This window comes from Opisthocomus hoazin, chromosome 12, assembly GCF_030867145.1.
Source record: "Opisthocomus hoazin isolate bOpiHoa1 chromosome 12, bOpiHoa1.hap1, whole genome shotgun sequence".
NCBI classification, from domain to species: Eukaryota; Metazoa; Chordata; class Aves; order Opisthocomiformes; family Opisthocomidae; genus Opisthocomus; species Opisthocomus hoazin.
In genome coordinates, this window is record NC_134425.1 from 14325677 (window position 1) to 14447572 (window position 121896).

General features: G+C 43.9%; 3 protein-coding genes across 6 annotated transcripts; 2 read left to right on the top strand and 1 right to left on the bottom strand.

Annotated features, from left to right (window-relative positions):
• Positions 1-44890: 44890 nt before the first annotated feature.
• On the bottom strand, positions 44891-57477 carry CCNE1 (cyclin E1). The gene is made up of 11 exons (XM_075433374.1): positions 57398-57477; positions 57191-57281; positions 56865-56933; positions 50128-50270; positions 49912-50047; positions 48944-49090; positions 48035-48130; positions 47551-47685; positions 47346-47457; positions 47105-47262; positions 44891-46376 (listed from the first exon to the last, which is right to left on the bottom strand). Exons 1-11 carry the CDS (start codon positions 57409-57411, stop codon positions 46254-46256), a joined length of 1224 nt encoding a protein of 407 aa, XP_075289489.1. The 5' UTR covers positions 57412-57477; the 3' UTR covers positions 44891-46253.
• Positions 57478-58012: 535 nt separating this feature from the next.
• Positions 58013-82988, top strand: LOC104338251 (uncharacterized protein F13E9.13, mitochondrial). 2 transcript variants are annotated; one of them, XM_075433378.1, is made up of 7 exons: positions 58013-58058; positions 58270-58345; positions 59349-59408; positions 66499-66679; positions 74117-74267; positions 76436-76563; positions 82488-82988. In XM_075433378.1, exons 4-7 carry the CDS (start codon positions 66520-66522, stop codon positions 82676-82678), a joined length of 630 nt encoding a protein of 209 aa, XP_075289493.1. In that variant the 5' UTR covers positions 58013-58058; positions 58270-58345; positions 59349-59408; positions 66499-66519; the 3' UTR covers positions 82679-82988. The 2 variants fall into 2 exon arrangements, with proteins under 2 accessions (XP_075289493.1, XP_075289494.1); XM_075433379.1 differs by lacking the exon at positions 58270-58345 and having other exon boundaries at positions 58021-58058.
• C12H19orf12 (chromosome 12 C19orf12 homolog) lies at positions 76483-118825 on the top strand. Of its 3 annotated transcripts, none has more exons than XM_075433377.1 (3): positions 76483-76563; positions 110164-110340; positions 117777-118825. In XM_075433377.1, exons 2-3 carry the CDS (start codon positions 110181-110183, stop codon positions 118040-118042), a joined length of 426 nt encoding a protein of 141 aa, XP_075289492.1. In that variant the 5' UTR covers positions 76483-76563; positions 110164-110180; the 3' UTR covers positions 118043-118825. The 3 variants fall into 3 exon arrangements, with proteins under 3 accessions (XP_075289492.1, XP_075289491.1, XP_075289490.1); XM_075433376.1 differs by lacking the exon at positions 76483-76563 and adding an exon at positions 104021-104108; XM_075433375.1 differs by lacking the exon at positions 76483-76563 and adding an exon at positions 104288-104421.
• Positions 118826-121896: the final 3071 nt, after the last annotated feature.

The window sequence follows — 121896 nt, forward strand, 5'->3', positions numbered from 1 at the left end:
CGTTGAAGACTTCTGACAGTTGGCCAGAATAAGAGGCTACATCGTTATCAGAGTAATGACTGCATGCATTTGCTTGTACCAACGACAGTATGGAATAGTTTACTGGATCCTTTCGTACATTTTGTTTTTCATCTGCCAAAGAAGAAATGATCTAATAGTGACAAACAGATGGGAGACAGCATTTGCCAAAGAGGAGCACGAAGCCTGTCTCTGGGTCACATTCTTTTGCACTTACAACCTGTACAAAACCATTGTCACGAGCAAAACTCCATGGAGTATAAAATAAATCGAATTGAAATTTGGCCTTCCTAGCTGCAGATTTTTGTTTACTTGTTTACTACATTAAATCTTTTCGATGCCTTACCAGATGATTTTCATAAAACCTTGGGGAAAACTCTGGAAAACCCTCTGTAATTAAGTGAGGGAAAGGCAAATAAGCAAAGCTTACATGTTCTCTTCCAAGTGGATGGCTTAGAAGTCAGCAGATATGCCTGTACTGTAGCCGAAGATGTGGCTGCTTGAAGAGCTCCTACCAGAACCCAAGCTAGCTAGATTGGATGAGCTTTTGAGAATGAGAAAGCAGTGTCCTGTTTCTGGTTTTGGTATAAACGGGTCAGCTCTGCATGTGAGAGCAGACGATTAGAAGCAAAGCTTTGGAGAGGTCAAGTTAAGTTTGCAGCAGAGAACCTCACACCAGGGTTCTGAGTCAAAAGACTTTCTGCTTTGGCAAAGTCATCTGTGCCTTTCCCCGTACAGCTTAAATGGCATTCACCACCACTCCGCAAAGAGGGCGGACACAACGGAAGAAGAAAACAAGGAGAGGACAAAAAGAGGAGGTGAGTGGGGCAAAAGGCCCTAGCCAGTCTTTCTGCTGAGAGAAACAAAGGTGAAACCATGGCACCTCTGTTTTGCAAGATCAGAAACTTAGGTCTAAAAACATGGATTGCAACAAAACGTCATGGATGAGGACAAGAGGGTTAGGAAGCAGGTCATCCTTGGAACTCATAGGTGTGTTCATGTACGTGCAGAGCTACACCAAGAGCAACAGTTGCGTTTGGATTGGCTGGAAAATGGGTACCAGGGAAAAGTAACAAAAAGGAGCTCATTGTTATCAAGTTGGAGAATAAGTTACCCTGAGACAGACCTCCCGCAAGAGGAACGCATCTGGAAAACAAGATGCAACCTATGAAGACCTCCCCTGTTCTCAGCACACAGAGACAGTCTGGTAACATGAATAGCGAATGAACTCCCCAGGCCAACAGCAGACTCCCTGATCTGCTTAAGGAAAATTTCATGCCCAGTCTTCTGACATGAAATGGACGTGCTAGAACTGTTGAGTTTTTTCTTGGCTCCATCTCTGAAGGAAATGTTTTCAGGTGTTTGTTTGGTTTTTTAAACCACAACTGTTACAGCACAGTACATCACTGTGGTTGTAGATAACCTGCCTTCTACATGGCTGACTACAAGACGTGAATCAAGGCATAGCACTAATTCTTATGGACAGTTTATGAAAGATATTGCTGCAGTTGGAACAAAAAAAAAACCAAACAGCATCCTTATGTTAAAGCTAACTGATAATCAAAATGTCGTAAAACCAGGTACATCTTAGAATTTTATATTATTCTGGCTGAACGCTCACCATGCATGCTTACTTTGAGCTTTTAGCAACTCTCTTAAGTTCCTTTTAAAGATTAAAAGACTCTCCTTGTTGCTGTGACTTCTCTACAGGGAGAACAAGGGGCCTGATTTTCTGTTACATTAAGGTTGATGCTACTGGACCTTAAAATCCATCAGTACAGTATGTTGTGTTTCTACATTAGTAGCGTTGAAGAAGAGCCTGAATTTGTGTAATGAACTCAGTCAAGATACAGAAAATAGACAGAAATTACCCATACATACACACACACACATATACACATTGTTACACATATCTGGGTGCAGCTATTTAAGAAAAGCTGGGACAGACTATAAGCTTTCTGATGGGACCATCTATAGAAATTCAATTTCCCAAACAAAAAGGCATCTATGTAAAATACATAGTATCTTTGGAAGGCAAGGTAGACAACTATTAGTGCACGTTATGTTTTAATCTTATTGTGTGTGTGCTAATAACAACACAGTTTATTTTTATGCTACTATCATAAAATAAAGCTCCAGGCCTCTTGCAGCAACACAGCTGACTGTATCCTAGCTTTTATACTGTGAGCGCTGTCCTGGTTGGTTTAATACATGAAACTTGGATGCTTTATTTGTATGCTTTGTAGTTGTTTCTGCCATCTTTGATTATTGCCACCTGGAAATCTCAGCTTTTCTGCATGTAGTCACACCCAAGAGGAAAGCCCGACTCAGAAAAGATTAGTGTCACTTTGCTTTTTCCCCTCATCTTTTCTCTGTAAAGGAGGAGAGCTTTCTGATCACGGCAGTGTATGAGTAAAGATAGCCTAGATAGCTGAATACCTTAAGGGCCTCCATCTCCTCACATATGTGCCAGGATTAAAGCTGGTACAACTCTGTTGACTTCAGTGGTGATTTATACCTGCAGGAGTGAAAGGAGAATCAAGTTCTGAGGTTTTTATGAGGGTTACTATGAAATTTGTTCTTTCAGCTTGTTAAACAGACAGCACCAAATTCACATTTCCATTAAAGAAACGATTGTGACACAAAGGGTGTCTTTCTCCCAAACTATTTACTCCTGTACTCGTTTGCTAAGGCAGCGATGAGGGTGGCAGAGCTCGAGCAGTCCTCGTACAGACCCAGGGAGCAGATCGAGAGCTTTTCCCCACGGCAAAGGCACAACTTCTTTTCTAGCGTTTGGACACACAAACTCCCTTTGGTATAGCAGCTGGCAAACATGCACACACAGTCTGTACACACAGACCAAAGCTGGTAGCACGTAAAATTTGTATGAGGCTCTGCATTTCACTTTTGCAAGTTAAAATGAGGCTGTCAGACTTTGGCCCATGCCAGTGGGTTTCATACAGATTGTGCATCATGTCCAGGCATCTGGACCAGACCCATGAAGAACTCCCATCCAGAAGTGGCCTTGTTAACTACTCTGTTCCTGGTACATTTTTCTGCTAATTATTGATCAGGAGCAGGTTATACACCGTTATTTTTTGCTGTAGCAGTGACAGCTAGTTTAACGCTGTTAAAACTCAGAGCAGTTCCTTTGGTCTCCAATGTGACGCCCAAAAGGAGGTGTCCCTGCTGACTGGGTATTTCACGCTGTCTTGTTTCAAAGTGATAAAGTGGCATTTGTCGTGAATGGGTAGATTCTCTTCTCTACACTGCAGCAAGCCAGTGTCGCAGCCTTAGATTGCTTCCCAAACTTTTTACCTGAGTTTCTGGGGCTGAAGTAAAGCTTGTAGCTATGAAGTTTGCTTTTATCATTATTCAATTAATAACTTTGCCTACCCTTTTAATTGTAATTTCTTATTCACTTCATGGAATTGTTTATATATATTTACATATACTTATTTATACACTTTAGCAGATGTACGTATATGACAACAGGGCATTTCCCTAACAGGCTTAAACCCACTTTCTTATCATCCAACGTCCCTTTCATTTCACCTTTTGTTTTGTTTCTTGACATTTATTCTATTCTAAAATACAGCATTCTGTTGCTAAAGACATCTTTGCTTTCCTGATATCCTACCAGTTTCGTTTAAGTCCTCTTAGTGGAATTCCAAAAGTAATTGAGCATTACATTGATCTTTACTAAGAAAACAACTGGGGTAGGACTGTGACAAACTGAAGGCAGGCAGAAACCTCTGTCCTCTACTGAGGCCGCTACAAAACCAAAAGCATTACGATTCGCTCCTGCATACCCTTTCTTACACATGTAATCCCAATCACCAAGACAGTCCTCCTGGCTTCCGTGGAAGTACTTACACAATCACGGACTCTCCTCAAAGGAGAAAAGTTCAGCTGGCTTAGACGTCTAAGAAAGTGTTTCTCTGGAGGATCTGGGCTGAGGAGACTTGTAGCACAATTTGAACTCTTTTTTACGTCACCGGAGCAAATATGGCCTTGGTAATAGTGAGAAATCATTACCATCTGAATTCTAATCCGTGGCATATGTAATCGGGGCTGGGTGGTCTCATTATAACTTCTAGGAGAGCAAACCTCATCTCATAAACCACCACTGCAGGTGGCACTCGAAACGGAGGTCTCCAGGCTCGGTGGTGTAAATCCAGCACTTTTTACCACTGTTGAATTCACACGGCATCTTTAAAAAAGAAAATGTAACAAAGTCAGTTAGCTTTGTATTTTCTGATCCCTGAAGATTTCCACTAGATGTTTATCATCATTATTTAGCGAAAGGGGGGGAAAAAAAAAAAAGAGACTTTAAGTTGCATATTTTGTGTGGAATGATGTAAACTGCAAATGCTTGAGCGAATCTTGGTGAGATGACCCTAGCTATTTAGGCTAGCAGTCATGGGCCCCAGAGAGGAGAGTGGTTCCAAAGATGCCAGCTGTGTTTTCAGGACACATACAAATCGATCTGATTTTATACAACAGAGCAGATTAGGATTGATTAGACTCCTTCTATGCAAAAGATCAACAGGTATTTCCACATCCTTTGGCATATCAGATGTAACTGATCTAGCTGACTAATAGTTTTGGAGACATTCAGAGTATTTTAATCAACCTGAAGCGGGCACCATATCAATGTACGAGATGAGCCTTTATCTATGTCTGTGTACATGCATTTATTGCATTACATTGCAAGAATGGCCATCTTGTCTCATTTCTGTTTCAAAGCACCATGCAAACCTGGTCCACTCTGCTACAGCAGCAGGTAGCAGACATCCTTGAGCTGACATCTCCAGGGTTTAAAATTTGCTTGGAAAATTATAGCTAGTCCAAAGGAAAGTCCAACCAACAGCCAAAGCATCATCACCCACGGCAGCAGGACTGGAGGGACAGCACTTCTGAACACTCGCTCGACAGGATTTTTGATCAGTGGTGGTAGCTCAGCAAAGGGCAGATGCAGCAACATTTGCCATCATCAGGAAGCCAAGTATGCAGGGCTGTTTCTGCATGAAGAACCCCCAGCTTTGGAGCAGACACAGTTGCTCTTGGCTAAAAATGGCCAGGTTCTCTCTGAAACCAAGTTTTTGACATGAGAGGGCCATGATAGGGGAGCTGCCGTTTACATATAAAAGTGATGCTAATGAACAGAGAGGATATTACTGTAGTTCAGTGAAGAGTAGATACTATTTTTACTATTTGATTTCAATGTATTTTGATTTTTTTTTTCAAAAGCATCTAGAACTTAGAAGATGTGTATTGATATATAATAAATCAAAATAAGTGAGGAAGTGACAGAATAAGGACTGAAGACTTTCAATAATATGTTTCAGTTTAAAATTACAAGAGCACAAATGCACAAAATCTTAAAGGCCTCCATCCAACAAAGCACTTACATGTATACTTAAAATTAAGTCTCCCTACAGTCACGCTTTGCTGGATTGAGGCATAATAACGGTAAACTTCTAGGCTAAATTCTGGACTGAATTCAGTAGATGCAGATGTCTTTAAAAGGAAACAATATGTGTGTGTAGAAAGCACATCTCTAGACACGCATGCCTGATCACTTGCATTCATGTTCTGAAATTGTCAAACGCATTAACATTTGTTTCCCCAGATTTCAAATACTTGCTTTATTTAACACAGAGGTACTTCGCTCTGCCAGCAGAAAAAATAGTGTCTGCCCAGAAGACCTTACCGTCTCAAATTTAGACAGATGAATAGCAGGTAAAACACAGGAAGGGATGAGAATGGAGGAGAGATGGAGTAGTAGGCTCACACCGTTATTCATTATAGACATGTGCATTTTGCGGTTGCCAAGTTACAAGTTTTAAATATAGAAGTTTACTTTTATGTAGAAGTAATAATTATTAACAGAACACAAATCTTAGGGGGCTCTACAGATCATTTTGACAATCCAGAGTGAACGGGAGTTTTGCCACTCTTTTCAATACTGTCAGGCTTTTATTCTGAGTCTCTGCTTTAACCCATGCGTCCCCAAAAGAGAGTGCACACAAATCTTTGTAGCCCGCAGGCCTGCCCTGACAAGAACAGCTTGGAAACGTGGGTGCAAACATCTGCTGATCCCCTGCTCTCAGAAGAGGGATGTGTCATTCATCGCACAGCTGTAAACAGCAGCACGCCAAGCAGCAACAAACCCTTCTCCAGCCTTTGTTTATAGCCAGCCCTCCTAATTAACCTTGCGAGCATCCAGGAGCCAAGCAGGACACAATTACAGAAAATAAGTTGCTCCACAATATCTCACCTGCATCTCTGCAGTGCTTTGCTGAGGCGAAAGGCGTGCAGAAATGCAGTGATATGGGATGCCAGGTAGGAACGGTCCGTGCAGATGGCTCTGCCTGGAGCTCTCAACCGCTTCTGCCCACCCCAGGAACCGCTAACGCTGCAGAGCCCTGGCTCATGCAGGAGAAGGCATTTAAAACCATCAGGCAGCAGCTTTCGCTATTAACTTTCAGTTTTGAAACAGCTGAGAAGTGGAGGCTTTGAGAAAATCTGGGTCCGATTTTTATTTTTAGATAAACTGCCAGGGAAATAAATCACACAATAATGATTTTCAGTCATTTTTATAGGAGAACTGACAACTCACTGCGGTGACTCAGTATTTGCGGAGTACTCCACAATATTGTGTCAGCGCTTTAATTTCATCCTTGATTAAAAGAATTCAAGAGCTTTGGGCTTTGTTCCTTTAGCCCTTTGGAGGTGTTTGAGCGTGAGGGGGGGAGATGGTAGTGATGGATAGACTGTCATTCTTGTTGCAGTAGATGGTTTTAAGGAATCATGCAAAGTTACACAAAGTTAATATTTTTCTAATATTTCAGAACTTGTACCCCACCTAAGATACACAAAATTCACTTATTACAGAGATAGAAACTAACCTTAATGAAGTTGCTGGTAAAGATGGAGTAATACGTGGGTTTGTCATGCTCTTGCCCAGCTTCAATGGACCTGTTGGGGAGGTAAAAAGCTTTCCAGAAAGATTATTTTAATAGCAAAATACTTTTATAGTACTAGCAAAGAATTCAGCACCCTGAAAAGTGGAGGTTTGGAGGTTTTTTTAGCCTTACTTAAAAAAAAAAAAAACCAAAACCCAAACACGTTAAAGTCAAAGAGGAGGCTGTGACACCCCACTAAACCGAGGCACCGGCTCCACAGGCTCTGAGTAAAGAAACTGGCATTGGTTAAGTGACTTCAACCCGGCTCCGCACTGTCTGAAAGGTCCATTCGCAGGGAATTTAATGCAGTATCTTAGCCTGAATCACCTCCTTTTTATCACTACCCCCGTGCTATTTAGATATAGATTTTTTAGTTAAATGTACTTGTTAAATTTTAATGTTCTTTTGAAACACTGATGAATTCAGATACCCCTATATGCAGCTCGCCGGGTCCAAAGTCACACAGCAGGAGCAGGGCTGTGCTCAAGCCATGCTGAAATAGTTTCGCTACAGCAGAGGATCTTTTTATTTTCAGTACAGGCATGATGTAGTAACCACTCAGTTAAAAAGCTTTAACTGGTTAGCAGTGTCCCATTTTACTCTTATAAAATACTACGGTAAGCTACGATTGAAGCGGATCTTCCCCCAAATGGCGGTACACTGTGATCTGGTTTGCTCCCTCCCACCGAGGCAGATCTTCCGTTCCCAGAGACGCGCAGCTGTCTGCGCGAGACAGACGTGCCCTCGTCCAAGGGGCTGCACAGGCAGCGCTGTCCCTTTTGCAAAGGCAAGGCTGGCAGGAGCCACTGCTGAGCACACAGAGTTGCCGTGGGTTTGTAATACTGCACAAACTCAGTATTAAAAATGGGAAAACTAACTCAACATAGCAATAATAGGAGCAACCAGATATTGTTTGGGAATGAGAGGAAATGAATACCAGTCTTTAACTGCAAGTGTTCTTTTGGTGGGGACAACGCCTTGTTATGCAACTGAAATACTAGAAAAATCAATTTTGAAACCACTGCTTTACTTCCAGTTTCAACTTTAGTTTTCAGACATTGGTTCTTCTGACTCATTTCCCTGCTAGGCTCTCTAGCACCCTGTATTTTCTTCCCATGAAGATGCTTATACATTATAATCGAGTCACTTCTCAATCTTGTTTTTATAATGAAATATCAAATAAAATAGCCTGTAGCCTTTAGTGCGTAGGCAGGTTTCCAGCAGAGTTTATAAAGGAGTAGAGTAAGTCTTAATTTGACTACTTACAAGGCAGTATCAGTCATCTCCATTTTCAAACTTGCCGGAAGCTTTTGATTCCTTTTTGGAAAAGACTGTATCCTCACATTAACAAGTACGTAAGCATGTATCAGTTGAGATAGTCCTCAGTCTCTCAGCCTGTTTTTGTGGACACGAGCCCTATTTATGACAAACCGATTTGGAATTGCAGAGCAGGTGGAAGTTTAAATCTTGTCTAAATCTAAAGCTCTAGTGCTACTTCTAACAGCAACTTTTTGTTTCACTGAAGTATTTTCTTTTCAAAGAAGTGGATTTCAACTAATCTTGCACCAATTTAAGAAAACCTTTTTCTGATCCCGATGTCATCACAGACAGTTTGCAAGGTCTTGCTGTGACTGTTGCCAACACGGCCATTGGTGGGCAGGGACTGCTGCCCCCCACCAGCACCCTCTGGAGGGGCTCTGTGAATCTATAATATGGAGCTATTTTGTGAGCACAAGAGCCAGCATGGTTTGGTGGGTGACTGCCACAACCATCTGCATAAGATCTTGTTATCAGAGAAGGAATCTATGTGGAAAAGCGAGCTGCACCCTCGGCGGTGTGTGCAGAGTCCCCCGAGAGCCCTGCCTTGGGCACTCCTCCCAGGAGGCAGCCGCAGCCGGGGCCCCATGGTCCCGTTCCTGGGCAGCTGCTGGGCAGCCAGCCCCTCGCACAGCGCCCTGCTCCCTGCCAGCCATCCAAATCCACCGCACAGCTGTGTGACGGTCATCCAAAACCACCCCTGCCCCTGCCCGCCTGGGGCTAAGCCTGAGCACTCCGTAGGAAAGCCCTTCTCCTCCGTTCCCACTTTGCTGCCTGTGACAGCGGCTCTCCCCGCTCGTCACCCAAGACCCATTTCCCCAAAAGCTAGCTGGGGGTTTCCCAGTCCCTTTTTCCCCAGCGCCCTCCCTAGCCCTCACACCGGGCCTGTGACAGCCCTGCGCGGGGCCGTGCAGAAGGGACGTGACTGAGCCACTAGTCACCACGGCTTGTCGAGGAAAATGCTGCTCGGTCTGACACATGGCACAACCACTGGCACCAACGGCATCGCAAATCCTGTCAGGGCTCCCCTGTCTGGCACTACAACCATACCTATTATTTATGGATACCCATTTTTAAAATTAGATGATTGCAAATTAGAAAATACATGTCCTTAAATCTGAAAGTGCAAAAAGGGGTTATAAATATGCTAAGTCATTCTTTTATGAGACCTGAATATTTATGGAAACTGTAAGAGTTGCAGTTTAAAAGGATTTTCAAAACACATCATCTTCCAAAAGACACATCAGTAGAAGGTCATTGGTGACCTCTGCATTGTGTGGGTTTTTCTGATGGAGCAGATAGACCTTAAGAGTAAGATGACAGCTGCCCTCCCATAATTATCAATTAGGAAGCTGAAACAAACTGAAAGCCACCTAAAAGATCAAAGTACGCTCAAATGGAATCAGCATAAAGATAAGCATTGCGCTCACATCTCTACAAGATGCTGTATCTGAGTTTAAAGGAAGATGCTGATTTTTAATGCAGACACAATACAACTGTAATTATTATATATTACAATTATTATAGCAGCATATGCAAATCTGTACAGTGCAGTATGAGACAACTGCTCACGCAGACGACTTGTTTGTGCAGTCACAGTAATCACAGCGCAAGGAGGAGAGAAAGCGGCGCGTGCACGTCCGTCTTCCCACGTTTGGGAGCCCAGGCAGACCCTCCCTCCCTCCCTCCCTCCCTCCCTCCTGTCCTGTTAACCATGTGCCCATCAACCTCACGTCGCAGTGGTGTTTGTATGTTCAAAAATCAGGAGTGTCAGTTTTAATGCTGAGGGACAGGTCCCATTGTCTTCTGGCATATCACGTTGTCTTTGAAATGATTTGTCCTAGATTTTTAGATTAAAAATAACAGGTATATAATTCATATATACCACATAAATTTTATATTAAAAAAACTTAAAACCATACCTACAGTACTTTAGTACCTGACTTGTATATTTATGTGACTATTGTTAGAAGTGACTAATTGGGTTTGATTAGCTTCGTCATTAATATTCTGTCCATAATTTAACATGCTTCAATAAAATACCCTAAAGCAGTATAATGATTAGATTTCAGGAATATGTGTTTTGCAATTAAGTTGCTCTTGATTTTGATATGCAGATTAAGAAATGGTGGTCTCATTTAAAAAAAAAGCTGCCCTTATTAACTCAGCAGTATACTCTGAAGATTAGGTAAGAAATCCAAGATTTTCTCTTTGTATATGCTAGTTAAAATGTATTTCAATCAAGCATATGTGGGCAAATCAGATTTGATTAGTTTAAGTTCACAGTCATTCTATCTAAATGAATAATGTGTCACCTAACATTGCAAAAATTTGATTAATAGTTTATCAGTTAATTAAAAATGGGGTTTAATTTTTCTTTTTTAGGAAAATGCAAGGTAGATATTCCTTGTCTTCATCATAAATGCAAATTATTTCAGCTTGAATCTATTGTTCCTCGCTCGCTTCTTAGCCAACTGGCAAGAAAATAAAGCTTTTAAAATGATCTCTTTTAGAGAGAAGTAGTAAAACTTTGCTTGCTTACACATATGGCTGCCAGTTGTCTAAGTTCAAGCAGGATAATCCGTGCACATCCTTATTCCACCCCCAGCCTCTGCAGGGACTTTTTGGAGAAGGCCTGGGGCCGTCCTCGCTCCATGCCGCAGCAGGTCCGGGAGGACTCCGCAAGTGAAGGGGCTGGGTAGGACCTGCCCAAGGGTTTGGGAGAGCGGAGGAGAGGCCATCCACACCGGGGAGCAAAAGCAAGGAGCTCAGAAGGCACCCTGGGCTGCCTGCGAGCAGAGCACTGATGGTCCTCAACATCTCCTCTGTCCACACACTCTCATCCTCACTAGCGGACCTCCCTCCTGCTCTGCCAGAGAGGGGTGCAGGATGAAGCTGCTGGCAATGCCTGCATTTGTGCGAGCACTCGGGACGCGTCTGACCTGTGTTGCCAGCTATGTGTGTATATGTACATATTTACATGGTGTATGCCCTGGAATATCCTACTGGATACGTACCCATAGCTTGTGTATGCTCCCATATCCTACTGGGAATACATCTCCAGCCTCGCTGCTGGCTGGACCCTGGGGCATGGAGCTGCAGCAGCCTCGCCTCTCTCAGGCTGTCGCATCCCGCTTGATACGTTTTCCTCCAACATTATCTGTGCAGAACAACTTGGGAAGGAAGGGAGGGGGGACTTCCTCCATCTAAAAAGCTTAGAAAGCTATTTACAAACACCGACATTCAATAAATCATAGTGCTACAAAAATCAAGCATAGAAAGTTAAAAACTGGAAAAGTTGAGGTTTCCTTCAAGACCTCAGTTCGTTTACTTGGTGCAGCCACATCATATAGTTTTAATTATATTCTCCCATGTTACACTTTCTACAGGATTTTACATTACCCAGTGCACAGCATGAATCGTGCTCTCCGAATTAGCAAGCATGAAACATATGCGTCTACACAGGACATTATCCAAGTGCACAGTTTAAGATGCTTAGCAGAGCCTCTTTTAAAGATGCTCTTATGAGTCCCCATTGTACCCCGGGGAAGACATGCAGAACTTTGGCAGGGAACACAGGACAGTCTTCACACTGCAGAAGACATTCACAGGAGGTGCTGTCGTCACTCGGGCCAAGCGCGGGACTGCTGCGCAGAGGAGCCCGTGTGCTGCCTGTAAGCACCACCGCCAGAGCAGGTGAGACGGGCAGGGGGTGGTTTCTCTGGTAACTGTTCAGCGGCTACCAAGAAAATTTGCTTGCTTTTCTTCAAGAAGTCTGTTCTGTTACTTTTGCATTTAAATTTTAATGTTAAAATCAGTCCAGAATGTTAAAATGCCTACTCCAAACCAGCTGGCTGAGCTCCTCATGCATCCGAGCTCCCTCCAGCACTGCCCTCCCAGCGGCTCACACACACTGCCTCCCGTGCTCCGAGTAGCCAGTGTGTCCCAGCCTTTTGTCTTCCACCCAAACATTTCAATATCACATCCTCTTCAATCTCTCTGCAGATCAAACCTCTATATGACCCTTCTGTTCCCTTGTCATCTACACTTTCCACACTTTATATCTTCATTTTTCTGCATAAGGCAGCCTTCATGAACTGATCGAGAAGACTATTACCCTTTCTCCTGTTCTCTATAGCCACTATTGCTGCCACATCAGGAAGAAATCAGCTACTTAATTACAGCGTATGAGACATAAAATGCCAATTTTGCCTCCTATTTATAATGATCACTTAATTCTGCAGGCATCCCACAAAGAGAAGAATCTGCATGTTGGTCCCTCCTATTTTCATATTGTTATTAATAACCTGAGCATGAGGGGAGTGAAAGACAGAAGAGATCATATTTGCTGCTGTACGGTTCGACACTAGATATCGTAGCTGTAGCACAATAACCCTGTTTGTGAGCGACTAAATGTATCTGTATTAATGAAACTCAGCACAGCATCATGCGTTCCTGACATAAGCGGTCCCTTCTGACTTGATAGGCCATCTTCTGTTTGATCAAGTAGAAAGCTAAAAAGGGAAATAAAAGCCTTACTTGATTATCCATTGGATAAAAATGGAAGAAAACAGTTAACAGTAATTAAACATAAAAATCTCCAGCTGCAAGTGCAAATATACAACTACAGTGACATGCTCACATATTGTATTAGACAGAGGGCTACGAGTAACCCCGAGTAACGGATCCATCAAGAAACACAGCTCACTTCAGTGGAAGCCAGGAGAACTCAGACTTCTAAAAATCAGGCCTGTAAAGACTAACACCTAGATAACTGTGTCCCTAAGACAGACAGGAACTAATTGGTCATGGATAATAATATCACATGCTTGCCCTCCGCCATTAATACGTGGCTATATTAATATATCATGGCTTGGTAACGTGGTATGACTGGGATCTATATCAAATGATTATGTCAATGGCCCATTAAGCAAATAGTATATTAAACCAGTAGAAGAGCACTGAGTGTTTGCTCCATAAATGGGTATATAACAGCAGGTTTAGGATTTAACTAGACTCTCCAATAAATGAAATACTATACAAGCTGCAGGTTGGAAACAAATTTGCTCTACCTCGTTGGTTCCTGTATAGAACCAGACATGAGGAGTCATTTTCTATCCCAAGATTTGCACCATAGCCAATTAGTATGAAATATTTTCCTATGAAAAGCCATACAAACACAACCATGTAATTCCTTTCTAACAGAAATGTTCCATTAACATTTCTGATAGAGGTCATCAATTCTTCTTCATCATGTTATTTTCACCATGTCCAGCAGTTATCTATAACACTGAGGACACCAAACATGCGTCCCTTGCTTGTTTCCCCCTCTGACATCTGCGTTCAGCTTGCCACGGAAGTTTAATGATGATGAAAACTCCGGCACAGGAGCTGTGCAGCGTGGAAACAGGGTAAGCCTCCCTTTCCTGTAGCGCCCGATGTTGAAAGGCAGTTTCCCAGATGAAAGAGGTTTGAGACTTCCTTCTGTGCCCATTCCCCCTGAAGCCTTGCTATGAGGACTTCCAAAAAGAAAAAACAAATTCAGGTTGTAATGTGGATACTTGTCCATGAGGAATGCAGCAAAACTGCAACTCTTGCACGGGTTTGCCCAGCTGCTGCCATCTGGCTCTGGTCACCAGCCGTGCCTGGCAGAGGCTGGACTGGAAGGGGTGTCAGGGTGGGAGGCACCACATAACAACAGGAAAGTCGGGAAAGGTGCAGAAAGAGCTGCTTCCCTCCGACTCGGCGTTAGCCCCGGAGCCGCTGCGGCTGTGCGGGTTCTGCTGTACGGCCCCTGCCCGTGACCTCCCAGGCTTCTCCAGGCTGCTCGCTGCAGCTTGCAAGGGACTGGGTTGCTCTGTAGCTCCCCAAGCCTTCCAGCCCACAGCTTCAAACCAACGGCAAAGGAAACTCCTTCCACCTTACAAAGAAAACACAGGACCGTTTTTCAAACAAAGAGAAAGAAACTAAAGTTAAATTACAGAAAGCTTTAGGCATGTCCCCGAGTACTGACCCACCAGCAAAGCACAGGGCTGATGCCCTTCAGCGTGCAGCTAGGTCATGGCAGCAATCACTCCCCCACCAGCGCCCACCCGACCTGCCGATCCTATATACAATATCAAGAGTCACCTTTTTTGTGTATCCTTTAACGAACTCATGTAAATAAAAACCATGTGGGATTGATAGACACTATTACGCTGTAACAAAGACTTCAAAAAACAACATGGAGAGGAGGTGCAGAATCCAAGGTTCATCCCAGTTATTATAAACTGAAAAGGAATTAAAAAATAAACTACCAAGTCATCTGCTACAAGCTGCAGCTGGGGGCCAGGGCCGCATCTCCTCTCCCTGCACAAGCCGAGGAGGAGCAGAGCTTTGGGGTGCACAGCCCCTGCATCCCAGAGCCTGCCTGCAGCTTTTAGCCTGGCTCAGACGCCCATCCCCAGCTTTGGGCAGCTCCGCCGCTGGTTCGTGCCCTGGCCAGGAGACAGGCAGGCTGCCCGCACCCATTGCTTCCTCGACAGCAGCTTGCCTTGCCGCCGCTCCCGGCCTTGCAACAAGCTGCCGGTGTTCCCACCATGCAGGTCTCCCCAGGTCCACCCACCGTGACGACTGCCTTAGCAGCCGGCTTTCTGCGCACTGCTGCAGAAGCCTCCCCTCCCGGGATTTTTCCCAAGCTCGCTCCTGCCAGCACGCACAAGTTACTGCTGTTCTGGTTCTCACACGTTGAGCACAAACTGCTCCTCTCCACATGTGTTTTCTGTTCACCGATACATGAATCTGGTGACAGTAATCATCTTTATTTTCAAAATGGTTAATGAGTTCGGGCTCAGTTTCTCTCTGCTGTGGGCTCAGCTTTCTGGTCTCTCTGAAGTGAGCAGAAAACAGTTTCAGACACTTTGGTTCACTGTGCACAAGAGTAAAGTGCTTGAAAAGATGCAAGATAGTGAGAAATCAGTGCAATGTCTTTCTGCCTCACTCGCACCTGCCAATATAATTTAAAAAAAATCAATAGATTGCAATTTGCATTAATTTTAATAAATTTGCATAAACACCGGCATTTCAATACATTGAAAGCTTTGTCCCTAACAATTTTAAAGTTACGCTGGAGCAAAACGCTAGCATCAAGAGCTCATGGCAAGCAGTTTCCTTGAGGGGTTGGTTAAAGCAGACAAGCGTTCCCCTCCGTACAGGGCAGGGCCTGGGCAGGCAGCGTGGGCACAGGAGCATGCTTGGGAAAAGCAGGCACATCCCTGGCTACGGCACCGCACGCGTGCAAGCACGTATTCAACAGACCACACACTGCCAGGCAGCCACAAATGCGACTCCATACAATTAGAAGTAAAGCGATCATTTGGTGGTAGAAGAAGAGAGCCAGACTTGGTTTATGACTGCAGCAAAGTTCTCAGGCTCAGCCTTTCAGGGTAGCCTGTAACTATTGCGTCGCTCCCACGCTTTGGAGCCCAGCGTTCGTCCCTAGGGTGCCGAGCCCTGTGCCACCTGCGGCAGTCACTGAGCAGCAGGTCGCTCAGGTGCACACAAAAACACGGCTTGACCTTGGGAGAAGGTTTAGACTTGCGCAGGCTGACAAATCCTCGCTTGCCTTGGCTAAGCCTCTAGGTCAGATCTGCAAATCCGCCTACTCCAAAGCCACCCCAGCAACCTCCAAGCCAGTCTTTCTCTTTTCAAGCAGCTACATCTCTCATATACCTGATCAGTTACGGATTCAGGAGAAAGTTTGTTGCAAGACATTGAGATTGTTGTAAAAGCCTCGAGTTTCCTGGTTTTCAGTTGTGTTCTCCAGCCAGAGCCGCATTCCCCCAGCCTTGCGGTAGGACCTGCTATGGGGCAGGACCACCCCCACAGAAAGGAGCATCCCACTGGTGCAAGGCACCGGGACCTTGCCGCCACAGGCCTGGTAAAAGCAAGCAGAGAGGGCGGTGCGGTGTCTGCAGGAAAAGCCACGAGCTCCATACCCACACCGTGTGTGCCAACGTGACGTCGCACTGTGCAGCTCAGCCAGACCATCCGGCCGTCCCCCACAAGTGCCTCTCAGCGTAGCGAGTCTGAGCGGGAACAGCACCGCGCCGAGATTTTTAAGCCGTTCTGTTCTGCACAATACGATGTAGGTGACGGACAGGGGTAGCACAGTGCCCTTAAACCGCAGCTCTCAGCCACAGGCAGCGAGCTGCCATGCCAGAGCCCCTGCTAAGATTTAAGGGGGAAGGAAAACGTTGCTGCTTACAGGCCTAAAAGCAGAAATACGAGGGCAAAAATGAAATGAGTAACCGCTTTTCTTCAAAATGTGTAAAACATCATTGAGAAAATAAAATCTACAGCTGGCTGGAATATAAATAACAAAAAATCTCACAACACTAAGGCCTTCAACATCGCAGCTAGACCAAAGAGGAGCAATACATTGGAAAAAATTCTTTCAAATCCAGTTCAGAGAAGATGATTTCTGATATTCAACTCCAAGCTTAGAAAATTTTTTTTCCCCTGTAGGAACTTACACAAAAATGACAAAGAAGGAAAAATATATAAAAAGCCAAGAAATAATGACTTTTTAATCTTTGATGATATCTACTCAGAGGGTAACTATCTGTGAGGATTGCAAAATTTAACCTATCACTTTCATAGTGACAACAGAATTTACAGATTAAAGATTTATAGATTTTAAACATTTGGAACAAAACCATCTGGCTCTGCGATAGCCAGCCCCAGATTCAGTGCTTCAATAGCTAGAGCTCTTCTCCCTGAACAAAAGCCAAACCTCAAGTCATCAACAGCATCTGGCTGTGACGAAGCCTTGCTCCAACACCAACTACTCAGAGATACACTAGCAGGATGCGCCCGAGAAGCTGAACTGCAGGAAGGGGTAGGTGGGTAAAGTGTTGAGCATGTACCTCGCTGGGTTGGGAAGAGGACAACTGGAGCTGAGTAGACAGACTAAATTTTTAAAATCCGCTGTCACAGGGGTCAAATGCTCTCCGGGTGCTTACAGATACTTCCAGCTGGGGAGGAGGCAGCTCCTGGGAGCAGCCCGTGGGATGGTGCCATGCCATGGAGCGTACCAACGCAGCACCCGGCCCCACGGAAGCCACCTCCACACTCCCTCGCCATCCCCATCCTGGGCTTGGAGACCCAAAACATCCCGCTGCCCACGCCTCGGCAGGGAAGCGGGGTCTGCAGGGCCGAGGCAGCCAGAGGCTCGCTCCCCACCCGGCCACAAGTCCGTCACACTGCCTGTTTTGAAGCCACTTCTGTTCCTCAAAGGTAAGGTAGAAACAAGAAACTCGAGGCAAATCTCTGACATTTTATAACTGCATTTGCACTAACAAATGTAGACAACACATTTATTGACATTGTAACAACTCCTCCAGAACAACAACATTTTAAAAAAAATGGAAGAGTAAAGATAAATCTCCCATAGATATTGCAATGAATCTTACACTGACATCCTAACAGCTCCGATTCAAGCCTTGAATAGGGAAGAGCTCGTTAAAAATATCTCCCCCCATCGCTGCATGGGCTCGATGGCTCCTTCAGCCCAGCCCCAGCAACTCCCGCGTGCAGCTGGTGGTGCCAGACAGGAACAATTTATGGTTTCATGAATTTGATGAAGTGACATATACACTCAGATTAGCATGTTCGTAAGAATTGTAAAGGTTTCGGGCCCAGATTTTGTGAACCACAAGTTTAATTGGCCCACGATTACTATGACTGCCTATGCAAATTAGACCAGAGCAATTTCACATGCAAATGGCTATAAACTGGGCACGCCGAGCCTGCTGCGGACTGGCTGCGGCTCTGCCCGCGTGGCACACGAGCCCGTGCCCAAACTCCACACCTGCATCTTGCCGGGGCTGCCCTCGGGACCCCAGCTACGCAGCCACGGCTCTGTGTCGCCGTCAGGACTGCAGGCTGCGGTAAAACATGGCCGAAAGCTGGAGCGATGGGCTGGGGAAAGCGCAGTGCGACATGCAGCCCCGAAGAGGGGAGGCGACAGGAAGGGGCTGCGACCCGAAGGGCGAGCCATCACCAAGGAGCCTGCGTCTCTCACCATGTGAAACCCCAGCCCGGGCCTCTGCCAAGGGCTCGCCTGTGCCGACAGCTCACCAGCAACCAGGAGTAAACTTTATCCTGAAGTTCTTCCTTACAGACTTGGCTGCTTTTGAGAATTTTCACAAGTTCTCCAGACTTTAGTGCCTTCCCCCCAGGACAGCCCCTCCCTCCAGGGTCTTTCTTCAAGGCAAGAAGTTCCCGCAGTTACTGGGAAGCCCGAGCTGTAGGTGTGGAAGCTGAGCCTAAGCCCTCACGCTTCAAGGCGATTCGACAGATTTGAGCCTAGCCTGGCGCGTCTCCCTCCAGGGCCCGGGGTTCTGGTGGCCGGGCAGGGCAGCACCTCACCGTTGTGCAGAGCCCAGCCCCTGCCCCGGGTGCCCAGCCCAGGGCCGACGGGGAGATGCTGCAGTGCCTGCGGAAGAGCCACTGGCTCCAGACACAGCAGCTTCTGCTCCGTTTCCCTAAATATCTCATTTACACACTGTATTCGTTGTTGTTCTTTTTAATGAAGAAAGACTTCAGATGTTCAGCTGTGCACTTGGAGCTCTTCAAAACAAAAAATTGAAAGGATAAAAGCCTAATATTAATGAAGAAAAACAGAGCTATGCAAGCCTGAGAACTAATAACCTATGCAGAGCTATAAACTGATAAAGATTTGCTGGTCTCTAGTAAGAAGTGAAGCACCAAGTGTTCTCACATAATACACTTTTAAGGAAGACTCTAGCATTCAGTCTATCTGAACAAGATGCTTTAGGCTTAGTTTCCTGAAGACTTTTGTGCCATTTATGGACCATTTCTGCATGTAAAACAGGAAATTAGTGCACTAAAAATGACTTATGCACCAAATTAGTCTGTTTTCATGCCCACAAAATCCCAAAGCAGCTGTATTTAACTCTGACCCAAGTATTCACCTCAGGGGTGAATTACCTAGAGAAGCTAGAGTCAGATGGAAAAGCATTTGCAGCTTTAGGAAGCTTATTTTACATATTCACCAATAACTTCATTTTGTGGAAACAAGTGCCGATTTGGTGCACGCCGTGCCGTGACCCAGGGTGGCCGGAGCCATTCCCATAGCACCAGATCCCCACACTGCTGCTCCACCTGACCATTTCTGTTACTGTCATGTATTCCATTTCAGACAAGCCCTAAAAATATATTCCAGCTTCAACAATGAATCCAGGGTACCCAACCTCAATAAGCCACGCACGCAGCAGTACCACACTTCCCATGCCCTGCTGCCGCTGGGCTGCGAATCTCACCCAGGGAAGGGCACATAGGCCTTGGGATCCCACATCAGTCTCCTGCCACATCATCCCACGCCTGACGGTAGGGGCTGAAAGGCATTCAGGAAGGAAAGCTAAACCTGGGCTGTACAACAACCTCCCAAGCCACGGGACCTTCGCCCACCCATTTTCTGGGCATTTTCCAGAAAGTGGAGATTCTCTCAGTCTCAGCAGGAGGCACCACTCAAAGCTTTCCTGTAACCGCTGCTCAGCCTCTGGGTGTGCGTTCGCCTTGGGGAGGTCACAAGTGAGAGCTGGAATAGGAATTTTCTTCTTTTGCTCCCTTTAACTCAATGCAATCTCCTCTGTTTACATCTGCAAGCTAGATTCAGCAGCAACATCCTGCACAGATGAACTCTACATACATAACAAATAAATAATAACAATAACAGTTTGTGTTAATATAGCACCTCTAATCCAATTACCTGAAAGCTCTTTGCAAATACTAATTAATTAAGTCTTGCAACACCCCTGTGACGTAGGTTATTATTATCCCCATTTTACATATGATGAACGGGAGTCACCAGGATGCTGCTTTCCTCCAGCACATGGTGAGCAGCACAGCCGGAGCGAGCCTCAGCTGGGCAGAGCCTGCAGCCTGCACCCCAGCACCACACATCACGTCACTCTGAAAAAAGAGCTTTTTTGGGAAAGATCATAATGCTACAACAGCAGAAGGGCGGGAAGCTTCCCAGCCACGATGCCATACCCGCAGAGCCAGCCTGCACATGCAGTGAGCGCCAGGCTCCCACTGCTGCTTTCCTGTCCCCGAGCAGCCCTGCAGATCCACACAAAGGGGAGATGAGGTCACACCTCACCTCTCCAGCCACCAGCACAGCACAGAGCAATAACTGTTTGCCTTGGGTCTGGTCCAAGGCAGGAACTGCAAAACAAATAGGTGTAAGGCAAGAGCTCAAACCCCAAAAGTGCTTGCAAGAGCACAGGACTCTTTTATAAGCAGCTCTGGTTTCCTCCAGGTGCCATGAATTTAAGCATCCCCAGAAAAATCTGTAATTTATGACAGGTGGAGCTGTTTGTGTTGGGTTAGGAAGCAGCCCAGCCTGGCAGGGCAGGTGGAGGGAGGCTGGGTGGGACTGAGTGCCTCCGAGCACCGGCCTTGCTCACGGTACCCAGGGAGGCTTGGGCTTGGCACCGGTGTTTGCACAAATGATCTGTGCCGATGGCTTTCATGTTTCTCAGCAATTTCAATATTCGCTTTATTCATCAATCCTTTAAAAGAGATTCTACTATCAAGAAAGAAATTTTTTTTTTAACTTGCATTTCATGAAAAATTCATTGTTAAAAATAAAGACAGTTGCTGCTCGCTTTCTGCTTAAAGCAGGTTGGGTTACTTTACGTGTCGGGACAGTCAAGGCAAAATACCTCTGAAAATGACCCTTTTCTGCTCTCCCCTGACAGGGAAACGCGTTTGAAGGGCTTTGCATTTGTTACAACTATTATACACCCACACTGTTCTTAATTAGCTGCTGTTGGCTGGAAGAGCTGCCGCAGCTCCCTGGGCCCACCGTCCGCGTCAGGGGCCCTGTGGGCAGGAGCACGCGCCTTGTTCCAGCTTACCCCAACACCAGCGAAATGGTGCAAAAAAGGAGACGTTTTACATTCCTGTTGTACCTTTTCAGGAAGATGCTGGTTTTCACCCCAGAAGAGCGGTGCTGTCAAACCCATCCCCGCTGCGCCCCGAGCCGTGGGCTGCTCAGTCGTAGCGGGGGGAACCACCCTTCCGACTGCAGTGAAACCCATCCTCCCCATTTCGAACATCCAAGTAATAAAATTCACACAGCTAAACGAAAAATGTTGTTAATTATTTTACGGACTCATTGCCAATTTGTTCTCTTCCGTGTTACAGCGAGGTGAGCGAAGTGCCGCCCCGGTCCCCTGTTCCCCGGCAGCAGTGCGCGTCCCGTGCGGGGAAGAGCGGGCGGGAGGGTGTGCTGCTGATCTCAGGCGAGGCGAGGCGTGTTTGCCCCTCGGTTACTAAACCCAGGAAAGATCAAACAGCTCCAGCGGAGCAGAACGGGGCACGGCGGCTCGTAGCAAGTGCTGTGGCTAATTCCAGACCAAAGGGGAAGCAGGATGAGAGGAAATTTATGAGTAAGCTCTTGAAGTAATGAAACGAAAGTAATGCTGATTGGCCTCATTTGCAGCAGTTCAAAAGCTGATCGGCATCACTGAAGTAGTGACGGATCAACTGACAATCATTTCCACAGTGAGGAGCAGAGCTGACCTGCAGGACACAGTGCAGGGGGTCCAGGCACAGGGGGCCACAGCTGCCAGCCCCCGTGTCCCCTCCCGGACATCCCACTGGCCCTGCAGGGCACCAGCCCAGCTTCCCTGGGAAGTGCAGCACGCAGCGCCCAGTGATGACTGAGCAGCTCACTGGCTCGGGGCTGCTTGCCCCGCAGTGAAACAGGGGCACCAAGGTGGAGAGGGGACGGGTAGCTGGAGATACCTGCCAGGAGGTGAGCACCGTGCACGGAAAACACTGTCCCGGTGCAAAGAGGAGGCCGTGGCCGGCCGAGCTTCGCAGGAGCAGGACATTGGCCGAGGTCACACCAAGCGCTCGCCCTGTCCGTGAAGCTCGCGTGGCCGCCTGGGGCTGCAGCAGCCCGGGGCGAGCAGGGACCCTGCAGGCGTGGTCCTGCCTGATCTCCCATGCCGGTGGGGCTGTGCTCCATGGCAGCAGCCAACAACCAAATCAGAATAAAAGCCAGTGCATCTTCAATTTCTGTAGAGCCTGGTGTTAGGACTAAGGACGTTTCTCTGCAACAGTTCATAGTGTGCTCACCCAGAAACGGGGCAGGGAGAGAGAGCAGCACATTTGTTACTCATCTACCTTCACTTTGAGACTGAGTTTGACCCGTGTCCAGGTCAGAGTTGTATGGGAACACCTTATTTGTGAGCATGGAGCCATCTGGAAAACGTGTGATTCCGCTGAATTTGGACAGAACCAGCTGCCCGTAGGCTGCACCGCTGGGCTGATGGAAGATGCAGTTTATGGAAATGTTTGTCTCTTCCTGGCTGACCAACTGTGTTCTGACTCATTTTTGTAGGCCGCCTCGCGTTAATTCAGGACGCGCAGTGAGAACCACGTGCCTGAAAAAATCTGAGGCGAGACGATGGAACAGCGCAGATAACTGAAACCGGGGAGCAACCAGGCCTTCTGCCACCCAGGCGCCGGTTCAGGTCCCCGCGGGAGCGCGGCACCGCTGCCCGGCAGCCCGCACCCAGCAGCCGGACCCGTCGCGCTCGGCGTGCCCGGGGCGCGGCGGGAGAAGCCGAACCCCGGCGGGGCGAGCGGCCTCGGGCGCGGGGCTGCGGGATCGGCCCCCGCGCCAGCGGCAGCCCCGGCCCCGCCGGCTGCGCCTCCCCGAGCCGCCCCCGCTCCGTGCGGACCCGAACCCAGGCTTTGTTCGCCTGGAAAGCAAAACCCCGCCCGGGACCGCCGGCGGCCCGGTGCCGGGGCGGGACGGGGCGCGGGGCCGGCGGCGGGGCCGGTGCCGGCGAGGCCCACGAGGGGGCAGCAGACGCTTTGCAATGCGGCGGCGCGGCCGGGCCGGGCGGGAGCGGCGGGGGCTGCGGCGCGGGGAGCGGCCGGCGGAGGGGCCGTGCGGGTGGCGGAGGGGTTCGTGTCTGTAGACTGGACACGCAGGCACGGACTCGCCGTCCGCACCGATCCCCCCCCATGGAGAGCGTTCGCGCCGGCAGGCCGCTGCCCGTCTCCGCGGCTGGGCAGTGCAGACGCGCGGACGGACGGGCGGGCACAGAAAGGCGTGGGCCGCAGCCGGGCCCGAGTCCCCGGCTCCGCGGGGCAGCCCCCTCGGAAGAGCCCGGCTTGCTGGCCGCAGCCGGTGCCTCCTCCCGGGCTGTCCCGCCCGGCCCCGGGGAGCCGGCAGCGCTGGACCGAGCCCGGGGACCGCGGCGTCCCACCGCCCCCCTCCCGCCCCCCTCCGCTGGCCGCCGCCCGCTCCCTGCCGCCTTGGCAGCGCCCGTGCGCGGACCCCTGCCCGCTGCAGAGGACTTACGGGGGTTTATGTGTACACAGCGGAGAGTAAAGGAAAAGTTAATTGAAAGATACGGCCGACATCAAGCAAGAGCATCAAGCGTCTGTCACGAGAGATGAGGTGGAGTCCTCCTCCGTCCTGCTCCGGTTTAGCGCTGATTTGGGGGCAAAGCGTGGGGTCAATGGCGCTTCACTCCCACCTTGGGTGGCAACATACCTGGGTTTGAAAGCCTGTAAGGAGCAGAGCAGCGACAGGAATGGACATAGTTTGAGGTTACTGTGTGGATGGGCAGGAGAGCATGGCAATTCAGAACATCCCGGCAGCCCGCAGGTGCAGGCAAACGCCGGGCTCTTCAGGCAGCGGATTGTTCAGGACACGCAAACGGACAAAGCGCGGCACTGCTGAACCTGAGAGATAAAGGTCCTAACAATAGAGGCTTTTTACACTGCGTGTCCAATTTTTTTTTACCTGTTTATACAAGTAGACCCCTGTCTGAGTGACTGGAGCATCAGCTCCTTGCTGTGAGAGATGATTTGGCTGGAGCAGCCAATAAGGTTGCGTAAAATGCTCCAAAGAAAGTTCCAAATATGTATTCTCATTTCATTAATAAATGGCTTGAATCCAAGCATAAAAACGATGTGGCTTTAATGGTTTCTCCAACTGGTAGCCACATTCCTTTTTAGGAAGAGATCCCATGTGGGAACATTAAAATAAGACATCCCCACACAGGCTGGGAGTGATGAAACACGACCCAGCAGCTTCAGCATGCATCAGAGGATGGAGCTTGGCAATAAAATATTCAAATAAGCAATTCACCCCTAAATGTTTCTGTACCTGCTGGGTGTCCAGATTTTGAAACTGGGATTTAAAGATCTTTAGGTTCCTAAGTGCCAAGTTTCCATAAGTAAATATGAAACCAAATGTCAAAAGCTGCCAATTATGACCCAGTTTGTAGCTGGAAGTCTAACTGGACAATTTAAACCTGTATTTTGGCTTAGTCCAGGAAAAACATCAAAATCTAGTATCTCTTTGTGAATAAATCTTTGTGAAGTTGGCATGCCACAGGTAGGAGAGGGAACACGTGGTACAGTAGATTGCTTCAGTAGACTCATTTTTTATTGAGCAGAGTAAATATTTAAGCAAAACTAGTGTAAACTGCTGGCAGGTATGCCATGCTAAGTAGCAGTCATTTACTTTTAAATAATTAAAAGTCAATATACAAGCATAGCATTCTTGTTGCAGTGCGGCATACGGTACCACCGCTCTGCCTACATGTCACTTCAGAGCCTGATTCACACGGAAAACGTTTATCTCAGCTCATTTTGGAAAGAAAGAAAAAAAAAAAAGAAAGAAAGAAAAAAAAGGTTTTTAAAAACCAGCCCTCTCTATCGTGTATGATTACGGGTATTTTGGCTACACAGACCCCAGCTGTTTCTGGGTAGGGCTGAAGCTGCATTACTTGTGGGGCTGATAAGGAAAGCCCTGATTTCCTTTGCATTATGCATAGTGGAAGTGTCAGGATGGCTCTGATGGTGTTTAATTAAATATTTGGCAGTGTTTAATTAATTAAATATTTAAACATTAAATACTAAATAGGATGTGATATCTGCTTAGTGGACATTATGTCTCAATAGCCATTAGTCATTAAATAGGACTCAAATTGGCCCTAGAAGACTCCCCTTAGCTAAGCAAGGTCTTAAGTACATGCACTTTTGGATCTTCATTAATAAGTAATAGAGGCCAATTCAGGCTATGTAGCAACACAGAGATCCCTATTAACGGAAATGTTAATGTCTCTGTTTGAGACCAAGCTCTCCAGTCCAGACAGCAGGCGAGATGCTCAGAGTGGAGGGGTGGGATGCGGCCACTCGGGTGATGTACGGGGCAGTGGCCGGGCAGAGCCCCACCACCGGCCATGGGACACCAGCCGGCACCTTCTTGGGGAAGGACAAGGACATGGCGCTCGGATGCCTGTGGTCTGCCAGCCCCACGATGTCTGTATGGGACTATTTTGGGTTACTTCAGGGGATTTTAAATTAATGACATGGTTTAACATTCACACACACTTACGCTTGCTGCAGGAGCCCCGCTCACCCAGGGAGCCGTGTACAGCCGCCTTGGCGTAAATGAGAACCAGGCTCCGCACACCCACCCTCTGCCAGATTCCCGCAGGCGCTCGCCGCGGGCGGACCCAGCCAGACGTTCCCACGTGCCAGCGCGCTGGACGCGTGCTCTTCCCGTAGCATCGGCAGAACAGCTCGCACGCTGGAAACGAAGCACGTGCGTCAGCACTTGGCTGAAGCGAGGTCTATAAAAAAGAGGGGGACTGATGCTTTAAAGTTTTTTCCATAAGATATTTTTAGCAGGGAAGCAAGGTTTTATGGGCCCTTGTGGTTCTGAATTTGCTGTTTCATTATTGTCTATTCCCTAGATGACTACTAGTGGCAAACACTTCATACTTTTCATCTCGGTGGTATTTTTGGTAAGATTTATCATTTTTACCATTAAATCTGAATACAGCACTCGAGTACGCCTTCAGAGTTCCTTTCAGCGCCGTGGTGCTCAGCAGCGGTTTCGCAGGCAGTGCCCAGGGGACTCCGACTCCCTGGGAAGGGGGGGGCAATCCCGGCACCAGCGACCCCAGGCTTTTCAGGGGCTGATAAACTGTTTGTAATTTAAAGCAGCTCTGAGGTCATTTTAAATGGTGCTAAAGTCAAATTAAAGCCTAACCAGCTCAAGATCCCTTTTCTTTGAGGATCTGCAGTAGTGTGCCACGTGCCACCAGTGGGACGTCTGGAGAGGCAGCAGTGGCCAGCCAGCACTGCGGCGTGGGGCTCAGCGTGCTCCTGCCCCGCGCTTCTCCCCGGCTGCAGCATTCATAGATCTTCCGTGCCTCGCAGGCTGCATACATGCCGATAATCAGATTGCACTTCTGCCTAGTAGTTTTTACTTGAAATATCATTGAGTTAGCTCTTGAGGGATTTGCGTCTGGTGACATATATATTGGTATTGAAGTCAGAGGTCGCCCATTGCAAAGATCTTCTTGATAGGATGATTATGAAAAAAGCCGCGCTGGTTGGAAGACCCTCTAAGTAGATTTGGTCTTCTTCCTTCAGCCTCACATTAGCGACTCCTGGTTTCTCTCTCAGTTTTAGTGATCCAATCGTTCTTCTTCTGAATTTCTCCCTTGGGAGCTTTCTACACAGACATTGTAATATATCACACTATTCTCTGCAGAAATCATTTGCTCAGTAAAGAGACTGGATTTTTTTTTTAATTGTAACATTATCAGTGTTCGATAGCAGCCATGATGCCCACACCTACGCCTGGCACAGGCTGGGAAGGGCTCGTCTTGGATCAAAGCCATCTGAGGAGCGAGTCAGACCTTTCACTTTTGTCTTTCCACCGCACACAGCTCCCGGTGCAGCAGGGACCAGCTTTGGAGGGGACAACGTGGCTGCCGGGAGCAGCGCTCTGCAGAGCACGCTCCTCCGCCATTTTGTTCCGTGCAAACTCCAGCTGCAGCCTCTGCAGGTTTGAAGAAATTGTCAGTGATGGGATAGGCACTACAAGGCAAGCACCCTATCAAATACTGAGCAGCACAGTCACTCGCTGAATTACCAGCTAACTGTCAAATGCAGGTTTATTTTTCAGTTTCAACGCTTCTTGTTCCATGATATCAAGCTGTCAGAAGACACCGTCTGCAGAACAAAAAACAAGTATCAGTGCCACATGTCCTAATAACTCAAACAACCTGCTCAGCATCCGCTGCCCACACCACCTTCCCAGGAGAAGCGAGGCGAGCGCACCTGAGCTGCAGGCGGGCTGCTCGGCTCCCCACGCTCACTGCTCCACAGTTATTTCTCCTGGTAGCTTTGCATGCCTGTTGTGTGCTGTTAAAAGGCTTTTCTTTTCCTGACAATTTATAAATATGTATTGGGCCTGAAGGATGAGAGTAAAGCAACTGCTGTTTCTTTTTTTAAAGAAAATTAAACATGACAAACTTAGTTATTCATGCAAACCATCCGCCTGTTATCTCTGATTATGCAGGATCCAAACGGTGAAGCTGAGTGAATGAGTGCATTCATCAAAGTAAACTGTCGGAGCCAGGAACACCGGTTTGAACCTACCCCTACCTCTTCTCTTTTGTACTTGAGTTTCATCAGCTTCAACAGGCAGTGCAGCTGCTTGGTACCAAGAGCACCTATTTCACTACTACCTCTCTGTTTTAAGAGGTTTAATTAGCCTCCAGAGAGCGGAGAACAAACCCTGCGTGTAGCACTCTTGTGCTTTAAAACATCACTTCGTCGGGATATTTTAAGCTCGCAGGACAGACCAATGGTATTTCAGGAGCAGAAGCTGGAAGCGCAGTGCACGCCTATCCCTTCACACACCCAGCGCGGAAGGAGGTGCAGTGCTTTGTTAAGCCTCGGCCTGCGTGCATGTGTACGTATGCGTGGGAGAAATAAGCAGAAATAAACTTCACACACCAGAAGATGACAGACATATTTTCACCCATCGACCAACCTGCCCCACAGCAACAGTGAAAACCTGGGATATGTAAACTTGAGAAAACGAGACAGGTTGTACCATACTGTCTGAAAGTTGTGGTGAGCACCACAGTTCACTTGTCTGGTTTAATCCAGAGAAGCTGCCTCAGAGCTCGGTCCTTATGTCCCAGAACAGCTTTGATGCATCTCCCAGGGCGGCTCCCTCTTACCTGGCCACCGGCCCCCAGCCCTGGGAGCACCGCTCTGCCGGCAGCCGCTGTGGGAGCCACGGAGAAGCACCCTGCTGTAAAAACAGCGTTTCGGTAGGGCATCATGGTGCTGCCTGCCACAGCTATGTGCCCAGTCAGCCCTGCCCGAGCTGCAACCACTCGCAACAGAAACCAGGCTCCAGCACGTGCTCATGTCGAGCAGCCCACACTACCCCGGCTGGGCACGTGTAACTCTCAGTAATGCTTTTCACTCCTTTATTTATGTCAGGGTGCACAGACATGGGGGAAGGGCACATTGCTATTTAATGTGACACATGTGGATCATCTGTGCAAAATATCCAAGTTAATGAATTGGTTACAAGTTGTCTTTTCTTCATCCCCCCAAAACATGAACACTGTGTCGAACGATACCCCCTGCCTGAATGATGCCCCCCCCGCCTCCGTTCTTAACCACCCTTCACCACCGATCCCACTCATGTTGGTGCAAGCCAAGGACCAGAATTTTACACTTTTGGTGGCACTGAGAGCAGCCCTGTGGTGCTGTGCCAAGCTGGGGGGGTCAAACTGGCCAGGGATTTTCAGGGTGGGCTGGAAGGCAAGGACGAATTCCTGCAAGTTGCAGTCCCTTCTGTGGTACAATATGATGCTTTAGCACCAGGAAAAAGCCAAAGCACTCTCTCCCCCGTGATTTACGCTCTGGTTGAGTCAGTGTGACAGCAGGACTACTTAACACTACCCTCCGCCCCCGTTGTTACAGAGTTGTGGCTTTAAACACTGAATATGAATCAAGAATTTTCTTTCCATTCAAATCCTCCTTCTGCCCTTCTTGTCTGACTCATTTCCAAGCTGCCCACTGACCTTCATGCTAATTGATCATTACTAATAGATCAGGGTAATGCAGCTTTTGAACTGTACTTAGTGTGTGCTCTATACTTCTTGATTGGCACAGACTGCATTTTTTTTGCCTGGACTAAGATCATCTGAAATTAAATCAGAAGCCAGTGGACGACACTTTGAGAATACCACTGCATGCTGGAGTGAGCTGCCATGCTGCTACATGCATTAACTGAAACGACTGGAAAAGCCCACATCCATCAGAGGTGGGGATTTGCAGGAGGATGGGTGAGAAGGGCTCTTCTCCAGCACCTCCACGTAGCATGCCTGGTGTCACTGAGCCCCCCAACACCTCCACCACCACATCTCCTGGGAAGGTGCCTGGATTCACGCTCGGAGTGCAAGCGCTGGCCGGTTGTGCTTCCCCAAAGGCTGGGGTGCTTCGCTCAGGAAGCCACGCAGCACCCCAAGCGCCCGGCGAGCTGCGCGGCATCTGCCTTTGGATACAGTGAGCTGCAGAGAACTGAAGTGACTCGTCAGGAGTTATCGGGAGAGCCTGAGGCACAGCTCAGAACACAGCTGCTGCCCACAGCCTCCTCTGCAGCGATCAGATAACACCAACCCTCTGCAAAGCACTAATACTGAAGAGCACGTTTCATACACAAATGGATTATTACTGTAATCTTACAGATAAAGCCATTCATCTTCTGAGGCCCTTGGGAGTCTGAGCAGTTAATACATATCACAGCAGAAAGATATATAAAGCACGCAACACAAAGACACAGTGAGAAGCAGGTATAGAAGTGCTGAAGGGGAGAGAAGAACTGAAGCAGCAAAGCAAACCTGCACGAGACGCACAGTTCAGCAGATGTGTGTGCAGACTGACCAAACAAACCAGGTCTTCAAGCACTTTCTAGCGAGGTCTTCAGAAGTATCAATATGAGCTAAAAACTTCAGCCGCCAGTTGTTCAGACACCAATTTTCTTAGAAACACTGTCAACGAGAGAGCCATGACCAGCCCTTACTACCAGATTTGCACATGCATAGGAGCAGTTGCAGGTGGAAGTGGGTGCTGGTGGCTCAGGACACCCGACCAGCCTAGCCCAGGTGTTTGTGCATCTGCCCCTTTGTCCAACCACAGTGACAAAGAGAAGAACCGAGATCCCGAGGCCTCGTTTTCACCAGCGCTCCTACCCTGGCGATGAGCACTTCAAGAACCCATTTCGGGCAGAACAGAAAATTAATGAGGGAATGAAAGAGGTTGAGTCACAATCGTACATCTCAAATATGCCTTGCACAAATCAGCCGTGCTGAATTGTTGTGTGAAGCCTGGGTAAGGCTCCTTGCTGGTTGGAATACAGATAAAGCACGTGTGGGCTTCTCGCACGTTAAACAGAGCTTGTTAAGGGAAAGATGCTGTTTATCCTTTTAATTCTGACCACATCGTTCACTTGTCATCTTATTTAGACCCTATTTTTCCCCAGACTGGCAGGTGATATGATTGCATTGGCCTTGATACAATCGCAGCTCGCACTGTGCTCAACACTCCAGCAGCAGTGACCAGAGCTTTTGTGCTGGTGCAGCTGGGAGAGCCGAGTGCCTGTGCACGGAGGTCCTACCCCATCAAAACCACACGGCCGGCATAGAAACAAAACCAGGCAACTTTCAGTCCATGAATATACATCTCACTCAAAGCAAAAAGGAGGCTCTCCAGCAGCAATGCCAAACATGCAGATTAATGACAATGCTTTGCCTGTGAAAATGGCCTTGCTGAGTCCAAACACGTTCTCCCGAGATGCCAGATTTTGTCAGTTAGCAAAAACGTTGAGCTGTCTGTTTGCTTTAAACAATTATGTCAGCTCTGCAAGTAAAATATGTTCCCTCGCCTGACCTCCCCATGATGCTAGGCAGGGCCGCATTTGGCTGTCTCTTGGTTTAACACAGACACCAGGGGACAGCTGGAGAGTTTCCTTGGGAAAAGCAGGGTGCAGCCAGCGAGGGGAGAGGTGGAGGGACCAGAAGTCCTGCTGGGCTCTTGCAGCAATGGGCTTCATCACCCACTGCATCACAGCGAAGCCCTAACGCCCCAACATAGGTGCAAGCTCTCCTTAGGTGTGGATTTAAGTCTTAAGTGCCAAGTAAAAACTGACCTGTTTTGGGAAGGCAGCCCTATAAATAGAAGATGTCTGGTGCCACACTTTATTAAAAATACATCCCTGAAGTAGACAAGACAAAAGAGGCTGTTATTGCTGCTCCCACTTCTCCCCCAAAAAGGGGAGTTACTGCAGAAGGAGAGATTAAATGATTTATCCCAGGTCACAATAGAAGTTTGTGGCTGAACTGGGAATTGCAGAGGCTCCCCCGGGTGCCTGCCCAGCACATTAAGCACAAACTCAACCTTCTTCTCCACAGCACCAAGTCAGAGGCCGGGTCAGACAGTCTCCGTACTGGAATGGCCTGTCAGCGCCTGGCACTCGGCTGCCGAGCAGAAAAACGCTCGCTGTCAGTAGCGAGGGCAGAGCAGCAATATTTATATCGGAGCTAATGGAGGCAAACACAGATCGCTTTCTTATGACAGACACCAAGCACACCATAGCCAAGCTCACTCAGAGGAGCGAAGCCCTGCGCCGCGTTTCCAGAGGATGCTTGGCTGTGCCCAGGTGAGCCGTGCCAGCACCCTGCACCCAAGGGACCTGGCTAGAGCCAGCCTGACAGCATATTTTCTCATGTGATGGAGCACCCACATGAATTTTTCCCCTATTCAGTAAGATGAAACACACAAATGTACTTTACCATAAGGCTGATACTTGATGTGAGACCACATGAGGCTCCCAGCCTGGAAGAAGTACAGGAGCACCCCTCGGACAAACCTGGGCTGGATGACAATGGCCTGGAGTGAACTGCAGTGGAAATAAAACTAGAGGGCAACCTGGTGTCAGTGCTAGCACATACACGTATCCCAAATATTTCATTCCCGTTATCTCCAGAGCCCATCTACACAGCTTTCTGGCATGCGGAAGATCAGGTTTGGGAAAGCCAGAAACGTGCTAGGGGTTATGCTGAAACAGTTGATTAACACACAAGCTGATTCTGAACAAATAGGGAAAAAAAGAAGAAGAAAAAAGAGGTTCTTCAGTTTTACTGCTGCGTTGGAGGGACTGCGAGACGACTCATCCGGGAATCCCCAGGCCACCAGCGCTGGGACACACCGGTATCTCACCACAAATGCTCAGCCTGCTCTGCAGGTCTCCGGTCGCACAAAGCTGCCTGTCTCACAGCAGGAACCTCCTGCACCTTCCAACAACTAACCCATAAAAGTAGCTTCTCAGAATGCAACTGCATATAAAGCCAATAGCCATCTTGGCCCAAACAGAGCGAAAAAAATGTATGTGTGAGAATGCACAGTGGTTATCGAAGGTATTTCCCACATTGTAATCACATCAAGAGAGCATACCTGTGTAACAAACCCAAAAGTTATGACACTTTGTGTCTGATGTTTCTACTTCCAAGCTACCAGCAGGTCAGAGGACACCACAGTTTGCTCTTTCGAATATTCAGATACAGTTTAGCATCAAAAAGATCTTGCAGAGTAATCACAGTCCAGGAGAATACATCTAATTCCCTCTAAAATAATTTGGATCTTCACTGGGTAGAAAATTGCTATTTCTGCTCCAATGCCAGAGAATTCCATTTTTAATTATGGAAATTTCTATTACACACAATTATAATATTCTTCCATATTCTCTCCCACTCTTAGTTCAAACATACTATTAGCTTTTTAAACTACTGCTATGCATCGAGCAGACACAGGTCACTCCTGCTGCAGAGGCGTGCCGACGTTCATGCCTCTTGAATCAACTCAGACCAAGTAACAGAGGATGACGCATCTTTTTTGTGTGTTCCAGGACACATTACCCTAACAATCAATGACTGTTTGGATGCAACATTCAGTCAGATGAAATTAGAACAGAAAAATGTTAAATACCTTCTCCAGAGCACGGATATACAGACTGCTAAAGCATTGTGGAGACACCGCGAGCTAAGGACCAAGTTCAGTGAGCAGGCTGGGAAAAGCCACATCAGAATCCACAGCCGATGTCGGTGAAAAACGATAACCCTCTGCTACTGTCTGTGTTTGCAGGGCCAGGAAATAAAGGAATACATTCTTGAATCTCAACCTGATAAACAAAAAATTATCTTTACCCAATAATTAATCATCATGTAGAATTAATAAGCTGAACCAAAAAATCAACCTGTTTCTGAAGAGATAGCTATTCAAGGGCAACGGTTTGAGATTTGCTGCTCGAATCTGTCCCCGCCGGATGAAATGAGAGACTCCAAACACGCAGGAGTTGGTCCAGACCCACATCCTGAGGATTAGTGTTGGTAAAGATACAAAGATGATAAATTGGTTGCCTTAACCTGCAGCTGCATTAAACAGATTGGCTCCTTAAGTTTAGTACCTGCTTTTTCAGTTCCAGCTGGAATTTAGTACTTTTGCTGATCGGAATCGATAACTTTAATTGGTAGTTTAGAGTTAGGTGCAAGTTGCATTGACACTAATGAAAATTAGTTGCTTAATTTGCCAGCCACGCGGGGGAGCGTGCCAGGGAAGGCAGTGGGAACGCAGACTACCCATGCTCTACCGCTCGGTAAGCGTGGGGGCTTTCACGCACCAAGCAGGTCTCCTGCTCCTCCAGGAGGAAGCTTTTCTTTGTCCCCACTCAGACGCAGCCCACAGCCCTGTGGGCAGGAGAGGAGGCAGGGCTGTGGCTGCCTGCGCTGGGGAGCTGGCAGCGAGCTCCCTGCCGCCGGGACAGCCCCCCGTCACGCCAGAGACCATCGCCGCTCTCTGCTCCTCACCGAATTGAAGAGGCTGCGTGCATCAAAACCCCCAGTATCTTCCAATTAAGCTCTTTTGGTATGGATCAAAATTAAAAGACAGTCACCACACAGGCACATTTGAAGCCCTTGCTAGCCAGCAGCTGAAGGGTCCAGGCTGGCCCTGTTTCCTTTGAAGCATGCCTGCTGGCTGTAGGTTTCTATAGTACGCACTTGCAATTACAGCTCTTTTCAACTTCTCTCTCCCTCTCTCTTTTTTTAATTTAAAGAGATTGAGAGGAATTAAAAAAACCCTCATCAATCAGATTTATCAAATGAAACTGTAGAGGTAGGGCCAGCTGCAGCTACACATGTCAAACTCAGCTGCAGCTACGAAAGGAAAGACTGCAATTCATAGTTAGGGTGCTCAGCTTTTCAAGGGTTTAGCAGCAAAGCTAATCCCATTGCTATATTCCTAAACCTACAGAGATGCCTGACTGAGCTAGACGAGGGCACCCCAGGATCGGTCCCTGCGCACACAGGTCAGGACTCTGCACCCTGTGAAAGTGGGTGTCTGCGCTGTGCTTGCTGCCTGGGCACGCTCCTTAGCAGACTGCTGCAATATCCCTGTTCCGGGGCTCATGAAGGACTCGAGAGTCATTTGGTTTCTTTCCTTCCCCTTGTACAAAGTGTGTGGCTGAGCAACGTGGAGACATCATTTATCTAAGACAGTATGCACAGGTTACTCTGGTCATAAGAGTTCAAATGGAAGAAGAGAATAATGGCAAAACTTCTCATTGATTTACATGGGTCAGTATTTTATCAGCCTTATCAACATTTGCCTCAACAAGGTCTACTTTTGTTGAGCGCCATTAGCTGATTGACAATGCAGCCAAAAAAATTCCATTTCCAGATGCTCGCACAAGGATCTTCAGGCGTGGATGACAGGTGTCTTGAGGGGGCAGGAGCTGAAAATGATGATGAGGAATAGATTTCATGGGAACAGATGAAGTCAGAGGTGGAGCAGCCTTCCCTCTTCTGCCTGTAATTACTGTTATTATGATGTGGCCCCCAAGTGCCGCAGTTCTGGGACACGAGTGATGCCCATGATTCTCCCACACGCTTTTTGCGAAGTCCCTGATCCTGTGCAGCTTGCTGTAGGTGACCCTGCTTCGGCAGGAGGGCTGGACTAGACGACCCACAGAGGTCCCTTCCAACCCCTACTATTCTGTGATTCTGTGAGCCTCTGCCTGCTATGGCAAAGTGTCAGGGCAGCATGCAGAAACCACAGGTACCCTCTCCTCTCCCCCTGCTCTGCCACGCTGCCGCCCGAATGGCCAGCTGCACGCAGAGAAGATCCCAGCAATCGCTGACGCTTGCAAATAACAATCCTCTTCCTTTTAAAAACCGCAGGAACTTCAGGGACAAAGACATGTGCTTGTGCATAATGAGAGACGCTCAGGGATGCAAAAGTGTGGAAGTGCTTCACGATTTTCCTTATAATTGTTTTAACAAAAAAGTTGTGAAAACTAAGAAGAGAGGGGAGAAGGGGCTTTCCCACCCCACCTGACACTGTGCACGCACGAGCCTCGCACACGGGCTCTGCCCTGGCCTCTCCTGCACCCGAGCATGCACGGAGATGCTCTCCAACATGGAACATCGCAGCCTGCCGTTAGCCAGGTGATATAGCACTGAGCAGCATCTTGTGTGGAAAGATAAGACCACGATGTTCTTTTTCCCTTCAGACCACCCTGGCAGCGTCGCCACGCAGCGGCTCCTGGGGCCCTCCGGCAGCCCCAAACCACCGCCCCGCTCTCCTGGCCAGCGATGCTCACCCAGCAAGGCTGCAGCTTTCTCAGGGCCCAAAAGCAAAAGTCTTTGCTAAAGCAAATGCCGCTAAAACTGAAAAAAACACAGCTGGCTGTGCTGAAACTGAAGCCTGTTGATTTTTCCACCATCCAGCAGAAAGCGGCAGCGATGGTACAAGCCGTCTTTGACCCCTCCAAGTCAAATCCCTTCTGCCTGGGGCACAGGATCCCATACTGACTCACCCAGGTTCCCAGCAAAGCTGCTTTCCGCAAATGTGGACGCTTCAGCATCAACCAGCTTCTTCAGCAGAGGTTTCCAGGCTGCATCTCGCATGGCAAAGCTTTTCAGTCATCGCTCGCTTATGAAATCAAGCCGGTTTCTTAGGCTACTGCCAGATCCTTGTGTCCTCCAACAGACTCCATCTGCTGGTTTTTTAGACAAGCAACTCCTGCAAGGACAAAATATATTGAGTTAAATAATATATACTTAATCTTTTCTTTCTCTCAGAAAAACTGTGCAATTTTGGAGATACTTTGTAAATTCAGATTTATGATGATTATTTTTCATTCTATGGCAATCAGAGTGACCATAGAGAATTTATTGAGGTGATAATGTATTTAAATAGCCAATTTTCAAAAAATGGAACAATTGCAATGGATTAACATTCAAACCATTAATATTCAAACATATTAAGTCATTTAAAGGATTTTTGTGTGTGTACGCACATTTTGGGGTATATTCTCCTCATAATACGTGAAGAGAAGACATGCTTTACTGTTGACATTTAGCACATTTTCTTTATTGCTTCTCGTTTCATTATGAGTAAAAGTGTTATTTGTCCACCCAGCCTTCCCTAGGATGAATGCCATAATTTCTGTTTGCAGAGGCAACCAAAAATTAAAGGAAATATTTCAGATGTCAACATTAAATGTCAAAAAACGATTTTCAGCAATTACTAATACCCTGGCACATAAGCATTTTATTCAGAATATCCCTGTAAAAAAAATATTCATCAGGGGATATTCAAATTTATTATGTAGAACAACACAGCGTTAACGTGCTAGCTTCTGTTTAATGCTTTGGATCATAGCAACAAAGATACCAATGGGAAATCATTAAACAAATATGCAATTTTTGCAGCATAATAGGTCTATGTTTGGTATCACTTGAAAAAAAACTCACCGAGCTCAAACCAACAGAAAAAACTGCAGTGATCAGGCAAAGTACAGCAACATTATAAATGTTAACAGATTTCAGAAAGTGATTTTATGTTAATTCAAATGTTAATGCTGTCCGAGGCTGCTGAAAGGAGTGTGGGGCTGCAGGAGGAGATAGACGTTGCCGGCAGGGGAAAGCGCAGGGAACACAAAGGGCCGCCTCTTGGTGTGGGTGGGGGAGTTTTATTAATTATATTTCCTTTAGAGCCCTAACAATAACATGTCAGTAATCTACACATTCTGTACTTAATTGACGTTAATGATTTGGTGGGTTCCTGGTCGCTGCCAACGAGCCTCCCCACGCCGTGAGAATCCCGGCCATCTTGCCTTCCTCCAGCCCCGCGGCGCAGCCCCAATTAAGTCAATGAGTGTGGGGCGGCTGAGCTGCTCCCGCCAGCTCCACGACCCCTCGCCCAGCCAGGTCCCAGCCGGACGTCTTCCAACCACCCTCCACATCTCTGAAGGAGCACACGACCCCCGGCGCAGCCCCGCACAAAGGGATGCATTCATGCTCCCCATGCACCCCAGAAAGACGACCACCCAGCACGCACGGCTCCCTGGCTGCAGCGGGCAGAGGCAGAAGGGGTCTGTCCGCTTCCCCTCGGACACCAGCAGCGGGGAGAGTCAGGGATTTCTCTCATGCCCGTGAGCAACAGGTGATGGAACACACGCAGCCACCCAAACCCAGTGTCCGACACGCCCGCAGCTGCCCTCAAGGCGATGACCTATCTGTAAGCACGCAGCGAAGTCAGATACGCAGTTATAAGTGGTGAACCGATGTCTCTCAAAACTACCCCCCACCTGGGTTGCTCGGGTACCTCTAACCCTTAGTGCCAGCCAGCAATGTGCCCCAGGCTCCCGTGATCTGCCTTCTCTGGAGTCGAACCTTTCCGCGATGTCAGTCCCGGGAAGCAGGGTTCCTGCACTGGCAGGCTGCTGGGGAGCAAAGTCCACTTGGCAGCAGGAGGATCCGAACCTGCTGCAGCTGCCAGCACACCCGAGCCCTGTGGCCACCGGCACGCAGCCCGCGGAAACCATGGGAGAAACCGGTAGACTTACCGTACTTCAAAAGCACATGCAAGTTGCAGCAGTGACAAAACCAGGTTGTTCTGGGCACACATGCAGCGGGTTCTTGGCGTGCTCAGCCCACGCGTTTCTTGTATCTTCCCAATGCAATGGTACATGGAGAAGCCAAGCAAATCTCTCCACCAACACAGGTGAAACAGACCTGCTCTCGCACACGGCGTTCTCTCCCTCCCTGTAGCTACTCTCAGCTTCTGCTCAGCCCCTTCGACGCGAGCTGTACTCATGGGTGCCGGTGCTACACCCTCTACTCCTTCTTCCCCTCTTCCCTCTTGCTTCCCCCCCGTCACACTGCCACCACAGAGCCCCCACTGTCACTCAGGGTGGTCCGGCCAAACACGGAGCACGGTGCCCAAGCCTGTGCCTCTCCTTCACGTGGAGGATCAGCAGCCTGTCTGACCCCTTTTTCCTCTTACCGAGATTAACAGAAGTCAGATCTTCTTGAAGTTGTCCAATGGAGGAAGGCAACAGACAGGGAAGGGGTGGGGGGCGAAATGACAAAGCACAAAAAAACCCTGGTGAGATCAGTTTTGATAGGAAGTCAAGGTAAAAAAGTAGAAAATTAGCACACTGTCACTGCAAGCAAATATCATCCTCTATTAGGAAGTTCCAGGACCAGCACCCAGCCAGAGCACCTCTCCCACTCCCAGCAGAACAGGGTGGCCCAGTCAGCGAAACATTCAACAAACTGTTCTGTTGCCACTTCTCAGGGGAAAACATTTGCTTAAAAACAGTCAGATGAATTTGGAGTGATCTGTAGGGCACTTTGTTATGTTAATGACTGTTACCAACTGCCTCTTCTTTATATTAAAGTGTTGACTCATCGTCAGTTGGGGCGAGACAAGACAGCTTGCCTGTGCCTTGCAGTCAATTTGCAGTCACCCAAACTACTCATGTGAAGACACTTTAATATGAAGAGACACTGTCTGTGGCCATTATTAATCTCCAAAATGAAGCTCAGAATACTAATAAAACCATGCAGGATAAGCTAACCTTTCCTCAGTGCATTCTTCATTCTGCAAGATTTTGGCCAAAATTAAAACATTTTTCTTTGATCTCATGAGCCTGTGGCTGACAACCAGACTTCCCAAACCAAGATGTAAAAAGGTTTTTCACTTGCCCTCTGCTGTGCCCAAATAACATCATCATCATTCTGGCACAGGTAAGAGGGGATGCCTCCTGCGAGCCCAGAAGCATCAGCTTTACAAAGATCAGAAAGCAACGCTTTGTAAACCTGGCTGAGACCGAGTGAGCAACTTGTTTATTCTCAGACTGAACTTAAACCAAAGTGTAACCACCAAAGCTGACTGTGAACTGTACAGTCCAAATATTACACTGGTAATCTGGTAAGTACGGGGAAGATGAATGTTGGAGTGGGAAAAAAAAAAGGTTAACTTTTAATTCTGTCAATAATTCTTAACATACAGAAAAACTGGGCTGAGGCGCAGAGCTGCAGAGGCTGGCATCTTGGTAGATTACCACCCTCAAAAAATCCAAACACCTTACACGGAATTATAAAATAAAGCACCATATTACTCTTTTCTGTCTGATGTTGCTACTCTGGGATTCAATCCAAGAACGCTCAAGCCATTTATCCTAGTTACACGCAGGGCACGCAATAGGTAGGTTCATGTAACTGGAGTCTGAACATGACAATCTGGCAAACCACAGCTGTCCCTACTTCTTTTGCCTTGGGGGGGAGAGGCTGGAGAAACTCCAAAGCCTTTCCCTACACAGCTTTATTACATCTTTACTGTCATTGTGGCAAGTGCCCAATTTCCAGCAAAGCCACTTATTTTTAGTTCTACGTGAGGACTCTTCCATCCAGGTTTAAGAAAAAACAGCGACGATCCTAGGTGATCCGGAGCGTAGCAGTGAGTGCTGCCTGCTGATGGTGACCAGTGTCAGTGTCACCCTCTCAGCTTTAACTGACTTTGCATCCTTACACCATCAATGTGCACGGCGGTTTCTTTCTCAAAGGTTATATCTCTGCACAATTACTTAGGAGATTTTTATTCAGAGTTCCCCTGACCCTACTGAAAATAAAAGATTCTGCCTCCAACGGAAGACAATACAACATACAAACATACGCTTTTAGTACCAGGAAAATCTTGTCTGTGGTGTGGCCTTTAACTGCATGATTTTCCAGAAAATGTTTGGGCTTGTCGCTTTTCTTTGTCAGGAAAATTGTTTAGTTCATGGTTAAACCCAGTATCATTTCAGTCTGAAGGAATTTTACTGTATACACTTTGTAAAAAACCAAATAACTCGATCCTCTGATTTTGCTTTTATCGCTTAAAAGTCCATTAACATATGTGGCTGAATACTTTTTTTTTTTAAACAAAGTAAAGCTCAACTGAAGTATTGCCAGAAAGATATTAAGTGCTTTTAGATTTAGAGAACCATTTCCTCACCACAGCCACTGTCTAAATGTGTTAGCTCCTCCTCTTTCCAACATGCATGGAAATTTCAGAAAGCAATCAAACACTTATTTCTGTAGCCAAGCCCAAGTCAGACACACAACATTTAGACTTGCAATACATCACAGGAACACATGCTGATAAAGGAAATACTTCCCCCTCAAATGAAGAGAAGGTCTCATCAAGTGAGCATGGGTTCTTCTCCATCCCAGGAGCAGAGGCTGGTCCACATGTCTTGGAGTACAGGCACTGGTGGGTAGAAGTCAGGCCTCAGTCTCATGCCGAGGAGTAGGGGATTTTCACACCCCTGACATGTTGGTGGCAGTCTCTTCAGCTCAAACAGATATTTAAGAATTGAAATGTCAGGAAAGAGGAAGAACAGGTCTACCCAGCCAGGGTCCACCAGTAAAAGTAAGGCTAGGGTGAGGCTCTGCGCATAATTTTTCCTTCTATCCCAGGCGATCACGTATCCTAAGCCAAACAGAAACAGGCCTTTAGTATTTGTCCTCCTTGAATATTATTGCAGCCCTGCTGAAACATCAAAAATCAGTACATTATAAAATACATTTGTCTTCTTACTCTACTCATTACACAAGAGCACATTCAACTCGGTAAAACAAAACCCATTTGCAAATACATGCAGTTCCAATAGACAGTCTGCTCCTCTGAATTGCCAGCAGCTGTAGGACTAAAGCCCCCTGGGATCAGAAAGGTTTTCTTTCCTTCCTTGATAGCCATTTGATCTAATTTGCCCTCAGACATTCCAGTCTGCAGAGTTTTGAAAATGCTGGTTTTATACAGTCTACAAAGAATACTGCATTTCTTTTTATAATCTCAAATTCACTATAAACAGAAATAAAAAGCTTCATATACAAACTTACCCTTTTGTGCTTGCCTTAAACTGATTTTTTCAAGAGACTGAAATGAGACAGATTACATAGTACTGCAATATTCTGCAGTCTTAATTAAATGTTTGATTTATGTAAGCTGTGTCAGTAGCAGACAGTTCACAACTTGAGAGAAACAAGTTTTGTAGTTTAAAGGTAAGACATAATGTGACTTGTTTGCAGGTAGCATGGCTGAAAGAACCCATCACCAAAGTATTTATTGTTCAACAACCCAAGCCAAGTGACTGTTTTGCTGGAGTCTTAACTTCAAAGCACAGAAGTTTCACAAATTGGCTAGAGGCCAAGTGCTACAGTGGCAAGAAACAGACATTAAAGTCTTCTCACATCTGTATACAGTCATCACCTCCTGCCATCTCACAGACAGAAGAAAATAAAGTTAAGACCCAAATGTCTCAGTTACTCCACCTTGATGACCCAGTCCACCCCACTGTCGGCAGGTCCGCACCCCACAGTGGAAGCGATGCTGGCCGGGACGAGGGTAGGAGGACCACAAGAGGAAGGAAGAGCCACACTGCTTCCTGCCACAGGCATCGCACAGCAGAACTGCACCCCTATTCACGTTGTGAGCCTGGACAGAAGATCTCTCCACAGAGATTCCGAGAGCTCAGGTCAAGCTGGCCTTAGCCTTGCAAGCAAGGAGCTGCTGTGCTTCACCCCCAACAAATTCAAGGCTAGGCAGAGTCTGAGTTAACTGCATCACTTCATAGTATATGCTAGCATCTCCCTTTTTTGAGGGGAATGGGTTGTGGGGGAGGAAAGTTTGGAAGATGAGGGTAGGAGTAATCCAATGCTTTAAATGCATGTTGTTAAATACCTAGAGGAAGCATGTTCCCCAAATATGAGATGATTTATGCCAACAAACAAGTTAAAGCAGGTCCATCCAGTGTCAACCTGTGCATTTGCCAGTTCCCCACTGCACTGCACATTGGCCACCTGACTATTTCCTAACAGACTTTTACCTGGCCTTGCAGGGAGGAAAGCCCGTCATAGCCTTTGGCAATTCCCAAGCTGAAGTTCAGGTGCCCTGATGCCACACGCCAAGAGGCGATGCTGCAGTAAGCCCTGTACACTTGCACCAAGGTCCAACTTCACGGCCCAGTGAAGGAGGAGCATTTTACCCAGCCACCTGAGTTCAGGCTGCCACTGCTGTGAGACAACCAAGCAGCGCTGTACATGCAGGGAACAGCACCCAGGAACTCAGACAAACTTGAGCCATAAGAGCTTATAGGGCCTGTAACTCCCATGAGGTGCCTGGGTAAATGTTTGCGCAGTGGCTCCGCTGAACTTGCACCAGCTGCTTACCCCCACCTTGAGCAAGCAGGGATGCCATAAAACCCCTTGTGTCCCAATTCCTGCGAACCAAGAGGAGATGCTGTCTGAGACCCAGGAACTGACGGCCACAGGCAGACCATCCTACTGCTTTACGAGACACAAGCTACGCAGAACTGTTTCTACAAACTACGGTTAGAATTACAGCATTTTCACCAGCTTAGCACCTGGCAGACTCACACTGTAGTCCTTCGCATCTTCATCCCTTCTGCTCACCAGCACTCCTCCTCCCCAGCCCCAGCTCATACCTGCAGCCTCAGCTCACTCCTTTGGGGCTGTTGCCTTCGGTACAGTCACAGCTACCACCAACTTCCAGCTTTATAGTGGCAGCGGTAGAAAATTAGCACTGGGTTCGTTTTTCTTGTTCAAAGCTGCTGCAATGCCCCCAGCTTTCAGACCAAGGTGAGGTTTTGATACATAGTTATGACAAACCTTTCAGGAGGAGGAAGATAATCATATGCCACCTGGGTTACTGCAGAACTCAATTTACTTTGCAGCATACTTTATGTTGGTCTGTAGCTATTAAAGGCAGAGGCAGTTTGCAGCGGAGGAGCACACAGCAATGCACAGGTGAATTGCTTTCTCAGCTTCGCCCAGCACCTGCGAGCCGGGGCTGTCCTCCCCTGGAGCCCGCTGCCCACCTCGTAGGGTAACACAAGGAGAGGCAGGGACAACCTGAAGAAACACAGCATCTGATATTGGCCCATCTTTGTTGCACAAACTTCAGCCCACTTCTAAACACACTAAACCTTTTCCTCTTACCTAGCCAGGCAGAACTGCCCACTTGCTTGCCCCGCCTGCAGTGAGTCTGCCTCCAGATTAATCCGAGACCAGACAGAATTTAGGAGAACAGGATCCTCAGGCAAAGACATTCAGAAATAGAGGGAACTCCCTCTTGTTATGGTTTTTGTTTCTTTGTTTGTTTTGGGTTTTTTTTGGTGGTGGTGGTTGTTTTTTGTATTTTTTTTTTTTTTTTTAACAGGGACAACTATCTTCCTTAAAATTAGCTGCATGCTTCCTCTCTAAAATGGTTTTCAGCCTGTGGCAACCAGCGCGTAATTTTTTCAAGCTACCCTAGGAAAAGTAGCACGCTCAAATAGACATAAATATCCACATGTTGCAAGACAACCAGAAACAAAGATTCTTAAAGCACGAGATAAAGATGAGAAAGAATATAGCTCTTCAGGTCAGTCACCCCTGCTGGAAAGCACGGCATGTCCAGTGCAGGATGGCATTCCTACCTGGGGAGCTGCACAGCCACCATTTCCACCCTCTGAACAGACTGCGTCCCATCGAAATAAAGCAGGTTGACCTTTCAGGAGAGAAGATAAGAAGTTATAAAATTAGCAGGATTGCCATCTGAAGCAGAGATCCAGTTTAGAATCAGGCCTGTCACCTGAACAGTTTCACTCAGAGAGATAGATCTCTCAGATACAGGTTTCCACACAGGCCAGAGAACACATGGAACACCTGCATTCACTCTTGAATAGGTATTAACCAGAAAGTTAAATTTAGCTTAAACAGAAAGTTAGAGTTCATCATATGTGTCAAGTTGTTACAGAATATTTACTTGAACAGTTAAAAGTAATAAAGAAAATGTAATCTCCACTCATGAGACCAGTTACAGTCTAAGTATGACTTTTGAATTATTTTAAAATTTCTTTTTGTAGAAACAGATGAAACACATACTGAGCACTGAAAAGTAACAGCGAAAGGACTAGTACTGAAGCCTAGCTGGTGATTTATGAATTAAGCCTGGACATGACCCTTCAAAGAGTGTTATTGTTTCCCACCCATCTGGTTTTATGCTCTAAATTTAAGGACAAAATACCAATATATGTCCTGACGGTTTCTCCAATGTTACAAACCTTTTCAATAATGAGCAAATGTAACATTCCTTTGCCTAGGATATGTAGTTCTTTGAGAAATTAAAAAGTCTCTAAACTAGCACCAGCAAACTTGTTCAGCTAACATTTACACTTGTTTTGTCAGCACAGAACTTAAAAGATTCATTGCAAGGGGGAAAAAAAAGCCAGCAGCACCAAATAATTTGCTTACCATTAGTTACTGTAGGCATTTTTATTACATTAAAGCTTTAACATTTATCAGAATACTGGGTCAGGGAAGAGCAAAAGGGAGAATAACTTAAAAAAAATTAAGAGCAGCCTTGCTGGGAACTAATGTTTAGAAAAATTAACCAAACAGCAGAGGAGGAGCTTCCTGAAATACAAGTGTTGTAGCATTTGTTATCTACATGAGGACATGATGAATCCTGGTAGTCTCACAGAAGTTTTCGGTGTTGTTGAACAGTCCTTCAAAGTGAACAGAAAAACAACCAGCCATTTTTACATTTATTTCCCTATTTCCCCTTTCTCCGGAAACATGACTTTCCAGAAAACATCTTACTATGACTTCTCAAATTCTCAGACCTTGCAAAGGTCAAGGACAACTCTTCCTGTAAAGAGGCACACACCACTCCAAAATTCAATTTTGCACAGAAGATGATCAGTGGTCAGAGACCATGCCAAATCCCAAGAATTAAATGATTATGTTTTAAGAAAATGTAGGTTTTCCTACTGATCACTTCTTGCTATTAAGAGTAACAATCCAGACAATCCAACTTAAGAATTTTCCAATAAACTGATCACTAGAATGTGTGCTGTGGAAGGATTCCCCATATACTTGTCCTGTTTATTATCCCCTCCCTAGACACCTGCATCAGGCTAAGGGAAATGCAAGTAGGCCAACATGACATTTTTATCTTAGTATCCAAAATGGAAGTTTTAATTGATAAGCCAGTAGTGGTAAATAAATAAAGCAATAGTTACGACATCCCCAAGTCCCAAACTACTAGTGGTCACAGTCTGAAAAACCTTAGCTGACCATAACTGAAAGAAAAATAGGAATATACATAAAACCAGCTGTCTTAGACAGCGTTTTTATTAAAAATGGATACACAGAGAGATAGCAGCGTTTACAATCAAGAGTTTTTAAAAAGGCCTCAAGTTGTAAGCCAACCATTTGAAAAAGAGGCTTTGAAATGTTGTCTTCCACAGCACACTTTGCCCATTTGTCGACAAGGGACAGTATGACTGCAGATTATCCAAAGGACAAACAGGCACAGTAACTAATCCAAACATGAAGCCCTTTTTCTGAACAGTTGGTCACATCAAGCATCACCCTCCATAGCAGCAACTGGAGCACTCTTCGGTGTTCTTTTAAGTGGCTGGTGTACTTGATCCATTTCTTAAAATATTTTAATGTTCAATAAAAATATTTCAAATAGAAAAATTCTTCTGTCACAAAAAAGTAAGGTTTCCTTTTCAGATTCCATAAAAGCTTATGAACTTCACTGGCAGCATTTCCATAACGGAGCAGGAGTTAGAACCAGCAGAACAGGCACTTCAGCAAAATTGTCTGTCAACAGTTTCTGTAGTCATATTGGCTTCAGTCCAGAAGACTGTTTCTTACTACTTTGTGGTGGTGTAAGGACACCAGTGGGGAAAGGTGAAGTCCTGTTTTGCTCAGCCAATATGGCTTGTTTTGCTTGAGCTTTGTCCTGAAAGCACAGAAAAGGGAGGAAAAAACCACACAACTTTACTTTGGTATAACTATGCAACAGATCAATATAATTCAGTGTTTTATAACTTGATAGATTGCTAACCTGGAAATGCATATCTGTATCTAACTGCCCTAACAGTAACTGATAAAGCATGCAGTACACAATAGTTGGTGAATACAAGCCCCAAGAGGTCAGTATTAACTTTTGGAATCTGATGATCAGCATTCTGGTACTTTTATCTTCGAGAATGCAAAATTCAGAACGAACTGAACAGGAAGAGCTTTAACCTACTACAACTAAATAACCTAAATAAAAACAACCACCATCACATAACCGTCCCACAAGTTCAGTCTCAAGTGATCAGTCCTTATTTTCCCTTTTTCATCAAAGTTGTATTACCTGTATTGCCTATAGAGAAAGGTCTAACATACAATATCTGAAGCATCCCAAAGGGTAGAAATATGTTTCCGATTTCTAGGGTAATTATTTGCTGTTTGAGATGAGATGCTTATGTCACATTCACCTTTTTAAACTAAATACTGAACAAGTCAGGTCTCTGTCCCAAGAATTTTGCATCTGGAGTACAACCTTATGGCTTTTATCATCTGCATACACTCAGTCCCAATCTGATAATGCTTCACGTAAGTTTACCGTATGTTCTGACCAAAGAAGAAACAAGATGTAGGAGATTTTAGGGACAGCTTTTGTCTTATACACATACATACCAGCAAATCCAAGCTGTTTATGTGCGTCTGTATATTGTGCAAGTCTTCAGGAGCTATACCTCTGAAGTGTTTGAGTTTGGAACTTCCTACTTCCCTTAGAGCCATCGCAAATGGAACCATCCATTTTGCACACTCCTCTACCTCACACCATCCATAACCTGAAAGACAAGATATATGTTTATCTGCCTGAATGAAGACTTAACATTTGTAAACACATTAGACAGTTTACAAATGCCAATACCTGAAACTTTCTGCATCAGCTCGGATGAGGAGAAGTGATACAAAGCAGAAGCTGCAAGCACTCCATATGTATATCCCAAGCAGCCAATATCCAGCACACAGAGATCCAAGAGCTACAAGACAACAGATGTTTAATTTAAAGTCTGTCAGAAGAACATTTTTTTCCCCCAGGTGAAATAGCATTTGATGGAAGTAATCAGTCTTACCTCTGCTATTTGTACAAATATTTGCTGTGGATATTGTGGCAGCAAAACCTCATAAAGCTCACTTAAATACGCAACTTGCATGTAGACGTTTAGCCATGATACAACTGTCAGTGGATTCAAGTTCCAGTTAAGAGCCTGAAAGAGCAGACATGCACAAGTCTTCAGTATTAGTAAAGAGTTCCTAACTTAAACCATGCAACTTCATTTACTCCATCTCAAAAGCTGTAATTCTAGTTCATCAAGGCATCTAATCCTCTGCTGTACCTCCTCCTGCTGACAGGGTGGGTAAACGATTCATTTTGTTAATACACACGTACTGGTGGATGCTTTAAATCACTTGTTACCTAGAGAACACTGTTTTCTAATTAAAAAGAGAAATTGTGCCTCTTAGCAGCACAGAAGATTAACTGAGGCTCTCTTTAATCTGATTATGCTATACGTTTTTAAAAACTAAAGTAGAACTAATTCTACTTTGAAATACTACCTTCATAATGATCAATTCCATACTGAGGATTTCATCTTCTGTACAAGCTCCATCTGTAACATAGGCAAACTGGTGCAACTTTGGTGGATAAATTTCCTGAAAGATAGGAGATCGAGTATTAATTTGTGGCATAGCTTGTAACTAGTCTCATGTGCTTAGAAAAAGAACAAAAGAAAAAAAACAACCCACCACTACCTCACTGCAGTTCAAAACAGAGGGGGGAAAAAAGAAGAAAGAACCAACCCCCACCCTAACTCATGGTGTTCTACTCAGCCTTTAATATACACAGATTCCTTGTTCAACCTTCCTGCTCATAGCCTTCACCTTTCACTTTTGATGGATCAGTACAACATACATTATGTTTGACCACAGCACCGCTGAGATGGTACCATAATTGACATCAAGATTGTTTTTACACATCTTAAAGAAAAGGCCTTTTAACCCTTGCTTGAGAAGAACAGATTGAAGAATAATAGCCCTCTTAAAAGACAAACAGTACAAACTTAAAAAGCACTATGTATTTTAATAGTTCAGTTTGTTCTGGTAAATAAAGAATAGCTCAGACTATTGTCCAGTAGGTACGCCACTGACAACAGAACAGCAACAAGTGGCCTCTGTGTACAGCAGCCAGCCAAAAAACTCACTTAGCAACCGCAATTAAAAACTTTTAGATTTATTCTAACACTGAAAATACTATCCTTTTAGGATTAAAGAGTTATACTGTGTTGTTAGCTAGTCCTAATTTTAGTCACTCTAAAAAAACAAATAGTAGGAATTTTGAAAAGAAAGAAAATGATTTTTTTTTTCTGTCTCCCAGCTGAAAAGTTATAGCAAGAAATTCCATAAAGCCTGGCAAAAGCACGCTGTCCATTCCCATTTTTATGTTTAAGTAAAGCTGGAGATACTTACCTCAAGCTTTGCTGCTATGAATAAAGAAGAGATACCAATAAGCTGCAATAGTGTTTTCACAACATTCTGTTGTGTTGCCATAAACCGATCAAAGAAATCTTGTGCTAAGTAAAAAGTTTCTCTATGAAGCTTGTAGACTTCACAAACCTGTAGAGACATCAGAGATTACAGAGGTCAAGAACAGTGTTAGAGTCAAAACCAGATGCTACAGATGTATTAAAAAAAGCAAGAGCTAGACATAAAATTTATGTTGGCTTTCTGCTACTGCTATTGTGGAGTAACATGTTAACTAAGAGCATGAGTTAAATTGTTTCCTTTGAGACGACTGCCACTACAGAAACACCCCCCCCCCCCATACAGGAGATCAGAGTGAAAAAGTGAAAACCCTTTTAGGAAATTCAAGCACATGTTCTAACCACGTCAGAACATCAGTTCCTCATTTTTGTAAAGATGCATCATTCCAACACCTCAAAAGAGAAAATTCTCACAAATGCTTTAAAGAACAGAGACTATGCCACCAAGTCATCCAAACAGCAAAAAAGATTCATACTGACAGAAGAGTTGTAGTACGTTCTACATGCCAGTGATAGATAAAGAGTTTGTGAGGTGCATCTGGTCTCTAAGCCACCTCACCTTCCTTCTTAACAATGACTTTCATAATCATTTGTGCAGCTTTTATCTGCAATGTGACCTTAAAAAGGTTACACCGTGGAGCTTTAGGGACAGATTCATTCTTGTCCACTACAAATATAGATGAGTATCAGAACATATTGTCGTTTTGTACACCATCAACTCGATCCATTATATGCTCTTTTTTTAAGTTTGGTGCCACTAACAAACTTGAAGATGAAGACAAGTGCCTAGTGCTAAATGGGTCATGCAATGATCACGAGATGTACTGATGACAGTTATTAGTACCCTTCAACAAAAAGCACACTTGAAATACACACAGGCACAGAAAAGCTTACCTCCATTAGCCAGTCTAGAAGGATTGTTCTCATTTTAGGTTGCAGTAGAGGGTGCCTTTGCATATACAGTTTATCCCTCACATACATCTCTTCTTTGTTTATCATGTTTTTCCATACGTCCTCTCTGTTTGCCCAGCTAAGACAAATCAATATGCTTAGTCTCAAATCATAAGATAAAAGGCAGGCAGAAAAGCAGCAGTAAAATGGCAAACTTACCCTAGAATTGGTAATGGTGAAGCTCTAGTTGGAACAACACTTAGATGTATAAAGTGAGAGTAATCAACACCAACTGGATCATCATCTTTATCCGGAGTAGGAATCAGCATATGGGCATTTTTGTGAACATTATTCCAGGATGGCTATTAAATGAAATACAAGATTTTACACTGTGCCTTTTTAAATACTCACTTTAGCTGTAAAACAGAAGACATTGGCAAGAAACTATGACAGAAGCTACTATTACCTCTTTAAACTGCACAAAATTGAGATAGGAAGGGACCTTTGTACATCATTTTATCCAAGCCCCTTGCTTAAGCAGGGCGACCTAAAGCCAGTGGCTCAGGACCATGTCCAGATGGCTTTTGAGTATCTCTAAGGATGGAGGCTCCACAACCTCTCTTGGCAACACATGCCACTGCTTGGTCACCCTCACACTAAAAAGTGTTTCTTGCAACCTGCTTTAGGTGAACCTGCTATGGCAGGGGGGTTGGACTAGATGATCCATAGAGGTCCCTTCCAACCCCTACCATTCTGTGATGTTCAGAGGGAACCCCCTGTGCTTCAGTGTGTGTCCATCTCATCTTGTCCCATCACCAGGCATCAGTGAAAAGAGCCTGGCTCCATCTTCTTTACTTCCTCCCTTCAAGTATTTATATATACTGATACGATCTCCCTGAGCCTTCCTTTCTCCCGGCTAAACAGTCCCAGCTCCCTCAGCCTTTCCTTATAGCAGAGATGCTCTGGTCCCTTAATCATCCTAGTGGCCCTTTCCTGGTCTCTTTCCAATATGTTCAAAACTCTTGTACTGGGGAGCCCAGAACTGGACACAGTACTCCAGGTGTGGCCTCACCAGTGCTGAGGAGAGGGGTGTTGCTTATTTTCACAGTAGAGGAAGTCTGCAACTAAAACTGAAGAACATTTACCCTGTTCTCCTTTTGAAGGGCTACAGCTGTTTCATGGAAGAATATCCAAGTCAGAGTCTCCTATTGTCATGTTGCATTTTGTTTTTACCAAAAATATTTTGCATGAAAGCAAGATGTTTTCCTACAGGTACAAAATAAGCAGATGGAACTTTAAAACCCAGTTTGTGATTATAATTATGCAAATACAGGGTCAGGATTTCTGGTAGGGAATACGTAGATACAACGCCTGAAGTCGTGGTTCCATGCAAAGCAATCTTGACAATGAACACAGAAAAATAGTGATTTATAGAATTTTTCTTACTCATTCATCTTGCAGTGCTAGGATGAAAAAACAAAGCACTTAGGATCCAACTGTTTTCAGAACAAAGCAAGTACATGTTAAGCGATTGCCACTAAAGTATCAGGTTGGCCATTTCATATACAGAATTTTGCTGAGGTCTGCAAACATCAGACATCCGACACTTGACCCATCATATCTTTTTATTTGGACCAGAACTTAAGTTTGGGTTTACTTTTCTCCTGCCTAACTCTGTTAAACAAGATCTTGGTGTATGCGTCTCAGTTCCCCAGGAAAATACTACTTGTTTTATTTTGCAGTAGAATACAAAGCCAGTCCCACATCATCATGCCTAAACAAATTAAAATTTGGCATTTCTGCCTAACAGTGAAGTCAGCCATCTTGCTGCAAACTGATCTATTCTGCAGCACTAAAAGGACAGAACTCCCTAGCAAGATTCCTACTATGCTTCAAGGAGAAAAAAAAATAATCAGAAGAATCATTAGGTGCTAACAAGCAAAACGCTCTACATTAACTTTTGCCTCTTGCAAAGAAGCTTCCACATCTGATTTTTGCCCTGTCCTTACTACAAATGACATCCCTTTCCAGCAAAATGGCTACGCTCTAGCACCATCTTCAGAAACAGACACCACTGACTCGATGAAACAAAACCCACATTTCACAGTTCACTCACAGCTAGGACTGCTTTGTACGCAGATGGGTAGTTTTTCTTCTTGGAGTTCTACATGCAAATCTAGCATAGCTACGTACCCAGCCATGCCGCGATTTAATTTGGGTGGGGGAAGGCAGAAAGAGAGAATAGTACCTTTATCTTAAAAATGACAGATTCCTCATGAACTGAAAGTCTGAATAAAAGGGTCACATCAGCATTGCTCTAAGTTAATTTTTGTCCTCCCTCAACACCAGACTTTAGTCACATTTTGCCCTCCAAACTGCACAGCAAGCCCAGCTGCCGACAGCCTTTGGAGAAGTGCTGCAGTATCAGTTAATCAGCAAACCGACAGAAAAGCAGTAGATTATACAATATCTATTTAAAGGTGCCTACTACACCAGCAGCTTCTGAAGGACAAGGGCCCCTCTCCACAGAGTTCTCAACCAAAGCAGATACCTCACGTACTACATGCAGCAACAACGACAACTGATTTAGGAGATTTCACCACCCTCAACCTTCTATAAGGAAATAGAAATCAGAACCTCTTAAGTATTTTGAGAAGTGAAAACAAAGTTTTTAACTAGCTAATGTTGCTCACCAAGACAACTGGGAAAAAGATGCAAGCAACAGCAAAAGACTGTATCTTAGCTAGAGAAATGGAAACAAACATGTAGGGCCCTCCAAAGAAAGCAGCTCCCAGGAAGGGAGACAGGAGTCTGAATTAGTGTACTTGTGGGAACACCACAGCTCTGGCATGGATTTTGGTTGAGGGAATGAGCACATTAATCAGATTCTTGAGTCTTTAAAGCAGATTTAGCGAGACATTCAACCAAAACTAAGAAACAATATCAAGAAACTGCATTACATTGCATTGTAACTGCAAGGAAATAGGAGCCACCACTGAAAAAAAACCCAACAAAAACGAGTTTAAGGTGGGAAGGGTGTGAGGAAACCATGAAGAGCTTCCTTTGGGCCTGCACAGAGCCAACCCAAAAGCAGGGAGCTGCCAGAAAGCAACAGATGTTACAGAGAATCTGTGCAGCCTAATGGAGGAAATCCTACAGTCCTGAGCTTCCTTCTGAGGCAAACAGGAGCTGAAGGAGGATGCAAGCCAAAAACCAGTGGAGAAAACTGCCTCTTCAAATCTGTATGGAGTCCAGCAGGAAAGCTTGGTGACACCCACAGTAATATTCCAGACACAGGAACAATCAATCAGAGATACAGATCTGTATCTCAGACCTGAGAACTAGATACAGATGGGAGAAACTGAACTGGGGACATGAGAAGGCTTGCTAGGAGAAGGAGCACCAAGAAGGGCAAAAGATAGGTGACCAAAGAAGTCCATCAGAGCAGTCAAGCCTAGACAGCTCCAAACAAAGAAAACCCCGGAGTTCAGAGATGGGCTTTTTTTAAAGCTCAAACATTTCTCCACCTCAGTTTTCTGCAGCATGTCATCATTCACCAATACATCAAACGTTCATTTGAACATATTTTTTGGACATCTTTCAGGCATATAGGCCAGACACAAAACAGAGCAGCCAGCAACCATGGGGGTTACTGGTTACAGCCAGAGTCTTCAGTGAAGCAGACACACTTAATAACACAAGATAAGCTGCTGAGACACTTGTGCTTCCTGACAGGAGCTGGGAGCCACCAGAAAAAGCTTCCACAGACCCGGGACAAGGAAGGCAACAGGAAAGCAGAGGAAGAGTGACCCAGAACTGCATTCAAACAGCAAGGTCAGAGGATTTTCAGCACAGAAATCAAAGGCAGAGGAACAGGAGGGGTACAGGCCTGTTTGTCTCACCCTAAAAAGCAGCACCTCATAACAGAGAGACATTGACATCAACTACTTGACTGCAGCCTTGGTTTGCACATCAAAAATAGTAAGATCCACAGTTCTAGTCATTTTTCACTCACAGGATGCATTAGTTTGAAGTACAGGGTTTTTCTTTGCCATTAGAAAGGGATTCCAGAACTAATCAATAGGAGAAAGAAGAGCAACTCAATTTAAGTTCTCCCAATTCTTTCTGAATAGCATAGGAGCTTCTACTGCTTTCAGTTTCCTGAACAGTCTGAATATTGTCCTGCCCCAGATTTGGGCCAAGTCAAGCTCTCAGCCTCAACATAGTTTGTGTTCTTTATCTGTTTGTCTGAAGACTTGTAAGTTGTTTTTTGGGGTTTCTTGTTGTTTTTTAGATTGGATCTTCCAAAGATAACCTAGACTCATGAAAGAAACTTTTTGAAGGGTATCTTCAAACCAATTAGGTGGAACATTTTAACTACAGTGAGACTGGATTCTGGAAAAATGTCTAGAAAGAAAATGATCAAAACTATTTCCTAAGAGTTTACTCCATCTTCTTTTCACCTGAAAACATTAGTTAGTTTCATCTAAAGAAACTAACTTCTAAATTCCCCACTCTAGACGGAGGTGGCCATGTAATTTGTGTCACTATTGCATGTCTAACTAATCTACTTAGATGAATTTCGTTTTACATGGAGCCTTGGAAGTGTATTCATCCACAGAAAGCAGCCAGAATTAATATGAGAATTGCTAGCAGAATTACAGCAGTGCCAGATCTCTAAAATCAAACACAGAATTTATGCAATATTCTGCTGTCACAAACCTGATGATATAGCCACCCTTTCATCACATGAAGGGTAACAGCATCCTAATTAAGAACTCAGGCCTTATGTTCAACAGAAGCAAACTAATGAATTGACTATGAAGATGCTGTAAAGTGGGATGTGACTATGATATTTTGCCTGGTGTATAAACTAGTGTCAGTAAACAATTTATTTAATGTAGTAGTCATGTGGTATAGGCTGCAGTGGATTTATAGCTACTTGCATTTTAGAATTGTTGTGCCTCAACAGAATAACTATCGCACTGGCTATCATACAAGCCTGCTATACTGCTGCTGGAACCGTAAACATATTCTCATTAGTGGCCCACAGCAATTTATATCAGAGAATAGCTTGTGTCACACCATCAACTGAAGAGCTGCTGCTGTGCAGCCAAATGTTAGCTTTTTTAAACAGATCTGTAACAATCTGGCTACTTTGTCACAACAAAAAACCTTCTCCATGTAGGGATGGATACACAGGTACCCATTTTACTTACGGTTTACAGAATCAAAGGGCCAAATTCCACGAGTATCCTAAGCTTAACTTGAAAAATTCCCAAGCAAATATTTTGGATGGTTACTGTCCAAATTTTCTAAACTTTAATTTAGCTATCAGTCCTGAAGTGACATGTTTGTGTTCCTGGTCAGGTAGACATTCCAAGAGCACAAAATTGGAAGTCTTTATCTGCTTTCAAAGTTGAAGGTCAATGCATGCAAAATGTATTTCAAGTTTCTTTCCACTGTCTTTCTGCAAGAAGGTAAAATTGTGTCCCTGCTGAGGATTTTTTTAACGATACATTATTATAATGCAATAAACACACACAAGAAGCCCTTGCTCAGCTCAAACAGAGTGAATCTTCTGGTGAAGGAGAGCCCTGTGGTGAAGGACAGGCAGCTCTTCCTTGTCAGAAGTGAGAAATTAGTTTAATACACTGCACAAAAGAAAGACAGAAGGGAAGGAGAGATCCCCTCATTAAATGCTCACCATTTGAGCCCTGCTTAATATGTTGACTGATAACTAGTATATGCAGTTGCAACAAGCAGAGGCCATTCCAGACAATGATGCCCATCTGTTATGGTAGCACTTTAGTCTTAGAACTTCCAGCTGCCACTTCTGGTTAGATGTGCCACATTATGCATAGCCTTGCGTACTAAATGACTATGGTCTGTATTCCCCAGTCGTGACTTTTGCAGCTAACGTATCACCCTGCATGCGCATTAACAGGCTGAAGTCCTAGCTACAGTGACTGAGCAAGCATGTGTGTGCAGAAAAAAAAAAGGAGGGGAATAAAGCTATTTCAGAAAGCAGGCTAGTCTGGTTTATTTGGAGTGGGCATCTCAATGTACAAAAGCATCACGTTTCAATACTGTATACCAACACGGCATCCAATACAGACACCAGCAGCATCTCAGTTTTGAAGAATATAGAAAGAGCACTAAGGGAGCTAGAGGACACTCCTAGAGTTAGTTTTGACTTTGCAACTCAGATCATGCTAAATGTCTTAGTGAGAGAACTGGCAATGGTCACTACTAACCTCCACCACAGGCCTGATTTCCACAGGTAAGTGACTTTGCAGAAGTTATCCCTTTGTTCTGCCAAGAAACGAAGCCTATTATACTACTGCATTAGCATCTATGATGAACTTCAAAGTTCTGATCAGGAACCTCTTACTTTCCGTCAGTCTGATAACGACCCTTGTCAATGGGAATGGAGCTGATGGTGGAAGGAAAGCGGGTTCTTTCCTCTCTTCCAGGTGACAGACAAGCAGAGACATGACTGCAGAGGAAACCACTTCAAGAGATGATTCTGTCTGTATGCTTAAGCGTCTCATGCTTTGGCCTGTAAAGTGCAGCACATAAGTGCAGCACTGTGCTCTTGTAACTCTCTAGAGAAGTCAATGCAGAGTCCCTCTGTGCAGGCCTAAACACATACTAAGGCTTTTATAAGGTGCACCCTTGCAACCCCAGGACAGCTGGACATCCTGAAGTATGAACGTAATGTCTTACATCAACATAGGCCTTGTCTCCTGCAAAGATGCCAAAGCAACCTGTATGACCTGACGTGCTTCGCACTCTTCATCAGCCAGGGCTGATAGTCCCCCTCGCCCACGGCAACACAGCACGTGGCAGCTGTCTACCCATTGCACCATGTTTGCAATAATAATGAGGTACTGCAAAATAATAACAGCATTAAGTAAGATCACAGGAGCATGATCCAAAGCCACACTGGTTACCTGGTTTTCATACGGCTTTTTTCTGGTCATCTCTATTTTGAGAATTTCTTCATCAGGATCCTGTAAGAACTACAAAAAGAAATATATAATTTCAGGAGTACAAACCACAGGACAAGCAGCCGCTGGCCACCACGATGCACACCCGTTGCCTCAGGGTCGCTGCCCACAGCAGACCACTGCCCACCCGACACCCCGACCACCACCACATGGCCCCCGGCCACCCAACAAAAGAAGGCGAGGGCCCGGCGGCCAGGCCCGGCGGCGGGGCAGGCGCTGGCCTGCGGGCACCGGTGCGGGCCGCCGGGCCGACCCGGGCCCGCACTCACCGTGGCCACATCGGCTTTCCTCTTGCGGGCTCGCACGGCGCCCTCCGCAGCCCCGTCCGCCGCGGCGGGAGCCTTCTCCTCCGCGTAGTCGCTGCAGAGAGACAGAAGAAGCTGCGGGAGCCTCGGCCGCGGGGTAGCCGCCTCGGGGGCGCCTGGCGGGGACCTCGGCCTACAGGGCCCCGCGCACGGCGGGGCCGGCGGACTCACCTCTCCCGGCGCATGGTGCCCGCCCGGGCCACCTCGGGTCGGGGCGAGCGGCGCGCCGTGCGGGGAGCGGCCGAGCAGGCCCCGGCCGCACAAAGCGCCGCGGAGGCGCGGGCGCAAGGCGCGGAAAGGGCGGCCGCAGCCCCGGGCCGGCCCCGCCGGCTCCCCCCGCCCCGCGGCCGGGCACCCCGGGAGGCAGCGGGGCCCCCTGCCCGCGCCCTCGCTCGCCGCCGCGCCGGCCGGCCCGGGGGAGAGCTGCGGGCGGCTGAGGAGCCGGGGAGAGGGGGTGCCCGGCTGGCGGGGCGCCGGGACAGGGCGGGAGCGCGGCGCGCGCGGGCTCCGCTGGGCGCCTCCTGCCTCACGGCGCGGCCGCTCCCGTCCCTGCGCGCGGCGCGGCCCGCGCCGAGCGGGACATTTAAACGCGCGGCGCGGGGCCGCCTCCCCCGCGCGCCCGCCCGCACACGTGGCCCCGCGCGCAGCGGCGAGGGCCGGCGCCCGGCCGGGGCGGGGTCTGCGGGGGGGCGCGGCGGGCCCCGGGGGAGCGGCCCAGGGCGCCGCGGGGCGCGGGATCCCGCGCCGGGGCCGGCGGGGTGGGGCTGGGGCCGGGGCCGGGCCGGGGGCGGGGCCGGCTGGGCCGACGCGGAAGCGGCAGCTGCCGCCGCAGGTGGGCACCGACGGGCCGGCGGCGGGGCGAGCCGAGCCGAGGGGAGGGGAGGGGAGGGGAGGGGAGGGGAAGGGTAGGGCCGGGCCGGGCCCCCCAGGAGCGGGAGCGGGCCCGGGCCGGCCCGTCCGCGGCGGGAGGCGGGCCGCCGCCATGGCCGGCCGAGGCCTACCCGCCCCGCCGGCCGGCCCTGATCGCCGCCTCTCTCCCGCAGGCCATGCGGCTGCCCGCGCTCCTGGGGCGGCTGCGGGCGGCGGTCGTCGGGGTGGTGCACGTGGGAGCGCTGCCAGGTAAGCGGGCCAGGCCCCGCGGCCTCTGCTCGGCCTGAGCCCGGCTGCGGACCCCCGGGCGGGAGGCTGCCCTCGCTGGGCGTGGGAGAGGCCGCCCTGAGGGGAGCTGGAGCTCGGCGTTGGCGGGTTCTGTGGGGCTGTGTTTTGAGAGGCGGTGGCGGGAAGTCACGCAGATAAGCGCTGGGGCAGGACGGGTGTTGGACAGAGCTCCAGCGGGCCCCGAGGGGCAGCGAGAAGCTGAGACAACAGGAGGTCTGTCCCAGCCTGACCTCCCCATCCACCTTCCCAGGGGCTCAGGGCCGCAGCCGACCTTCCCTCGGCAGGCTGCAGCTTGCCGTACCCCACATTTTCCCAGAAGCAGCCTCCGGGCGCTGGGGCCAGCTTTCCCCACGCTGCAAGATCGGACCATCTTTGTCAGAGGCCCCTCGCAGTCCCCGCTTCAGGCTCCCAGTGCCTGGCTTTAGGAGCCCAAGTATCAGAAAAGACTTTGGAGTTGAGCTTAAGGGAAACTCTTTGAACTCCAACAAAATACACGTGTTTTCGTTTCTGCCACGAAGCACTGCAAGGTCAGACACAATCAACCTTGCAGATTAGAGCTTAAGGTAGCTTTAACTACTTTTAAATTGACCGGTGTTTAGCGTAGGTATTCTGCAGACCGAGAGGTCAGTCTTGCCCTAGGTTTGTCTGGCGTGGAGCATCACTAATGCAAGATAAGCTGTAAGTACAGGAATAATGAGCTAGGAGCAGACCTGGTACAATAAGAGATTATAGCAGATATTCCTCCAGTTTGCAGATTTAGGAGCTGAATGGTTAGAGTAGATCTGTCAAGTTCAGCTGAGGAAAGAGATGCCACTAAGGCATGTTCCAAGGAGATACAGCAGCCTTTTAGCGAGTTTCTCCCTATTTCAGTATGCCACTCCCTATAGTTATCCTACCTGAAAGCTGTTACTGTATGTGGTTTCAGTTTGTGCATGCCCTGGGGTAAGCAGCATTATTCTTGCAGGGACACCAGATCATTGATCAAGCTTGTCAAGAGGCAGAAGCTTACAAGGATGCTGGAGTTGTAAGTTTTGGTTTCCTTCTTCCTATGGCAGCATTTGCACAAAGCTGCTTCTGCATAGCCAATATTTTACATTGAGTCTATAATTCATTGAAAACATCTTAAACCACACTGTTTAGGAAGATGTTTAAATCCACATCTTTTATTTCAACACAGTAAGTAGGCCTTCTGGATTACAAAACCTAAAATAAATATCACATGCACCCAAAACAATTGAACAAAGCTTAGATTCAAATTGTACAAGTTGCTTATGTTGGATTACTATCAATTTCTAAGAATCAAGTCAATTTAAGGGGGGGGGGAAGGACAGCTGACTGCCACACGGGTGATTGCTGACATTCTAGGTATCTGGCTGTAGCATACTTCTTCATCCAGTCTGACAAGCCACTGTATTTTTAGCTCTGTACAACACTGTGGTTTCCTGAAGTCGTGGAGGAATGCCATGTGCACAGCTGAGGCACTGCATACATGCCTCAGTCACTTGTAGGGTGCAGGATCGCCCCACATTTGTGTTTGTACCGAATCAGCACAGATTATTCAGGGAGTAAAAAAAAAGCTTTGGCCCTTTTCTGCCCTCTTTAACCCTGCTGCCCTAGCCCCCGGCAGCAAGCTTGCCTGCTTTGTGCATCTGGAAGAGAAAGACCAAAAGGCCAGTCTGAGCCAGAGGCAAGAAGAGGCAGGTAATGCTGACTGAATTGCTGTTGGACCTGAAGTGGTGTAGTAATCTTCATAGATCAGTAGATTTTAACAGGGTGTATGTCCTTTTGAAAGGTCAGATGTGTTTTAAACATTTCATTGCACCTTGTCTTTGGGTGTTGATGTGCTTTTTCTTTGACCTGCCTGCAGTATTATGTACGTTTTCTGACATGGTAAGGTGGTGTCCTAATGTCCAAGGTTTGAAAATGTTTTAAATGAACAAGTAGTCACTGCTCTGAGCTGCTGTTTTCTGCAAAACTTTAATAACAAGCCAGTTGAAACCTTTTTCATGGCATAAATTAGAATGGTACTTTACAGGCTGAACGAAATTGAATATAGGAGCTTAGTCTAAGTTACAGAAGACCAAGGTCAAAATGCAAGACAAGTCACACAAAGTAGGGTATGGGCAGAGCACCATAAAGCTAAATTAGGAAAGAATCCTGAGAACAGACTTTTTTAAAGAATAAACAGCAGTGCAGAAGAATAATGTTTACATAGGCAGGTTTCAGTGCCTGTAAATCAGATGAGAATGTGCAAGACATCCACACAGTTAGAATAATCTCTAACTGCAAGTTGTACAGAATGAGTAAGTTTTCTTCTTTTTCATGCCTGTTGAAAGAACAGGTGTGCAATAGCTCTGTATTCTGTACTGTGACTTTGTATTTTGTTTTTATAGTTACAGTATCAACATGAGGTATAACCGGATTTGATCTACATCAGAAGTAGTAGTCTCTGTCTTTCTGTGTTAGAGGAAGTGGTTATACAAGTGATCTGTAGCTCTTAAAGCCGTTGCCCCATATTCTAGTGCTTGTTTACCTTTCCCTTGCATACTGATTACACATTGAAACCTTTAGCAGCAGGGGGAAAACACCAACTATACCTAAAGACAAGGGCACAGAAGCAGTTACTTTCACTGCTGATGTGCACAAAGCCGGAACAGTTTTAAGACAAGCTTTAAAATCAGTACTAACACAAAATTTTAATTTGGGTTTTAGACTTTATTGTCTTTTCAACAGTTTTAATAACTTCTACTTCAGATCTAACTGGTTTATCTTTTCTCCTACTGCATTGCAGTCTCTGAACTTGAATATATTTTTAAACCTACCTCTCAGGTTGAGACAGATGAGATGAATGCAGTCATTTCTCTGTACATTTGGACAAATTCAGGGCTTAAAGTTATGCTTAGTCTATTTCCTGTAGAAGTCAGGGGAATGTCAGTGTACATTCCACACCAATCTTCATTCTAAAGGTCTGTACACCATAGTGTTACAGGAATAGGACAAACAAATCCTTTATTAAGGCCATAAAGGTCAATGATAATCAGGAGAGCCTCCATAAATATCAGTATGGTTGACTAACACTTTCTGCAATTCAAGTGTGTAGTTTTTCCTGGTTCTTCAAGAGAAATGCAAGTTTTCATGACAGATGCTTCAGGAGCTTCCTGGCTTTTGCACGGAGGTCACCAGTCTTCCAAAGTAGCTCTTCTGCTTCTGTAATGTGAATATATTTGGGTTTTCCCCTCAGTACTCCAAGTGAACTGTTAATCTGTCTGTTCTTCTTGTGGAAGAAGAGCTAGACAAGGTTTTTTCCACGGATGTTTCTACTGACCGAATTTCCAGATTCTGCCTACAGTAGCCTTTAAGGAGATATGTAACTGTCTTGCTGCTGCTAGATGTTTACATGTTGTCCCAAGTTGCTTGAATTGGTGTTAACATTTAAAAATAAAGTATATGGTCTTGCTCACTCAATATGAATTGCACTTGGAAGTTAATCCTAGTATATGCAGAGAAAGGTGACTTGTCTGGCACATTAGCAGCTTACCATAATAAATATGAAAGATTTGTGATATTAGAGCACATTAATGAAAACAAGTGAGCACTCAGTTAGAAAGCCATCTGTGCTCAAAATGTATATGCTTTATACTTGTGTGTTGCTGAACAATGAAATTCCCTAGACAAGATTTTTATAAGCAGCAAGCTGTGAGGCATTATGATCCTTTCAATTTGTATCTGCTTTTGTTTAAGAAAAATACAAAATATAAATTCAAGTTAATTTTTATTTATTCCATTCAGCCTGGGTGACGCTTACTTTGTGGCCGGAAAACAGAGCACAAGTTCTCTCTAATTTCATTGACATAGATCACTTTACTACTAGTTGCTGTTATGTAGCTGTAGCTACTTGAGTAGTTGACATTGAAGACAGTTAGATACACAAGTAAAACTACTTACTAAAAAAAAAACCCACCAAAATTATAAAGTTACATTGAGTTGCAGATGTTATAGTACTTCTTACCCCACAAATTTTTCAGTTTACTTCTTTTACCAGTGCTGTCTCTGAAGATACATTCATTACTATTCTGATCCTCCTGTCCCTTCTTTGCCTCTGTACGTGGAAGCGTAGTTGCTAGTACATGTTTTGCATTGATGTTTTTAAAAAATGAAAAGTTTCAAGCCTATTACTCTTGTAAGTACAGTAATAGTTGACATTCAAATTACTTTGAGTTTAACAACAGCTGAGACAGAATAAACTAGTATTTTTGTGTAGAAAGATGTAGGTAGTTATCACTTGGATTACAGAGGTTAACATTTCAAATCCTAGCTATTTTACAATAGAATAAAATAGCAAACAAACCTCCCCAAAACTATCTCGTATGGTATCTACAGAAGAACATAAGATGCCTGCTTACCTATATTAAGGCAGTAATCTCCTGTTCTAGAGATTGAGTTTTTAAAGGAATTGCTAGGAAGCTGTGCCTAGACACAGCAAATAAATGTTCTACAGAGGCACCTGACTTCCTTGATAAGGGGCACATGACTGGGGTGGTGGGAAAGGCTGTAATTGACTTAGTGCACACCTGAGCCTACATAGTAGTAGGTATAGTGCAAAAACCCCTTTCTTCCTGTGGGATAGTGTAGTTGTTTTGGGTTTACAAAGGTTTGTGTTGGTATGTGTGTGTTTGTAGGTAAAACATTTCTGTTAGGGGAAGCGCTGGGGTTAAAGTTGCCCTAGGTAAAAGTTACATTAGGTAGGTGCTGAGTTAAAAAGCTTGTTATGATTGTTATTCCTGGTGTGGTTTATAGTGTTGTGACTATTTTTCTGGATTTTCTGCTGCAATATGTGTGCAAGCGGCTGAAGTGTTTTAAGTGGTTGTTTCTGGAAGTGGAATAAAGCTAAGGAAATTATTTCTCTATATAATCAGAGCACTATTTAAATTGCTTATTTTCCAGTAGCTAACTGTGATACAAGAGGTACTTTGCACATATGTAGCACTTCAGAAGTCATTCAAAGTAAAAAGGAAATATATTGTTTGAGAATTACTAAAAATAAGGCTGTTACATATAAGCAACGCTTAAATCATCGTAATAGTTAAATGGAAAAGGAACATAAGGTATTTGCTAGAGTTTTATCTGTTGCTGTCCAAACAAATTCTGTTTTGGAGGGTGTAACACAATATCTGTTCCCATAGACTTCTAAACTATAAGCTTAAGTTCCAAGTATTTTAATTCAGCATAACTGTTTTCTTTCCACCATTTTAATTAGCTGTCTGATAGTACTGAAGTCTGTTTTATATACATATCAATTCAGTAAACACAGAAATCTGTGGTGTTATATTTTTATATAAAAATTTGAAAGAAAGCTTTGAGTTAATGCATCTGTAATTCAGCTCTTTGTATTATAGAACATATGTTGTTCTTTTTTAATTAAACAAAACATGATATGCGAAAGAACATAGTCTATCGGATGGTACCAAAAGAATAACACATTTTTAAAGTATTACCAAAAATATTCACTATAACTGTGGACCTTGAGGCCACAGGAGGAGACAACTGCTGAAAAGTAAATACAGTAAGTTTAAGGCAGAGCACAGAAATGCTGGAATCCTCCCATATGCCTGCATTTTGAACTAGAACTCAATCAGATACTTTTTATGCACAGTAGTATGGCTAGGTTTTTTAATTAATCTTTAAATGAATTAATTCTTTAATGTATCTAATGGAATAATTTGGTTTATGCAAATCTTGAGCTGTCAAAGTAGTAGCAACTCATGGAAAGCTCAGTTTGACTGCCGGTGCTCCTGTGGAATTTTGCCAGCCTGTTCTGCTTTTTCCTCTACCAGCATGGCTCTTCAGGGGCTGAGCATCTGAAGCCCCGTTCCATGCCTTTCTTCCTATGTGTCCTGTTGAGGTTGATTCCTGACTACCTGTGAGCCTGGGGCTTCTGGTTTGCAGATCCCAGCTCCTTGCCCTTACGTTCAGCTTAGAGGTTCCCAGATGTCCAGGTTTTGGTGAAGTCTGCCAAATAGACCATACCTGAGCCAAGGAGCAAGGGCTTCCTGGTTTTGAGGGGTCATTTTAATTTTTGAGTTTGGTTGGTTTTGTTAAAATATTATAGTCCTACAGTAATCATTTTGCCACATACTACTACTGACAAACTTGTCATCCTTTCATAGGCTGACCTAATGTAGTTATGTGTATGGAGTGTAAAAGGTTAAGGGTTTTCTCTTACTCTTGGTACTATAAAGGATTCAGTAGTTGTGTCTGAGGTATAAGACCGTTTGGTCAGTTCAGGGTTGTTGGAACAGTCCTGACCTGTTTGTGATTTTTTCCGTATCTGAAAATGGTATGGGTTTTCTGAGGACTGGTTGTCACTTTTGTCATATGGCTACCTCCCATCACAGGTAGAGAACTGTGGATGTTAAATTACATATTGAATGGGGCATAGAAACAAAATCAAGGACAGATGTTTTGGTTAGTCGTCATATTTGGTTTCCTTCTGCCTAGCTGAGGTTTTCTTGGACTGGAATTTTGTAATTAAATATGCTGATGAATGGCACTAAATGGTGCATAGGTCTAGTGTTGGGATATTAGATCACTCTTGCCATGAGTAGGTTGTGTCCTTTTGTTTTTAAGGTAGCATGTATTTTATGTATTTAAATACTCAGCTGTAAGTCATTTGGTAAAGGCAGCTGTACCCTGGGTGCACTGAATGTGTGTGGGTCATGTGCTTGGACGGACCATACCGTTCCACTGGATTGTTTCCGTTCTCAGTTTTCCCCATCTTCCATGTTAGGTGTTCATTTGTGATGGCTGTGGCTTAGCCTGTAATTCAGCCATTAAATGCTGACTGCATTTTATATACTCTCTTATCTTTTACTGCCAAAAGGGTGTCTTCACTACAACAAAGGTTAAAGAAGTGTTACATGTGAAAGTTTTTAAAAAAGGACACCCCCCCCATTCCTGATTCTCTACATTATTATTAACCAAACTTCTTTATTTAATCTCTAGTTGTTTTTCTTCTTTATTTTTTATTATTCTTCTTTATTTAATCTCTAGTTGTATTTTTCTTCCCCTTCTTCTATTTTTCTTCCCCTTCTATTCTGGTTCAGTTAGATTATCCTTGAAATGTGAAGCTCTCATTTTAAAGGATTAAGATGTGTGATAAAACTCTAGAGAGAGCGGAATTTATTTTCTATATATACAATTAATTTGTCTATTGAACTTTTTGTATTTTTAGATTGAAGCAGGTCAGAAATTTCTAGCTGCTTTTAACATTTGCACTGCAAATGCAAAACATTAGGCTTGAAATATGTTTCAAGGCTATACTTTTGCTATTAGTTCTTGACAAAATTATATATGATTTGCAGTTGTTGAAAACTTTCTGGTATATACTATACAGTTATTGGAAAAGTACAAAATACGAGGTAAACTACAAAAATTTTCAGTAAGGTACATAAATTATATCAGCAGAGTGTTTTATCATCACTCCATTGTTTGCTAAGGGTATGTCTGTGTGGAGTGAGAGGTGTAGTAGATAATAAATAGCAACATCTTCCTTCAAGTAATTCTGAATCCAGAATGGGAGAAATATCAGTAGTTAACACTACAGTATTAGGCATGCTGCAAATAGGTACGATAGTAGTCAAATGAAAAATTCCTTTATTTATCCAAATAACACTTATTTTCAGACATTAATTGAATTGAAAATGGCCTTGATTATCTCTAAATCCTCTGTTATCCAAACATGCTCAATATCGTATATTCCACTTGGATAACTGAAGTTTGACTCTACACTATTTTTAATGAGCTATAAGATTTAACTCCTTTGCCTGTCGTTCACATTTTAGGATGGATCAAAGGGAACCTAATTTATGAAAGTATAATTAAAATCACATTTATTTCTCTTCCTGATTTCCCTGCAAATACCGTGCTGTTGATGAAAGCACTTTTATAAGTGGTTGTGTACATCAACACAATTTACTGTAGATAATCCTTCCTTTGAAGGAAAACCTTTAAACTCCCATGTCTTTTAATACAAACAGTGTAATGGTAAACTGGCCATGTTTTTTAAGTTCCTTTTTTTCCAGTTTAATCATATTTCTTTATAATTATCTCCACAGGATGGCTTGATAGTAGAAAACATGCATGATCTTCCTTACATGGTGTGTCCTGGTCCTGAAGTAACGGCAGCGATGGCGGTCATCAGTGCTGCGGTGAGACAGACCTGCCCCCGTCTCGCGCTGGGGGTCCAGATCCTGTGTGCTGCAAATCAACAGGCGATAGCCGTTGCTCTTGCTGCAGGTAATAGAAATGACTCGTCAGTTATTACTGTTGTTTGCTATGGCATTTACTCTCTACAAATTGTGCTTTGTACTAACATAGATACCATGAAAAATGAGACATGAAAAGCTCACTGTACCCTGAAAAAGCAGAAATTAGATTTTGAGAAAGATGCCTGCTTGATTATAATAGATGATACTTGTGCACTGCTTCAGTAGGAGGTGGCTAAAAATCCCAAGGCCGCTGCTGCGGCTTTCTAGGTGAAACCTGTCTAAATATAATGATTAGTTTAAACCTACTCGTGTCTAAAAGCCACCTTTGGTGTAACTCTATTTACTTCAGTTAAATTATATTTGAGGATCAATTTAACCCACCATGGTTAAGCATCCTGTTTCAGGATCTAATTATATGCTGTTACTACTACTGCTATCCATTAAAACTAAGTTTTCATTGCCTTTTTTTAATGAATGGATGGAATGAAGCTTTTTATATAATAACAAAAAATTCAGTGTACAGCTAGCCAAACTACTTAACATTAAATTGTGTTTGGGGAAATTAAATATAAATTAATCTGCCTTTATTGCATGAATCCTAGACTTACTAACCTTTCTGCTCCTGCTGCTTGCTGAAGCAATTTTAGTTTTTCGTATCTAACATTCCATGATGTAAAGGTGGAGGCTCTTTTAAGATGGAAGGCTTGTTCTTCCTAAATACTGCATAAATTGAGGGCCCAAATTGCAAATGTGATTACAGTAAGGTTGCACACTTTTGAATGTACAAATTTAATAAACAGGCAGAATTTTGTAAGAATGGAAAACTAAAAGATGCTGGTGTTAATTGAAAACCACTCTTCAGGTAAAATAATGTAGGCTAACTTATCTGCAGTGGCAGTTTCAAGTACGTTGAATATGTTCTAAAAGTCTTAAATTCCTTTTTTCTTGGGGGAATTCTTGTTAGTAGGTGTGTTTTGAACTCAGATTCATTTTGAGTGCTTTAAAACTAGAAGTTGACGCTTTCAAGTATCTAGCTACTTGAGAAACTGATAAAACCCAATTTTTATTGCTGCAGTAGAACCTATGTGAAAACCTAAAATAGCAATGTTGACAGAATCCAGTTTTAGTTTTAGGGATTGTATGCATGTGGGATACTTGAGGTATGTAGGTATTTTGCAAAAATATTTACACATCTTATTTTCAAAAGCAACAGTCAAACAGTTAGTGAGTTATGCATCCTTTTAGGAGCAAAGTTGATCACTAAACAAGGGATATAGTGTGGGAACAATGCATTTCTCTTACTTCTCAGCAATTATTAATGAGGGAGAGAATTCCTGGAGGGCTTGGGTTTTGCTCAGCTCTGCTACTGTTCTGCACTATTTGCTCTAACTGGAGAACAGCAGCTAGGAAAGTTCTGTGTTTAACGCATTTCATTGCACTTCTCTAAAAATGATTTGTCTCAAGTTCACTGAACAGGAAAGCAAAAATAAAAGAAAATCACTTTAAGCAAAGCCGTAGTAAAGTGAGCGCTACTTTGTAGGTAGCAAATCTTTGAGTAGTTTTCCAGTAACAACTTAGTAATGACTTTAATGTCAATACAATTTTAATAGATGGGTATTAATAAAGCAGGCTGTGTATGCTTTCACTATGAAAAATACTTGCTGAAGGTGTTTTAGCTAAAAAGCATATGTATCATCTCCTGCTACTATGCAGTCATTTCATTTTCCCGGTGGAAACTCCTGTCTTTGGTAGAAGTAACCTTTCTGAAGAGAATTGCACAGGGAAATCGTAAGTGGTTTCTGGGTGAAGGTAGTGATTTTATTTTGTAAAGGGGGGAAAAAAGTCAGGAGGTTTACAATATGGCTAAAAGGAGCTCAACGTCAACAACACGTGGTTATGCTAATAAATGTGTTGTGGGTAGGCAAATAGTAACAGATGAAATTACTGAATTTTCCTAGTATACTGACAAGGTATTGGATAAATCTGAAAATAACAGTAATAAATCGGGGGTGAGGCATCTGAAAAGGTTGGGAATTTTTAAAAATTTATTTTGGTTCTTTAGGAAACATTTCTTTGTTCAATTAGGCATCTAAAGGAAGGAATGCCAGCAAAAATGCGATCCTCATGTTGTCAAAAAGAACTATTGAGCTAAAGCAGTTGCTGTCAACTTCCTCCCGGATCCAAAAGGTTGTTGCAGATTGTTACACCAGTGCTGAGTGCTCGTGGTTCAGCAGACCCAGAGGGTCACCACAGGGGGTTGAGGGCGATGGCTACCCAAGGGTGTCCATCCAGCAGTCCTTCTGGGCTGTGGGCCTTCTGCAGGGCCCATGTTCCCCCTCTATCTTCCCACAAACCAGTGTCACTGCCTCCAATCTTTTGTTTTCGCTTTTGACTTGAAGAGGTTCTGTTGAACACTGCCGGATTTTTTGCTGTTCCTACGGGCAGATAAGGCAATGCTAGCCCACTCACAAATTACTGTCATAGTGGGGGAGATTCGTGTCACACCTTTCTTAGTGTTAAAGTTCTCTGCTGCTCAATTTTTACATTCTTCTACTGTAGGCATTCTAATGTAAAATACAGTAATGTCCCTAAGCAACCGTAGGCCGCAAAACGTAGAGACAATACAGAATAGTACGGTTTTGTATTTATATTTTTGTCTGGAAGCCATCTTAATCTCAAATACTTATTCTCAGAAAACACCCCTTCTTAATAGTTTGTTTTAATGACATCCTTCAAAAAATGTATTATCTCTCTTCATTCCTGAAATGCTCTTTGGGGAGAAGCAAGTCAGAATCTGTTTGCTAGGGTTACTTTTCAGTTGGTTCATTATTAACAGGTGTACCATGTGTTTTTTAGAGGTGTATAATTTCCTGTTTGTAGTTTCTGATTTAATTAACTACATCTGCTTGAGGTCGAAACAGAATGATGCATACAAGCAGGTTCTATGAGCATTTAGTAGAGGAGATAAAAATACAAATGCTCCCTGATTTATTTTTTGTTTAGCAAATATTACTGTTGTCATTTTTCAGTGCTCAGGGTTGTTCACAATATGTTCACTAACTCTGGGTCAGACTTAGGCATAGTGTTTGGTTTTCCTTACTTACTCATCAGTGTGTCTTGTTTCCTGAAGTTAACCATTGCGTTAATTTCATGTACTTATGTTGTTTGTTATTGATCTACTTGGAAATTGGGTGGCTTTCCTTTTATTGAGGGTTTAGTAGTTATGAAGCACTATTCATATTAGAGGGGACTGTTGTGTCTAAAAGAATTGCCCAAAAGCCCTCAGCTGCTCTTTGTGTTTTTCCTGGTGAGATGTTCTGCTTGGCTCTAATCTATTGGTGTCGGTCTTTGCAGAGGAGATGCAGAGCTGTTATAATGTAGGGAGTATATGCTGGTGATAGTCCCTTTATTATTTTGCACATTACGCATGCTCTCCGTTACCAACATGTAGCAGTGATTGAGAAGAAGTAACTGGCCCGTCATTAACCTAATGGAGATTAAATTAATGGTGAGAGGAAGACTTTCAAAGAAATATTGGCATCGTGGTGTATTGGCCCGGCCATCTGCTGATCTTTGAGGCGTAAACTAGTCCCCATAGCTGTATCTCTGTAGCTGTGCACAGGATCACTTCTGATATTCCAGGTACCCCTCCCTGATGTATCTTGACTCCACGGGGTGGAAGACTCAGGCACATGGGCCAGAGGCAAGTTAGGCTCTTGCGTTCTGGCCAGACCTTCAGTCTGGTGCCTGGGAGCAAGGAGTGTGGGGTCTACTGCAGAGTGCAGCTTCCCTGCATATGGGTGAGCCTGTGTGACACTTGTCATAAATAAGGGCTCAGTTTTTAAGTTTATTTTCTCTCCTCTCATAAATTTAGAATAGAATAGTTCAGTTGGAAAGGACTTAAAATAATCATCTAGTCCAGCTGCATCTCCACCTGACTGTGAAACTGCCCTTTTTTCCTTTAAGGATCATGTTACTGAAATCCTATTTCTGAATTAGTTTTCATTAATGATAATGACGCAGTTGGTAGCTGATTAAGTGAGGCTTCATATTGGAAGATACATCAGGTCCCCAGATATCTCCACATCTCTTATAAATATAGCTTTTCTGTCTGAGACCGTTCCTCTCCCTCACCCACCAGCAAACGCCACAGGAATTCACTTGCTACAGCCCAATCCTGTTGAAGGTGGGATAGAATTGGGCAGAATTATATACTGCTTTTTTGTTTATAACTGCCACAATATTAATGCTGTGGTGGAGGGAAGGCAGCTAAGCTGAGAACCGCAGAAGGGGTGTGGATGCCTTGGGAGGATCTGCTGGTGCTGTGGAGCAAGGCAGCGAGCTCTGTGGACTCTGCTGCAAGCTCTGCTGGAGACGCTTCTTCCAGGCCTGCAATTCATGCTGAGCATGGAAGGAGTTGCTGCAAGATAATGTTCTGAGTAGTAAAAGGTCTTTAGAGCACAGAGACTGTATGCTTCTAGCATCAATAGCAGGCAAAGTTGATACTCCTCTGAGTTTTCCTTTGCACCACAAAATCAGTCTTTCAGATTCTTTTCGAATTAGGAAGGTGAGAAGAGCTGGGAGCCAGGATTTACTGTGCAGATAAAACAAGACAACACCAATGAAGTTAGCTGCATCATCTTGCCGTTGTGTAAAGGCAAAGATGTTTGCCAGAAGTCCAAAATTCAGCAGTATCCAGGAGCTGCTGCCTTGCAGAGGCCAGATAGCATTTCTGTGAAGGCAGTAAATCCAAGCTCCCAGCTCCTTTAGACTTTGACTCGAGGAAGGAATATGCCTGAGAAAGGGCTTCTCAGTGGTTGCATCCAATTCAGTGATTTGTGGTGCTAAAATGCAATGACATGCACATTTGCAGCATTCAAGATGGATAAAGTAAAAGTACCATTTCCTTCATCAGCTCAGTGTTGCAATATTTTCTCACCCAGCAGAGGTGTTTGTCTGTCATTGTTTTCCTTTTTTTAATCATAAATTGTCATTGGAAGGAAAGAAAAAAATAAGGCTTTTCTCTACAATTGATTGAGCTCTACAGCTGTTTAGGTAAAGCTGTTTAAGTAGGATAAAGTAAGTGGAGTAACACTCACTTTTCAAAGAGACAAGCTCTAGTTCTTTGAACAGGCCATGCAGTGGCCGGTTACTTGATTCCATGTTCTTAATATAGTCCTGAAGTTCTGTTTATTAGGTTTCCTTGGAAATTTCCTGTTCCTGTTTTCCAGTGAGATTACAGTATTTTTTTGTTCCCATAGAAGTCAGAAGTGGGGACTGGCTATTAACTGTTCAACGGCTATTACTTTTCAACTAGCCAAATGTGAAAGTAAGCAATAGTATCATTCTCTACAATTTTATGAGCATAAAAATGAATTCATTAGCGGAATCTGATTACGGCTTCATAAAACAGAAGGGTAATGATTTGGTGCCTGCACCTATTACAGTTGGTTAAAAATTTTATTTTCAAAGCCCCCAAAAACCCAGATAGAGAGTGCAGCCTTGTTAAATGAAGTACAATCCTAATGTTTAGCAGAAAGTCTTGAATTACTAAGTGAAGGAAACACAAACCAAGTGTCAGCAAACAACATTTAGGCAGTGACTTTAATAAATGAAATTACTCAATGAATAGCTGCTGTCCTGAGGTAGACACTGATTGCTGTGAAAATGTAACATTTCTCTAGACTCATTGGTAGTCTTATGATTAGAGGAGAAGTAATTTTTCTTATTTAACACTCAACTGTGCTCTAAACTTGGGTGATATAAATAGAACCCATAGCTTTTTTTCCTGGATGTAGAAATCTCTACCTAGCTATTTGTATTGTGTTATTACCCAGTGTCTACTATCACCTGTAACTGTACTTGTGGCACACTTGTCTTTGGATCCTGAGAATACTCCATGCTTTTCACCCACTAATCTCTAGGCTCAGGACAGCTCGTATTTGATTTGGTATCCATCTGTGATGTTTCCTGTTAGCTGGAGTCTGTGTTGCTAAGCAATACAGGCTCTTTATCAGGCATAAGCTTCTGTTTCTGCAACTTCAGGGCTTTTGGAATAAAACTGAAATTTTAAAATAAGCAGACACCTTGTCAATTGGTAAATACATTTTAAAGCTCGTTTATGTTTGTATTTGAAATGTGTTAAGGTGAGGCCTCTGTTGCCTGACCAGTTCTCTGGTGGGTGGGATTACATCCTTGAAGGCTGCTTTCACGTGCATTGGTTTCCTTGGCGTGATGTCAGCTCTAATTAAATGTGCGTCTGACTCCAAAGTTGGAGCAGCAGCAGAGCTTCAGAAGGACTAAAGCAGGCTGGAAGAACAGCAAAAGCTGCACAAGACGAGTGCAGAGCTTTTATATGTACGTGAAGTGACAGCTGAAATGAACTTTAAGGCTATGAAAGACTGGAGAGAAGAGGGGAATATGATAAGGGAGTTGGAATTCAGTCTTGTTCCTCATAGCTGTGGTCTTATCACACCATGGCTTCAGTATTTCAACAGAGATATTTCAAGGCCATGCAGGGGGGTCCCTGAGAGTAGATGAATGGCCTGTGTGAAGTCACTGCTTTTTGTAATCTTCCTCTGAAGCATCCATCCAACATAACCTTACTAGTGCAAAAAATGAATGAATATGGTGGAAACTGTGTTGTTAAGACATGGTAGAGTTGAAGGTCAGAGTAAGTCCAGTGCAGAGTGGAAAATGTTTCACTCTTCCCAAACCTTATCTTTGTGTACCTTTCGCCCAGCTCTGGAAGTAATTTGTTGATGTGGTGCTGTGTAGAACACACAAGCTACATTCAGACGGAGAGTCAAGCAGGGGTATATAATGTGGCACGGGCTGTGTTTTCTTGCCTGGTTTCCTGAAGAAAGCTTACTGCTATTCCTCTGTCTGTGTCCATGTCCTTGATGCTGTGTGACCTGATGGCCAACTTCAGGCATGTACAATTGGGGAATACACGTGGGAAAGAAGTAATACGTTTAAAGAGTATCTGGAAAGAGGGGAGAGACCCAAGTTAATGTCCCTTTTTGGAGAGAAGACACATTGTTAGGGCAAAGGAGTTGTGTTTTGACCTACCTACTCTCCTGTCGGCACAAGCCCACTGGCTCATCATGGCAAGAGGCAGGGCAGGGTGTGCAGCCGCCTGTTCTGAGCCACACGGGAACAAACTGATAGGGACTGAGAAAGAGAAGGGAACCATGGGGACAGGGAGAATGCTGGTGGGCTCAATGGGAGAGACAGGAGTTGAAGGTAGTAAGATGGAAAGAAGAAGTCGGAGAGAATATGGGCGAAAATAAAGAATGTAAAACTTAAATATGTGGAAAAGCAAGGTTGGTTCGTCCTAGAGCATATGGAACAACGTGTGTTGGGATGAAATAAGAGAGGCAGTAAGATGGGTGGGTTTTTTTAGTATTTCTGGTTTTCAGTCTTCAGTTTTAGCTAAGATATTGCTAATTTTTTTTTTTTTCAGGTCTTGATTTTATCCAGGCTGAAGGGTTTGTGTTTTCTCATGTTGCTGATGAAGGAATTATAAATGCCTGTGCAGGTAACCTGCTACGATACAGGAAACAAATTGGAGCAGAGAACATTCAGATTTTTGCTGATATTAAAAAGAAGCATAGGTAAGTACAAGCAATATTTTATGTAAATGTGAATGTAATAATGATCTTATATTTTTCTCCATTTTCTGTTTTTTGTTTTTTTTTGTTTTTTTTTTTGTTTGTTTGTTTTTTTTGTTTTGTGTTTTTGTTTTGTTTTGTTTTTTTTTAATGCCTATTTAGTGTCAGGAAAGTTAATGATATAGGGAGAACTTTATTGTTCAAGCCAGGTCTTGCAGTGCTATTAGGGGATGTGTTTAAAAATAAATTTGCACCTGTAAGCTGCAGGTTGCTGCATCTGTGAAGTTTGCAGTTGTTTAACCTTCAGGATTTATAAATGCAGACTGTAAAAGTTTTGCATCTGGTATTAGGTGAGATTTTCTATATTTGTGTATGTGCCTGTAATGTTTAAAGAAATTTTGTTTCTGGAGGCAATCATCCAAGATGATTTTTAGTTATGCAGGCAGTTGCCATATAAAAGCATCCAAATCATAATACTTTGGCATTTTAAAAAAGCTATTCTCTTTTTTCTCCTTCCTGCTGATAATACTAGTTTCTTTTATTTAAATCTGTGCTGTCTATGTACGGATTATGTTCTGTGATTATCAAACAGAAGGAACTTATGACAGATGAATCCAGTTTCTTTTCTGCTGATACTTTCTCATAACCGTCACATGGTACTTTCAGCTATTTAGATGTCACTCTTTGGGTTTTCTTCCCCAGAAGAACTGCTCTAGTGTTATGTATTATACATGCTAAATAACCTAATTAAAATGTTTGTGTGTAGTATGTGGGTAATCATGAGAATAACCAAGTCTGGAAGATCTTAAATACCTAATAAACAGGTAATAAATTTCAAAATAGAAAGGAAACAATGCAGCGTGGTCAAATTAAGCTTTTAATGTCCTTTCAGAGTGGTTTGTTTCTAATTATTTATTTATATATATGTATGTATATAAATAAAAATACATTGCATTAGACCTTTTTGTAAAAAATTGATTGCGTTGTGATTTTTTTTTTTCCCTTTGTCTTGACAATTGATGACTTGATATTCAGATTATATTTTCTGTTGTTTAAAGAGTTTGCTTTTTAAGACGGGAAAAGAGGCTTTTGTTTCAGGCAGATTGGTAAGCTGAGAAGGAAATGTTAAAGGACTTGTTGGTTGAGGTTTTTCATTGTAAAAAAAAAAATGCCTGCCACTAAGAGCTGATAGCCCCCTGTTCCTTAAACAGGGAGAAACTATTTTTGTAGTCTACTTGCTGTGTTACAGCTACCCTCCACGTGCTAGTTTTAGGGTGCCTACTACTCTTAAGCCCCGTTTCAGCCTCATTGTGTGTACGAGGTACTTAGGCCTGCCTTTCTCCAGCTGCAGAAGGGGAATGAGTGTACTTCCTTTTACATCCGTCATCATGAGTGGGACACACTGCACACATGTGCTGCCTCTGAACATGGCCTGAGCATGCTCCCTCCACCAACAGCATTGTCCATCTAGGACATCTGTTCCAGCAGAGAGGTTGGCTCCATCACCACTCGTCAGTGCAACACGTTGGCCATAGCCATTGTTTTCTGCTTAAGTGGAAATACAGAAACAACGAAGGCAGGTGTTGAACCAGCAATGGCTGGAATTCTGCATCACCCATATATCAAAGACTGCTGTTGAAAAGCTAGGTTGCAGGTAATTGATGTTTGTAACTGCTGTGTAAGATGATTCCTGTGATTATATCACAGGTAATAACTGTACTTTCTGTTAGTTGGACTTCGTGAAATAAAGTGGAGGGTGTTAATTCTGTTCTAGGCAACAGAATCTGATTTATGAATGACAGCACATCCACAACTCCCACTTCAAGTCAGAGAGCTGTGTGTGCTCAACATTTCTGAAATACAGGTGCTCGACATGTAAGCAGCTGTCTCAATTGACACTTGGTAGCTTGCACTTAGCAATCACTCTTCAGAGACAGGAGACCCAGAGCAGTAGACGGATCAGTTATGGTTCCCTGATGGAAAAGGCTGGGGTTTTTCTTCTTGTTCATATTGCAATTTTACTTCCTGTTTTAAAACAGGACACTTACTCTCTCTCACAAAGCCTGCCTGACAGCGGAGAAAATGAAGAAATGCAGTCTAAACATTCAACAAGATGGATAACAAATGTGTGTGCTGACAGTAACCCCAGGGTACACTCCTGCTGTTTACAGTGCTCACGCTCTGACGGCAGATGTTGGTGTGGCCGAGACTGCTTCAGCTGCCGAGTTCTTCCTGGCTGATGGGGTCGTACTGACTGGCACGGCTACTGGATTGCCTGCGGATCCTCGGGAGCTGAAAGGTGAGAGCTGTCATATGAAGGTCGGACAACAGGCAGTGAATCAGCTTCTGCGTTAATGTAGAAAGAAATCTATATATCCGCTGTTCCTGAAGGAAAACAAAAGGGAAGAAACTCACTGTAGGGTCGAATTTGATACAGCAGAACTAATGTGATCAAGGTGCTATTTGGATTGGCTGTTGTATGTTTCTAAACAACGATTGGGTGGGACCAAAATGAAAATTATTTTAAGCTTGAATGATGCTGAGGCCTAAATGAAAAAAAAACATAAATGTATGTAAAGTTATGTAAAAAAAAAAAAAGACTGTTCCATTTCTAAAAAGCCTTAATGTAAGAAAAAGCTACTTTATAGCCTTATTAAAAAACTGTGTAACTGCAAATCTTTCCATTGAAGAGTTACGCATTTTTGTCTTTCACAATGAAAATGGAAGTCCTGCAAGAAAAGGCTTTCTTTGATAGGGCAATATTCCAAACAGTAATACCAGGGAAAGTACTACATAGAAGATTTTCAGAAAGAATGCATGTTCATTGGTAGATAGAAGGATATTACAGGACAATAATTTTTAAATAGTGTGGACTTTTTATCAAGGGAGAGTCATTTGACCTGTGAGTTCTAACCTTTGCAAAAGTATTATATGCTTCTTCATATTTTCATATTGGTGGAAGTTTGGGCTGTCTTCATGAAACTAGATTGCTCCCATGCTAGAATAAAATTCTATCACGGGGGCATTTAGTTTTCGTCACTAATTTTAATTTAGAGTAATGGCTTGAATTGTAGGGTCTCACTACATAAAACAGGATGGGTAATTTTTTTCGATTTTACTGACATGCTTTAACTTCACATGTTTTGAAGTTCCAGTGCGCGGTGTATTGTATTCAACTTAGGTTAGCTGATCAGGGTGAGAAATGTACTTTACTTGCCAGAGATACCTGGACCTCAAACATCGTTTGACATAACATAAAATCATTCAATGTTTTCAGGGTTTTATCTATATCATACATGCTTAACAGCATTTAATATGTCAAAATGGGTTCTTATTTCATACATATTAAACTTTTTGACAAATAATAGTTTATAGATGACTATGCTTCAGTCACCAATGTTAAAAAGAAGGTGATGGTTTGGTGTGAATACTGAGCTCTTGAATTAGTTGGGTCTTTTGGTACATTAAACTAGAAATGGTATGTGGAACAGGTGTTCCTGAAAGCTAGGCATATTTTAGAGACTGCAAAATTTTGTTAACCTAGAACTTCATCCCTGCCTCCAATTAATGTCCCTATTGCTCTAAATGCAGATTAAATAATTTTTTAAAAGTATTTGATAAGTCATAGGGCAAAATCCTGGGCTAAAATCTGGTTTCATGAATACATGTGCAATCTCCATTGATTTTCTCTATCGGAGAGCAAAACCTGACCTGGCCCATAGGTTTTTTATTACAGGACTCCAACCAGACAGCACCATGGCTTCTGCTTTTCTTTCATGTGAAAAACATGTCAGTCTTTGTCTTGTTCTCTTTCTGGGTCCAAAGAATGAAATGAATCAGAGTTGGCAGCTGTAATGAAGTACATACAGTAATACACAAAAAGTGTTTGGATTTCTACTATGAAAGCAAGAGTCTGCAGATCATGGATTTGTTTTACTTAGGGCGTAACATTTTGGATGTTAGCAGGCCCTCTCATGAGAAGGATGTTGGCTTAAGACAGTTAAGAAATGTTAAAAATCAATATTCTAGGGTATAAGGAAATAACATATTAGGCATATCTATGTCAGCAGATTCTTAAAAGGAATCAGATCTACAGTCTACAAAGTTGGCGTTGATGTGAGTGATATTTTGCATTTCACGAATTTATGCAGCCCTGGAAGTGCCGTGTTACGATGATACACACAATTGAGCACCTTTCATCACACTGCAAAGCATCTCTTGAAAGCAGAACCAAGAGATGGATGAGATTTTTGTCATGTCTTTTTTTCAGCTTTGTTGTGCAGTAATACAGAAGTCTTCGTTGCCTTTGTGTCTTTGTGTTCAATTGACTGATTGGTGATGGGGTGTGGGAAATGAGTGTTTCCTTGTCAAGCCAGAGAGCTGTGTTCAGTAGGGTCTTGTTTGTAGCTTGTGCCGTAGGCAACCATCAGCATTGCTGCCCGCAGTGCCTGGCAGGCTTTGCTCCAGGGCTCCCTGGGCATACCAGGGCGCCAGTGGCTGAGGGAGTGCGAGGTCTAAAAATCAGACTTCAGGTCATTAAGGAGCAGGAATTATAGCTGAGCATTTTGAATTACAATTAATTTATTTAATAGATCATTTTTCATTTAAGAGGTTATAGAAGTTTGTTCCAGTTTGCTACATTGTGAAACATTCTTTGGTTGGAGAGTGAGTCTATCAGGTTTTTTCTTTGGGTATTACTGCTGAAATGCCTGCTTCACATCCAGACTGTATTTTAAGTAGCTGAGGCTGTGCATGGTGACTGCTTAGTTGTCTGTGTGAACAAAGCAAATGTCCTCAGCTGAGTAACCAGTGGAAAACGGGGTACATCATGAAACCCAAGAGGTGGCTGTGAGTGTCACCTCCTCAGTTATTGTGCATAGAAGGGGCATCAAGATTAATTCACCCGCTCACCTTTCGGTGGTACGTTTAGGGCAAAATAGAGGCTGCTGCATTTGCAGTACCCTCACAGAGATAAACAGGAGATGGAGTTCTCTGATCTATACTTCTTGTAAGCCCTAGATTTAATGACAGAGAAGAAGTCCTTTGAATTAAAAAAATGAAAATGTGTTACAGTGGAGCATTACCATAAACATAGTGTTGTGTACGGTACAGTGATTACTGCATATGAAAAAGCTGTTAAACGAGAGTAGTCGAGCAAGTTATTGGCACCGTGGTGCTTATTTTTACGCTGCTCTTCGCCATTGTTTTCAAGCTAGGAGCATTTGGCCTTTATTTCATGTAACTTGTGCATACCATAGTTCAAATGCTTTCATTGTGCTTTGCAACCAAGCGCTATTTCATTTGATTTTTATTAAAGACATATCTGCAGATGTACTGTCACAAGAAAGAGCGCAGTGCCCTCTAGTTACAGTTTATTGAAACAGAGAAATGTGCAAGTTGTGTAAACTTTAGGATCTTGTTACTATAACGTCATAAAATTGTCTCCTTTTCTCTTTGCATCAAAAAAAATATAATCAGAAGAAGAAAGCCAAGAAAGCTTAGAAAGATTTTTAAGCAAGGCTCTGTTTGGAGACAACTTGACAGCGACAGAACATTGCCATGCAAAAGCGTATCTCAGTGCTGTTGCTTTATTTTCTTTTACAAGTTAAAATCTGTATTAACACAGCTAACAGACAAATCACCTTCTACTAATCAACTTTAAGCCTTGATGTGCTTGGAAATGACTTAAAAGTAGCATCTGCAGCATACTTAATTAGGTAACCCAGTCTTATTGCAGACTGAGCACTCCCATTGCCATTCTTCACATTGTCAATCTGAATAAATCTCCAGCACAGGAGATGCGTGTGGACTCCATGTGTCATGTATGAATCGCAGCAGGAGCTGGATACCATGCTACTTTGGAAAGCTTTTGGGGTTTTTTATAGTTTCACAGCATTCTCAGGTTTCACTGGCTCTTACTCTTTGCCTGGGGGGGGGCTAAGCTTATTGTCTTACACCCATGTGATCATGCTCTGTTTAATTATTTGGCTCATTATTTTTTCCTGCTAATGTGAAATAATTATAAAACCACTACCTGCTAATGTGCCTTACGCACTTGTCGTAAAAACAAATATTGACTTGGAACGCAGTTCCTCTGGGAACACAATAAAGTACTGTTGCACCAATCTGCGGTCAGTTGTAGCACCTTAATTATTCATTGGTATCTGTTTAAAGCAGGTCTGATATTTCTAAGAGCACATAGATACTATATAAATAAAATTCTGATTTTTCTAGAACAGGACTTCAGTAATAACGGTATAAATAACTAAACATGAATTATTTTGTTGCTGTAAGCAGGACAACTATAAGAATGTAAAATACGCACAGAAATAACTATAGTTTTAATCATATATGCATGATCCAATTTAGTTTAAAATTTTCAATAAGGACTGTGTGGAATGCTTTTATTTTTATGCTAAAATGTTTATAAGAAGCAGTTATTGTTCCTAGATGGAAAAACGGTAGGGCATATGACCTAAAAAGAGATTCAAGAGTATTTTGATTGATCCCCTTTCTTTAGTGAAGTAGGAAGGTGATAAAGAATTAGTCTTCCCTGAAGCATAGTTAATAAGTTAGGCTTGTGATGAAACTTCGTTTAAACAGTGTTTTGAATTAGACTTCTATATGTTGCATATATACTTTCCCTAGTTACCTCAAGCTCTAACTATCTTACATCAGCTTATCGCCAAATAAAGTAATTTATATGTTTTTGAAGGTCAGAAATAGTGCTTCACAGTGTCTAAGTAAGGGATGAAGCATCTGGTCCTGTGAGTGACTCTTAGGATGGTCAGTTTGAAATGAAAGGATGAGAAGTATGCTTAGTAATTCTTGAACTGGGATTTTTTTTTTTTTTTTTTCCAGAGCTAGCAGTGACACAAGTTCTGCAGAAGATACTCTAATAGCATTTTCTTTGTCAATGGGGAACCTTTCCATGGTCAAAGCAGCCATCCTCTTTTGTGTTTATTCTAAAAAATGTGAACCATAGTGACTGAGCCATGTATTGGCTTCTGCACAGTCAGATCTGTCAGAACGCATGCATTTCACAGTGAACGTGATCACCTGAACCATCGACTGAAATCCACCCCTGAGCGTGAGGGATGAAGTAGGTCTGTAATATTTTGAGCCCTGTTCTGATATATTGTCCGTTTCTCCTTTTGGAGCCAGGTAAAGGGTGAGATGATTAAGTAACACATACTGTATATGGAAAACAATAATTGGCTTTTTTGTTCCGTTGCCACTCATAGAAAGAGAAATAGCCTTTATCAGTACTGTCTTTTGCTTTCTGGTAAACTAGCTGGAGCTATCATTACAGTCTGTAAGACTGCTGCTTGCTTTCCTACTTCCAAGTTCCTGAATTTTATCATGAAGTAGAGAGCATGTTCTTTTTCCATTCCCTGTGAGTAAGGCCCTTCTTGTTTCTTTGCTGAAGATCTTCTACTAGTTGTCAACACAGCATAAATTCAGCAAGGAGACCTGGCAGAAATACACACCAGTCCAACTACCATTATTGTGATTTAAACTGATGACTGAAGAACTGTAATGAGCACAGCTCTGCTGCATAGTTCTGCCACTGTAATGATCTCTCCAGGCTTGCAAAAAAGAATCTGAGCTGATAAAATGAATGGAAACAAGAATGGCATCTTATTCTTGTAGCTGTATTTTGATTACGTTGTAGAAAGGTTGCGGGAGGTGATTATTCACATCTTAAGGTGAGGGAAATCGAGAATGCTGTTAAGACTCCACAAGTGGCTTGGGAGCCCACATGGTAACTCCAGCATCCGTAAAACCTTTGTCAAGGCAATGGACGTGGTTTGCCTAGAATCTATACTGGGCTCATCTGCCACACAGTAGTAAACGATAGCTCCTTTCTGTGTACCTCAAGCACAATGGAGCTGCGAAGCATGGTGGTAACAGTCACAGTAAGTGTCTTCCATAGTTCTGAAACCATCCTCTGATATGTGGCCAGGAATATTCTTCTGCAGCATTTCATACAACAACAGAATGTAAAGTAAAATAAAAGTGAGGTTTTTCTTAACAGCTGTCCAGCGCTAAAGGTGCTTTTTCTGGAGAAGTTGTTTTGTTCTATGGTAGGAGTAAGAAATACTGTGATCATGAGTTTCTTGCTACTCACCTTTCCTTATTGTTGAAAAGCTACACAAATCGGAGTCTTGATAGAGTTTCAGAGATGGGATTTGACCTTAATTTTGATTTTCTTCTCTTCAGAGGTTAAACATGCTCTGAAGATTCCTGTGTTGATTGGATCTGGAGTGACGCTGGAAAATGTGAGGAATTACTTGGATGCAAATGCTCTAATAATTGGTTTGTATTTCAAGAAAAAAGGTTATTGGGCAAATGGTGTGGATCCTGACAGAGTAAAGAAATTTATGGAACACATAAGTAAACCGAGAGAATGAGTTTGTCGTCATACAGTATTTTTTTGTGTGTGTGTGTAAGTGCAGTATGATACATCGTACAGAATTAAAGCACAAATGTGTGCTTGAATGGCTAATAACATTAAATGAAAACACACATCATCTCCATAACTAGCTGGGAAACGTGGTGACACTTCACAATAAACCAGTGCTCTGATGTTTGCTTCTAGGCAGCACATTTCTGTGGCACGCAAAGCCTTCACCAATGCAAAGCCTACTCTCCGAATGCTCGTGTAATATGTCCTTTCCTATAAGTAAAATGCTTATGGAGTTTAAGAATTTGTAGTAAATATTCATCACAGGTGAGTTGAGTTTTGGTTTTGCCTGTGAGTACAATAGGATGCCCTAAGTTTACAGCTAAGAGTATTGTAAATTGGACAAGTTAATTAGCCTTTCAGTTTCCCCATCTGTAAAATGATGATAATAATACCTACATCACACGGGGGTTGTAAGACATAATAAATGAATGAATGTACAGCACTTTCATCTCCTCAAATGAAGGGCTCTATTAAAGTTCAAGATCGTTATTTTTTCATTAGAATTATGCATTTATTACAAAAGTGTAGTAATTGTGTACCATACAGAAATTTAAGATAATTGGGAAATTGATTTACTTACAATACTTATTAGAGAATAAGTGTAAATATTTAATTACATCTTAAGTAGTGTTGGAATTTAGCCAAAATGTTTTTGCAAAAATTGGAAATTTTAATAAAGGTTTATTGTTATTTTTTAGCAAGCTCCTACAGCTTTGTACCTCTCCAGACTAGTATTAGTGATGTTAAAAACTGCCAGGTTCCTTCCAATACACAAGGTATAATTATGATGGAAACCTTTCTACCAAAACTGACAGGTAAACACAGATTTTCATTTTTCCTGTAAAATGTAGATGGAAAATATGACAGTCTCACTGTGTATGTTGTAAGAGATTCCCCTTGAATTTGATCTTTTAGCTCTAAGGAAGTTTAAGATAACCCAAAGAATACCTGCTATGTCACGGCTGTATAAAATGCAGGCATATGTTTTCATTCCTTGGGACTCGGAGCTAAGTTTGACCTCTGGGATCTCTCTCTCTTGCTTTCCTTGACATCGATGCATCAGGCTTCTGCTGATGCTAATGAAAGTTGTATTGTAGGTATCAAAGCAAGTATACAAACATATTTTTTTGTCAGCTGGCAAAGTGCCCATGCTTCTCTGAACAAAAGATACATCCTCTTTCCAAAGACAAAAAGATTTTCAAGAACTTTAGTTCCATTAATAGAATGGTGATTCCAGAACATCACAGCATGAGATTAAATCTTCTCACATTTCTTTTTTCTGGACTAGTCTGTCTCTCACATGACTCCCATCAAAAGCAGTGGAATGCCTTTGGTGTGCTGACCTCCTGGAAAAGAGATTCTTTAGACCCTATGACAACCTTGGCATTCTTCTGCTTTTCTCCCTTTTCCTTCTAAGGATACTGACAAAGTTTCAATGCATAGAAATCCTTTCAGGTACCTCTTTATTATGGCTGGTGCTACTTTTTCATAGCCCACATTTACACAGGCATTTTTATTTGCCGTGTGGTTGGACTTCCATGAAAACCAACAATTCCATCACGGCCACTTGTCCCCGCTCTTTCTCTTGTGCCAGCAGCAGCATTCATGTGGCCTCACAGGGATCAGGAAACTCATTCTGGCTGAAAGCTAATCCAGTCACGTACCAGCCACGCTTGCGGGGTGGGGGGAAATATAGGTCATCTTCCTCATTCCTTGCATCTGCAGCTCTAACTCCAAGCTGCTGGTATAGGCAGTGCAGAATTATTTGAGGATCATGAAGATGCTTTCTAAATCTGTCTTCCACACACTCATTCACCTACAGCACATTTACCAGGTAAAGTGTTGATCTGCTTGTCTTTAAGTTCTTAGCCTGAGTAATGAGTGCCATCTTATGTCCTCTTTGTTGTGAAGAACACCACATTAAATAAAAAATAATTAATAGGTATCAGTAATATCAGTGTTCTTAAATCTGTACATATTTTTCACCTTTGTGTATTTAGGACTGTTCTTAGGCCTTCCACAAGTCGCATAAATTTCCATACGTAATTGCAACGAAGATTTAACGACGATTGTCTCAACAGATATTTTCTAATACAGTTGTTAGCAACTTTGAAAGTTATTTTCAGTAAACACATAAGCTAGAAAGGCTGACATGTAAGCAGTGAGCACTAGCCAGTGTTCCAGTGCCCAACGAGGAGTAAACATCTTCAAGTAGTCAGCTGAAAACTACAACCGATACTCTGAGGATTGTTCAGTGATGATAATTATTTTTAAAGATACTGATTACAGTTGCCAAAAGTCATGTTCATCGCTGAGTGTGAAAATACAATGTGTCACCAACATGTTTCTTGAATTTGTTTCTACTCATTCCCATCCTAAAAACTCAAGTGACTGGAACTTGAATGGGTTTTCATCTGAATAAAAAGAGCAGTAAGTGAGAACTACTTCAATGCTGTATGCAAGGTTGAGATGAAGTCATGTCAGATGCAGTAGTCTTTGTAAGACAAAGACCCTAATGAGTTGGTGTAATACTCATAACATGCAATGAATACTGTAGACAGCACTTTCACTGTCAAGATTTCATTTAACACACCACTGTGTAGCGCTTATGGAAGGAACAGGCCATAATTTGGGGCTGTATTGTTATATATGAGTGGTAAGTGCAGAAATCAGGGAACAGAAGTAAAGGAAAGCTGATTTTAAAGCCTGGAAAAGTGATTGATCGCCAACTGTTTATCATTCTTCGTGCAGAAAGTATTTGTCTAGCAGCATTAAGCATCTGCTTGCCTGTTTCACCCAGATGCTGTAAGTAGAATTTGACCTTTTGTTCAGAAAGTGTTTGAATATTTAATGTAAAAATATTAAGTTATCAGAAAGGCTGTCTCTTTTGCGACGGGTGTTCAATTTTTATACAGCCCAAGTTGTTGAAGTACTTTGGAGCATGAACAACTTCAGAGCAGAACAAACCAGGCAGTGCTAATGTGTAGAAACTCCAGAGGTAAATAACAGCTGTTCAAGAAGACTTCTGTTAAATATGTATTAATTAATTTGAAGTGCATCACTTAAATATGTGAAGAGATTATCTTGTGTCAATTTACATTAAAACACACAGCACTTGTTAGGCTCATTACAGTATCCTAAGTATATCCTAAGCTGTCACCTCATCCTACATTGAGCATTTTGTTGGGTGTTGATTGCTTTCAATTTGCCCTTTTAAAATGTCAGATAGTGGCCTCCCTTTCCTGTTGGATCTCTTCTTTCTCTCAGGTTTTGCTTTTGCATGGTACTGTACTTACTTATGTCTGTTCTGTGCTGAGCAGAATAAATTTTAAAATAGATTGTGAAAATATAGCTGTAATTGCACACCTGATCTTCACGTGTGGTTCTCACTGTTAACTTACGAATCAGCAGAGAGAGTGTAAGTGTCTGTGTAGCAAAATGACTTTACATGAAAATTCAGTATCACCTTTAGTACAGGAAAGATACCTAGTGTGATGGGGGTCTCTTTAGTGAAATTATAGATAAATAAAATTCACTGGTAATAATAGACTTTGTAGTCTAAATCAGTGTGTAAATCTTAATAAACTTTCATTCCATTTATAAAACTTAAGTATTTTTATCTGGACCTAATAAGACAAATGGATTTTTACCTATTTGGTGCTGAAAATAGGTAAGCTTGTAAGATTTATAGATAATTTTCAGAGATTCTTCTCTGTGTCATTTAGGCAGCTGATCCAGCCACTAGGCTGTTCTTTCATCCCATTATTTTGACTGTGCAGACTCCCTGCTTACAAGTTGGAGTCCAGGTCTTGTTTCCTGCACTTATTCCAACCAGCTCCTCACTGGCGGAAAACTGAGGAGTATAAAAGACTTGCAGGCAGGTCCTGGCAAAGCAGGAAGCAGGAAAGAAATAAAAATATTTGGCTTTACCAAAATCTTGGAGTCTGACAGATTGCTGTGTTGCATGGTTCTCTTGAGAGAAGTGAATGGGGATGTTTGCTGTAGTGTCATCTTGTTTGCAGCCTCTTCAGTTAAGACTTTGTGAGCTCACACCTAGGTTGTGTTTCCAAGATCATCTCTGCTGGTAAGTGTGCTTAGGGAGACACTTTTTCCCTAAATGAAAGCTGGAGTTTTGCAGGATAATTGCAGCATTAAGTGGTGAGATCTGTAGCAAAATCCAGGCTTGGAATTCACAGCTCCTTGGTTTAAGAGCAGATTTAGATGTATGTGTCTTCAAAAAGAAAGCATTAAATGTTTGTATAACAAAAACTTCACTTAATTCCTGCACCTTTGCCCTCACACCCAGTCAGTGTTTGCTGTGCTGAGGAACTTAGAAATTGAGTTTAGGTACAGAACTGGCTTTTTTCTTGCACATTTGCAGCACTTGTCTATGCAACCTAAATGATATATTGTTCAGAAAGGGTGGAGAATTGGGCTGAGATACTCTTTTTGTGGGCTAACATGCCATGGTGCGTAGTAGAATTGACCCTCCCTTCCACTCTACAGTCCCTGCTGCAGAAATACCATCAGAACTTAAAATCCTTTAGAGAGAGACAGAGCTGGACTCCTGCCTCAGAGATGTCAAGGAAACCTACCCAGATAGCCCCTTGCTTTTTTAAGAACCAGTGCTTGTACTGGGGCTTACAAGAAATTGTTTGTGTTGAGGCATTATGGAACTTGTCTCCATTTTTTTCCCTACTCTTAACCACTGTTTGACTCATATTGACAAGGATTGTTTGATTCTTTGATCACTTATTTTAGAGATAAAAAGCCTGTTTCCCTTCGGATGTTCGTTAAAGACCTGCGTTACGACTAAAAACTTCAGTCACATTGTTCGCATATGGTGACTGGTTAGGAATCTTCTGTTGAAAAGTCCACACTTGATCAATATTAAGGTGAAAATGTTGCATGGTTTCCTGACTGCGTGCATATTCTTGACTTCATCTGTCAAAGACTTTGACACTCATTTACTCAGGTCCAGACAGATCTATTAAATGCTCTCCTTGGATTATTCTTGAGCTAGCAAAGTGACTACTTGCCTGTGGACTGTCTCAGATTGATGCCTTTGGGGTGCTGAAGTGTTCCAGCCTTCATAGATGAGTTCCTTTCTCCCCTGTGCTTTGCTGACAGGCAGAGAACCACCACTGCTTCCTGTCAGCCTCAGTAGGTCTGCAGCAAAGAGAAGAAACAGAGGCAGCAGCTGAACTAAAAGTAAGGCTGGATGGTTTCTGGTGGAATGCTGAGAGTAGTAGATGCTTTTTCACCCCAATCTTTAAACGCATCGGTAATTTTGGGGAGTAAAAAGTCTTTCTGCAATGCTAGTAGGAAAGTCTTTCACATGAGGCAAAAGGGTTGCAATTCACAACATAGTCTGTTTCTTTGCTTACAGTTTGAAGCTTTAGAAGTGTTAAAGGTAAGGAGAGCTTAAGATGTTTCTTGTTAAACACTTAAGGATAGGAAAAGATGTGTGAGGGTAATTATCTTGATTAAAAATCTGTTGATCTTATTAACAGGTAGTTTTCTTTCAAGATGTCAAAAGGGATTTTGCTGATTTGGGCTGAAACTACTACTCTGTCTGTATTTAACTTCCCTCTTTCCTGTCACTTTCAAATTTTCATTGTTTCACAAAGTAAATTGTGTCAGACAGCAAACATTAGCATTTAATGATTTCTTTTTCCAGAGGATGTCGCTGCCCTTGAAATGAACGAGGCAGAGATGCTGTTTGGTTGTGTGGATTGCTGGGTTATTGGGCATTTTATATATTAAAATGCAACTTCTACTTCTGTCCTATAACCTGTGCAAAGGGAGATGGAATATCCAGTGTAAAGGGTAGGAGCTGATGAATCAGTGGGTGTTTAGGACCTTTTTATTACTTAGTGAACAACATTAAATGTGAAAGTGTAAGTTAAGTGTACAAGAAACTTTAGAGATCTAAATTTGCCAAATCTGATACGAAATTCAGTGTTCAAGATAGTAGTTAAACTCAGAATTATTTGACTTTGTGCTGCAGTTACTGTATTAGCTGTGCTGTGTCATACTGCTATCAGAATGAGGTCACAAAACAGAGGGCATTGAACTCTCATTTCATGCAAATGTAGGAGGAATCCCAAATTCAGCAGTAAACAAGGATGAAAAGGAAGGCTGCACAGTAAGGGCAAGAAAAGATGCTGAAGTTTCCCGCAGTTCCTGCCTCATTGTTTATTCCAGCTTCCTGCTTTTTCAGTTTGCCTCTCAAGTCTTTCTTGTGCATATACATAGATTACAGTATGCAGAAGACTAAGAATAAGCTGAAGGCAGAAACTGACTTAATGAAGACATTCTTGTAATAGAGAAAAGATTTTGTTGTCCACAGATGCGCAAAGAAAAATAGAAAAGCAGCTGCCCTTAGAAATGGAGCAAAAGTAGAGATGAACATCACGTCATGATGCTTTAGTCAAAATCCGATGTGTTGAAAATCTTTGAGAGGATCTGTACTGTTGTACAGGGAGATAACCAAGAGGAGAAACAATAAGCTTCTGCTGGAAAAATACTGCAAGTCTCATGTCTTAGGCACTGTCGTGAATAGCGTTGACTTTTTGTCAACTTTCAGCTGGAGAATCAGGATAAAATAGCTTTCAACTATTCTGTTATGGCTGACAATATTAATAATCAGTTTCATGTCAAAAAGTTCTGTTTCCCTAAGACCAAGCTACAGACGTATAGTCACACACTGTCATCTTCCAGAGGAAGATTTTGAAGGGTAGAGGCCCTCATCTCATTAGTTTCCATCTCTCCTCTGTGAGTAGTTAGGTTGTCTTTTCTGAAAGCTTCTGGGGGCAGAGACAGCATAAAGGTGATGGAAGAAATTTATGTGGCAAGTGGGTGTGTAGGTGAGGTGAAGTGGAGCTGAGATACAGAAATCAAGTGAAGGCTTCCTGGGTCACCTGGCCTGCAGAATTAAGAAACTAGGCACATAGTTGGTCGGCAATGAGTTATTAAATTTACAGATTATCTGCACTACACCCATGAGGTGGTAAGCAATGGAGTTTGGGTGAACTAAGATGGCTTATTTTACAACTTGCAGTATCTGTTTAAAGTATCAGCTGAAGCCTTCATGAGAGCAAATGCAGCTGGTGGCATTTGGGCTGTGGAAATTATAGTTTGCAATACTTTTCTAATAGTAGTTTGAGAGTTTAAAGAATTATATGACTAATATTTTAATTGGACACTGAAAACCTTTAAGTTTCAGGAAATAATTTTTTTTTAACACAGCCTTGATCAAATAGCCAAAAATATTATAGGATTCCTCTGAAGCACTAGCCATGGCTGCAGCAACATACCCTCTAAAATAGATCAGTGATCCAATCTGCTTTGACAATGCCTATGTAACTAAAAATAGAAAAAATAGAAGAGAAAATTTGTAGGGCTGGTAGTGGCTTGTATTTTTCAATAATTTATCAAGATTCGAAAGCACAGATTTCCTTTGGGAAATATTAGTTCTTAGGTTTACAAAGTGCCTCAGTTGTAAATACCCATAAAAATGACAATTTGGTAGGTCGTATTTATTCTTAAGCAGGTCAAAGGACATTAGCGTATTCCTACTATATAAATCTGTCAAGTACAGAATTTCTTTATGCTCCCAAATCACAAAAGCGCCTCTTACAGTCAAGGAGAAAATGTCGCATTATTGCCAATCAAGGACAACAAGCAAGCATATCGATCTCTGCCCAATAACTTTTGCCCTGCTCACTAAGTTTTTATCACTGAAACTGGACACATCAAGGGATTGGATTTAGTATATACATACAGTGCTGATTTATTACAGGAGGAGAAATACAGTCTGGCCTTACTTCTAGCTCAATATTTTAACATTTATTTTATTCCTTGCATGGAAGCTTGCAATGACTTTTTTTACAAAGTGTATAACTTTCAGATATGCCTGGATGTGCACAAATCTTCAGCTCGCATAGGTACATTGAGTGTTATATGTGTACATGCATTTTGCATTTGATGGCCTTACAGTAGTCTTGAGTCTTGATTTGAAGGGTTTATGTATGTGGAAGTCTGTAGTAGGGTTGCTGTTGATTTCAGAGGGGCATAACCAAAGGTAAGCTTGGGGACCTTGGAGGACATATAGGCAAGAGAGGTCTGGAAGCTGCTTGCTGAGCCTGTTCTGAAGATGCATTGGCTTTCATCTTATCTGTGGAGCTGTGTATGTAAAGCCTTATGTATAAGGGCTGTTTGCCAGTCACAAATACTGGAATGCAGCAGAGGGCTAACATTGTCCTGCTTAGTCTTTCTGTGTTCTCTCTCTTGCTGGTGAAACTTCTTCTTTTTTTTGTCATTTTATTGTTGATCACTGTAGAGGATTTGGCCCACTCCACAAATGCAGAATCTTTGAGGTCTCTGTGTACAGTGGTAACCATGGCTATGGTAGAGGTACGATCAACAAATTACTTTGTGGAAGGCAAGGGCATCTACAAAACTGAAGGGAAATATCTTCATCACAGAATTACAGAATGGTGGAGGTTGGAAGGAGCATCATCTAGTCCAACCCCTCCAGCTCAAACCAGGGTCAACCTGAACAGGTTGTTCAGGATGCTGTACAGACAGGTTTTGTGTGTCTGCAAAGATACAGTTTCCACAACCCCTCTGGGTAATCTGTTCCAGTATTTCGGTGTCTAAGGATAAGCTACTGAGTTAAAAGCACAGACCACATACATCAGCAGGAGCAGATATCTGCTAATTTTGTTACAATAAATGTATGAAGCGAGTATCCCAGAGAGCACCCGGCTCTCTGGTGTTGTGTCATTATAAGTCCTGCTGGGTATTTTACCTATTTGGGAAAAAGACATGAGTTTTCCTCTTTGGCTTCTGAAGAGCTGGGTAACTCTTCCATAGAATGAATGGATGCAGAAGTAGCTGATGGATTTGCTGCTTATGTGCATAATGATGTGGAGAGAGCTGGAAAGGCCATATCCCACTCTGCGTTATTTCCTGATGGTGCAGGCAGATGTTGCACTTCTCCAGACGTGTCCTTCCCCAGCCAGACATTCTGTTGAGAGGTTATGTTCAAGGATTCTGTATGTTGGTCAAGATTTCCAGATGTCTAGTAATCCCAGCCTTTTCTTGGGACGTGAGCAAATCCTTTCTACTGTGCATGTATAGCAAATCTGACACTTAGTGGAACTGCCCACTGCACATGGTGTGCACATGCACAGTAAATCTCATGTGGCTGGGGCTCTTGTGTGTGTGCCCTCCTGTGGATTTTCACAAGCGCAAAAAGTTGGATGTCTCAGACACTTCAGATTTACTGTGTACGTTCAGACCATCTGTGCAACACGTGTGCCGCAGGTCTAGGGATGCTTTAAGGGTTGGACACAATGCATACACAGCTCCTGGTGATGCATTTCGCTACAGGAGGAGTTCAGAACAGGATCATGGCACACTCAGAAATCATGCTTTTCACTAGGAACTTCTAGAAAGAATTCTGCTGTGGGAAGAAGCTGCTTTTTAGTTCTTCAGTCTCCTGTCTTGTCACAGATAATTGTCCAGTCAGGCTTATCGTACCTTCAGTGTGCCTTCCTATTACACACAGAAGGATCTGAGAAGGCAGTGGTTCTTGATTTTTTGGGGGGTGTGTGTCTTGACTGGAACGTATTTTCTTCAGCAATGTGAATTCAAGCCAGAAGAGGAGAGAAAAAGAGAGTGCACGACTTGGAATTGAGGGGAAAATATGACCCAGGGTATGCATTATCCGTTTCCAGTGTCAGATGGAAATGCTGAGCTTTGCCAGCCGCCTTCAGATCACCTCTCAGAATCAGGACCAGAATGAGAAAGTTACAACTACTTCCATGCAATTCTCACCTTTCCGGCTTAATACAGAAAGCTGTAGTTGCCAGAGCAGGGATGAATCATGACTTTCTTCCATGCAAAGAGCCTTGGGCTTTTTTCCCCTCCAAACATTTAACTTACTTGCAGGGCTGACAGAAAAGCAGTAGATTTTTTTTTTTCTCCAAATATCCATTTGCCTTTCCATTTATCTGCTTTGATCTAAAATATAGAACCTGATGGATGCCCTAGGTAAATCAAACATTTTCTGTCTGCCAAAACGGTTTTGCAAATGCTTATTTCATGCCATTACCATTTTTCTGTTTCTAGTAGTAAATCAAAAAGTATCAGCCATTCATCCACTTTAAAAGTAATGCCTTTCCTTTGCATAATTACACATACCCAGTGGAGATCTGTATGCACAGTAAATCTATTCCTTTAAAAGGTTTTGCCTGAAGTACCACAGTGACATAAATTGGTGTAGCACAAATTTATTTATCTAAGAGGTTTATTCTTTTAACTGGTTGGGTAACTATACTTCCATTGTTTGATTTGGGTGGGGAGGGCTTTTATTAATATATCAGATTTAATTCTGCAGCAGATGTTTCTGTAGAAAGGTCTCACTCCTTACAGGACTTGTAGCAATTGATATGTGTGTGTAATTTATTCTCATTACAGGTTTATTCTTAACTGGTGCTCAGGGGGTCTTCACTGTATCTCCAGTAGATCCTTGAGAATTAAATAGTGTAACGAATGTAATGAGCAAACCTGAAAGAAGTACACATAGAGAAGCATGTGTATTTGAACATTACCTTTCCAAATTGCAAAGAACATAAGCACAGTACTGAAAATGAGTGAGAAATTGCCAAAAAGAAATGTCTTCCAGTAATAAGTACCCCGGACAGTATTTTGGCAAAGTAAAGATTAAAAAAATTGATCTCTTCATCGTTCTCATGTAAACTTGCTCATCTTTATAGGTAGTGCTTGTAGCTCTCAAGGGTGTCCAGCCTAAAGCAGACGAGCCCAGCTGGTGGAAGCCTGGGAGTGAAATGATGAATTTTTTAGCAGATCCAAGTTTATTTTTAGGCTTTATAGAATTATCTTTTCATTTCCCTGTGAGTGAAGTTGCAGGAAGTATCTTAAAAAAATTAAATTAAGAAACTTCACCAGAACAGCAAAAAGTAGCAAAACACCGGAACCTAACTGCAGTTGAGCACGTAAACATATCCCGGTTGCATTTGAAATTGTGGCTACAGTATAATCCCACAAATATTTACATACATGTTCAGTTTAATGCATGTGAGAATTCTTGAGACGTGCAAGTCTGAGGATATACCAGATTTCAGGTTAGTTTATGACGAGTGATGTGAAGGAGAACTGAACAAAATTTCTAGTGTGGATGTATTTTCTGTAGATATATTTTCCATGGTACTGAATGTGAAAGTGAAATTCAAGGTGGCTGTATTTTGTTAGATTATGCAATAAAAACGTGCAGAAACATTTTAGGGAGAGGATGGTTCATAGGAAAATTTCGGGTCTTGAATCTCTTTGGTTAATGAAGTTAGTTTCATTAACACAATCAAAATATTCAACCCTACGATTTCACTCTATCCATTTCAAAGCGTTATCTTTTTTTTGCTGGCATTACAGAGCTGTAGACACTCTTTCCTACAGTTGGAGAGGAAAAACTGCTTTAGTATCCAAGGCAAACCTGGGAAAATGCCTTTGGCCTGGAATGAGAAGATGCATATGATAATTACAGATCTAGCAAGGGCTGTGTATTGGAGGGAGGAAGTTTATTACATGCAGCTCCACATCCCATGTCCATCAAGGTCACTCTTTTGAGATTTCATTTAAACTGGATCTGGCTTTTTTGGGTCTTTTTCTAATACATTAAGTAGATCAGAGGTTGCCAGCTGTCCTTTTTGATCAGAATTGATGGTGGTGGTTGCAATCATACAGCTTCACAACAGTACTGGCAAAGACTAACAAATGCTGGGCAGGGGACGTAAGTGAAATGCCTGTTCAGACATCAGGGAGCCAGTTTGGTACTGGTGTTTTGACTGGAGTTGATTTACATACTCTGAAAGTCAGATTCATGTTTTATGTCAATTCTAGCCATTCCATTTCAGACTAATACTGATCTGTGACAGTAAATAGTAGTCTTTCTTTAGCATTTAGGTTGATGCATAAAGATACACAGTGTAGTCCAATTGTTTCAGCCAACCTGAGTAGCATTTACACAGATGTGTATGCCCTGAGTAGGAAGAAAAAGCACTCTGAACTGGTTTGTAATGGATCTTGATAATTTTAAGGGCAGGATTGTGTGATGTAGTTGCTTGTGATAGAGACTGGATTTGTAAGTGACAAAGATGCCTCTTTGAATCCCATGTCCTGGAATGTGCTTATGGGAGCTGCCAACTGGGAGTGCTGGAGCCTGCAGCCTTCCCCACTGACACGGCCTCCCCTCTGTTCTGCAGTTGGTAACCAGAAAAGCCACCTTAAAGAGTGAGAGAGTACCTCTGCTCCCAAACTGGCTCAATCTTTGTCTTCCCATGCTGTTTGCATCGATGCTAATCAATGTTAATTATGGTAGTGGGGCTTGTGATGTACTCATTATAAGAGCCATCCTATTTTTCTGTGCTTGTACAGTCTGTAACACAATAGAGCCCTGATTGGGGTTCCCTGGATGCTACAAATAGCAATACAAATTGCTATAATAATGACTGTGTGGTTCATGGTATAAGACTACCAAACTCGGTTCATAGTCTGCTGAAGCATCACTTGATAATTCTGTTTGCTCTTACCACTAACTATGGCATACTGGTGATGTCTTGACAGTTGGGGCCTCAGCACAGTAAACCACTTAAGTTTTTGTTTGTGTTTAAATAGGTGTTTGTTTTTAATTTGCATTTCAGTCTGTGGTTGTTTGTGTAAATATATGCTTAAAGTTAAGCATGTGCTTAAAAACTGTTCTGATTCAGCATCCTTATTGTGTGGGGTTCGTTATCCCACCACCACTGCGATGCCTGTAGTGGGAGCTGGCGGGCACTGAAGGATGGGGTGCCAGGATGTATGTTTCTTTCCTAGGCTGAAGGTTACAGGTGCAATAGCGGGAAGATGCTTCTGCGCACGAGCTGAGCAGCTGGTAGGGTGTAGGTTGTAGCAAGGGTTCCCACCTTCTGTGGGGACTGGAAGTGCGTGGAAGCTGATGCTTTCCTTCTTGCAGAGACTGTAGTCCCCTTCCCGGTGTCACCCCGTGCTGGGCACCCTCGTACTAAGAGCTGATACCTGACAGGTGCAGTCTCCTATGATGAATTTGTCTCCTGTTCTACTGTTACCCTCACTGGAAATTTCAGCACCATTGTTTCTATGCCTTAATTGGTATAAATAATTACCATTCAGCCCCCATCTCTGCATCCCCAGGCCTTATCCTTGTGAGTTCCAGTGACTTCAATAGTCTCATAATTTCTTTTCAAAGCAAGTTTTCCATAAAGAGTCACTTACTTCTTGTTACCTGGTTTGTTATGGATATTGTTTCTAGTCCCGTTTTTTCAGTTCCCAACAGGCTGCATGCCTGGATTTTAGTTATGTGCGTGCAGTTTAGGCACGTGGTTTTCTGCCCGACTCTAGTTCTCTGTGTACCGTACTGTGTTTACCAAGCCTGTGTAACAAACATTTTAAATTGTTAACATGTTATATTACCTCTTTTGAGTGTGTATGTTGTTTCAAAAGGAATTTGAGTCAGTCTTGAGTTGCTTCTATGTTTGTATTCAATTTAAAATATTTAGTATGGCAGCTAGATTTTTCTGTGTTAACTGTGCTTTACTGAAATTTCATGATCTACAGCACACCCTAGTGATATCTGGAAATCATGAAGTTAGACCCACTCACTTTTACTTCCTTTATGGTGAAGCAAAATTTAGGACTCCACTAAGCAAAGTCCAGGAATGTAAATGCCTTTATCCAAGATGGGAAGCGAAGTGAATCCCTTGGTTTGTAAAACAAAAAACAGCCTTAGAAACTGAGACTGCAGGATATTCTTCTGTGAAAAGAACATCTATATAATGAGTTCATATGGTTTACAATTTGTAATGTTGGGTGTATTTTACAACAGACTATGAGGAAAAGCAACCCTGTTGTGTGAGAAGAGAGGAGAGTGTTTGTTGGGTTCCCTTTTAAACTGGAGAGAGCATGGGGACAGCAACCAGATGTAAATGAAGCATTGTGGAGGAAACCTGTAGGCAGACTTCACAGGTCAGAAGCCCAAAAGATCATTTACTGTCTTATGGCCAGAATATTAAAATTTATGCTAGATATTCAACTCCTTTTGCAGATGTTTAGGCCACTTGGTTTTCCAGGTGACGGTACCTATATTTAGTTTTCAGTGGCCAACAGGCCCCATATGATCCTGCAGAGGCATGTGTGCATACCTAACTTTTTAGGCTACCTTATACTCGCCTTTTTCTGGGTTTCTGTATTTCAGTCATTTGATTTCTTGACAATTGTCTGGATGCACAGAATGGCAAGGGTTCTGAATTAGATGCTGTTGACCCCCTGATGGAGTGAGAGGAGAAAGCAGGTTTAAGGACTCTGAGAAAGAAGTGTAATTAAATAGTCAAGAGGGCAGGGAAATATTTATCAGAAGTGAAATCAGATTGCTGACACGTGGGTAACACTGAATGGAATTGAGAACAGTATGAGCATCAGAGAAGATAGTAGGCCTTGTAAGTTACAGTGGTGGAAGTTAACCCTTCTATGAGTTCTCAAAGAGAAACAGATAATTGATCAGAGAAACACGAGTGGACAGTGTCCGAACCTCCCAGCCTGTGGAGGCTGTACCGAGTCTCCGCTGCAGACACTGCCAAGCACTTGGGCAGCCTGTGCAAGTTCAGTATGCCTATGTTTGCAGTGTGTGCTTAAGCTGCAAACAACTAAGCTGTCCCAGAAAAAGGAGGTTTTGCCAGCAGACAAGCAATGCTGAGGCTGTCATTATTTTCATGAAGGGCCATGAAACCCTGACAAGTGCAAGGCAGCCGATACCAGTACCCTTGAGCAGCTTGCAGCTCCAGCCTGGCTCAGCTGGAAGATCTGATCCTGTAGCTCCATTACATGTACAGAACATTAATTGTCTGTGTAAGGCAAAGCTAAAAGTGGGGTCCTGCTTTCTGGCTCACTCATGCATGAGAAATCTGGAATATTTTGGGGAGAGACAAGTTTCATCCCAGACCTCTGCATTTCACTGTTGTCAGGTAATCCAAACAATAATGGAAATGAGCATTTTGTTTTCTGTAAATAAAAACAAAAAGTTTCCAATAATTTATGGTATTTATTTAAATGACATGCAAATTACTTTGTGAAACTTAGGGGGGGAAAGCAGAACAACTGAAACAGCACAATTGTTTCCAAGAACATTCATTTCAAATCCACATACAATATTTCATTCATGCTTAATTATTTCCCCAATGCTAGTCTAAGCATTACTAGTTTCCTTTGTCTTTTTGCTTTTGCATGCAGCGTGATTAGCAAAACTGCTTGTGCTCTACCAACTCCTGCACATATGGGGTTTAGCCTCATTGTTCGAGGGGTGGAGCAACAAGCAATATGAACACTCATGCTGCCAAATTTGGCACACGTGAGCCCTCCAAAGTATACAGATATCACCCGTTTCATTTAAATCCCTGTCCATATTTTGCATTGCTACCAGAATGGCAACTCCATTGTCTGGGTGTATTATTTGAAGCAGCTTTTCTCCCATTGTTTGTGCACTGTAATCCTTGAGGTTTCTGTAGTCATCGTGAGCAGCTTACTTGAAAGAAATCACTTAGCTCTCACAGATCACTCTCCCTGAACCTGCTGGCAAAGGAACGGGCCATGACTAAAGCGTAAGACCTGTGATCTTTCTCAAGAAAATCTCCTCAGTAGAGTTTATAATTTGTTGCTTTCATGGGGCTCTGTTCTCAGGGTTTGGACTCAGTGTTGTCTTTCGTCCCCCATGGATTTTTCTGCGAGGCATGATGGGAATGTAAGCTGATAAAAAGAGTAATAATACTGGCTGTGGATGTGTGCCCTAACGACATTTTACGCACGTTTCATATACTGGCAAAGGGAGACATCTACTGTTTGACAGAAATTAAGGACAGTTGTTTATTCTAATTGCAGCAAAATCTTAGCCTTTTTTTCTTCCATGGTATAAAGATTGGCACATCCTGCTGTGAGTCTTTTCAGCAGACTGTTGAGAACTTAATGCTTGTCTGCTTAGGGCAGAATGAAAGATCCCCTGGAACTTATCATAGAGAAGGCGCTGCCCATTTCTTTCCCTTCCCAGCATTCAGTCATCTGCTTGGTCAATGCCCTCTACTCTAGTGGCACTTGTGTCTCATGATTGTGTATATGCACGCTGTTGCAGGTAAAGCCATTTGATATTAGCTGTTTTCTATAAATTATGCCTGTTGCGGGTTTTGAACACACATCATTTTGACTCCTGAGACAGTAATTGATATTTTTAAGGCAGTGGTTACCAAATTGACGTCTGCAGAGAGCCAGGAAAGGGCCTCCTTGCAAACTCCAGTTCTTTTTGTTTCCAAAGCCTATATTATGTTAAATATGGTATAAACACTGCCTTGCTCTTCATTTAGCTTAGCAATAGCTCTTTAGACAACCCTGTTGTAGCCACATATGCGATCTCAAATGGTGACACCCTTATGACTGCAAGCGAAGCAGAGAGGTGACCCAGGAGGCAGTATTAAAATATAACGTGCTAAACTGTAAGTCTGAAGATCCCATTGTAACACGCTTGAGTATTTGCAGTGACTTCTGGAAGCTTTGGGTCTGGTTCATCATTGTGGAGAGTGATTCAAATTCACCTTTTCATCTTCTTGCCTCCAACCTATCACATGAGAAAATTGGGCAGTGCAATCTTTACAAGCCAGCCTCTTCTCTTCCACCCTACCTGGCTGACTGCAAGCTCCTCTCTTTCCTGCCACATTATCAGAACTCGGACCCAAGAAGGCTGGAGAGAGTTGTTCCAGAAGGACAGGAAACTTAGTCTAACAGCTTTGTAAAATTTAGGCTCTCATTCATCACCCGTGAAGTTGGTGTATGGTTGGAAGCGAAGTCAGCTGAGGACCCTTGACTCTGATGGGACTTAAGTCAGCTTCTTTGCGCTTACTCTTTGTGTCTCTAAAGGACTCTGTGTTTGGGGTCAGAATTATATGTAGCTGAAGATTTACTATTCTCAGACTCCAGAAGCAACAGGTTATGGTACACATTTCTCATACCACTGAACAGTATCCAGCATGGAACTCTATCACTGCTGTTATGCCAGACACCTTCAAATGTCATCCTGCCGTCCTTGATACTAGAATGCTTTGTTCCTTAACTGAATTTACAATATGCATTTTTCGATCTACTTTAACTTTGTCTACTTTATGTATGCCCTTTAATTAGAGATTTGAAGAAAGCTCAGATGCACTTTCCTTCGATACATTCTGCAAAAGAGTAGGAGTGGAGGAGCTGGTTGTAGGAGGTTGTCTCTTTTTTAGCTCCTCTCTGGAAACCTTGCAGGTATTTTATGTAGCTGTTTTTTAACCAGGATTTTATTTCCACTTCAGTGTTCGTACATGCTATAACATATAAACATGTAAACTAATTTCAGGACACTGACTTTTACATTCTGATTTGCTGTAGCTTTTTCTGAAAAGGTCACAGGATGGCTACACTGTACCAGTAAACACAGTTACTGAATTAGGTTGCTGAGAAAGTAAAAAAAACAGCATAAATGACTACGATAATAAGAGCCTGGTACACCATTTGCGGTTAGGGATATAATATCTTAAACAGCTCGCTTGGATAGTGCCATCTAGCAATGTGTGCTTTATTCCAAAGCACCAGCCTATATTTTTGGATCGTCTTTCAAGACTGAGATGATATAGGCGATTAATAGTGTTTGGTGACCTTCTGCACCAGTAGTCCATCTTTTTGGCATTGAAACTGATTTTGCCCAACTTGTCATTTTATCATCTGAGAGTGTGTGGGGAGACCAAAGAAGTGCCTTTTACAGCAGCGGTGGAATGATTTAGTTCAGTCCCACTGTTCTTCAAATTCAAACCCTTTCTCACAAGCTGATGAGGCAAACCTCTTCTTTGCTTAATGTCACATAAGGTACGTTGAATGGCTGTGAAGAGACAGATGTTCTCTATCTTCACTTCATATGCAAAAACCTGTTATATCCTTTATTTGCATCCAATTAGAAGTCAGACCCTGATGAATATCTAATGTAGGAAACGGGGAAAAGATTTGCCATCAAACATATGCTTTGCTTGTAGCGGATCTCTAACCTGCTATTGTGTCTTCCTGTAGTGATTCGGTCATTTTTACGCTATTATTTATACCTGCAGGCACAGCGGTGAAGAGTGTTAATAGATGAAAATCGGATTTAGGTTCCTGGTTTTGAAATGTTGCCTTTTCTCATTGTACAGAGTTCTGGAGAAAGCACCGTTCCTTTTAAACAGCCATTCTGCAGTTGCAAAATTTCCCTTACTAAGTGGCTCTGTTTATGGATTTAAATGCTGTAGCATTACTTTTGTATTCCTTTTCTCTTTCAATTTAGGTTGTGCCCTGTTTGATCTTGTGAAGCTCACCATTTTCTTGGTAATCCAGAGTATAATAGCAGGAACTCAGAAGTCCTAAAACTGTATTGTTGTCAAGAAAGGAACGTTCCAATTATAAATATAATAGGAAGCAGAAGTAGCAGACGCTTTCAGAACAGATGCTGTTATTCCCGTGACCCCGTAACAGCATACATACCGGGGTTCTGTGGTATCCAGGGAGAGATGTAGGTTGTCTAGAGCCCTAGACGTTAGACAGGGATAAGCAAAGCAGCTTTTCTTCACTGCAGCATAGGGTTTCCCAGACTCCTGGGGGAACCGATAGCAATCTCTTACCTCCTAAACTTGGATATGATTAGAAACCTGCTTTGTTAGACCTTCCATCCCCTTTCTTCTCTGTGGACCACTCCCATCACATCTTTTGGGGAACACAAGACACTTCCTCCATTTTCCTCTTTTCTTCTTCCTTTGATGTAACATTGTAAATTAAACCACCCTCACCCATATCCAGGTTAACACATGGGCACGAAAGGGAAATCTCAAGAGTAGGCTTAGGTGCTTTGCGAACTTAGGCAAATGCATCTATATTATTTGCACATGCCTCAAATTTTGAATGTTTTTTCCCTGCCACTGTGTTAATAAGAAATTTAAAGATTTTTAAGGGGAAAAAAAAGTGCGACTAGATGAAATGATGAAATTACGTCTGTCTTCATCTAAGTTGTCTAATCCTTGTGTTTTCTCCGGGAATCTCTGGCACAGAAGAAAATTTAGAGAAACAACTTTTTTCTGTCCAACAAGATTAAGCGCCTCAACTTAAAAATCTGTCATGGTTTCCTGTGAAGGTAACGGGTATTTGAGACAATTGCATCAGGTATTTCTGGACAGTTCCTGCAGGCCGAGGCTGCTTCCGCTGGGCATTTTCTCAAGACCCTGTAAGGAGCAGGCTGAAAGCCAGAGTGAATCATTCTGTTGGTAGCAACAGCCTGGCTCCAGCTGAAATCATTCCTGGCACCCCTTGGCCTGTCTTCTAGTGTGTCAAAAGCTGTGAAAATACACAGTGAACCCAGCATGCTGAGGACGTGCTGAACTGGCTGGTGGCTATTTTGGGTTCTGCTATGTGTTAGGAAAGGACTTGACAGAAATCTGCCAAGTGGCTCATCAAACCAGAATGCCAGTGCACTGTTGCTGCTGTTGGTTTCTGATGCTTGCTTTTGAGAGATGACTTGAGGATTTTGGGGAGTGAAAGGGATTTTATTTTTTCCTCTTGACTTTTAAAGTGTAGAGTTCCTAGTAACCTGAGGAGGAAGAAGACATAAAACATCCCGATAAAGGAAATAAAGTATTGAATCAATGCTGATAGAGAATTACGATAAAGGAATAGCAGTAACAGCTAGTATTTGTAAGAGCCCAGCGTACTGCAGTGAATACAGTGAGATTATTGGCAGGATCCGGTGTGCAGCAGGACTACCTTGAACTGCTCTCACTCCGTCAACTCCTAGAATTAAGAAGCATGTGAACATTTATCTCTGTTACTAATTATTTGTTGAGTGGACGTTGAAATGTGCATAAATACATGCTAGAATTAGTGATGGCTCCAGCCACAATGCGCAGTCCTGTACAAGCAAACACAGCGCGCAGAGCTGTCCCTGGGGCGTCTGGGTGATGTTGTCCCGAGTGGCAGGCGTGCGATGGCGGGGTGTGCGTAGCCGGCAGATGGAGCCCGCCGGGCAGCACACGCGGCCCCCACGAAATCTGTCGCAGGCCTTGCCGCTTCAGGAGGACCAAAATCAGGACTGCTGTGCTGCTGCGTAGCCCAAACTCGCAGAATGTTTGGTGGAATGCGCGGTGTGCTGATGCATGTGTCTCGGTTAATGCTCACCAAGGAGAGTGACAGGCGTGCCGTCAGATGCTGGCTGGTAACTAGGTACAGAATCAAATCTTAATCCAGTTGATAGCAATAATCAGATTCCCATTGACTTCAACAGTCAAATCCCTCTGAGAGTGCAGTTGTGATTTACAGCAGCGCGTACATCCTTAAGGGATACACTCTGCACTTATATCACATTTTCATTTTAGTAACTTCTACCACAGAAAACAAAAAATAGACCTAATGAATACCTGCTGGTGTAGCCCTAATATCGTGTGTTTATTTTTACTGGGGTTAGTGAAGTAATGATTCAGTTTGGGACAGTGATAAAAATTGCCTCCTTCAATGGCTGGCAGACTTAACTGCTTTTAATTTTTAATTTTGCTCCTTGGAAAGCTGCTTACAGCTGCAATTCGGGGTGTTACTTTTTAAAATGTACATGGCATTTTGGCTCTTTGCTCATTTCAGGAATTACATTTGCTTTTTACATCCAGGTCATAAAAATCAAGAGCACCAGTAGACCTGTAACATTTTGAGTTGTAACACAGAGAGTTGTTTTATGTGATCGTATAAAGCACGGGGAGGTTAAGAAGTCCCCAGTGCAGCCACAGGAAAGGGACAAGAATTCTGAGTTACTTTCCTGCTCCTTTTCCTCACCCTGCTTTTTCATTTTCATCTTCTCCACAAGGAGCTGCGGGGAGATCATTCACCTTAGCTCAGAAACGAAATCGTAATGAAGGCTTAGTTAACAAAAACCTCTGTTAATAGCCCGTTCTTGGGAAACGGCGGCATCTCTAACACCAGGCAGCAGCTTCTCGCAGGTCGTGCCGGCGCTGAGGAGCTGTGCCGTCCCGGTACCTCACCGAGCGGCTGGCCGAAGCACGCCGGGATGCGGGCGATGCCGGAGAACCCCGGGGGACCTCGGGCGAGGGCCGGGGCCGCCCGGCAGCGCTCCGCGGCAGGCGGCCCCGCCGGGCCTGCGCACGCCCCGCCGCTCCCTGACGTCCTTCGCGCGGGCCGCGCCGCGCTGTGCCGAGCGCCCCGGGCAGCGCCTGCACCGCGCCCGGCCTCCGCCCTGGGCCTGCCCGGTAAGGGAGCGCCGCCCGCCTAGGGGGCCGGGCCGGCCCGGGAGTGCGCTCGGTGGCGGCGGGAGGAGGCGGCGGCTCCGCGGAACCGGGTGCCTGCCCGAGGCCTGCCGGCGCGGAGCGGAGGGGAGGGGAGGGCGGCCTGCCGCGGGCTCAGCGCTCCCGGGCGGGGCGGGGCGGGGCAGGGCAGGGCAGGAGGCTGGGCCGCGCCGAGGTCGCCCCGCCGGGCCGCTCTCCTCCCCCGGCGCTGGCGGCGCCGCAGCCGTTTCCTGCCCGGCCTCCGGTGAGGCGGCCGCCGCACCCGCCGCCGGCTGAGGTGAGCGGCCGGGAGGGAGCGAGCGCGGGAAGGGCCGCGGCGGTGCGCGCCCCTGGCCGGGCGGGCGGGCCCCGCTGTCACCTCCGCGACCCAGCGGGGCGGCCCCGGCCCCGGCGGGGTGTGCGTTCGTGGCGGCCGGGAAGATTCCAGAAGAGCCCGGCTGCAGCGGCCGGGCGCTGAGGGGAGCGGGGCCGCCCCGGCAGGGCGGTGTGGGACCGGGGCCGGGCCTGGGCCGCCGCTCCAGCCTCCGGGCTGGCCCCGGGTTTGGGGGCGTCGCTCGGGTGCGGATCGAAGGGCCCCAGAAATGCCTGGGTCGGGGTGAACGCCCCGTTAGCTTCTGGTGTCTCTCTTACCCGGGTTGCGGTGCGGCTGTGTCAGGGTTTCAGCGGCAGGAAACCTGAAATGGGCGTTGTAGGAGAATAAACAGAAAGATCTGGAGTGTAATTAAATTTCAGCTGTTTGAAAGAGTTTATAATTACATTTTATGCTCAGCCTATTTCAGTCATAAAGATTTTGATAAATCTTAAAACATTCAGAACATGTTGATTAATTTTAATGAGCTGAAGTTTATGTTTTTGTAGTGAGTCAGGGAGAGCATCTTTAATGTTCAAGCTTAGTTCAGATTTTGAAGATATTGCTGCGATGTGCTGTGCCAGCTGTCTCGACGGGGGAGCAAGCTCTGCTATTTGCGTGTTTTCCAGGTGTCCGCTCTTTTTGCTTTCTTAGCTGAAAGTCTGATTGTTTTGGCTTCAGTATCAGGTACCTGATGCAAATGGCCTGTAAACTCCTGCTTTTTCGAATACTGTGGCTAGGAAATGGGAAAAAAAAATTCCACCCCAAATTTATAAATTAAAAAGACGTTGAGTAGGTCTAAAAGAATTTAAGGACTGCTGGAGTTATGGCCAGTCTTTCAGAGATACTTTGAAATTTAGTGGCCCAGGTAAGCGAGGTGTCGTAAGCACCTAGGCAGTTTAGGCCCCACATTGCCTTTGGTCTTGGTGGAAGGAGTGAATATTTACGTGCATTTTTAGGCATCCAAGAGCCTAGCAGAATCAGCTCTTAGATTCCTAGAAGTAGTTTGTTCATGTAATGGGTAAATTCATTGCCTCTCTTGTTAAATAAACCAATTAAATGCTTTGATAAACGCGCAAAAGAAGAAAGTAAGTAACACTCCTAAGGTCGCAGTTCTTGCAATATAATATTAAAATGCTCTTTTGTGCGTTTCAGTTGAATTCAGATTGCCTAGCAAATACTTGAGTGTCTTACCATCTCCTAATAAAATTGAAGCTCAAAAAATTGAGCATTGAAGAAATGTATAGTCTGCAACATAATTATATTATTACAGTAAATATTTGTAGACATAGTTGATCCTCATGGTTGGGAGAATACCAGATACAGAGATTGTAATGGCAATCAGCATGTTTCAATCTTTACACCAATAAGGAGGAATGAACCCTTCCTTAGCAAAATAACTGAAAATTACAAACATAGAGCAGGGTTAAAACTGGTATATTTGAACCAAGTTTTCCTGGCTTCTGATGCCAATCATGATTTAACTCAGACAGACCACCTGCCTTGCAGTTTTTAGATACTAGACTGGGCTCTAAAGGTAGCATTTTCAGAAAGTGGTTATTTAGGACCACAGATGCTACTCAAGCCAACAGTGTGCATATGGACCAGTGATGTCCAGGACAGTCTTCCTTCGCAGGTAGGAGTATCTTGATTCCCTGCCTGTCTGCCAGCTGCTGTTGAAATAGTTAATGAACTTCAGGCCTGTTTCTTCATCAGGTCAGATCTTTGCGCATGCTGTTGTCTGTGAAGTTGTGTCCTTTAGTCTGTCTCAGTTGCCGAGTACTTTGCGTTTGGTTTTGCTGTAGTGCTGATCCTGTATTTAATATAAACTTTGCAGTAAACATAGAGCTGTTGATGTACAGTTGACACAGAAGAAATTGTCCTGGGTGATCTCCTGGGCATCTGTGCTTGAGCAAATGTTTGCTGTTGTCGTGAAGTTTCAGTTGGGAGATTACACAGATCACGTGTGTACTTTCTAGCAGTTGTATGGAGATTCTCACCCCGTGTTCTTGCTTGTCACCATACAGTGTCCACCAAAAAAAAGTTAGCTCCTGGTAAGAGGATTTAGAGCTATGTCCGCATTGCTTTGCGGGTTTGGAATTTGGCCGGTAGGTGATTTTTTTTTTTCCATGTACAGGCAGTTTGTAGAGCTGTTTACTGGTGAGTTGTCACATTAAAGGGTTTCAGGGAGTCTGATAAGCAGCAAGGGGGGAAAGCCCTCCCATTGAGTCACGAGGTTCAGAGTGGACCCCCTTGCTTTCTAAATTCCTTCTCAGAGAGGAGCCTGGGTGCAGCTGGATCCACTCCTAGTCCCAGACTTGGGCAAAGGTCTATGTCTAAGGGGTTAGGTCTGTAGCCATTTACCAGAGTCAACGTTTGCCTGTCAGAGCCCTCCCAGGGACTTTCACTGAGAGTCTTGCAAAGTTGAAACAAGAGGTAATTTATTCAAGCAACAGGTATCACAGATTCGGGATTGCCGCTGATAAATGCACTGTCTGCAAAAATGGAGCTGAAGTCAATAGTTCAGCGCTGTAGTTAATAATATTTTCTTGGGGATACGTCCAGGCAACATCAGAGGCATGACTCTTGCCAAAAAGACAGCCCTTCTTGGGGGAAGAAGAGAGGTTCAAGCCCGTCAGCCTGTCCATCAGGTCGGGTTTTCATTTGGCCCCTCCTCCAAAGCAGGCTTTTCAAGTGCCAGTTTTTAGATTTTTGATAAATCTTTGGTAGATCTTGGTGAGGTGGGACTGAGTCAACCATTATGTGTCGACTGGCTCTTGGCATAACGTGTGGTGTTGTCAGAAGTGGGACTCAGAGGTTTGGCACGCTCTCAGGCAGGGAGCTTAGTACTGTGCTTATGGGGGGGCCTTCTGTTGTTGAACTGAAGCAACATCTGGCTGTGCACCCTTCATTGCACCCCAGGTGTCACTTAGTTGGTAGTGATGGGCCATCACCGGTTACTTCTGTCTGATAAGATACGAGAAATTCATTGTTCGAGTTGAACCTCTCCCTTTCGTTAACTCTTCGGTGCTTGACACAAGAGTCCGAGCAAGTCTTCCTTTGGCATCGACAAGTCCAGCAAGGCCATCGACCCACACGAGTATACTCTGTTAGCTCCACAGGAGGTTGTAAGGAGCAATGAGGACAGCTCAGCGGTGGGCCAGGCTATGTACTGGTTAGAATATCTGCTGTGTGGACAATGTGGAGGTTGTTCATTTTTTTGTAAGTGGCACAGTGAGCCCAGGGGATAAAAGGGCTTTTGCCTGTCGGAAGTCATCATTCTGTGAAGGGGAAAGTGGGGTAATGAGAAGGGTATGTTAAATAGGAAAGAGCTGAATGAGGCTGACACCATAGAATAATCTGTGGACACTCTTCTACTGTTTGCATTAATAGCACTTCCAGTGAGTTGGGTATGATGTGATCCTTTTGTAGTTTTACTTCTTTCTATGGCATTTGTCTTCTTAAGAAGCAAACTAGTTCTGAGAGGAATGTACTTCTTAGTAAAACCTGTTGGTTGTAGGTTCAATGAGATACAAACACAATGTTATCATTCTCTTTGGACAGGTAGAACAGGACTATTGCTCACTTTGCTCCCAGTCCCTGGGGTGAAAGAACGAGCATCATCTTTTTTAGTCAGAGAGAAGTACAGTCTAACATCTCGGGTGAGTGTTTGGGGAGATCACAATGAGAAGAGGAAAGCAGCCACTGAACTGCAGTAGAACAAAGCAGGAAGGTCTGTCTGTCATACAACAAAGCTTGGTTTCTCAGCGACTTTATTTTCCATAACTCTGTTTTGTTTTTTTTTCTTGAAGTGCTGAATACTCTCAGTGCCGTGTGAAGTCAGTAGGAGCTGTGGGCACTCAGCACCTCTGAAAGCCGGGCCCAATTTTATGGTTGTCATTGACATTTCTGTCCCTCCATTAGTGCAAATCCAGTATTCTGTGTTCCGAGGGTTTCTTACGTCTGCGTGGCTTCTGTAGAAAATAATTTGGTGCTAGAAGCGAATTGTACTTTTGTTTACTTGTCAGTTACACACCAAAGTTTATAAATATTTTTGGCTGTCATCTGGTTCTGCCTCTGACACAGAAAACTTAGAGTTCCTTTTAACCTGGGGTGGGATTCTTGCTCCCTTGGAGTTCACTGGCATTTTCAAACACGCTTATCGTCCTGTTCTGCTTGGCCAGTGATTCTGATTGTTGGGTTGATGTTAACAGCAGCTTTGTGCTCTGCATTCTGGCGTTGGCTTCTTGCAGACTTTCCCAGTGTGTGAGGTGTTAGACGTTTGCAGATGCAGAGCTTTGTAAGCCTCTTGTTTGATTTCCTGAGCCTAAAGCTAGCTGTCTGTCTGCTGGTATTTTTTAATTTCATTTTAAGGTTTTTTTTTGGTGACTGCTTATCCTGGTGGGAGGTCAGACTCTTTTGTGGAGTCTGCATGCTGCAAGTTGTTCATGTATTTTCAAAATATCCTGCATTCATGGCCTGTAGAGTATGGCTAACAAAAGGTTCTCACTGAAAGTTGCCTGGCTGAGCACCTGGATTCTTCCTCTGAACCAGAAATTTTCAAAGAAATTTGTAATGGTGTGACAAAAGTGAGAGTAGAGTAACCATTTCTAAGAAGTTTGATTCAAGCAACTTGCAAACATTAGGTGCAAAAGAAGAGGTAAAATCTTTTTCTTTGGGGAGGCTCTTATTTTTTTAAAGCGGAGAAGCGGTACTGTCTTTTCATGCTGCCTCTTTCCTTGCTCAGTACCCTTGCTGGCACCTGAGAGACGTGTATGCTTCTCTAATGCCTCCTGATTTGCCTGCTGTGACAAGGCAAGCAGTGTTGGGAAAAGAATATTTAATATACAGAGATTCCAAAAAGTTGCCATGTATTAGTTTGGTTTTTTTGACTAGTTCGTGTTTGTGTGCCTTTCCTCAGGGTTGTGCTTAGTGCAAGAGCGTGGCTTCCTGTGCCTGCAGGGTTGGGGCTGGGACCTTCACCCGGATCCCCGCTGCCTGTCTTGTCTGCGGTGGCCGCAGCAGCAGCCACGGGTAGCCACGCGCTCTGTGGGCCTCTGCGGAAACGAGGGGTCTCAGACAGTGAGCAGCAGAAGGTGAACCAGATCACTTTGAGAGACCAGCCTGCAAGTGTTTAAGCACGTAACAAAATGGGGAGAAGAACTGATATGTGGAAACAAACAACTAATTTGTGGCAAGAAGTAGGACAAGGAGAGAATACCTGGCAGGTTCGTCAGTTGTAACCTGCTGGTTACGGTGGAGGAAGGCTCTGCTTTGTCTTTTTCCTGGAGCTGTGCGTAATGCTGAATGCGCGTGGCAGTTGCTGAAGGCAGAGGCAATGTACTGCAGAATTAGACTGAAACTTTCTTAAGTCTTTAGTCGCTGGTACTTGCCCTTCTTTGGTCTTTGGAATTTTTCATAAAACCAGATTTTTCTGGTCTACTCTGCAACTTCCTTTGCAGTTTCAGTAACGGTTAGCTCTTTGGAAACAGGTTTGCTTTTCCTAGAGATGAAAGAGAGAGTAATTTTCTTCTTCTCACTGTATTGGCTCTGCCTCTGTCCTTTTAGTGTCACGGACTCCTGAACTCTTGTTTCTTTCTACAGTTCAGCAGCAGCAGGCTTTAGTTCCTGTTGCAGCTATCAAAGGATAACTTCAAACATCTTTTCCAGGATCTTAACTCGCCACGATGCCCATCAGTGTTGACGATGTGATACAGCTCTTGTGCCAACTCGCTCAGAAGAAGGGGATGAAAGCTGCTGTCAGACATTCTGGTCAAGGAGCACTGCTGGCTGGTGCAACAGCATTTGTTGGGGGTCTGATGGGAGGTCCACCTGGAATCGCTGTAGGTAAGCGTGTTTTGCTTGAGGAAGAAGAAGTGTGGTTAAGTCCTTGAGTGAAGAAACTGGTAAGTGTGTGTAGTAGGTTGAAGGGTTGAAGGAGCGGGGTGCGCAGCACTGAGATGTGAGGTAACCGGGTTTTAACAAGATGCCGTTTTCTGTGTTGGCTTTTAGAAATGAGGTGTGCGTCAGGAAGGCACGCGTTGGTGTTCCTGAAGCCGTGTGGGCCTTGGTCCTTACTCGTGCGAGCAGTTCCAGCAATTTCCTGGCTTGTTGGTGTTGGAGTAAATTGCAGTATGGCTGCGTGAAGGGTTAGCAAGGTTGAGATACAAAAAATAACCAGATAATATACTGATAAGAGAAAAAGCAAACGGAAGCTGTGTATGTACTCCTGTTACAAACACAGAGCTTAATTAATAGCCACAAGTAATATTTTGACAAACATATGACTGAGGTTACTCGGAACAAAGAAGCGAAACTAAGCTTTTGGAAGAAATTTGTAATCTGTAGTTCAGAAGCAAATTTAAGAGTGTAAGTGACCTCATTCTTGAGTGAGATGATGAGAAACACTGTAGTTGTTCTTGGGTGTATTTTCTCATTTTGTTGAAGTGTTTGTTTAAGCCTTGATAATGCCTCCCCGTCAAGCTCAGTGTTCTTCAGCCACTGATGCAGGCACAGTGACAAGTATACCTATTACTGTACACTGAAAGTATACCATAGCAAAAGTACAGAAGAAGAAAAGTAAATACTAAGTATACTAAAAGCGGTGTCACAGTTACAGTGCAATTAAATCAGAAAACCCTAATTGAACTTATAAAATTGCCAAGGCAAATGACCCTGGTTCTTCAGAGGGTGTTAAGACAGTTACAGGGACATTTGCAATCAAGTGCACTTTCACTGACACAGGCAGCCTGGCTAGGTGTGGGACTAGATAGCTGGGATGCTCCTTGGTGCTGCCTTGCCCCAAAAATTACAGGATGAATTCCCTTCCATCCGCAGTGGTCACCGGAGAAACTTGCAGCGTATCATTGCTCTCTAAGGACTGCTTGCTCTGAGAAGAATGGATTGTGGATGTGTTGCTTGGGGGGCAAAGGTGTAATCATGTAACAAATCTTGTCTCAATAAACTGGGAACTTAGACCTCAATACTTCTAGGGGCTGTTGCATTAAGTGCCCCTAAATCAGATATTGATGTTCTCATAAAAGTTCATTTAAGGTGAATTTGGCTGTTGTAGGCTTTCAAGTATTTCTGTGGTATCACGGGAAAAGTTGCCAACTGAGTAAAATGTGCAAATTAAGGAATTTTTGTCCAATGAAAAACTGCATCCCTGTGAGTGTGTTGTCCAAAAAGCGGATTCTTTACCTGGTGTGCAATAAGCCAATCCTCACACACTCAGGAGAGATACTGTTTTATTCAGGCCTGGGTGCTCGTGGACTTTCCAGAAATCAAGCACACACAAGGATGGTTTCTTGATTACATTGATACATTAAATTCGTGCATATTCTATCTGTCTAATACATACTCATTCTAATCTACATGCGTTGTCAGCTACGTGGCGTCATTCTTCTTGGCTCCTTTCCCACCCCTTCTGCGCGTGTCTTCCTCCTTTTGGGAGTCTCTGGTGGTCGTCGGTGCTCTTCCCGGATGCAGTACCCTAACTCCTTTTATCTGTGCGTGGTCACATGTCACCTAAGCACAGCTTAAAGCTACTTTCTTTTCCCAACTTTGCTTTGTTCCTTCAAGAAGGAGCATTTGTGTTTGATTAAATGGATAGTATAGATGGCCAAGGTACTCTGTTTCTAAGCTTAGGTTAAGCATTAACATAATTCTAGTCATGCACTGCTTGATCAAAAAGGATGCTACTTAGACACAAACAATACCCCTTCTTTCCAAGGGAGAACTTGTTCTATTACAGTCTTCCCCCTTTTTGAGGCTTAATGTGTTTAAACACCTTTAAGTCTCAACTTATTCCTTCCTATCTCCCTAGGATACAAAGAGGTACATAATGAATTAGCAATCAGCCATTTTATTTTTGATTTCTCATTTAATATTTACAATGTCCCTTTGGTGTGGAGATCTGTGGCAGGGAAGGCATTTTCTCTACCCTAGTGTAATGGATCCAAGATTCAGTTCCTTGAAGTTTCACTGCTGTATTCGTAGTCAGCAACACCTGATAAGGTCCTTTCCACTTTTCTGCCAATGGTTCATCTTTCCACATCCGTAGATATATTGAATCTCTGGACTTGAAGAGATGTACTAGTGATTTCAGAGGCACAGAGCTTTAATCTGGATGTACCTTAATAAAGTTGCCCAGAGAGATGAAGTATTCTTTCAAAATCTGTTCCCCATTTGAGTGCATTTGACTGTCTTTCCCTGTTGAATTTACAACGCAAGTTGTCCCATATAGTATTTCAAATGGACTAACTTCTCTCTTGTTCGTGGTGTTATTCTGAGTAGTGCTAGGGATAAAACCTTGGTCCATTTCATCTGGGTTTCCTGACATAATTTCATAATCTGTTGTTTAATTGTTTGATTCAGTCTTTCTACTTTGCTACTGGATTGTGGCCTCCATGGAGTGTATGAATCCCATTTAATCTGTAAGAATTTTGAAACTTCTTGAATAGTCTCTGCTACAAAATTGGGTCCCCTATCTGATGAGAACCCCTCAGAGACTCCAAATCTAGGTATTTTAACAGCACTTCGACTACTTCCCTAGCTTGGTTGGTGCAACATGGGAAACTTTCTGGCCAGCCTGAAAAGGTGCCAACAGTTACCAATAAATATTTATACCCTTCACACTTAGGTAATTCTGAATAATTAATTTGCTAGTAACTCCCAGGTACAAAGCCTCTTTTTACCTCTTCTGGTGAAGGTCTTTTCTGAATTTTGGGCTTGTTTCTCAAACAAGTTTCACATCCCTGTGTAGTACCTTTGGCAAGTTTTAACATATTAATGCAAATTGCATTAATATTTTTTTACCATGTCTAGAGCTCGAATCAGTGCAATTAATTCAACCTTTTGGGCAGAAGTGTTCACTGGCAGCGATGCTGCTTCTACTTCTGCTTCCAGGGTGACAATGGCATATCCAGCTTTTCATTCCCCTTGGATGACAAAGCTGCTCCCATCAGTGAACAATTCCTGATCAGGATCCTGTAAGGGGACATCTCTTAGATGCACAAGGCTGGAGGACACCCTCTCAACAGTCTGTAAATTGTGTGTTAATTCTTCTTCTTCATGCAAAGGCAACAGAGATGCCAGGTTCAAGGCACTGGATACTTTCATTATTACATGCTCTTGTTCAAGCAGTATTGCTTGATACTATACCATCCTGCTCAGAGACAGCCAGTAATGTCCTTTCTTTTCCAACACTGCTGCAACAGCATGTGGTACATAGACGGTGGTTATCTGCCCCAAGGTTAGTTTTCGCGCCTCTTGAAATAACAGTACAGCGGCTGCCACTGCCCTCAGGTACCCTGGCCATCCAGTGCTTACTTCGTCTAGTTGTTTTGAGAAGTAAGCCACAGGCCTTTTCCAGCTTCCCAGGGGCTGCACAAGTATTCCTAAAGTTTGGTGTTCTCTCTCATGTACATAACGTTCGAAAGGCGTTGTCAGGTTTGGGAGGCCTAAAGCTGGGGCACTCGTGAGAGCAACTTTTATTGCATTGAATCCCTTGCAACAGTCTGGAGTCCATTCCAGGAGCTCTCCTGGCCCCTTAACAGCTTCATACAAGGGCTTAGCCATTGATCCACAGTCGACACCATTCGGCCATTCCCCAAAATGCTCTTAAGTTATTTCTTTGATTTGGGGGGGTGCAGTTTGACAGATTGCTTCTTTTCTTTCTGTACCCAGCTTTCTCTCTCCCTGGGATATTTCAAATCCCATGTACATTACAGTTGTTTGGACAACTTGTGCCTTTTTCCCTGACACTGTATATCCAGCCAGCCCCAAAAAGTTTAGTAAACTTATGGTTGCTTCTTTGCATTCTTCAGCTATGTCTGCCCCCATAGTATATCATCTACATACTACAATAAGGTAATGTTAGTTTCTTTACCTTGCCATTGTTCCAGGTCTTGCTCAAGTACGTTTTCAAAAATTGTAGGGCTGTTCTTGAATCCCTGGGGAAGTACTGTCCAGCACAACTGCATTTTCTGCCCCATCATGGGGCTTTCCCATTCAAAGGCAGACAGCTTCTGGCTTTTTTCTTTAATGGGGATGCAAAAGAAGGCATCTTTCAGGTCTAATATTGTAAAATAAACATGGGAATCAATTATGGTAGTTAATAAGGTATAGGGGTGAGGTACCACTGGATGAATGTCCATTGCTATTTGGTTGACAGCTCTCAAATCTTGTACTAATCTGTATTCTTGTGAGTGTGGTTTCTTAACGGGTAAAATTGGAGTGTTGTATTCTGACTGGCATTCCCATAAATCCACTCTCGAGAAAATTTTTTATAATAGATTCCAATCTGACACGGGCCTGTAATTTCACAGGATACTGTTTTTGTCTTACCAGTTTAACTGCTGGCTTTAATTCAGTTTTTACTGGATAAGTCAGTTTGGCTCATCCAGATTTCTCAGTTGCCCGTACAAAATGGGTTATAGCATCCTGTATCTGTGGGAACAAGTTGCTTGGTGCCTCTTTTGTCTTCCATTGTCTCAGACAATTCCTGTAGTACGTATATTTGTGCTTCCCAGGCATTATTTTGCAGAATGTGAATTCTTATTTTATTTGCATCAAAAGTTACTTGTGCCCCTAGTTTATTCAATAAATCCCTCCCCATTAGAGGTATTGGGCATTCTGGCATATATAAAAACTCATGTACAAACATTTTGTTGCCAATTTTACATTTAATTGGTTGGAAGAAGGGTCTAACCTCCCAATTTCCCATTGCACCAACTACAGCTGTGGAATATTCGTTCATGGGCCCCTTGCAACTATTTAATACAGAGTAAGTTGCCCCTCTATCAACTAGGAATTTAACTACATCATTCCCCAGCTTAATATCAACCAGGGGTTCAGCTGGAGATACCATTCCCTCAACCCCCAGTCCCCATCGATTTGAGTCCTCCTCCACAATCCCAATCAATTCTCCAGGTATCAGGGTCATAGGTGGAATGGGACCTCAATTAGACTGTCCTTTTGGGCACTCATTTTTTCCAGTGTCTGTTTGCTTACACAGGGTATGCTGATCTCTCTATCTCTAATGAAATCCGAATTCCTAATCCTCTGCCTCTCCCTCGCCCCCCGGCCCCTAGATGGAGCCTGAGCACTTGCAAAGGCAGCTGCCGATATTGCCGCATTCTGTTTCCTAACTCTTAATATCTTGCCAATCTGGGTTATGATTTTCAATAATCGTCTTAAAAGATTGATACATTTTGTCAGGATTGTCCCAGTAGGATCCTGCAGATTCCTTCCAGGTCATTAAATCTGATGTTGTAAATGGTACCTTTACATACAGGTAAACTGTACATACAGGTACATGCCTATATGAAAACATACAAGTGACTATGGTCTGGACCTACAGCTTGATGAAGGGGGGCTTGGATTTCAGGATGCTACTACGCACTGGTTCTTCCTGCTGCCGGACTAAAAGTTTCACTACCCTTGTCTCTACTTTCCATACCACTTGTAGCACTTTCCCTATCTGGAGCTACTAACATCTCTTCGTCTAATATCCTCCTCTTCATCCTCTAGCTTTAAATGTCTCTTTCCTATACTACAAGCAGAACAACACCGCAAGGGCTTTTTCATATTGCCCATCATCATCATGACATTAGAATCTGAAGTTAACAGTTTACACTTTTTCCAAGTCTCACGATGATTTCACAAATAAGAAAAATATGTCTGTATAAGGCACCTCATCTCATTTATCTAACCTTCTGAAAAACAATGGTAACTGTAAAATAATATTATAATTCAAAGTGCCATCTTCTGGCCCCTTTTCTCATTAGCCAGTTTATACTTAGGCCACCAAGTGTAACAGCGTTCAACCATTTTTCCTTTTGTCAGGGGATCCCTTCCAAACTTGTCTCAGTATTTTAAAACACAACCCAAGGGGTAACAATGAGGTATTTTAGATCATCAGGAACCCATATTTTCACCCAAAAATAACTTTTTCAACCAAGACTTCATATACTCCAGTCACCGCTGTCAAACATATATGACTTATTTCCAGTATAACCAATTTCCAATATACACCAATGCATGCATATACCTTAGTATTTTATGCTCCAGTCGTCACTGAAGCACATATGATTATTAACCAACCAAAAACCAGACAATATCTTGTTAACAAGCGTTGCACCATTGTGTTGCTTACCTGCTCTGGCCAGGGAGAATCCACGTGGAGTCCCCGACCAAAAGGTCGGTGCGTGCTGGAGTCCGGAGAGCAGCATCTGCCCGCCGACAACAGGCAAGTCGATCTGGGCAAGGTGTCATGGCTGTCCCATCTGGGGTACCAAAACGGTTGTCCAAAAAGTGGATTCTTTACCTGGTGTGCAATAAGCCAATCCTCACACACTCAGGAGAGATACTGTTTTATTCAGGCCTGGGTGCTCATGGACTTTCCAGAAATCAAGCACACACAAGGATGGTTTCTTGATTACATTGATACATTAAATTCGTGCATATTCTATCTGTCTAATACATACTCATTCTAATCTACATGCGTTGTCAGCTACGTGGCGTCATTCTTCTTGGCTCCTTTCCCACCCCTTCTGCGCGTGTCTTCCTCCTTTTGGGAGTCTCTGGTGGTCGTCGGTGCTCTTCCCGGATGCAGTACCCTAACTCCTTTTATCTGTGCGTGGTCACATGTCACCTAAGCACAGCTTAAAGCTGCTTTCTTTTCCCAACTTTGCTTTGTTCCTTCAAGAAGGAGCATTTGTGTTTGATTAAATGGATAGTATAGATGGCCAAGGTACTCTGTTTCTAAGCTTAGGTTAAGCATTAACGTAATTCTAGTCATGCACTGCTTGATCAAAGGAACACTACCTAAACAGAAACAGTAACCCTTCTTTCCAAGGGAAGAACTTCTTTTATTACAAGTGCGTAAAGGACTTTTTAGGAGTAGTCAGTGGAGCTGGAAATTTTGGAGGCAGAGGTGAGGGTTTCCCTTCCGTTTCCTTCCTTCCACCAGGCCGTCTGTGTCGCTGGGCAGCAGTGGCTTGTGTGGATTCCTGTGGAAAAGCACTGCCTACAAGTTAGACCGGTAACTCTCTGCAGGAGAACAACCGTGCAGGAGTGCAGCGCTGGTTTCTCAGCAGCAGCCGCAGTTATGTCAGCTGTAGGGGACCCCTCTGCTGCTCTGCTGATGGCCTGGAACCTCTCTGCTTGGTGGAGTGTTTGCTGACCGGCTGGGGCAGGTGGTGGGGTGTTGGCTGGGTAGGGGAAAGTGCGCCAGTGTCTTAACATTAACTGGTAAAGAGTAACCTCTCTCTCCGTTCTAGGAGGAGCATTTGGTGGATTGCTCGGTGCCTGGATGTCTGCTGGACAGTTCAAGCCGGTCCCTCAGATTTTATTGGAATTGCCTCCTGCCGAGCAGCAGAAGCTCTGTGATGAAGCCATTCATATTCTCAGGCAGTTAGACTGGACTGATGCTGTTCAGCTGACTGCTTTGGTCATGGGAAGTGCTGGTCTCCAGGAGAAGCTGACAGCAATGCTGATAAATTACCTCTCTAAAGAGCTAAGTGCAAACGTACAGTATGGAGAATAAACCTTTCCAGAGCAGGCTTTTTACAGTGTAATAAATTTTACTCTAACAATTGTGATTCTTCAACATAGCAATTATTAGTTATTGGTGCTAATTATGAAGGTTGGCAGATCGAAGTACGGTTTGGGGGTTTCAGGGGTTTTGTTTTGTAAGGGCAGCATTAGATTACTGCGTTATTCTGACGCTGACTTGCTATGTAATTTTAACTTACCCTGCCCTAGAACTGAATTCAGAATCACTGAAGGGAATTATGTTTCTCTTACGCTAATGTATCACTAGTTAAAATTTGCAAAGTCATCGTGTTTTATTAGGAGATGTAATCCTGTTTGTGTAAGTGCTTTAATTTTCTTCCGTGGGTGACATATAGGTGCCAAAGTACCTAGGGCACTTTGAAGAATTTTACATACTGTCTGTTTCAGCCCTGCAAAAGGACGTTATAAGAAAGTATGTTACTCTACTGTGAACTCAAAGAGCTCAGTGCTTACGTTATTCTTTGTCACGTTTTTATTGTAATTCTTGAGTTATTTATGCCTTTCTGTGAGAAGTGAAGCCAATGCCTAAACAGGTTTTAAACAACAGGTCAACAAGCTGTGCCCAGTCAGTAGCTGCTGGTGTCCTCGAATGGGAAGGCATGGCAAGAATACACTTCTGAAAAAATGAAGAAGCAAGGAACTGAATCTGCCATTTTTGTACTACGCCTAGGATTAGGGTTGTTATTTCAGCATTGGTTTCTTGACTGAATCTGAACAGCTGGTCCTCTGTTTGCATTAAAATATTCATAAGGAGCATGGTAGTGGCCTGTGTTTTGCTTTAAAGTAAACGAACTCTTTAAGAACTGGGTACTGAAATTCGAGGAAGAAGGCAGCCCTGTACTGGTCAGCCAGCGGCTGGCAGCAGTAGTGGTGGCGTGGGATGACCTGCCTGCTGCGGCGAACACTGTGAGCTCCACGTGCAAGGCTGCCGAATATCCCAGCCGTGTGTTTGCCATTTGTTTCAAGGCACTTGTAAGACAAGTTCCTAAGTAGAAAAATATACCGGTGTGCCCTCTTTTGTGTTTGAAACCAAGGGAAACTACTGTGATAATTTCATTTGCCTAAAATGAGGATTTGCCTCTCTGTGTGTGGTGAGGTTTCTAGATGTTGGGTATGGCTAAAAAACAGGTGCTCACTGAAAGTTGCGTGGTTGAGCACCTTGATTCTTCCTCGGAACCTGAAATGTTCAAAGAAATTCATAATGGTGTGACTTTGTAGAAGATCTCTGCAATGCTGGTCCACTCATCTGTGCCTTTGCGCTGAATGTAGGAATCTGTGGGATTGCTTTGTGTGTGTGTTGCAGTACGTGGTTTGTGTTTTAGTGGCTCCCACTAGTGCTCTGTAGGTAGAGTTTAAAAAGCCCCAACCTTGTATGTGCTGTGCATCACCTATGGCATTCACTAGAGTTCACTACTGGACTTAAAATGCAGTGAATATGCTAAGAGGCCATGGAAATACTTCTACGAGTTGAGAGAAAATGAGGGCGCCTTGTGGTGTCTTTGAGAATTTTGAGTGTGACGCTCACATTTGGAATTAAGCAGGAACGGCTCAGCTGTGCCAAGGATCTTCTTCAATCAAGTGGAAAAACCCCAAGGAAGTGTTAATTTTGCAAGTGGAAATTCCCTTTGGGGAAGTTGTGAGGGGAGTAAAGCAGTAGAATAATTTGCTATGGAAAAATGCTTACAGTTGCTTGAGTTTGGGTTTGGGTTAGCTTCGTCTTGGAACTAATGCGTGACTACGAACTCGTGTGTTCGCCACAGCTTTGCACGCCAGCAGATAGCAGTGTGATTCCTGCTTGCTTTGTGGTCTGGGTTCTGTCCCTCTTAAGCCAACTGCACTTTGAATCTAGTTGTGAAAGCGAGTTTTATTTATTCAGAGAACCCCCAGAGTGGCTGATCACCTTTGCACTGCCCGAGGGGCCGCGTCGGCGCAAGGGAGCTGCCTGGTGTGGGCAGTGGGGGGGCGGGTGGAGTACTGCGGGCGCCTGTCTGTGGACGGCCGGCTTGTAGGCACGGCAGGAACCTGCTGCTGCAGCTTTGGGTTTGCTTGCTCACCAACATCGTTTCATGTATCTTAGATTGGTTTAGGAAATTGTGGAAGTCGGCCCGTTTGGTCTGGGGAAAGCTGATTATGTTACTCTCAGAGAGAGCCGTGTTGTGTCATCAGCCCTGCAGCTCGTGACGTCCCGTCCGTGCCGCAGCGCCTTCGTACTGAAGAGCTTTGCACGAGACGGTCGCTGAATTTAGCTCAAAGAGAAGAAGAAAATTCACTTCGGTACTCAGGGTTAGTGTGAGGTCATACCAAGGAGGTGCAGGGCAAGCACAAATCAGTTCCCATCTCATTGAGGGGATGAACTGAATGAGGCTTCTCGGTGCCGGTGTGAGTGTTACTCTGAGTGGCAATCTGCTCAAGTTTTGTTGAGAAGGCAAAAACAAATACTTAATCTTCTCATTTTCCAACATTCCCGGGCTTGGCAGTGTGAGCTGCACCCATTGTGTATTTTGGGTTTTCTTTCCTGCTGCTCTGGGACGAACAGAGCAGCCATGTGTGTATTGCTTTGAGCTTGAACCACGCTGAGTGAGATCACCTATAACTCTGGAAGCAGCGTGTGCCACTCTGCCCTCCCTAACCAGCATGCGCTGCCGTTCTGAGCCACCGCTGTCCTAAGCCTGCCAAAACCCAGCAGCAACAGTGGTCAAATGAAGAATTTTCATGTTTTCCTTAGACTGGCATGAAGATGAATGAAGTAGTGAGAGAAATGCAAGTATGCGATGAATTTCCTACTGTGCCTCTCTGCAGCTCTGGAGCATATGTGGCCCCTTCTCAAAAAACAGGTTTTTGTTCAGTGTCAGCAGTGCTTGCACGCGGCAGTGACACAGATGGAGTCAGCCATTTTGGGGCAAAAGAAAGCTTCCACCCTCACAACAGTGATTTTTTTAATGTGAAAGATGATGTGATACCACTCCACTCTTGCTTTGCACTGAGGAGATCTATTCAAGAAAGACTTGAAGACAACTTGTCTTGGGCTGAGAAAGTACTGCACACGCACTGGGACAAAAGGGTTCTAGAGGCTGGAAAAGCCAACGCTCATCTGTTCAACAGGGCTAATGTTACAGGTACAACAATAAATCTGTCTTCTCTGTATATGTGATTAGATTTTTAATTCTATTCAATAATTTCTCCCCCCACCCCCCCGCAAGCCCTTTCCTCAGCTGGTGTGCAGAATGGAAAGTATTTGCTTATGAGCAAGCTTTTTCTTACTGTTCAGTGCAAAGTCCTCGGGCCTGATTTACTGAACGCTCCTCCAACCCTGCTATGGGGATGGCGTTTCTTAATTTCACTTTATGGGTTTCCCTCTGATCTCACTGGTCAGGATCAGAGACTTTCATTAGTATTGCACCTATTTTTGCAATGTGAAATGAGGATATTTTCGGTATCTGGGTTCCTCTATTGTTAAAATAGTTGTTAAAGTCAAAAGTATCCACCTGCGTTGCCAAACTGAAAGGCAAAGATGGATTTTTCAGTGGTTGGCATTGTGTAACACTGTACTGAAGCAGAGCTGCGTTTGAATTCAGTTGTTACTTTAAGGGGCCAGTGTTTTTGCAAGTATCTCTCTGAGATTGCGGGGTGGGTGGGAGGAAAAGTGAGAGCGGAGTAGCCAGTTCTGAGAAGTTTGATTCAAGCAACTGGCTTAACAGCAAGCAAACATTAAGTGCAAAAGAAGAGGTAAAATCTTTTTCTTTGGGGAGACTCTTGTATTTTTTTAAAGCGGAGAAGCGGTACTGTCTTTTCATGCCGCCTGTTTCCTTGCTCAGTACCCTTCCT

Bases quoted from the DNA above. Each gene is read 5' to 3' on its own strand.
- C12H19orf12 (XM_075433377.1), top strand. From the start codon at position 110,181: ATGCCCATCAGTGTTGACGATGTGATACAGCTCTTGTGCCAACTCGCT. The intron at 110,341-117,776 runs GTAAGCGTGTTT...TCTCCGTTCTAG, and splicing joins TCCACCTGGAATCGCTGTAG to GAGGAGCATTTGGTGGATTG.
- LOC104338251 (XM_075433378.1), top strand. From the start codon at position 66,520: ATGCATGATCTTCCTTACATGGTGTGTCCTGGTCCTGAAGTAACGGCA. The intron at 66,680-74,116 runs GTAATAGAAATG...TTTTTTTTTCAG, and splicing joins AGCCGTTGCTCTTGCTGCAG to GTCTTGATTTTATCCAGGCT. The intron at 74,268-76,435 runs GTAAGTACAAGC...TGCTGTTTACAG, and splicing joins GATATTAAAAAGAAGCATAG to TGCTCACGCTCTGACGGCAG.
- CCNE1 (XM_075433374.1), bottom strand. The intron at 47,458-47,550 runs GTAAGACTGATT...GTTGTCTTGTAG, and splicing joins TATTTGTACAAATAGCAGAG to CTCTTGGATCTCTGTGTGCT. The intron at 47,263-47,345 runs GTATTGGCATTT...CTTGTCTTTCAG, and splicing joins GCTGATGCAGAAAGTTTCAG to GTTATGGATGGTGTGAGGTA.